The sequence below is a fragment of the Aptenodytes patagonicus genome, chromosome 3 (assembly GCF_965638725.1).
Source record: "Aptenodytes patagonicus chromosome 3, bAptPat1.pri.cur, whole genome shotgun sequence".
NCBI lineage: Eukaryota > Metazoa > Chordata > Aves > Sphenisciformes > Spheniscidae > Aptenodytes > Aptenodytes patagonicus.
The window spans coordinates 17,995,203-18,138,840 of record NC_134951.1 but is presented as its reverse complement, the minus strand read 5'-3'; the positions used below and the strand labels follow the sequence as shown (position 1 = coordinate 18,138,840).

At 42.3% G+C, this 143,638-nt stretch overlaps 2 protein-coding genes across 7 annotated transcripts; both read left to right on the top strand.

The window, feature by feature from the left end:
- The first annotated feature begins 37,415 nt into the window (after positions 1-37,415).
- On the top strand, positions 37,416-87,809 carry TAF1B (TATA-box binding protein associated factor, RNA polymerase I subunit B). 2 transcript variants are annotated; one of them, XM_076332798.1, is made up of 16 exons: positions 37,416-37,493; positions 38,405-38,503; positions 38,980-39,067; positions 40,944-41,041; positions 41,335-41,430; positions 42,047-42,176; positions 45,620-45,776; positions 49,433-49,525; positions 52,330-52,429; positions 74,542-74,689; positions 76,818-76,995; positions 77,299-77,345; positions 80,137-80,227; positions 80,680-80,750; positions 82,821-83,046; positions 87,145-87,809. In XM_076332798.1, the coding sequence occupies exons 1-16, from the start codon at positions 37,476-37,478 to the stop codon at positions 87,335-87,337; spliced, it is 1,833 nt and encodes a 610-aa protein (XP_076188913.1). In that variant the 5' UTR covers positions 37,416-37,475; the 3' UTR covers positions 87,338-87,809. The 2 variants fall into 2 exon arrangements, with proteins under 2 accessions (XP_076188913.1, XP_076188914.1); XM_076332799.1 differs by lacking the exon at positions 49,433-49,525.
- Positions 87,810-95,987: 8,178 nt separating this feature from the next.
- Positions 95,988-141,539, top strand: GRHL1 (grainyhead like transcription factor 1). Of its 5 annotated transcripts, none has more exons than XR_012994848.1 (17): positions 96,523-96,663; positions 99,803-99,989; positions 103,054-103,124; positions 104,647-105,037; positions 105,831-105,907; positions 106,733-106,889; positions 107,399-107,510; positions 108,478-108,572; positions 121,497-121,655; positions 129,081-129,168; positions 131,430-131,569; positions 133,214-133,251; positions 133,354-133,442; positions 135,251-135,336; positions 137,066-137,130; positions 138,318-139,292; positions 140,891-141,539. XR_012994848.1 is itself a non-coding variant. In XM_076332795.1 (17 exons), exons 1-16 carry the CDS (start codon positions 96,617-96,619, stop codon positions 138,430-138,432), a joined length of 1,917 nt encoding a protein of 638 aa, XP_076188910.1. In that variant the 5' UTR covers positions 96,523-96,616; the 3' UTR covers positions 138,433-138,464; positions 139,238-141,539. The 5 variants fall into 5 exon arrangements, 3 of the variants coding, with proteins under 3 accessions (XP_076188912.1, XP_076188910.1, XP_076188909.1); XR_012994849.1 differs by lacking the exon at positions 140,891-141,539 and adding an exon at positions 137,705-138,199 and having other exon boundaries at positions 138,318-138,382; XM_076332795.1 differs by having other exon boundaries at positions 138,318-138,464; positions 139,238-141,539.
- Positions 141,540-143,638: the final 2,099 nt, after the last annotated feature.

Sequence of the window (143,638 nt, the reverse complement as noted above, 5' to 3'; positions counted from 1 at the left end):
ACTCAGCTCTTGACATTTAACATGGTCACAGAGTGAAGTGGTTCATAGAAAGCTCCTTGTTCTGGCCCAGTAATGAGTGTATATGGGTTTAGAGCATTTTTCCACTGCTATGCTGCAGTCTTCTAAAAAATGCATGTGCAGGCAGCTCATTCTGCAAATCCTATGGCAACTGGCTGCACCACGGCTCGTTGGCTGAATTCAAATGTGCAAGGCTTATACGTTAAGATATGTTATATTCAGATGGAGAAAACTTTCTAGAAATATTAATATTCAGCACCCACTATCAAGAGATCATAGCAATCCAACAAGATCTGACTGCTTTGAATTATTATTCATGTACCATGGAATATGTATTTTTTAAGTAGCATTGTAAATTAATGCTAGCAAAATGTAAATTGTAATTTAAATGTAAATCACAATTGACTACGAATATAATTAAGCTTTGAACGCCTAGGTAGTATCTGCTAACCAGACTGTTTTGTGATGTTTTTTTCACTAAGATTTTAAAGTGTATTATTCACCCCGAATACCTCAATGCATATTATCTGTACATGTGTGCTATAAAAATGTAAATAATAATAAAAGATTAGGTTACACACCATTGAATTCTAGATTGATACATTTCTGTGAAACTGAAAACTGCTTTATGCAGAGTTATACGGGATTCTTTATCGGTGCGTAGAGGCTGACTTGGCCAGGGGGTGTTAGGAAGAAACAAAGTCCCCCCATCACAAATGGTGCTCCTGCTGCTTGAATTTAATATTGTAACAGAAGTAAAAACCATGATGTCTTTTATATTAATCAAACATAACACAGTCACGTAGCTTTAAGTGGTACACAAATTTATATTAATATTTGCTTCAGTGCAAGATAATTGTAAGTATATATAGAATATATCTATCAGTCTATCTTCATATTGAAATCACCATGCAGTTCCATAAACATTTTGGTACTGGCCAAGCTGGCACGCAAGAGTTCCCATCGCTTGCCCAGCCCACTGCTACCCCCTCAGCACAGGTGTTTCCCCACTGATGCAAGCACCTGTGGGCTGTGCTGTAATGTGGGACCACAGGTATTAGTGAAATGATCTCAGTTACGAAAATAAACCATGTAGCTACACTGTTAGAGACAACTAACTGCAAGGCTGAAATGTAATTTAGATTTTAGCATAATAAAAATATTTTCTTATGGAAACAGGGACTTTGTAGCAAGGAGCAATTGGCAAGACTATGTGTTTGAGAAATTTAGGATATTATCTTTAAAACAAAGATGAAGGACTAATCAAAATGAAATAAATTAGTTGAAGAAGGCCTGGATATATCTATATTTTTTAAAACAGGTGAGATGATTTAAAAATGCCTCTTTTGATCTATGCACTTGGGGCAGCTATCAAATATGAGGTAGTTGCTGCCATTCTCTCCCAGAAGGCTATAGGACCTCTTTGTTTCCCATCAGCACCCCTGTAGCCCATTGGCACAAGCACCTAGCTCATCGGCGGTCCTGAGGGTTTTCAGTATTGAATCTCAGCCACACTTCCCCACACTGCCTTGGCCATCGGTATGAAAGGGTCTGGATCCCCAACAGGCAATGGCTGTGGACTGCTTGCTCCTGAATATTAAATATATAGATCTCTTCTTGTTCTTCAGTGGCCAACTATAGGCATTTTGGAAGGAGAAGAGCACAAAGGGAAAGGGCGCATGGGAAGGACAGGCAGAGGCTTTGGGGACCAAGCACAAGGAGAGGAGCATCTCCCACCTCCCTGTGCTCCAGCACCTACTCCTTGAAGATGACTAGTGTTGTTCTCAAATGTGCAGTTTGACTGCAGTCTGAAGTTGCAATTAAATCCAGGCAATGAATGAGTGGCCAAATGCCACATTTGTAGTCAGGAAAGGCTGTTTTTAAAACACCAGAATTGTAAAATGTTGTTTTTGTGCATCGGGTGACTTTACATGCTAAGGTATCTATGGCCCAAAGCCTGCTGTCAGACACGTGGCTCCAACCCTCTTTGACAGGCAGAACTGAAATTATTACTGACAGCTGAAATTAAGATTTTAATAATTACCTGAGCTCTTCTTTGCATAGACCCAGCAGGAGAACATCCTACGATGTGCAGTGTGTCAGCCACTTATCTTGAAGTAAATGAAAGCTGAGGCTTTGCAGCACTGGAAAGATGTTCAGCAACTTTCAGCATTGGGCTCAAGCATGTTTTCTTAATAGGAATAGCGGATATAAGTTCAGCGAGAAGTTCACCCTTGTGTGAAGGTGAGGACAGATATAGCTAAACAGCGCGCAAAGTATAAATGATGTTAAACACTGCTTAAGTGGAACAGAAGGAGAAAACAGAAAGGGAACAAAATTTTTAGGAGGTTAAGAGGAGAACTAAGATGATGGCTTCTCCCTTCCCACACTTAAGTACTGATTTCAAAACCAAAATCCTCCTCTCAGGGTTTGTATTTGACTGCATGCTCATGGAGCCCTTCAGTACTGTTTTGATTTGACTGTTCCAAAAAGAAGATGGTGCAACCTTTGCACATGGAAAAGTCCTCTTGCCTTCTGTAAGGGTTTTGTCCAATCACAGCCTTCATTGCCAGGCCCTTGATGTAAAGAAATCAGGTCCTGTTCCCGGGGGAACCCTGTCTGCTTTGAAGATTACAAAGCAATAGAGAATATAGTTAGGAAATTCTGATCCTTCAGGGATGACCGAAGGTTGGCTGGGGATGTACAGCCAGGGGCCCCTGAAGAGGTGGTCTCCCATGTTGGCTACCATTTTCTCTTCCTCGAGGAAGGGTTGCGAGACAAGGTCTCTGGACCAAGACCCATCTGCCACTGTGGCACCTGCTTGTCTTGTCTCCTTCTCCGGAGTTGGATGCGCTGGCTGGAAAGCCAGCTAAGATTGTCTGCTTCTGTGGTTTGATCTGGAGATTTGGGGTTATGAGCCTCAAACTTTAGTTTCTGCAATTGCTTCAAGAAAACCTTTGTTTGAACTGACCTGGGATTTCCTAGAGAAGACAATCCCTAAATTCTGTGTGACTTTGCAGAATTACTGTATCATGGAAAGGTGGGTTGGTTGGGGGGTCTCTACTCCAAACTGCTGCTCAAAGCGGTAGAGCAAGCCAGCCACCACCTTCCCTAGCTGAGCTGGAAACCTCCAAGGACAGAGACTCATACCTCTCTGGATGCCTGTCCCAGCACTGTGCTACCCTCCTAGTAAAAGAGGTTTCCTTCTGTCCAGTCCAACCTCCCAACTGGTGGTCTGTGTAACAAGGGGACAGCTGCCACGGCTTGAGAAGAGGAGTCCTTCCTCCAAGATAACTCATCTGTGGCCATTCATCACCTCCTCAGGTACAAGCTGTTTTCAGCAAATCTGCTGGTTGGTTATTAATCACTTTCCCACAGGTTTCAACTCATTGCAGCACATCTCGTAATTTCTAAGGGGCTTGTGACTTTGTGATATTCACTGCACAGAAAAACTGATTATTAGTTACGTTCCCCTTGATAACTTAGAAGTGTAGGTGGATGCTCATCCAAGTAGCAGGGGGTATTGAAGAAAGGGTAGCATATCAGAAGCCTGATTTTTGCTTTCAGTGAAAATTTGCAAGAAGTCTACGTAGTACACAGTATCTAAATCCATAAATCACATATTTGAATACATAAAATGTTATTGTTTATATGCAAAAATGTTTATATGCAAACTCTAAATAATTCATCACCATAACAATCTCATCAGCTTATCTTAAAACCTTAATTTAGGCCTACACACATTCAAATAGTTTGTTTTCCTGCTGAAACTATCTTCCACCCTTCACTGCTCGTAGTCCTCTACCAGCCCCGTCTGTTGAGAGCTCAGCTCCCCGCAGAGAGGGGAAACGCTATTGCTGCTTTTCTGTAGCTTCGAGAAACAGTGTCTGAGAGGCACTGGCCACAGCAGTAACTGTCATGTAACTCAGACCACATCCGAGGCCGAGAGGCTCAGAGGCTGAGATCAGATAAAAACCTGGTAAGCTTTCAGCTAACAGGGCAAGAGCAAGGAGAGGAGAACGCGTAGGAGAACATCAACTGCTTTTCCATCTAAACCCTCTTCTTCTTTCCCTTAGCTTGTGCTCGGTTATTTTCTCTTCCCCTTTTCAGTGTCACTGACTTGAAGAAGGTGGGGAAGAGGCAGAAAAAACAAATTTTCACTCCCATGAAATGTGTGACAAGAACTTTTCACCTCCATCCAGTACTGTCACTATTGCGTGGGTCCTGCCACAGGGAAAGGTGGGTGGGATATTGCTGTGCTGTGAGTTTCCTTATACACCAGACTCTGTCAGACCAAAATACACCTTCGGTGTACCTCCCAAACAATAAATTTAAATCACCAACAGTTCACGCAAACTTTGACCCAGACCAGAGATTTCAGAGTGAAATCTTTTAGGACTCTTCACACCAACCGTAACTTTAAGTAAGACACAAAAGCCCACTGCATAGTTTGAGTAATGAAACCATTTTTATCAGAAACCTTTGGGGGTGGGGGACACACAAGGTGACTAGTTTTAAGATGAAGCTTTAAAAATATATGAATGAATGGTTGTTTTCAACAGTACCAACTTAAGGAGCCAAAAGGCCTTTTTTTAGTCTCATAACCTATGTACCAGTGGAAATACTGCAATTAGGCAGATTTTAAAAGTGAGCTGGGTTGATTCCCTACTTGGGTAATGAGACTTCTTCATATAGCAATATCTTGGGGGAAAACAGAAATGTTGTCACTCGGCACATTTAAAACTGGATTGGGTAACACTAAAACACAACCTGGAGAAGAATCCAGCCCTGGAAGGGAGAGGGGCAGTGTGCTGCAAGACAGTAATTCCCTCTCTAATTTCTATTATATCTGTTTTTTTCATAGTGGCTTATTTATTTGTGCACCCTGACTCCTCTGGAGACAAACAGAAAGGATTCATCTTAACAAAACAACTCTCTGAGAGGCTGAGAGCCACAAAGAAGGAAGAGGGGAGTAATCAAATTATCTTTGTGCTTCATAATTTGTAGCTGGGATAAGTAAAATTACACTCAGCAACACTCACATACCTTTTCCTCTCTGGCCTCTAGGGAGTTAAACTGGGAATGGACTGAAGAGAGTAAATGCAGCAAGAGTAAAATTAGTAAATTAGTTTGTATTTGGGTTGTATCTTGCAGACCAATGTGCTCCTGTGTGCCTGCCCCTTCTCGCAGGAGGTGGACTATAGGCTGGAGATGACGGGCATCTTCCTGCATGCGATCTGCAGCTTGCAGTGCGCCAGCAAACTGGAATATTTCAGCTTCGCTAACTGCTTTTACTGTGAATAGTAATTTCCTTGTTGGAAAGGCAGCCTGTCTGAACGATCCAGCCTTCTCAAGTTTGGGCACCACCTGGTGCAGAAATGCAAGGAGAAGGAAAAAAAGCTGAATGGACAGGAAAAGCTTATGAGTACGCGGAGTTTTGGCACAGAAAATCATCTTCATTCAAGCAGAACATTTCCCCCCTCTTTAATAATGTGTGAACTTCCACAGCCTTGTTTCTAACAAGCTGGTGGTTTCTGCTTTTCAGCTTGTGTTGGGGAGCAGGTCCCCAGCGTGGGCAGAAATGCCTGGCAAGGGCTACTCCTCACCTGGCTCCCACCGACCCACCATCAGATGCTGGAAGTGAAAGCTGGATACTCTTGGGTTTGGCAGAAATACACCTTCAACCACGATTCAGATGTCCTCCAAGGCGCCCAGCCTCTAACCTACTGTTTTATTGAAACATGCTCCCGTCAGACTTACCAGGGATGGGAAGGTGGCACAGGGGGGACAGCGTTATCTGAGAGACCTTCCCCATTTGGGAGCATCCTTCTGGCAAGGGGAAACTGCCTGGAGGGAAAATCAGCCACTGTACCACCGGATCAGCCATCTCAGGCTTAGTTTTTAAATGCTAAAAATATTCTTGATGCAGCAGTAGACACAAACTGAGTTCTTCTGCAAGCCGAAGAGAGGAAACGGAGAAGATACGGCCAAATTCCCGCAGGAGGAATCATGACAAATTAAAAAGTGTAATTTACCCAAGTGGTGCACATGAAGATCAGACAGAAGGAATGATTCCCAGCAAGATGTGAGTGAAGGCAGAGATGCTGCACAGCTCTCTAAAGGACGTGGGCCCTATTGCCCTTGGTCTGCAGCGGAAGAGGAGTAATGTGGAAGGTCTTGTTACAATTTCAGTAAGAGCGGGCTGACATCAGATTGGACACTGTATAACCAAGATCAAAGACATTACAATGTGGGTGATAGAAAATCTTCAAGTTTTGTCTCTGTTACGGTGTCATCAGATAATACTTTTATAATAGCTTGAGACAATTCGCATTTACTCTGTTTATAACAGTCATAAATTAATTGCTAACAAATATTTATAATATTACACTATTTTATTATGCATAATCATAAATAATAATTCACAAATACTATAACTAATATTCACAATGATTACGAATGAGTTAACCTTTTTCACACGAGTGGAAGAAGGCTGAGCTATTGCACGGAAAACAGTGCATGTTTTGGGGTGGGAACACTTTTGGTCCGTTCTGCTTCATCTCTAAAAGGTGTTAGAAAAAGAGGGAAAAATGAAATTGTTCAGAGGAAGGGAATCTCTGCATTCAGAGAGAGACTGCAGTGCTTGGGCAAGGTTTGCTTAAGAGCCAGAGGGAAGAGAGAGAGGGTTATAGGGATTTCCAAATGATGCTGATCAGAGAGGAAGGAAATTGTACGTTGCCATCACTACTGAAGGAGTCAGGTGACTTTCAAACAGACTGAAGTCACCAAACCCAATTTCTACCACTTTTATCTGTAGTGGTGGCACTTTGCGAGCAGACCCATTTATTTGTTTAATGATAACTGCACTTCCTTTTATCCCAAGGATGCTGTGAGCATAAATATATTCAAATTCAAAGCTCTGAGCTGAGTCCTGAGGCCCGCTGGAGTATATTCCTATTTCATCCTGGGACTAGCACCTGTGTGGCCACACCAACAGCTACATTAAGAAACCAATACAGCTGAAAGTCAAAACTAACTGGTTTTGGTTAAAAGTTCCTATGGTTTTGGCAGCTGTGGCCACTGCCGTTGCGAAGCCAAGGAACTAATGGAAATATTACATTCCAAATTATACCTTTTCTTAGAAGTTTGCATAGGGATATCTGATAACTTCACAGCAAATCATTAGGGCCTTGAGAAAGGTATTTAAATGGAATATAACATTGAGATGGGGAAAGAACTCTGTTTAGAAATACATACTGGTCAGGCTCCCTAAGGATCTTCCTCGTTTCTTTTTCCTCTCCAATTGCACAATATCAAATACTCCATAATCCCACTGTGCATACAGTGTGCAATAATACACATTCATAATAAGCAGCACTTACAGTGCTTGACATCTTCAAAGGTCTCTACAAACCTTAGCTAATTAATCTGTTTCAACACCCCTGTGAGCTAAGCATAATTATTCTGAAGAAGCTGAAAGAGAGAGGTTAAATGAGTTAGTGCGGGCCACAGACAGCGAGGGACAGTGGAGGGCTGGGAGAACTGCTGCTGGCACCCTCTGACCGCATGCCTTTCCTCTTCATGCCCTTACATGCCACTGACTCTCAAATATATGTGAAACTAATAAAAAGTAAGTTAAGCAAAATCCACAGCATCGTTAAGGTTTTTATATGGCACTTATTTGGAACGACCTGCTGTTACTCATAGTTTTGTCTCCTGGGAGCAAAGTGACCCTGAAGTCACATAAAAGACCCTAAAGTGACAATAAAACCATCCCACTGCTTGATACCATTGTTAATATTGCACATGGGAATCAGGACATTAAGCCTCAGAGTTCAAATGAAACCCAAAATCCGGCATCCTGGTTTGGATCTGGTGTTTGGGTTTACAGTATTAGATAAGGTTGGAGCCTATTTCCAAAGCTTGCCACCGGGGAGTTTTGCACCATGTCTCTTTCTGGAAGCATCTCCATGCTTCTACTGGTATTTATCTTTTGCGTTTGATGAAAAGTTGGGTTTTGATGCTTTTTAGCCCAAGCTTTTTGATCAATGTAGGTATACAAATTCAAGATTATATTCCATACCACATGCACTTTTGTTTTGGTGAATCGTTTGTTTTAGAAGAAAAGGATATAAGATTTATTATCCATATGTTTTGAACAGAATGTTTGGAATTTCCAATCTGAATTATTTTATCTAAAGTTTCCCTTCATATTTATGTTTCAATAAACATGTCAAAGAACTGCTTTGCACCGACATTTGTCACATCCATAGATGTATTTTAGAGGGATATTTCTGAACTGCCAGAAGCAAACCTCCCTTTGTAGAAGGCAGATCTGCCCTGGCAATCTCAGCAACGCAGATGAGATCAACGTGCCATGGCTCCAGCGTGTTTTCACGCCCATGCTTATACATCATCCAGTACTCTGATTTTCAAGGGTGCTTCACGCCTTGCCATCAGTAAGAGTCAAGGGTGCTCAGTTCCTGCAGAAAATAAGCCCAAACATATACAACAAAAGAGTAATTACTGGATGAGTCATTAATTCTCATTATTCCGTGGCAGAATCAGATCTGTTCCGTCAGGGGGTAGCAGGTAGCTCTAACCGACTGTTAGCAATGTAAAATACATCCATCACTGGATGTCACTTCGTTCCCTCAGAGAAGCATCAAGGAAAGAAAGACGAGGATGCTGGAGCAGATAAGCACTGTAAGGCCCCGATTCTGCAAAACACTGAAATACAGGCATTTCAGTCATGCTGACTTCAGCAGGTGGTGAAAAAAAGCATGGCCTTAGATACTCAGCGTCAGCAAAACGTCAATTTATTAAGATAACCAGGCCTAAGGGGAAAAAAACCCCAAATTTCTTTAACTTATTAGATGTATAATCCCCTGATTTGATTGTGACTGTGGTCTCGCACCAGGCTTATAATGTCATAACCTTGTGGGTTTTAATGGGGCTGGTCCTCATTCACCGTGGGTGAGATCAGGGTTAGCCCACGAACTGAGCTCTGTGCCAACACCAGAGCTTTTACATACAGTTTCATAATCAGCTTTTTATTAATTTCTGCTTCAAGGTGCCTAGTTTAAAATAAGATGGTTTTTCATTTTCTAGCCCAGCACATCAAATAGCAGAAGGACAAGAGGTGGTTTTCTGCTTAATGCCTGGTACTAAAAGCCGAGGTCCAGACCACGCGCTGGCTCAGGGCATCTTCAAAGGCTTCCGCAATTTTTAGAAAATCTTGTATCATCAAAAACATTCCTATTGATTAGGAAACACATTGACTCTGGCAGATCAAATTATTCCCTGGTGTTACTTTGGCCCCGTCAGTGGATTAATTCCAGGAATTACTTTAATCTATTACCTTTGCTTTCGTTTTCTATTAAACATTTGTAAAAAAAGATCAATAGGGAAAAACTGATGCATAGGTAAAGCAAACACACAAGCAGAACTAAAAATAACCCGGTGAACTGCTCTCACTGGACAGTATAAATATTCCTTTCAGGTTAAAAATATTTCTTTGAGGATACGGAGCCCTTAAAAACCAGAATAGATCTTGGACAATGACACTTCCTCACAACCGAGGGAGCAACGTGTTTTTGCCAGTAAAGGATATGCTCTGCTTTGCAGAGGAAACCCCTGTTGGCTAATTTCACCATGGAAACTCCAGGCCTGACTATAAAAAGACCAACTTATCTCCTGACAAATATCCTTATGCTTGGAATAACAAAAACTAAGAGCAGATGGCATTAACCCCAGGTAAGGGGGCAACTGCCAGTGGGGAGCAGCCGCGGGGGGAGCCTGGCATGGGCTGGTCTGCACGAAAACCAGCGCTGAGCACCCAGCCATCTCCAAGTCACTAATAAAACCCAGGCTAAAACCAGCGTTAGCATCCCCCTCTGCCCAAATCCCCCATCCCAAAAGCAACTGACACATTTCCCTTCCACTTCTGGGACAAACACGAATTGGCCAGATGTGAGAATAAGGCCCAGAGTTTTCAGCTTCAAAGGTATTTCTGACCCAGAGCTTTCTCACATTGCTCCCTTGGTGGCTGACTCTCCGAGGCTGCTTTGTTTGAGGTGGTGGCAAAGCACTTGTGCAAGGGGACGAGCTGTGCGCTTTGATTTCCTTGGACCGGTCTGCAGAGACTTTCAGGTTGCTGTTTGCTCCTGGCCCAGCTGCCTGCTTTGATGCATCTTTAAGACAGACCTTTTCAATTCCCCCAAAGGAGCTAATATAGAAATATATAACATAAATATAATAATATTAATAATAATATTGATAATATTATAATAAACAATAATACAGACATATATAACATAAATGATCAAATACTCTTGCTGATGATGGATTAAGAGGACCAACGTGGTCACTAGAATGTTTATTATGAATCCTTTTACAGATGTAATTGTTTCCAGGTTTAATTATGAGCTCTGTCTCACTGTCTCTGTCAGAGCAGTATCGAGGCACTGTGGGTGACAGGCTGATGGCTGATGGCTACACATACAGATAAAAAGGAGCACAGATAAGGGAAAGATCAGTCCCAATAATCAGAAAGCAGACAAACTTGTGATAAAAGAGTAGCCAAAAATAATGCACTGTCTTTTCTGTGTAATCCCAACCACCACAGTGATTTCTAGCAAACCAAAGGCAGTTTTACACAGATTTTATCTTTCTTCTCTAGAGGTAGAGAATTTACATTGGAAATAGCCATGATTTCACTTTCCTATTGCACTAGATGCTGCCACAACGTCTCTGGATGACCTGAGGAGTGACACTGCATGGGCTAGTTGGTCTCCACCACCCCCCGGTGAAAGAACAGGCAGCATTTAGGAAGAGGGAGAATTGTAGTCCACAATGTCATGCACTACTAAGCAGAAAGATGCATCGTAGCTCTTGTTTTTATGTTTCAGAAAATCCAGAAGAAAGGATGTATTTTTCTTGTCTAAACTAAAAAACCCAAACAACCCCAAACCAAACCAAACAAATAATTTGCAAGTGTTCAGGAGTGTTGAAAATCATTTTGGAAAGTGCTTGAGGCTAATTTTGTAAACCACAACAGAGCTGTAGCGGGTAGAAACACACTTTCATCTTATTTATTTCTCTCCATCTTTAAATACTGGGTTTGTTAGCATAAGTCTCTCTTTCAAATCCCCTCGGCACGACATATACTTTCTTGGTTATGAAGTGTCTGGCCACACAAGTAGAGACATGGACATGCCCAATGTGCTTACGATCTTTCTGTCCCATATTAACATTGGGCCAAATTTGGCTTGGCTTTTCAGCCAAGCTTTTCACCTTTGATGGTGCAAAAATCAACAGGGCTGATTTTCCATACACCTGCAACTGCGTTTTTCTGTATGCCTGTAGCAAGATGAGTTAATTCCTGCCAAAATCAGGAGAGATGTGCTGTAATTCACTGTATCCAGCAGGAAGGCTGCTGGGCAGATGGTGTGATACACAGGGCACAGTCCTGGCTGAAGCACACGTGGGTTGGCGTTGTCTTTGAAAGATGTTTGTCAAGCAACGGTGCAGGTGAAACCCCTCTTCATGCAGCTTAAGGTACACCTCTGTACCCCCTGACCATGACCACGTCCCATGTCTCCTGTGAGTCCTCCCATGCCGAAGGACTACAAGTAGGGACTTGCAGTAGGGACTTGTAGTAGGGACTTCTATACCTTTGAGGTCTCTGCCACTGTACTATTTTGCGACCAAAACTGGCCGGTGGGTTTAGAAACCCCAGCCTTTCCCCACCTTTCCTGGTAATCCTCCCCACTTAGAGAATTTCTGGGAATTTCTGGGAATTTCTGGTGAATTCTGCAAGCGGCAGAGCGTGCATGCCCTGGGCTGCCTCTGTGCACACTGTAGAGACGAGCACCTCCAGAGGGAGCATTCGTCCCATCTTAAAACACCATCTAAGCAAGGGGAGGAATCTCCTTTCGCAATTTTAGCTGCTTAAAAACAAGCGAAATGCATCCTACCCTAGCTCATAAGTGCCAATGCTCTGATTGGCTTTTGCACGCCAAAGCGTGTAGAATTGTGGGTGAGAAATACCTCTTTCCACCTTGTCAGAAGGTAAAGCAGTCCAGGAGGGACTGTAGATACCTGGATGCATTAAAAGGCGAGCGACAAGAGCACAGTCCCTGCTCACCAGTGACAGATTTCTCACTGTATAACATGAGTTGAGTTTTGAGCAGTAACCAAGTCCTGAGGTGGAGTGTGAAACACTTGATATTTGGTTGTGTTGTGTAGCTGCTTGAAGCACATACAGACTTGTGAACATTTGCAGGTCCAAGAGGCAGAGGAGTCCCTCCGCAGGGGGTGTGGAGCTGTTCCGTACCATTTCTTGGCATTTCGGGGTGACCTGCAGCTGGGCTGCAGACAGCCAGGGACCTGGGAGGTTACCAGCAGGAGGGGCAGAGCAGTTCTGCAATATGTAGAAGTAATTCCCGCGCAACTGGCACTTGTCTATACGTGGTGCTTACTTAGTCCCTCATACCAGTGACCCGCCGTTAAATTTATAATGATGTCTTCCAGTGCCGTAAAACATGATCTCCAGCTTCTCACTTTAGACTGAACTGTGTTCCAGGCATTTTGTGCTTTATAGGAAAATGTGATTTGTTACGTGTTATTTTACAGTTTGGTCTCCAGTAAAAATATTGTCGATTTTGTTTCTTTATTTTTGTATGTTTATTTATGGGGAAAAAAGGAAGACAAGACCCAGTCTGAGTTCTGCAATGTGAAATGTTATTTAATAAGTAGCAGAAAGCAGGTGAGCTGGGATTCTGCAGTTGTCTCTTCAGCAAATTAGTTTTAACTAGTGTAATGGCAGGAGCATTCACTTCCAAAAGAGGAGAAAGTTCAATGTTATGCAGTAAATCATCCTTTGCTTTTCAATAATTGGGATCATGTGTCCGGCAGAACAAAAAACCTCAAGCATTTATAGATTTTCCCAAAGTCATAAGGAAATTGTGCTATGCTGTTAAATGTAAGAGGGAAAATATAAGCCTTTTGGACTGTTATGTTATAAAAAAGAGAAGAGACTTAAAAACCTGAAGACCCACAAATTTGGTGGTACATAACTACTTCTACATCATGGAACTCATTGATTAAACAAGAAAGACAGAAGATCCAAAGGGAGCCTTTTCCTATGTAGCATTTACATCTCTGCTCAACATTCACTTCTTCAGGGATGTCTACAAAGTGTGAGTCCATTTTAACTGTCAAACAGGTATGAAACAAATGTGTAAAACCGTCTGGAAGTACACAGCCTAAAACTGAGTAGTTGTGAGACCTGGTCGTCCCCAACCTTGTCCCTTCCCTGTTGTCCGTCACCTCTTTGGCTCAGGCAAGAAGTTACCTGGTACCCCATGGTACGTGGGGTGGCTTCTCTGGCTGCTGTAGAAAAAGCTTGCAGAGATGCAGGCCTGGGGATGTTAGATCTCTGGGGCATTTCTTTGCAAAGTAGCTAAAAGCAATGAACAAAGCAGCTCAAATTCTGAAAGATCTTTCTTGGGTCCAGCGAGGATTTTCGGGCTGAAGCCTGCAGCCCCCCATTCAGGGCCCACAAAAGAGAAATCCACTGAAAATCTGAATGTGAGAGTTCACTGATAATTTTATTCTGGGGCAAGAAGTTGGCTTCCTGCAGACTGAGGGTAATGGTAGCTGTTAAAGGTCTCATTTTGGACAGAAGAGTTTTGGGGCATGTGCTGGGCAGAGGGGCAGGAGAGGCAGAGGAGCTGGGCAGGGAGTGCTCAGGGGGAGCTCGATCCCTTGCAGGAAGAGAGGGGCAGGTAGGAGCGTGATGGGGGGTATGAAGTGAAGAGGAAGCCCAGGTCCCCTGGGTGAGGAGGGGGAGAAGGGAATGACCAAAACGAAAGATGTCTCAGGCTACGGAGCAAGGAGGAATAGTTGCGGGGCTGAGGTCAGCACAAAGAGCTCTAGCTCCCACAAGGGCAAAGGAGGGGTGGGATGGCACGGGGAGTCCCCACCACTCGTAGCTTCTACAGAAAAGGAGTGGGGCAGTGGGGGGGATCTCTCTTTTGTCAGGGGGAGGCTGTGAGCCCCATCTCTCCCCCTCTAAGAAGGGCAGAGCCACAGGATGCCTTGCTGTGCTCAGTGACACTGCTGCATGCTCAGGAGCCCCCAGCACACGAATCCCCTCTTTGCCAGACCACATCCTTCACTAGGAGACTTTCACGTGAGAGATGGGGACCTGCGCAGGGCAGCATCACATCTCTTGGAAGAGCTCCGTGAAGCTCTTCGGGAAAAACGCATTAAAACATCCCTGGGGTGCTGCCACAGAAATAATGGCACCCCCTCCCTTCCTTTTCCCATAATCTGCCCATCCACAAACCTTCCTTGATATCATAAGAAAAGACAGGCCTTCCTTATGGCTTCTGATCATGTTTTATAATTTAATAGAAGTAATCTCTTTCTTCTAACACAACCTGTTATAACAGGCTTGTTCAAAAATACTAACTCCAGAAATGTTCTACAGAAATTACTATAAAAATTCTGTGGCTTCTTCAATTGGTTTTTAAAGAAATCCTCAAGTTCCTGCGGAGTGGGCACTTCCAGAGAATTTTGGAAAAAAAAAAAATCATGATCTTGTAATTGAAAGTCAAAATGCTCACAGGTGCTCACAAAAGCCTGAGTTCTGCCTCCACGAATGGCGTGATTTCTCTGAACTTGGGTGGAAGCAGGCATGGTAGTCCTTATAGCAGGGTTGGGCCGTGAACTATATAATTTAGGAAATTTATTTAATTTGTTTTTGCAGAAACTGGTTCTGATGATGTTGACATTATTTTAAAATCCCATTCAAATGCATTAGAAAATACTGACTTCCCTGCAGATTTGACCGCTTGTCCACTACACGGGCAACGTGTGAGTAAATTATAACCTACTTTCCCATCAACTCTGCTTCTAGCTAGATTACTTCTTTCTCACCCATGCTGCACGCACCAATTTTCAAAACAAAGTGAATAAACTAGCATAAGCATTTAAGTGCGTTTCCACTGATTCCCATACTCAAATTAAACATGCAAATGAAAACATTAAAAGGAATGACTTATTCATGTTCTTAGGCAGAGCATACATATTAAATTAATGTACGTGTATCAAAGAAGGCACTAAGTGCTGACTCTTGGAAAGCCTTGTGTAGGAAACTGTACTACAAACTGTTTATTTAATATTTTTTATTGCTTAATATGAAACTTAGGAAGACTGACTGTATTGATTCTATCTTAAATATTTGACAATATATACTCATTTAGAGCAACCTCCTCATTTCCAAATATATATTTAATGAAGCACATGCCATTTTAGGCAGACGTTTAAAGTATAAGTTTCATCTCTTTAACATTTTAAGAGTATATGTCACATTAACAACCGTACAAGGGAACAACTCCGTTGATGTAGCATGTCAGATGGGAAGTTATCAGTAACACAAAGCAGCTACATAGGATTGCATCTGCAAAGCTTCAGAAATACAGAAAAAAATATTTTTAAGAATGACAGAGATCGGTTTTAATTTGCACCTTTTCTTTGAATCTTGTTTTTATTTGTTTGCTGCTCTGGTGAAAATTATATTTTTAGATCTCTTTATGCTACAAGAGAAGACTAGCGGGAAAAAAATCAGCCAGCGGTGTTTCTTGTGAAGTGACTTCTTCTGTCTGCTAAAGAAGTGAAGGCTTAAGTGATCTGCAGTTCAAGTCTCAGAGTTCCTAGCAAGAAAAGGCGAAAGCACGTCAAGCTAACAAAACCAACAAATAGCTCAAGGACAGAGCTAGAAAGGATGGCTTCAGCACATTCAATTACTGGAAAGCTTTCACAGGAGGAAAATTGTCTTCAGTGGCTGAACTGCATTTGTGTATGGAGTATCAAAGTGCTGGGGTTAAGGTTGGAACACACTCAAGTTATCTCACCCTAGGTTAATACGTAGGAAACACAACATGGAATAAGCAAGGAAGGAGGAAAAAACCAGCATAGCCAAGATGATAGGAATCTGCAAAGCAAGGAGAAACACAGAGTTATATTCACAAGATGGGTGGCCAGGTAAGCAAAAGGCAGTGGAACAACTTCACTTGCTAGGAAACTGAGAGAGGTCAGGGCTCAAGAGCTGATTGCTTGGACACTGCGTAACGAGCCCGTGCAGTGAGATGTAGGAGCCAAATCTTCTGGTGTAGGACCTACAGCCAGGCATTTACAAGGCTGACAGAAACATGGTGGGATGTCCCTTCTGACTGGAGTACAGGCATTGAGAGGAAGGCAGTATTCAGGACAGACGGACACGGAGGTAGGGGTGACAGAGAAGCACTGTACGCTACTGATGCGGTAGTGTGTAAAGAAGGAAAAGCATGAGACAACAAAATTAATCAAGGTCCATTGCCTTCTTGAAAAGCACTGTAAAACTACATGTTATTACAGCAGTAGCATAGATTCACTAAAGATCCTCTAGATAAAATCTGACTGTGGCTATGGAACAGTGGAATAGTATTAGACAGTCAACAGGACCTGTGGCACGCCTCCTGTTCCTAGAGATAGATGAGAGCAGAATGATACCAATAATAAAACTGAGGCTACGGGTGATGACAGAGCTCAGATGTTCCTGAATCTGGACTGCTGACAGACTTTTTTTTCAACATGATATTTATTGAGCCTGCAGGAGGTAGTGCTAATTTAGACATAGTGAGGATGTTACAGAGGAGGTGGCTGTAGAAAATAGCCCTGATCAAGCAGATCATAGAGGATTTTGATTAAACTGAATGGAAAGATAAACAAATCTGCATTTTTGTGGGTTCTCATGCTTGGCTTTTTTTAATCTCAAAGCAGTAAAGTCAGCTGAACTGAGGAACTTGGAGACTTGACTGCAAAGGAGATTCCTGAAGTCAAAGATCTATAATTGAGTCTGCATTTTGGGAAGGAGACAAAACTCACAGAGAACTCCAGACCCAACTGATGACAATCCACCTTGAAAAGGATATGAGGAGTAGGTGAAGGGCCTGCAAGAAATGGAAAAAAAGGGGCTGACTAACATGGAAAATTACATCTTGCAGGTCAGAAGGTGTGCGAAAGTGAGATCTGCCAAATGCTGGGCTGTGTTAGACCTTGCAAAGGAAATTAAAAACACGTTGTAAAATGTTCTTTAGTCATATAAACAAATAGAGAGCAAAAAAGAGGACTTTGAGGCTGTTATGCAGTAAAGATTGGGGGTGGGGGTTAAAGATAACCAAAGCACGGGCCAAAAACGAAATGAAAACTTTGCTTCAGTTTTTACTAAGCATGGTGACATATGGGGCAAAGACGGCGTGACTCATGGGAATGAGAGAGCATCTGGAGCAGAAATGAAAATCTAAGGGCTTAATATTTTCAGGCGAAGGCAGCAGTCCCATCTCTATCCAAAACCCTGAAAGAACCAACACAGGAACCTGCCCAAACTAGTAAATTGATACGTTAACTCAGGAATGGATGCTGGGAGAAGAACAAGAGTAGCTTCTATATTTTAGAAAGAATGAAAGTTTTGATCTAGCTAAACACCAACTGTTAGTTTGATTTCAACAGTCAGCAGAGGTAGATGAAAGAGACTATAGTTTAACACATCTTAATCCAAGGTAGGTCACACAACACTACCCTGCTATCTTTCTCTGATAAGCTTGATTCTTAGCAGGGAAAATCCCCACATTTTTTCTCATCTTGTTTTCAGTAAAGTATTTCACATGATGTCACTTTAGAAGCAACTACATGAGGAACATATCCAAGGCAGGTGAAGAACTGGCTAAAATGGAAACGGTAGCTAAATAAATTATTGGGGTAGAAGACAACTACTTAGGGAGCTACTAAAAAACTGATCTTGGAATCAACTTACTATTTTTATTAGTGAGCTTGACATAAAAAGCATGCCAATGCTAATGACATTTGTCACTGACAAAGACAGAAGAATCAGAGTACAGTTCAGAAAAACCTGAAGGGCTTTGAGGATTACAAGAATAAGAAAAGGATGGACTTTTAAGGACAGGGTCATGCATTAAAAATTTTTTTGGTTTTGCTATAGGCTTGGAATTAATCTGTTGACAGGCAAAAGACCCGAGAGGATTGGCTGACCACTGGTACCTTTAAGCCAGGTAACTATGGTGAAGAAAAAGGTAAACTTGGTGTTTGCAACCTTACATTTCCTTTATAGTCAGTGGAAAGAAATAGGACACCGTGTCTTCCTATTTTAAAATGAGGTGAATGACCTGTGTATGGGACTTACCTTAAACTTAGACAACAAAGTTTGAATGTCTGAAGTTAGGTTAGACGAACCTCCCTGAGAAATATTTTGCATGAAAGCCCTGATTTACACTGTATTTCATCCTGTGTGGTGCTACTGACTTTTGCTTGAAGCAGTTCTTGGGAGGTAAGCAAGGCTATAAAAGTCAGACACCTAAAGTTTCAATTATTTTTGAAAGGACCAAGTGTCTCAACCCTGTCTTTGAAACGCTTTTGCAGTCTGCCTTTTGAAACTGGTGGTGGTGGTGAGCTCAGCCCCAGCAAAGTGTTGCTGTGGGTGGAGGCCTTCCTACAATAACGCTTACTAGGAAGTATGATTGCACTGATTCATGTCATGAATAGCTGCCGAATGCTCTGAAAACACTTAGAGTTAGATCACCAGAAGTCCCAAGGTTTGGGGTCATCTTTTTATGCAGTGACCCCTATTGATCGCTGGATTGCAAAGATGCAGGTGCTAGGCTCAGCTGGAAGTCCAAGGAGGTGGGTTGGACACACAGCACAGATGCTCTCAAATACGTCCCAGGCAGTTGTCTCAGGAGGTATCATCCTGCCTCTGAGCTGACATGCAGAAATGCAACACAAGACTGTGACTTACCAATAACTGCTGAACATCATTGATGGCTGGACTTAAGCCTAAATTTGGTATTTGCTATTTTGTTGACATTTGACTTTTCTCCTTAAATGTGTGTATAACACCGATGTGACATTCTAGCAAAACCCTCTTTCTGCTCTCGGTTTTGTTTTATTTTTCTACTCTGCACTTGTCACCCAAGCCCAAGCTGTTGCTAGGAGACAAAATGTGTTTCGGTAGCATCACCCAGCTGCTGGGCTGTGTGGCTGTAGTTCCCATATTCAGTTAGAAAGCTTAAGTGAAATATTATTTTCCTGTGCCTGCCATGATTAGCAGGAGTTATCCACCCGCCTGTTAGAAGTGAGTGCAAACACACACATGTATGCATGCTGTACAGGTCTTCATGCTGTACAGGTCTTCACGGTTCATGCTCAGGTATGGAAACAATGACTCCCCTTGCCATTAGGGTCGTTTCTGTTGATAGAAGAGGGTGAAAATAACTCCAGAGTATGAAAAAAGAGGTTCTTTATTTTGCATCCTCTTTCCCTTGATTTATTGCTTTTTCCTAAGAAAACCAAGGGAAAGAGGATGCAAAATGGGGGTGCCACCTGCCTTCCTCATCCCCATGCAATAGGGCCCACTAGATGCTGGGAGGTCAGTTCGGGTTGCAGGAAAAAGTGGGGTGCATCACCCTCCTCTGCCATCAGCAAGGATTTGGAAGGTACCCAGGGGAAAGGTCTGAGCCCTACTGCACAATGTTTAGTTTCCAGGAGTAGGTTTATGCATGAGGAGCAAACCCCAGGACCCTCCAATGGAAAGCAATAATTTGCTGACTACAAGTCAGCCACAGCTACTAGAATGAGAAGATGGAAAAACTGTTCGGCATGTATCACAGAGTCTTGGGAAATAAAGTCGTCCTGGACCAAATCCCCCTGACACAGTGAAAATCCCTTGTAAAGAGAGCTTTGAGAAGAGTTTGGATTTCCATTGTGGTGATAAGGTTTTCTCTCTGAGCATTTGCCCGCATGATTAGGTGATAAATTCTGCCTTGCGATCACTCATCAGGCCAAGTAAGACCAACAGGGGCAATTAAACGCTGGAGGAAAAGATAAGGATCACTAATCAACTTGCAAATCATCTAATCAAACCGTGCTGTTCACATCCCACTGTTCCAGTGGATTTATAACTATAATTATCCTATTTTAATTTTTTTCCCAATCAATTTTACATGAGTATTTATTTTTGTGCACTAAACATATTGTCCTCCATAGACTTGAGGAGTTTTTTATAGTCATGTTTCTTAAACAGCCACCTTGCATGGCAACTCTTAACCTTGACACCTATACAGACAGAGACAAAAAACATTTCTAGGGTATTGTTCTTGGCTAAAGTGCAGCATTTCATGGTGTATATATACGTTTTGCTTATATATATTTTACTTTTCATTAGGGGTTTTGTAAAAATCTGAATATTAATAGATGACTTAGCTGCACTATAAAAGACTGCAGATTAAAAGATATACTATAAAAGATTGCATAATTTTTTTAGAATGGTTTGATTCTCAGAACAACTAAAATCCTCACATCTTCAGCGGTTTAGTTAGACCCTGTGCGGGCCTTGCCTTTTCACATCAGCTAGACCTAATATATTGCATATTGCAAGAAGAGTGTTAATGACGAGGAGACCATTAGCATATACTTATTTTACATTTTAAAGGTTTTTAAAGGAACTTTTGGAAGAGCTCTTTCTTTTCTGTAAGGGACATCTCCAACAGCAGTCCAGCAGTTAATGTGAGGCCTCTGTTAGACTTCTGAAAAATCTCTTTCGACCTGGCAACGTTGAAAAAAGCCAAGGATCCTTTCCTTTTTTGTGTTCCCCAGGTCAGAGCCCCTCCATGTTTCAGGAGATGCCATTTCAGTGGATCCTCCCAGGTGGGACAGAAAAAAATGGAGCCCCTTCCTTGTCACTTCCACTCCCCAAATGTGAGAGCATATTGGAAGGCACTGCAGCAAAAGCCAGGCAGCTAGAGGTTCAGGCATATATATTTGCTAACTGGCTTTAATAGCATCATGCCTCAATGACTTTTGATAGGATCTTGCAGATTACACAAGCTGTTGAATCCTGGCATGAGTTTTGTTAGGTAAGCACTGAAATTCTTGGCAAGAAATTCAGAAGCTTCACAGTAAAAAAAGGGGATGGAAGCCACTGAGTTCATGAATTATCCACGCAGGAAAATGTAGTCCTGTCCATTGCACTGAGCTAACATGCTAAGGAAAAAAATAAAATGAAGCAATTATTTCTATACATAAAACTTGTCCAAAGTAATATTAATGACAGAACAGTTATCAGGATGGCACAGTGTGTAAAGCCAGGGAAAATTTTAGTTGTTCTAAGCATCAAGCTTTGGAGCAAAGAAAGGGATCTATTTTCCACAGCTCTAAATGAATCCTCACCTTTATGCTGCACTATTCAGCCTGCTATGACAAATCCCACCATGAAAACCCTTTTATTGACCTAAGAATTTCAATCCCCAGCCATGGTTTTCTCCATTGCAATAAGAAGCAAAGCAGGGCTCATCACAGCAAATATATGACACTCAGGAAATTAGAGAGCTTTAGTAAAAAGAAAATAAATCCCACCTTTTAAATCAAGAAGCTTTTGTGACCGTTTATGTTTTCCATATGCAGTGATACTGTATGCTGAGCCAAGAACATCTTTACATCCCCAGTCTTAAAGCTTAGAGGTAGCTGTAACATATCAAGCACAGCTCCGTGTTGCTACTGGAATAAAAGACTTCACCAAGCTGCCAAAGATAAAAATAAAACGAGCCCCCTCTCTAAAATGTATTCCTATATTTCAAATAGTAGCGAGAGATGACAAATAGCTGGCAAAGGCAGCAGTTCATTGGATCAATAGATAAACTACCCAAATTCCAGAAGAAGCCTTGAGAATGGCGTTATTGAAAAATGAAGCACAGCCACTGAGGCAGCTCCTGCAGTCAATCATACCACACATTTAAGGCAATTCTGCTCCTCCTGGGTTCAGGGAAAGTTAGCCAGAAAGAAAAAAATCCCTGGAAGACATACAAAAGAGCAGGCTCTGCAAGCCCGCCTTTAGGGCTTGATTGGGGATTAATCCAGATCAGTGCTAGTGGACCAGAGTTTTCTGGCTGTGCTCCTCCGTTGCAGTTTTACAAGCAGTAAATTCAGAAACGCGAAATAAATGTGGAGGCTGTGTAGCCCATAGCTCCCTGTCTGACTCACGGCCAGCGCAGTTCCCTGCTCTGCGGGATTTATCACGTCTGGACCCAGCTGTCAACAGAGGCTGAATATATATGGGAGACAGGCGCAGGCCAGGAGAAGAGCAGTGTTCAGGAGAGTGCCAGGCAAACCTCCCCCAGGGACCCCCGAGGGCTGGCTGTCGGGATGCTGGGCATGCTTTGTCCTGGTGCCCACTGGCAGCTAAATCACACCGAGCTCCCAGATTGATAACAGGATGATTAAATCTGCTCAAACAGTAAGAGTTTGTAATTCTGGCCAAACGTGAGAGTAATACCCTTTGTTTCTCTCTCTGAGCCCTGCATGGAAAGAAGTCCTCCAAATCTACCCAGTTTGGCAAAGGTTTTTTCCCTACAAGAACGACCGTGGCCCCTCCTTGATGATTAATTCAAGAAAACTATGTGCAAACTGGAAACCGTCAAAAATCCTAACACTTCCAAACTTGCAAAGCAAATCAATAAAATTAGAAGTGGAAATCCCAGACCGATAAAAACTCTGGGAAGCCAAATATATTAAAGAAGTGGCTGCTTGTAGCTCAGCATTGAAGCAGCAGATACAAGCCCACAGTATTTAAAATGTGTGATGAATTATCTACTGTCAGTCTCTGTAGTACAATCCAGATAAATCAATGATACGTTTAACGAGACACTGGTGTGAAAGCAATATTTGGGATTCAAATAAAGAAAAAAAATCAAGATGACAGTAGAGGATTACATTTCCATTCATACTTCATTCATCAATGATTGGGAAAGCTACCTGCACTCCAGTAGGCCCCTGAGCTATTTATATACCAGAAAGCTGAAATAAGTGAACCCTCAGAAACGCATAACTTGAAACCCTTATTCCTACAGAAAGGTCTTTGTTGAGGACAAACCATAAGATTTTCCAGAACCAGGATGTAAAGCTGTACATACACCTCAAGAGAATTTTAAAATGTTTTGTCAAGTGCAGGTAACAAATTATCTAAGGACAACAAGCTAAACAGGGTGTTTTGAAGATGATGGCATTGCATCAGTTACGAATTCAGCCCAATTTTATTATTTGGATACATGACAAATGATTTATTACTGTAGCCATTTGCTTAGGGGCTCAATTAATAAATATTTATGCAGCTGTTTCTGCTATATATGGTTTATCAGCAGGACTTGGGGGTACTGGTGGGTGAAAAGCTGGACATGAGCCAGCAATGTGCGCTCGCAGCCCAGAAGGCCAAGCGTATCCTGGGCTGCATCCAAAGCAGCGTGGCCAGCAGGTCGAGGGAGGTGATTCTGCCCCTCTGCTCTGCCCTGGTGAGACCCCACCTGGAGTCCTGCGTCCAGCTCTGGAGCCCTCAGCGTGAGAAAGACACGGACCTGTTGGAGCGGGTCCAGAAGAGGGCCATGAAAATGCTCAGGGGTATGGAACACCTCTGCTATGAAGAAAGGCTGAGAGAGTTGGGGTTGTTCAGCCTGGAGAGGAGAAGGCTTCGGGGAGACCTTACTGCGGCCTATCAGTACTTAAAGGGGGCTTATAAAAAAGATGGTGGCGAACTTTTTAGCAGGGCCTGTTGCGACAGGACAAGAGGGAATGGCTTTAAACTAAAAGAGGGTAGATTGAGACTAGATATAAGGAAGAGATTTTTTACGCTGAGGGTGGTGAAACACTGGCACAGGTTGCCCAGAGAGGTGGTGGATGCCCCATCCCTGGAAACATTCGAGGTCAGTTTGGACGGGGCTCTGAGCAACCTGATCTAGTGGAAGATGTCCCTGCCCACGGCAGGGGGGTTGGACTAGATGACCTTTAGAGGTCCCTTCCAACCCAAACTATTCTATGATTCTATGATTGCATGACTTCAGTGGGTATGAATTTAAAAGCAGTATATATTTAATGGTCTATTTAAGGATAAATTAACCTGTATAATGCAATGTATGATAGTAATGTGATTCCATTATTTTTTTACTGGGAGGCATTCAGATACATACATTTACTGGAAGTACAAGAATTTGTTTATTAGGTGGTTTAACTGCCTCAGATTAAAAAGCAGAATTATTACGCAAAAGCTTTGAAGAATGCGTTAGTACTTTTTGATCTCTTAGGTGTACAATTTGAGATGGAAAAAGTATATTTCTAAAAACAATATGCCATAAGTATCTTTATTTGTATTGCTGGGAAGTAACACGGTGTCATTTTATATTGAGGAGTGTGTTAGGAGACCTCAACCTGCATCTCTCTTGCAGGTGCAGCTCCCATCTCCAGGAGAGGTTCTCTTTTGAGAATAACCCCCAAAAGACAGTGTCCTGGGCTCTCTCCGAGGAGGCAACTCTCTAGCAGAAAGAAGGACATGGCCTTTTCCATTCCAATCAGCTAAGATGCTGGAAAGGACTTTGGCAAGAGCTGAAAAGGAACTGTACCCTGTTCCAAGCAGTCTGGTTTGTTTGCCATCCTTACCACCTGAATCAACCAAAGGAAGCTGTGAAGAGAAGAACTGAAGCTCTCCTCCTGATGCAAATCTTACGCATCTTCTCCAAACACTATTTCTGCCCACTGTCTGATCTTCCCCAGCTGAAATGCTGGAATCTTGCCTTAAAAAAACACCGTGATTTTGTACCTAATTCACTGTCTCACCATAAGACAAAGGTGCCTGTCTACAGACTGGATCCACGTGAGATGACGCAGCTCCATGACCAGCAGTAACTGCAGGAGCTGTTGTGTGCACATGGCTTAGTCACACCAGTCAATATTTTAGCAGGACATTTGTTTCTGCATAGTGCTAAAATGCGTAAGTCACAGATTCCATCACCTCTATTAGTCCTGGGGCTGCACCTTTTTTCCAGCATGGAGAGAATGGTTTATGCATCTTATTTTGCTTGTAGGACTGAACCTAGAAGTAAGAGCACACATATAGACACTTCTTTACTGCTTCCCATTCCCTGAATTATTTTTCTTTTTTCTTCTTCTTTTTTTTTTTTTTTTAAGGCAAGCCCTCTGATCTCTATTAAGCTTTTGCTTCAAGAATGTCATTACAAAACTTCCTATAGCTGTTATTTATAAAGGACCCAGAAAACACCGGTTGTATTGACGGCTCTGCAGCAGCTGATGGCCAACAGCCAGCCTTGCAGCTCCGCTCCAGGGCTGGGCACAGCTGCACGACTTGTGCAAACCGGGGCTACATTTGAAAATCTGAAAACTCCTTTGTGCTGTTTGTATTTGTTTGACCGTATTTACTTGTTTCTAATTTGGCAATCAAGCATATAAATGTGCAGAAGTATAAACTACTGGAAGGCAATCTGTGTTAAACAAGGCAACATGATACCAGCCTCGGTGCAACACAGTAGCCAAACCACACTTCTGTCATGGCATAGAAAGTTTCCTAGGTTTTTTCCTGAGAGGCATTGAAAAGTGGTTTAAAAGTGTACAGTTTGTATCCGTACTGATGCTTTAGAAACTGTAATATGCGAAGAGAAACTACCAGTGTAGGGGATCGGAAGGAAGGAAGGAAGGAATGGGGTTTCCTCGGGGAAGGTTTGAGAGCAGTTGGAGAGCTACAGCAGCAATACCGTGTGCTGTAGCAAACCTCCACAAAACCCTGGTCTCCTCTAACCAGCATTAAGGGTGCTTAGAAAAGGAAATGGGAACAGATAGGAAAATCTTTTCCACTTTCTCAGACAGGGAACTGAGAAATATATTATTTTTTAAACTATCATACGCTCTTCAGTATAAGCATGAAGGCATGCCATTATGGAAATATGGGTATATTGTTTCAGCAGCTCCTATCACTTTGGGAGCAAGGCATATTTATCACACTGCCTGCTTTAGGCATCTAACCCAAACAGGATCCAAATGATTGAAATTAGGAGCTTGACTTTATTATAGACATTCCTGATAAGCTGAAATGAGAGGACTGGGGTGCACTTTCAGAGTGAGGGTGCTATTGGCAACACCAAGAGCCTAAACCACAGAAACCCAGGTACAAGTGAATTTGGATGGAGCCGTATCAGTGAGATCCTAAACACACCTGACACCCAAATGCAGCTGGCCAGATGGTTTCCTGCCTCAGCAGCCCCCTGCCATCCATGCCAGAGCATGCCACCAGGTCTTCCCCAGCACTGGGATGCTGGTGGCTGTCACCACTTCTTCTTAGCCACGGATGGCTTCTCCATGCAGCAATACCCGGGAAAAGAAGGCAAGAGACAAGAGTAAATAGGAAACTTTGCAAAGGGTTGTCAGCTGTTCCCAAAGGGTCCTATAGTGAAAATCCTGAGAGTTATGAAATTGTCTCCTTCAGGTGTTTCACTTTGTGCGTTTGGGGTTAAAAGGCTACTGATAAGAGCAACCAGGAAAGAAAAGGAGTGAACACCCTTCTCCGAGGAAGGCAGGGAAGGTGAATGGAAAAGAGGACCCAGTTTGGCATATGCATGCCACAAAGGACAGGTTCCTGCCCGATCGCTGTGTACTGGCCACAGAGACCACATCTCTAATGAACCTCAGGCTCTCCTGATGATAAGCATCCCAGACAGAAAGAAAGTGACAGACCCAGGGGTTCAGTGACAATCAATTCACGATTCATGAATAGACAGTTGCAGAAAGAAGTAGCAAACATGAACTTTTCTATACCTTTCTGCCTCAGACAAAGACTTAGAAAAATGTTTTGTATTTTCTGGCTCTAGTGGGAATGTTCTTCATGATACTTTTCTGAGTTAGGCCTGGAGAATATTTAAGCTGTGTGTTAATCCATCCTCAAGCCCTGCTTCTTAATATGAGACGTTCCCAGAAGGTGATGGTTGAGCGGAGAGCTGTGAGAATTGCAGCTACATATTAAATATACATATATATAAAAATAGTTAATTTTGCTTCTCCTCAGCCTCCTCACGTATTACTTTAGCTTCCTTAATAATGAAGTCTTTGGAGCAAAGAGTGCATAAAAGCATTTGTCTGGAAAGTGCCTGGCAAACCCAGGGAGCAGCAACGTCACAGCTCTGCCAGCTCTCCCCAGATGTTGGTGTGTGCTCTGCGGCAACTGATCAGCATCTGTGTGGGACACCCAGACCGTCGACATAAAAAAAACCCCTGGATCATATTTTCCATCTTCTTTTATAGCCAGGATGTGTATATGTTTTAGCCGTTCTTTCTCTCGATGGTTACACCCTATCTAAAGAGTGATGGAGACGCAAGGATGGAGCATTCAGACCTGACTGCAGGTCTCTGATCTGTTTGCCAGGTTGGAAACTCTCTGCTACCCAGCAGAGAGCACTTTTTCCTTCACAAGGATAATTCTGGGCTAGACTGTTTTGTTTCCCTGTGTGCTGCTACAGAGCTACTCAGCCATGTATGTTTTCCTGTGTGGGTGGAGATAATCTCTGTGCCTTTGCCAGCACCTTCTTAACTCTTTTGAAGCTAAGGGTCACATACGAGTACTTTCTGTTGTTGTCAGCCTGTGCTTCAAAATTATTTCAGACTTGCTTTGTGAATGGATTATTTTAACATACTTTATTATATAATCTTGTTGAAAGAACCTTCCTACAAGTTTAGAAATCACAAAGTTAACTAATAAACCGTGTGGCTTTTTTTCTCATGGGTTTGTGAATGAGTAAGGGTGGAAAGTGGACAGATTTTCACTTCAGATGTTAATTCTGCAACAATTTCATGTATTCGCCTTGTACGTGCAGACCTTTTGTTTGCCAGGCGAAAGAATGCACTGGGTGCAGTAGAGAGGCAAATACAGACAATTTATTGCTACCTTGCAAAAGCTTGAGATATCTCAAGGACTGTCACCCTGAAAGTTCGAAGCTCATGCGCCAGGCCCTAAGTATCAGGCAACTAGCCCCAGTTTCTTCGGAGAAGAAGTTGTGGATTTTGATCTGTCTCTTGATACTTCCAAGACTTTCTTGTCTTTGTGTGTAGATAGGGGAGAACTGTGGTATCCCCCACATTTCTGGAACATAGTCCTTGATGCAGAGGTTCTCATCCTACATCTGTTTCCCCTTTCTATTCCCAGCCTGTACATCAGCCCTCCTCCGCACACCCATCCAGCCCCAGGTGCGCTCCTCTGCCTACGCAGGGAGTCCATGAAACTTCAGACAGAGGGGAAAACACCACGGGCTCCTTTATTCCACCTTCCCAGGTCTGGTGTTGCACAGAAAGACAAGAAGGAAGACAGACAAAGGCAACCCGGAACGGATGGGCTCTTCCTACCGAATTCCCGTACCTAAGAGGTTAACCAAGTTACGGCTCAGGAAGGACGGAGAGTAAGCGTGGCCTCCAGTATCCAGGCCAGCAGTATCACAAGGAATGTGTCATTGCCTAATAGTGTATGTTTTCACAGGAAAGTGGAAAAGATTGAAATGTGTATGAGCTACAGAAAAACATTTTGACAACTTGAAGTGTATGTAATTTTCAACTTTTTAGTCTAGCAATTATTTCATTGTGGACTTTAAAAAATATTTCACACAAAACTTTTTCTTAAGTTTTTCCTCAACATTTTCATTTTTCAGCATCAGAAAAAGGGGAAAAACATTCCCCTGCCACCATCCCCAATTTATTTTTTCAAATCTTCACATATCTACTTCTGCCTTATCTCTCCTTTCCCCACTTCCCTGCCTCTCGAGACAGAAATGCTGATCAGATGGTGTTTTCCTTCCGGACTGAACTTTGTAGGGCTTCTCCCATTTAGGAGACCAGCTCCAGTCCCAGCAAAATGCTATGAGTTACAGGAAAGAAAACAACCAACCAACAAATGTTGGCAAGACTGCAAAATACAGAGTGTGTCTGTAGGAGGGATATATTCTCAAGGCTGGGGAAATACTGAATTTTCACAACATTGAAGCAGATAACCTGGAGGAGGATGGAATTTTTTCCCTAGCACTCCCTAGTACAAATAAACACCGCTGAGAAAACAAACTTGTTTAGGTGAGAGAGGGTTGAATTAAACAGTGGTATCCATTTGTGGTCACCTAAAGCTGCTTCTATGCAGATCGCTTATCTTTGTTTACTGCTCTAAATTGCCTAAATGGTGTGAGCAATTCTGGGGATGGGTGTATGCTGTTTATGCCTTTGTTTGGGTTTGCTTGCCCTTGTCATATGGACAGGGACAAGATGAAAATAACATTCCTGGTCTGACTTTCAGATTTCCTTTTTCTTCCTTTCCGAAGGTTGTGAAGGATACTTAGAGTACATTAGAATTTTTAAATCAGTAAAATATTCCTTCCCTGTCTTGGGTATACTCTTGAATTAGCGCATAGTGTCTTATGTGCATGGCTAAAAAGAAGAAATGGAATAAAGATTGTGAAGGCACCAGTAATTTGGGCGCGTGGCCTTTTTACCACACATTATATTCATGCGAGAAAGCAAGCATCTATTTGACTACCATCGAAAAAAATCCCTGAGTAAAATCAAGCCCCAAATCCCTACTCTGTGAGGCCACGTGATTTCACATGCTACCTTCAGAGTGTGATCAGACCACTAAGCGAAGGTGACTTTATTACACATGTATGTGCTGGATTTTCCTCAGGGTGAGGGTGGGATTCCCAGAGTGCTCCATGTGTCAGGGATTTGCATCCCACCTTCCCGGTTTCAAAGTCTCTTCTGAGGAGAGCTCATTTGAAGAGGTGCTCTAGGTAGACAGCAGGGATAGGGAAAGAGAATTACTATTTTTTTAAACCTATAGAGCCAACATGAAATGTTTTCTGTGTGCAGACTGACCCAAGAAGAGGGGGCTGTAAGAAAATTAATTACTTATAAGCTCTTCGCATGCCAGGAATAGAAAAGAAGCTATAAATAAATAAATAACAAAGACACGGCAGGGAAACAAATCCCTGACGCAACAGTAAGCTATCGCTCCAGAATTACATGCTGCAGGATTATGCGCTGATCTGACTAAGAGAACTCGTGGTGTGCAGATCTACAGATCCATCGGCAAGTGGTGACAGAGATACTTCTGTTTCCCAAGGGTGAGCTAAGGCTAAATACATTCTTCTGTGATAATTGCTACAGTATGCATACATACACCTCACCCAAGTCGGTGTCCAAGAGGGCATGATCAAAAATCCACTGAAATGAGCGAAAAATTTTCCCCTGTCTTTAATGGGCTTTGGATGGGACCTTGAAGCTTACACCTTAATGAACAACCGAGTAGCTTTATGTTTAAAACCAAGAAAACAACTAGTGTAGGAACACAATGAGTACTTTTAATGGCATTAAAAGGCCACCACATGGACAATTTTCAATCATAATTAAATCCCTGTCCTCCAGTAGAAACTACATTGTTTAAAAACTAGAAAGTCTTAAGATGAAACATATCAATAAGCTGAAAAAAGCATGATTCATCCCTAGCTTTCCTCTTCTCATCCTCATTGCACAAAAGCTCTTAAAAATTGGTTTCAGCATTTTTCTCCTGATTATAACGCTTGATCCCTTTGCCACTGCTAAATGCATCCTCTTAAACCAAAAATTTGCTAGAACTGTACTGACAAAACAGGGCTGCAATTCAATTTGCTATACTCAAACAGGTCCTCACGGAGTCTCAGGCACATCTCAGTCCTGGCCAGAGCCTTTCTACACTTTCGATGTCCCCATTGTATAATTGATACCTGAACCAAAGACGTGTGCAGTTTTCAGCACTGCAGGAGCAAAGCTTTCCTCTGCGACCTTTCTGCGTATCTACAGAAATAAGTTGTTTTACGGATATTACGTAGGGCTGAGATAGAAAGGAACCGCCATGGCTCTGTCCCCTTGTCATTATGGTCTATTTAGCAACACCACCACCACAAATGCCCCAGTGCACAGGTGAGCTCAAAGCAGCACTGAACCTTGCTGAGGCACAATATATTCACGCTGGTATGAAGCTATCTAGGTCCCATAGCATGCTGTAACTTACAGGCTTAATCAAGCTTTGAATAGGGATGGTGACCTTTTCTTTCTTCAGAAAGAAAGGACAGAAAAACAGGGGGGAAAAAAAAACAGAAAAGGAGGGCAAAAGCCATTGGGGAAATGAGATTGTAAGTCAAAGCAAACCTATGCCTCTATTTTACTGTATTTTCATTTTTATTATTATAATAGCAATCAAAACTACTTTTTATAGCCCCCCGTTTAAAAAAAAGTTCATGAACTACAGGGGGTCCTAGAAATTTAATTGCAATTTTTTTTAATGTTGTAGTTATATCAGAAAATATATACTTCTAAACTCTCCTTTTAAACTTCACAATCCTGCATAAGTATTTACAATAAAAACTATCATAAAAGCTGTGTATTGGGGGTGGGGAATAGAAATTGAGAAAGGGAAATTTTTTCTTTGGTTTAAGGGTATATTAAATATTATTCTCTGTTTAATTTTCTTTGCAGAACATTCACTTTGCCAGGACCATGCCTAGTTTAGAACTGCATTTATCAAACATCCTTTGTAACCTTGAACATGCACGTCGGTTTTGAAGAGAACAGCATCCTGGCTAGGGTGATCCTACTGGTTCTTCTGGATTCTCCTGAATGCTGCTGCGTTCTCCTTTTGACAGAGACAACTTGGGAAGTGCAGACTTGAGTCCAAAGCTTGGGAATGTTCTGAAAACAGGGGGTTGCATTCTGTTCATTTCTATGTCTTCTACATTTGGCTCTCCTTCACCTCTAAGTATTCTAATCTGGAATCACCTATCATGGTTTTTTTGGAACAAACATTGGAAACCTGCTTCCAGTGCTCTATGGGTCCATGCATGATGGCCTCTTGGAATGAAGTATGATAGGAAAAGGTGCAGGTTTTTTTGAGATTTCAATTTTTTGAAAACGGAATAGAAGTTGTTGGTTCCTTGCCATAGCCTTGTTACGTCTTTTTCTGAATTTTCTCCTACTACCATATGTCATCTTATACGTGGTTACATTTAAATTACGGGGGGGGGGGGGGAGGGGATAAACCAGTCTGAAGCAACCATTAAGGATACCAATAGATATCTCCTGTTTACCAAAACAACATTTGAACAAAAGGGGAAACTAAACTCTATTAAGCATAAAGGCTATGTTGGGCTTGTTCGTTAAGACCTGACCTAAAAAGAATGACTTACTATTTGCTTTGTAGCATGGTTTGGGATATTAATGACTGTTTGGCTAACAAGGATTTTGAAAGTGGTATCTTTTTTGAAATTTAATTTCATTTAGAGGTCTGCTAGTGTGTAACTAATTAAAAAAGCTTCTGGAGCTGAACTTTAGCTCACTCAAAGATGGGTAAAAGCATGTAGGACTACTCAGTGTTCAAGTCCTGCTCTGTACTTGGTTGTGTCATGATTCAATAACCAGACTGATTACCAGTGGATTACCAGCCATTTACTTCAGCAATGACTTCTCTAGCACCTGGAGAATGACTCCAGCATCAGAGTTCCTTCTTTGTGTGCGCTTCTTTAGATGTTTAAGGTCTACCACTTAGAGACACTTTTAAAACTTTTGCTTATATAAAACACATTTTTAAGACATCATCTAATGACAAATATGTGCTGAAGATAAAGTTGCTGCTGCATTAAGGTACTGAAAAATATCAAACACCTCTCCGCTTGTTTTGGTAAGATCGTGTGCTGGTATCCACATATTGGTACTGACAAGCAGCTCAGGGTTCTTCATGAGAAACGATGGGAGAGAAATGGTAAAAGAACCATTTTATAGCCCCTATTGCAACCTCAGAACCAAGACTACTCTTTACTTCTATGCAGGAACAATGACCAGTCAATACTTCCAGTTATGGATTATGTCCATCAGTGATCCCATCTTTGGTTATGGAGCATGGGCCGGTATTTGGGATCTGGCAATCCTAGTTCTCGATGTTAATGAACGACTGCAGCAGAAAATAAGCCTGTGACAGAAATCTACACATAATGATTCCAAAACTTACCAGCACTTTTGAGGACTTAATTAATTATATGCTGAAAAATGCCCCGTGAACACCACCACCCCCCCAGTGAGGCTGTGTAGGACATAATGAGTACATTACTCTGCTTCCTTGATTCTGCTGCTTTCTGCATTTTTCCATGAGTCTTACATTCCTGCCTGCCACTGCCCACAAGTATATTTCTTTGCTGCCCAGTTTTAATCAGCAGAGGAACTGTGTACTGTGCACTCACTGAATATGCGCAGACATGTGCATGTTTACCAGACTAACAACCTCCAGGATCCCGTTGGATCTGAATTCCTAGCAGCGAGTAGCTGTTCCCAGCAGTATTATGTGGAGCCCGTTCGTGAATCCCAGCTCCACAAGGTGGCTCTCGATTCCTTTAAAAATACCACTGTGTGTGGATTAAACACATCCGAGAATGATCTTGAGAATGCTCTTCAGGGCTTTAAGGACACACAAGTCCCCTTCAGTATGCCATGTATTTTTCTTTCAGTAAAGCTGGAAACTAGACAAAGTCTGACACTATTAAAGTATTACAATTTGAAGGAATGTTTCATGTTAGCTGCTCAATAAAATCTGAAAAAGGAGAAAATAAAGGCATTATACATGCCTGGAATGTGAAATGGGACATTCAAACACCCAGCGCCTACTCTGTTCCTTTGTGGCTGCTAAGATCACCTTCTCTCCCGGAAGCGTCCTTCCCCTACTCTGTATCTCCGTAGGATCAGATTAACATAGTCATCAGGTACTGAGGGGTGCAACCTCTGCTAGTATGGACAGAGACATAGCAGCTTGGTGCTCCTCAGGAAAGAGATCCTGCCTTTGAAGGTGCGGACCCACAATGAGGTCTTTACTTGACTCCAGCCAGGGCTTCAGCATCCCCAGGCAGATCTCGCAAATCACTTTGTTGCTGACCACGTGTTAGCACGGCTTCAGATCACGCGAGGAGGTTGAACCCAGGGAGTTTTACCTCCTAGAGCAGATCATCTGAATGTGAGGTCCTCCCCTGCGGTCTGTGTCTCCAAACACCCCTGGTTAGATGACCGCAGATGATCACCAGCTCTCTGTGGCATGGAGAGTCACATGTGAAACCACAGTGAGACTGTGGCACCGCAATGTACCTCTGTGAGACAGGCTGGGCTGCAGCATACGTGCAAAGCAGAAGCTGATGGTGTGAACCTCATACTCAGTGCATAAGACTGGATAAGACTGCCCTCCCTCCTGGGTGCAGTTGGTGCTTGCTGATTTTGGTAGTCAAAAATTCAACTTCATGCGGCTCACATCCTAAGAACAGCTTAAGAAAACCTGAGTAAACTTGGGGAAAAAAAGTTATCTGCTTTCTATTGTTTTGGACATTTGAGGTCATATTTTCAGGTTTTCCACAGCAGGGCTAGAAATGTATTAAAAAATAAGATTTGAGAGTTGAAGCTGTATAATAAACACTAACTATCGCATGGCAATGCTGGGTGTGTCTAAGCTGTAACGTTAAATTCATTCTTCTTGTCGCTTCCTTCAAAGCTCTGCTGAGCTCAGCCCCTCCCTGGTTATCCTCCGCTGCCGAGCTTGCTGCAACCCCTACGCTTCGCTGCTGTTCCCACCTTTGTCCCTTCTCCTGCCAGCTTCTTGCACAACTGTCTTTCCGTGCCTTTGTCTCCACCGCAGTTCTGCTTGGCACAGCTTTTCCCCTTGACCCTTTCTATAGCGTGGTCTCTTTTAAAGATCAGTTAGAGTGAAGCCATCTGCTTCTTGTTTGCCTAATTTCCCTTTTGTTTTCTGTCTGTCTTTAAACATGAGTTCTTCCATGGAGAGACGGTGCAAAAATCAAATTGTGGGTGCTAATAACTACGCGTATTTTCTACAAACGAATCTGGTAGATCTGCCCTGTGTTGATCTGCACAATCTTTAGAGCAGCTGAGGTGGCCTTTCTGCTCTAACTCTTTGTAGTAGGTATCTGCCAATGGGTAAAGACTGTGGGGAGAATCTCTGCTACGGAAGTTCATGTCCTAGAGCCAGCACAATTTCATGAGCAACATCCTGAAGGATAGGCCAAGGGACATGTCTTTCAGTCCAATATGCAGTTTTTAGGTTTTCACCTGTAGAAAGCCTGCAGTCAACAGCCAGAAATGTGGTATCAGCAATGGAACCCAGTTCATTAAAAATTCAAATCAATGGAAACAACAGGACGTATTATTTATCTAAGCCTTGAATCAATCTGACTGCTACGCGTAATGATCTTAATTAGAAAAGTGAGCCGAAGCAGGAAGACAGTCTGTCTCCTGGCTTTGAAATTATCGTACCCCTATCAGTATGCTTGGGTAACTTGTAATTAGGGACAAAGGTTACACATAATTTTGTATGCTGAAAAACCGGTTTTATACATGTCATTTCAAAAAATATTTAAGAAATGGATATAAGACTTGCTACCCCTATTATGCTGTGATTTTTTGCTACTAGATTACTAGTCTGCACTAATTAGTTGATGGTCTTAAGAAATACTGATAGAAGCTTTACATTTATATAGAGCCTGGATACTAATAAGTAACTAGTAATATCAGTATTAGTCTTTGTACAACTTCCCTTCCAAAGTTTGGTAGCTTTTCATATCTCTTTCACCTGCATGGAAAATGCAGCTCAGAAAAGCAGCGTGGGTCATCCAAAAGCAGAGAATAAGCGCCTGCCTGTTCGAAAACTTTACTGGCACATTACACCAGCATGCCCAGGGTTACACCAACATAGTTCCCCATGCAGTCACCCACCCTTTTCTTCTCGTCGTGCTCATCTTCAACTGCTGCCATTGAATATGAAGTGTTCTGGTTTTGACAAATTGGCAGAGTCCTGTGATTACGCTTTCTTCAACATTTTTTTTTGACCAGCTGTAATTAGAAAACAGAAGTCCTAACTCTGAGGTCCTACCTCATCAAAGCAGTTACTTCCACGCTTAATTTAAACAAGTTCTTCAATTTAGTTAAATCCACTGAGCGGGCCCACTGCCTGGTCACAGCACAGCGTCGAGTCACACATGAGCACTGCTCTCAGTAGGAGCAATGCCTTATCTTCTGAACTGGAACACAACTCTTCCTGTTTTATCACAGATACAGCTACCCCGTTTTTTTTCAAGGTAGTATTTCGTCTTAGAAATTAATCACAAAAAGATCAAACTCCTTCCGTCACATGAAATGGCCTTGCTTTCCCAGAACATTATTTCCACAAACAAAAAATATGGAAATTAAAATCACAAGTAGGATCTGTTTCATCAAAGTATTAGCTACATTTCTGTGAGGTTGACAATCACCTTTTTAACATGTCAGGAATTATATGCGTAATTCTCTTTAATGGGTGTTAAAAATGTTCATCCCACACTGAAAAAAGATCACAGTTGGTATGAGTAATAACTTTTTTTCTTGAACATCAACAGTTCCCCTCTAGCTCTGTACATATCCTCCAACATCAATGTAACCACAGCTGTCAAGGCAGCCTCACCTCTTTCTATGTATATTTTAGCTTTAATTTTTTCCCATGCTTTCACTTAGTGGATCTTTTTTTTTTAAGGGGCCTAAACCTGTTCTCCAATTTTGTGGGCAAATTAATTGCAATAACAGATCCCAGTGTTTAGACATCTTTAAACATTATTACTATTAGCGTGCAAGAAATTAGAGACCTACATCAAGATCTGGAGGTTTGGGTTTGTTTTTTTTAGTTGAAAGCGAATTTCAAATCACAGTTTCCCTCATTCAAGGATCTCCAAACACTTTACATAGTTAAATGAGTCCTTGTGGCCTCCTTTTGTACAGGCAGAAGCAGTCCCCTTTCCAACAGCTTCGGCACAGCCTCAGTGGTCACCGGCTGCGTGCGCCCAGCCAGGGCGACGCGAGGACACAGGAGCTCAGGTGCAGAGGCATGATGGTGGGCTGGGGCTGGAGGGACATGTATCCCCTCCAGTTCCCGGGACACTGCTGTGGAGAAGCACCCATGTCCCCTCAGTAAAGCGCTCCACGTCCCCTCAGGGAAGTGCTCAATGTCCCCTCTGAGGTGAAGCACCCACGTCCCCTCAGCTAAGTGCTCAATGTCCCCTCTGAGGTGAAGCACCCATGTCCCCTCAGCTAAGTGCTCAATGTCCCCTCTGAGGTGAAGCACCCCGTGTCCCCTCAGAGGGGAAGGGCCCGGTGCCTTGCTCTCCCCCTGGGGCCCGTGCGGGCCCTCGGCTCACCGCGCTGGGTCTGTCGCCGCCCCAAGCAGCGCCGGAGCGCCGCACCGCCAAGAGCTCTCCGGCGAGGGGAGATGGGGGGCCGGGGCGGGACCCAGGGGCGCCCGGAGCAGCCGGCAGGGCGGGAGATGGCGGTCCCCCAGCCCGGGACAGGCTTGACAAAAGGAGCCAGGCCGGGGGTGCCCGGCCCCGCGGCGGCCGCGGAACGCAAGTGCCAGGGCTGCCGTTTCCAGGCCGGCCCGCAGTGCCGGCGCTCGGCGCGGTTGCCGTGATGTGGGTCCCGGGGCGGCTGCCAGCATGGACGAGGAGGCCACGGTGGGGGCCGGGCGGCTCCGCGGCGCAGGGAAGGGCGGGGGCGGCTGGTTTCGCTGGGCCGGAGGGAGCTGGCGGAGCGCGGCGGCCGCGGCCGCGGCCGTGTGGGAGGCGCTTCCCCGCCGGGCGTTCAGCGGCTGCGGGGTGGGGGGGGTCCGGCGGCGCTCGGTGGCTCCGGCGGGAGAGCGGAGGCGCCGCTGGGCGCTGCCTGCCCCGCCCCGCCCGCCGGGCACGGCCGGGGCCTAGAGGCGGCGGGCGAGGCCCTGCCCGGACCCCGCGGCGTGGCGGCCGCGGGCTCGGCGCTTGGCAGTCAGCGGTGGCGGGTGTTTTGTCCCAGCCAGGGGCCGGTGAGGGGCCGCGGGTGTGCCGTCAGCCGTCCCCCCCCGGGCCCGAAGGAAGCTGCCCGGCCCCAGCACGCTCGTGTGGGGTGCTTCTGAAAAACACGTCTTTAAAATGTGTTGCTTTCCCTCTTTCCTCCTCCGGTTTCTCCGGGAAGTCTCCCTTTCTCCCGGCACGTCTCTTCACCGGCTTGTGCAGGCTTTCTTCCGCTGCCCATGTTTCTTCACAGTTCTAGAAATTTATTTTTACTTTCATCTCCCGCTCTCTACTTTTTGTCTCTGCTTCCGTTTCTGATGGGTGGTGTTTTTCAAGCCATGTCATGGGTGCTAGATGTGGATTATTATTCCCCTTGTGCTGCTGTTCGCATACACAAGAGCTGATGCTTGCCAGCTAAAATTACTTGTTCACAGTTATCTATGACTGACAGCAAATGCTGTGATTACTTGTTATCAACCAGAGCTAACATAAAGGGCATAAATATTGTCCTCTGGATAATCTCAAAAGCTGTGCAGTAGCCTAGCAATAATGCCATTTTTTTTACTTGAACACATGTGAAACTTTTTTTTTCCTTTTAGAGAGATTTTAATGAACGCTGTGCCCAGTGTTCGGAAGTGAACTGGGGTCTCACTGATGGAGGCAGATTTTATTGCAGATCTTGCCACAATGTTACTGAGGTAAAAAGCTAAGCCTTGGAAAAGGTTTATTTTGATCGTTTCTTGGTTTTATATTAAGAAAATGTTAGATTTCCTCTTTGGCATTAGGAGTTGAAGGCAGTATTGTGATTCTTCCTTTTTCATGCTTTACCTGGCACAGTTTAATGTTCCTTGAAATCACAAAATTTAACATGAGCCATTTTAAGATCCTGTGTTGCTGTAGTGCCGGCATGCTGTCTAGATACCTTAGAGGTATTACTTGGGTATTGCTGCACTTTAGTACAGTACCAATGTAGGCAAACTCTGATGCACGTCATCTGCATGTCCAGGATAGTAATCCTCTATTTTTGCAATTTCTGAATGAAAAGTTCAGAATGTTCTGTCTCCCTTTAGTTAAGGAAATTTGAACAAGTTCCTCCATTATGTTTTATGACAGGACAATCTATGCAAGTTAGGCCTGGCTTTTTTTCTTGCTAAGATATATTCCTGTTTTGCAGAGAACTAGAGAAGTTGTAAACACTGATTTTATTTCTAATACAAGAATCCAGACAATCTCCAAAGGTTTAAGAAAGCAGGAAAAAACTGGTATGTATGAATTTCCCTCTGTATTTTGCATAAGAATGTCTGTTCAGCCAGGGTTCACCTAGCCCATTATGTCTTTGACAGTGGCCAGAAGCAGATAGCTAGGAAAGTCTGTAAGAACAGAAGCAAAATAGACCCCCCAAATGCTGTCAGTACCTTAAGCGGTCACCTTTGGTGACTTCCTGAGCCACAGGTGACCTCTGTGACCCTGGTGGTGGTTTTTTTGCGTTGAACAGAACTACACGTTACTTATTGCCACTTTGATTTGTGGAAGCCAGTATGCACTGAAGATACTGGTGGCATGCATTCAGATGTGGTGATCCCTTTGTTCCTTCCTTATGATGGCTATCACAAAACCAGAAAAGTTGTCTGTCTTCGTAAGTGAGATGTGATGGTGGTCCAGCTCTTAGAATGTCAGTCTGGCTTGCATTACAGGTACTTGGCCCTGTAACCTACACACAAACCTACGTGGAAGAGATTTCATGCAGTTACAATAGCTAAACGAATATTACATCTTTCATCCAGAGTCACTTCTATACTTCTAATTTCATGATTCAGAAGAATAGTAGTTGTTATGTATGATGATATATACCGTAAGGATGTTATGGTAAGGCTGCTGCTGGAGCTACGTATGTATACTGTGATGGCTAGATAGATGTTTTACTGTTGTGGCCACTTTCAGAAAGCAAAAATGCATTACAATGCTAAATGAAGCATGGGTTTATCTTTGTCTCTGATACGCTGACCTATCTTCGCTCTACTGCGGTGGCAGTAGATTACTACATTCCTTTGAAAAGAACAATTGTGGGGAAGTGAAGGGAGGAGTGAAAAGGGGAACAACCTTAACATCTCCACTTGTCTTTATCCTGTGTTGCTCCTAAAGTTTGAGCTGTGTACCACTTCATGCTTTTTATTTCTCCTGTTAGGAAGGTCATTAGCCATCCCCTAGGCTTCTTAAGAAAGAAATCCTTAGCTTCATACAGTCCCTTCTGTGAGTGCAGTCACATTATATTATGGCAGCTTATTTTCATGCATTTATAAGAGTAAGCTATATCTGTGGTTAACAGTTAAAGCCGACATCATTAAAGCAGGGCAGAAGCTTTGGGCAGATAACTTACAAGATGGTGAGATGTGAGGTGTGATTGGAAGGAAAAATAGTGAAGAACAAGTGTGGAGGGAATGACAAGGAAGTTGAGAAATGCAGAGAAAATTTCTAAGACCAAAAGCCTGTGGAAAAGGAGTTGTAAATATAGACAGGTAAGGGCGAAAAGTAAGTGTAACACAGCCTGGGAGAATAATGAATAGATTGGAGAAGGCCCATTCCTTATGACATTCATGTTGTGCTGAGATTTGCTAGAAGCTCTGAATATCTGAGAAAGTTTCTTTCATTTAAATGGGTATGATTCTGTGGGAGAGAATGGTGAAGAACGTGGTGATATTGGTTGTTTTTTGCCTGACTCACTACTGTAATGTGTTCCAGTTTTCTGTGCCGGGGATGGGAAAGAAATGATCGTATTTCATTTTTTAATGACAGGTTCTCGTTATTTTAAATCTGGTCACTTAACAACTCTCCACTCGATTGCCACACTATAAATTATAGTGAAATATATTATTCTTGGGAAGTGTGTGGAGAACAGTGCTTTGTTCAGTAGTTTTCCTTCTTGATTAAGACTGTGAATAAATGGAAGTTAGTGGGGTATTCAGCGTAGCTGGTCTATGCACTAGGATCTGAAATTATTTAATAGAGACACGTCTCTGTCCTGATACCAAGAGAATAGAACATTAAGTCAAAATGAGTGTGCATAAGGTTAAAAAAAACCCCAAACAGTACAAACAAACAAAAAAAACCCACTTTTTTTTTTTTTTTTTTTTTAATTAGATGGAGGCTGTGAATGGTATGTTTGTGAAGGCTTTCAGCTTGTGCTCAAGAAACAAGCTGAAGCTTTGGAAGCATTAGGAGTATGTCCACAGATGAAGGTCTGTAGATGTCAGTGTGAGTTCTACATGCTGTGAGTGTGTAACAGGGGGTGTTCCGTAAAAAGATTGTAATTTTTAAAGTGAATTGAACAACTCCCTGTTTAAAAACATTGAGCATATGAAAACAAACTTAGTTTCTCTGGTAATTTTAAAATGTAGTTTATAAATCACAGTTAATAAAATTAGAGCTGGAACATTATTCAGATTCCTGAGTTAGAAATTACACTCTGTTCTCTCAGCAGTTAATGATCTTGTAAACTTTGCACTAATCACTGTCCATTTGTATTTATCAGGATGAAATTCTGTGCAATTTTTGGAGGCGTTATCTTCAGAAGAGCAAACAGGCATATTGCAACAGACCAGCTGGGGAAACTGTCAAAGCATTATCAGTAAGTGAAAAGCTCAAATCCCATGAGATGTTGGGTATCTTTTTAAAAAGCAACAACAGAAACCTCCTTTTTTCAAGCTACATATCTAGCTTGTATTAATGTCACTTCAGTATGAAGGATGTCTTCTAAACAGAGTTCCACATGTCCATTTTGTTGTTCTTTTTTTTTCCCATTTCGAGAGACAAATACTTCTCAGAGTATGGCAAACTGCTTGTTTAAAAATACCGCTTTGTCTTGGCATAGTCAGTCAGTAGATAGAGCAGAAATTACAATACAAAATGCATCATCAACTACCACCCTTTCCTGCCTGCTCTCTTGAAGTTACTTACTTCATCAAGCTTTGATTCCATGTATTGCCAACTTTCTAGTCATTGTAGCAGATTGAATTGTAATGTAATCACTAGAAATTTTTTTTATCTTGAGAGATCCTTTTAAAATACTTTTTTTGCAGGTTTTCTTTACGTCCTGGTGATTCATAGAGAAAGTAAAAACGTGAACAGTTTGGGTTTAAACTTCACTTACTGTTGATCTTGCATCTATCATGCTTTATTTGTTTTCTTCAGATTGAAACAGTAACTAACAGTACATAATACAATGACTTCTTTACAAAAAACAGGTGTGCGATAGCAGTACTGATGTGGACAGCGAACCAGAGAGACCTAGCCTTCTTCACTTGTCTCTCTCTGAGAGTGAGGGGGATCTACAGACTGATTGCAGCTTTGCCTCATCAACTAGCAGGGTCTCAGGTAGGAGCAATGAACTGAAATATCTGGAAACCATTTTTGTATAGGTTTTTTAATATAAATAAATATATATGAAGTGTATTAATGTACAATGAATTGGAGGAACTGGTTGGAAAGTGTAAAGTTTTCAGTCCTGTTTACCACTAGAGTATTTTGTATTCTGCGAGAAATAGAAGACTTCCCCCCCCCCCCCCCCGGCAAACCCTACCCAAAGAGATGAAAGTTGAACAGGTCCTGCAAATACAATGGGAAGTGCAGGAGGAAGTTCTGTTTTATAGCAAGTTTGCTCCATGCCTCCTGTTTGGAGTGGGAAAAAATTGCTATTATATCTGCAAAGCTAGATGTTCACAAACGTGGCAGCTTTAAAGAATAAGCACTTGTTTAGCTAATAGCAGAGCTGTCAGTTGTGACTTTGTTAAAAAACATGAGTTTGTTCTTTTGGGTGGGTATTATTTTTTTTTCCTATCCCATAGATATATTTAGCTTTCTAATTTTTTTTCCTTACAGTATTTTTGGTTCTTATGTATCTTTTGTCTCTGCATTCTTTTTACTACTTTCCCTATAACCCCTTCTATCAAAAATCTTCTTTTAGCATTCCATCAGTTTCTCCTTTCTGTTCACAATATCAACTTGAAAATATTTACAGAATGCTAAACATTTTAATTAAACTGTTATAGTAAATTGGAGTGTTTGGTGCTACTGGGCAAGTGTAATGCCAGACAATGCTGCAATGTCTGATATTGGAAATACATTTTAAGGCACGTTTGAAAGCCTTTGCTTGCGTTTTAAACTTCCGATGTTTTTTCTTTTTTGCTTTATTCTTTGCTTGCCTTTTACTTCTTTGTGTGTTTCAGTGTTTCTTTTTCCCCTGTTAATGTACTGTCCTCTTTATATCCCGTTTCTGTTCTTCTATGATATTGCCTGTCTACTCTCAGAAGAATGCAATCTTGTTCTTTCATGTTTTTCTCTTTATTTCATAAAGTCCAGAAATGGTAATGGAATGAGAAGCTTGATCTGCGGCAATTAAAAAAAATCAAGAAATTTTTAAAAATCCAAACAGTGTTACAGAGGGGGAAAAAGGTGCAAAAATGATGACACAAACTTTTGTGAATAATGCAAGTACCTTTCATCCTTATATGTTAAAATGACAAAATTTACAGATAGAGAGTCACTGTATGTTTGTACATGTAGCAGATCTTGGGTGTTACACAAATATACGAAGAGGAAATAATTGAGTGAAAAAATTCTAGTGAAAATATTCCATTGAATTTTCTTCTCCTTTTTGATGTCTAGAGGAACTCCTTTCTTCCTTGGTATTTGTGCCTTTTATAGTTATATTTCTTAGAGTTTTAGAACAGCTAGATAGTCTTAAGATAGGCCATAATTTAACGTGTTCTTGGTCTGTTGTTTCAGAAATTGAATTCAGCTTTAAGTAGTTATACCGATTTCACTAAAAGCACTTGAAATGGATTAAGAGTTCAATGACACTAAAAGTACATTTTGGTGAAATCAAACAAACAGGAATTGTTTTGTATATTAAAATTTAAAACAAGTAATACTAGATGTGTTCTAGTCGATTATAAATGGTTGTGAAGATTCATAGGTTTCCTTTTCTGTGCCGTTTTTACTGAGCTGTTATTGCTACAGACTGGAAACCTCAACACCCTTTTTTTCCCCAAGAGGCTTGTCCAATGTGCAAGCATTTTTTTTTTGCTGTTATTTTTGTGTAGGGCAAATTCCACCGAGTATAGCACTGAGATACTGCTGGAGAAGCCTATTAAACTCTTAAATTATTATATGTGTGTAACTGTGTGTAGTCATGCCTTGCATAACCTGGAAGAAATAAAAGTAAATTGTGCGCCATCATTGAGGCCACAAATATAATGAGGATTATTTTAAATTGAGTTGAATGTGAAATTAATAATGAAGCTTTGGTCGTGAAGCTGCCTTTAAGCACAAGTATCCGTGTAAAAGGTGAAGCTGTTGACTAAAAGGATTAACTGATGTTCCTGCTTTTGTTCTCCGACGCACCTATACGTGATAGACCTCGTAGGATGCTGTCATCTAGACCGTGTCTTACTTAGTCTGTACAAAGTGTATGTTTGAGCCGGTTCTTTTAACCTGTTGCTGTGTCCCCAGTGCTACTGGCCGCCGTTTTAGGAACCGGTAGGTGGCATCAAAGACCAATTCTAGCTCGGGAACACACCATTTGCAGTGTCTGTCTTCATATGGCGTGTCAGTGGGTGCTGGACCTCTACCGCTGATCGCTGTCACTTTACAGTCTTGGCTATCACCTGCCAGCATAACCATGGAACTGCCAAGCTCTCTGACGTTTTAAACTGTTTTTTGCAGGCTGCTTGCCATGGCCCTGCAGCTCCCAGCTGGGGAGCTGTGGATCCAGCCCTCGCTGTTCCTGTCTGAACAGGTGAACAGTCTGTGGGGAAACAGAGTGAGAAAATCTCTACAGAATTAATGCTGATATTTTGTGCTGGTGTGCTTTAAATACAAAACATTTTCATTCATCCTAGCTGGGTCATGATGTAGGGAAGAGAGGCTTTTCTTTTTCTCTTCTTCCTTCCCCGAACTCCCAAGTTTCACTGCTGAAAAGGTTCCTAACTCATAAATCACTCCCCTAAATTAAATTTCTCATGGCTGCTGCTTTTAGTTTTCAGTGATTCATCTCAGTAAGGAAGTAAGGAGGTTTGGTTGTATGTTATTGGTTGTTTTTTTCCCCCCACCTTTTTTACCATTTGCTATATTTTTGTTCTAAAGGTGTTTTCTTTTTCACTGAATGTAGATATGTTTTTTTAAAAGAACGCTGTCGTGGTTTAACCAAACAAACGCTTACGTTTCCACAGTTAGAGATTATATGGCAGATGAATACATACCTTAACCTCAGTAAAATTTCTGCAATGTACATCATGTTCTTGTTAAAGTCCTGACTGTGCTGAAGTTTAAAACTCTGTGTTTTAATCCCCAACTCCGAGGCATTGATTTAAGCACATTGAATTTTCCCTTGTTTCCCCACTGTTCCCTTATCTCTCAAATGGAAAACAGTATTTCCAGCTCGTAAGTACTGCTAGTTATATGTGGTATAGGAGTTAATGTCCTTCTAGAACTCCAGGTTTTAAGTGTAGTTCCCAACAAAAGGTCTGTTTTGATGGGTACCAGAGTGAATTTTGTCTCTTCATATGATTCAGTGACTTAGTCAAGTGAAGCAGCAGTTTATGAAACAGGTTGTCATCTCATATTGCGGTAGATGAATAAATTAGAGTTAAGCTGTTTAGTAGAAAAGTACACAAACTACTCAAAGTAATGATTTCAATTATTAGCTGCTGAACAAGGGTCCTTGTATGTTCCTTTATCTTGTTTTCTGTATATTGTGGATCGTGTGTATATCGTGTCAATTACTTTTTTTTCTTTTCTTTTTTTAACATAAACCCAAGAAAGCACCTCTGTGTGCTCTGGATCGGTAGATGGTAGCTTGTATTTAATGAAGAACCAAAGGGAGAAACTGAGGATGACAATGCCAATGACCCTTTCATTTTGTTATATGGCATTACTCTGGTTGAGAGAACCAATGACGTTATCTGATCTCTTAAGGTATGAATAACCTTTAGTGAAATATTTGTTGCTTTTATAAATAATACATTTAAAAAAAATTAGATCTGTACTATTGCCCTCTTACTAATTTGCTCAGTAATAGTGAGAAGTTCTCTATATTTAGTTGCCGTATCTTTTCTTTGACATAACAATTTGTGCTGCTGCTTTTGGAGAACATTCTCCTCTGTTGCTTGCAATGAATCTCAAAGACCTGTAAGGGAGAAGATTTTGGAGCTAAAGAAGTTTTTTATCCTTCTCCTTCAAAATTTCTTAAGGTTCGCTGGAGGTGTGTATGGTCGCACTTTTGCTATTTTTGCTGTTGTCAGCATGCCAGAATTAAATGAGTAAACATTCTCCAGGACTTACATCAGTGTCATCATACAAACAATACCAGCAGTATATAGTGATCTGAAAGGTAGCTAAGTAGCTTCACGCAATGGAGTTGGGCACAGAAATTAATATAGGAAGTCCTTTTTTGTCTTCATATCTTTGTATCTGTAATTACCAGAGTTCAGAATAATACAGCTTTTAATATAGTAGAAATAAAATGTTCTAATAATAGGGTTTGATGCTAAGTGGAGACTGTCAGACTATTGCTCACAACGCAGTTCCCTTCTCCCCCCTACAGCAAGGCTATGAACACATTCCTTGTTTACTCAAAGAATGAAAAATAATTCAACTTTTCTTGTTAGCAATAAATATTTTAAATCAGGCCCAAATAGTTTAAATTCAGCAATTCTTAGATTTTCCTTGGGAGACCTTTTGTATACTGATACTCCTTTTTAACAAGTGTTGAAATACTGGGTATTGCTAAAAAGATGGGGAAAAAATGTTACTTTGCCAAAATTTAAGGAACAGAAAGACTCAAGTAACTGTATGTTGCCAATTCAAATTGCAAACTCGGACAAAATAAAGGAAAAACGGATTCAAAATTCAGTTGATACGGTAGATTTCAGTTCTTTAATTTTTATTTTTCAAATATATAACCTGTGAGGTAAAAGGCAAGGCAATGAGCACATCATCCCCCACCTGTGGTGCATATAGCTAGTATTGCTGCTGAAACTGTGATGAATGCAAGGGAAGTTTACCCCAGAGCCTGATCTTCCGTCATGGCCTCTCTCCCCCTGGAGTGCCAACTTCCACCTGCAGTTTTCTAGCTTTGTACGCACTTTCCGAGAAGGATGGCTGTTGAAGAATGCTCTTTTGCAAGTACTTTTAAAAAAGAGGAAGTTTGTATGTCTCGAAGTACAGTAGTTAATACTAGCTAATTTATTTCTATGCAAAACAATGTTTAACCCTTTGATTTAACTTTAGGGGTGGCTGTTGCCTTCATCAATCAGAATTGCACAAACCGTTGCACATTTGCATAACTGGATATGCTGTTGTTGCATAAAAGATGGTTGTAAAATGTTCAGCAAAATGCCACAGTATTCAGAATTCAATACAGAAGTATTTATTGAGTGGATTAAGAAATAGTAGAACTCAAAAGTAGTTTTCAATAACAAGATTTATTACTGACTAGTATCTTCTTAAGGAAATTCTGTAGGAATCGGAACTACTGTAGTGTACTCTGTATTTTTGTCAATGATTAGAAAATAAATAAATAAATCCTGTCTGATAATGTTTGTATATGGCAAAAATCCAAGTAGTAAATTACAATTACTGGGACGGAGCAAATGGTTCACAATAAAGAATTCCTGCTTAGCCCATCCTGTTTGGAGAGAAAAATGAATAATTAAATATCTATTCTTGGGTTACTGTATCTTGGAAACTGTTTCTGGAAAGCATGTGGGGTCATACAAGGCTAATACATCCTCACAAGTTCCTGTCTTAGTATGATGGTGTGGTTTAAAAAAACCCAAACTGTCAAAGCCAACCGTTAAGAGGAAAGGTAGATTGTGTTGTTTGTGTGTTAATGGTATATTGTTGTATTTGGCATTTTAAAAATTGGAGACTGCAGAAAAGATCCATGAAAATGATTCAGAACCTGGAGAACATCCTTTGTACTGAGATCCTTCAGAGCTGAGCACATTTGCTTGAAAGTATTTAGAGGAAACATGAAAACAGCAAAAAAAGCTGGAAGAGGAGAGAAAAAAAAAATCAAGTACCATATATAGCACAGAAAGGCATAATTGGAAGCTAATAATTGGAAATTGAAATAAGATGATTTGAATGAGAAGATATTTAATTAGATACAATTTATGGGTTTAATACTTTTAACAGTGAGTAAAACAAAATGATTTAGTGACTTTAAATGCACTGAACATATGAACTGAATTAAATGCAGAAAGTGATGTTTAAAAGAATGTAATTTGTATTGCAAAGTTTTACAATGATATGATAGTTATATAAGACTGTAATTACATTATCATTCTTCCCTCCCTACCCTTAAGGTCTTTGTCTTTCACAAGTTTGATGAGGAAGGGGAAAGAATTTTAAACTGCGTGAACTACCATAAAACTCTTGTTTTCTAACTTCTGAATATTTAAGTTTAAAAAACTCAGACAATGTGAACATTTTTGCATGCATTAAGATACACAGATCAAAATAGCGACAGACCAGAGATGAAAACTATGCAGAGAAAACATTAAATATTCAGCATTACCCTTTAAATCTTTATAGGCAAATTTGTTTTATTTAAACCGCCTGAACTACAGTTGTGCTTAAAGTTCTGCCTTGTTTTTTCCTCAGTTTCGTTTTCTCCCTGCCCTGAAGTCAGCTGACTACCGCTCCTCCCTTGTGATACATGCTTAGGCACCATGGTAGGGCAATCTGCCAGCTTTTAAAGGATTTACAACACCAAAAATATACTCCTCCTTGCTACTTGACACACTTAGCAGAAAAACACTACAATTACCTCCTCTCACAAGGACATTTTGGTTTAAAAATAACATTTTTACCAAACTTCTGCTCAAGTCTATGTAACACATTAAATCCTTTTCCATTGTGAATAGTCTCACAATACACCATATGCTGTATGTTATTTATCTAAATAATAAAATTGTTAGCTTGCGGAAAAAGTTTCAAGATGCTAGACTTAGAGCTTCTGAGAACTAATGCCTTTTAAATGAGGTTATACCTAGCTGTGCTGGCAAGACTAAACTTGTCATCAGTTTGTGGCATTACTGTGTGGCTTTAACAGTTGCATCATTTCCTTGTAGCATGGAGAGGACCTAGGATTTTTTTTTCGTACTTGGACCTTACTAATGTATGCTGCTGCTGTAATTAATTAAAGTTCATGGACTGTGCACTGTATCTGCCAGTCAAGTTTTCAAGCACTTCACTGATACAATGTAGTCTTACAAGTGTTTTGATCATTTTAAATGAAGGGTTTGGAAGAACAGCAGAAGAAACTGTTCTGAAGTGCTATTCCAAATTTGGGCTTTTGGAGTAAGTGTTAAAAACCTGAATCATCAGCACATTGTATTCATAACAGGGCATTTACGCTGTTTCATGTATTTTTAGAACGTAAAAACAACTCTTAACTTGAGAGAGAAGAGCATTCTTTTGCATGGAGACAGTAATTTCAAGCTAGGAGAGATGTCATTATTTTTTAAACAGTTGCAGTGCTTTGACTTGGTACAGCCAAGTTAGTGAAAACTTTTTTTTTAAAAAAACAAAAAAAAATTTTGATGGACATTGCTTGTCTCTTGCAGTGTAAGGATGTGGTTCCAGCATCAGTTTAAGCTGATCCGAGTTTCTGTTGCTGTGGTCCTGCATAAACATTCCTGCTCTTTCTCCTGCCCTGGGTACTAGTATTCATCTGGTTTATGGTAAATTAGTTGAAAGAAGTAGATCTGCAGAAAAGTAATTTTGCAAAAGAAAGTTTCACCGGACATTTTAGCGCAGGTTAATTTGCTTCACCGCAGTCCCTTTCTGCCTTGTGTTGGCAATGATGTTCCTGTTGTCAGCTGAGTCTGGAAATCTGTCTGGTTGAAATCAAACCCTGGAAAACAAAAGACTAGTTCTCAATGTAATCCTCTGTCTGAGAAGTCACACAAGTGCTTTTGTCAGCAGGGAGGAGTGTGTGGCAGAGGACTGAAGGGAGGGTGGGATTTCCCATTTTGGAGGCAGCAAGCTGTTAGGGTGGTTTGGCTGCAATCACCACTACACCACACCCGAAGGAAGGTCTTGATCGTTTGTCCTCTTCCAGCTGTTGCTGTGCTGGCTCAGGAGGTTGCTGCTCTCAGTGTCTTGGTACCAGCTCTTCAGATCTGACAGCTAATCGTGTGATTGTGCCTTAACACATGTCAGCCAAAGCTTATCATCAGCTGAGCCAGTAATGGGTCACTGTTGCTGAAAGAGGAAGGTCTTGCTTCCCTTCCTTCTCTTCTCCTGCCTGTGTGATGCATCCCCTTCCCTCTGCCAACTCTTGCACTTGCTGGAGCCATCTGTGAGCCTCCTCAGTTTGTTAGATGATGGGAAACAAGCCCTTCTTTCTTGCTGTAGGGTAATGGGTAGTCTTCTGCTGTTGTTGAGAGTTACATTTGTGGAAGAGGGCGATGAGCAACAGGAGCACGCAGCCATACCAGGAGGAGGGAAGTACGACTAGTTATGTTGAGCTTTTAGGTTGGCTCAATCCGTTTTGTGAAACCATCCCTCAAGGTTAAGTTCTTAATTTAGTGCAGCTGACCTTGACTAAGGAGCTGTCATGCAAGCTGCTCAGCAGATCAGGCAGGAAGGCAAGGACAAGCAACTGGTGCTGGGTTTGGATGACAACCTCACTGAGTATGTGGACCAATGCACATCTCCACTTGGGGTGGGGAAATGCTATTTCCACTGGTTGAGGAAAGCTACTGAAATTTCATTAGCAAAATGTACATCACACAATTTGATTAGAATGGATTGTGCAGCGACTTTTACCTCTCCATGTAAGAGACTAATACACAGAGCTTCAGAATAAAAAGTATTGGGCAATGCGATGTTTCAGATTGCTGTTATTTTTCAGAAATCATTATAAATGATGGGTTAATTCTAACTGAGAGTTTTGATTAAGAAATGCACTTTTCATTGTAATCCTGGTTTTAATTCAATTTTTTAATTAAACTGAAAGTTAAGAATGTTTTTAAAAAAAATTAGGATGTAACTGTAAACTTTGCAGTAACTAGACTTTAAGTAGAATTTTAGTCAACTTCAATAGATATACACTACATAACATGCAACAAGTGGTGATTAGGACACTGGACTGGGAGAGGGAAGGTGAGCTTGCCATAGGCTCAGGAAGGAGGTGAATCCTCCTCAACAGTGGCTGCTCTGTCTGTGAAGACATTGTTCTGCCTTATTTTTGGGGTTTTTTTTGTTTTTTTTTTTCTCCAGACACATTAAATGAAAGTAGTAGTTTGCTGTGCTTTATGAGGAACTCGTTTCAGCTTGTGGGATTGGATCCAGCTTGCGATGGAAGTGTTTAGGTACTGCCCCGCATTGGGAGCAGATGCAGAGCCCAGCCTTAAAACCACTGTAGGAACCCAGGAGGGACTTGCAGAGTTCATAGACCAAGAAGTTACTAATCTACGTAGCGAGATCAGAGAGATACGGTGCAGATAATACAGCTGGCAGGAGAGAAAATTGGTTTTGAATCTCTAATATTATTTAAAGAACAGGGTCGTCTCTGTTTGAAATGTTAACTTATTCCAGTTTAATGTACTCTTTTAACAAAATTGTTCTGGAGAAGAAGAGACAGGAAAGCAGTTCTAGCTTAGTGCTATGGGAGACCGCTAATATGCTTTAGTCTGGAATGAGAGTAATGTCTGTTCCCTTGTGAGGATCCATGCTTGTTCAGTGCTTGCTTTGCCTGGTGTGAATGCCAGCTAAGATGCTAGATAAGAGCAGGGGTTTGGTGTGGTGGTGGCTTTTTATTGGTAGCTGTTGTTAAGTGCCATCTTTTTAATATATATATTTATATATATATTTTTAATATATATAAAAAAGTTTTTTAAGCCAGTTTTTTAACAAAAAATGCATTATTTGGGTGCAAATAATAAATTATTTCGTATTTATTAGTATACAAAATCATATTTATTCATACCTGAGTAATACTTTTTTTAAAAAAATCTGAATACAGATGTAATTAATGGGGTTTCAGTTCTGTGTATCTGCTTATCATTCTGTGACTTTCCTCCCTACCACGTTACCTGACTCAAACTCCTTCAGCAGAAAGTGTTTTAAAAGTAAAATTTACTTAAAGCTTTAGAATTTGGGGGGAAAAAAAAATCCATAACATTCAAAGGAGGCTTAAAGCAGTTTCAGAAATGCAGTAGCTGAGGAATGTGCAGACCAAACTCCATATAAGCATGCTGATTGTAAGCTTACTGCCATAACATTATTATTTGTCAATCATATCTAGGCTTGCACTTAAAGGCCTGTTAAATGATTGAACTGTTTTTTGTCGTATGGAGCATTTAGGTGTATATAACTTGAGATAGAATTGCCTAGGCAGTATAATACTGATGTTATTTCAAATCAGAAGTTGATTTCTATCTTAATTTTAGAATAAACATATGCATTTATCATACTAAATACTATTTTGATTTGGTCTTCATTTTTTTTTATGCAGGTTTGTTGTTGAAGGCCATATTCCATATTTGAATGTTTTTCAGCATTTTCCAGAGAAGATGAAATTATGTGGACTTGATCTTAAGATCTTTTGTGTAGAGGTAATTTTTTTCTTAAAGGGAAAGATGAAAAAACCTGACCAAAAACCTAGTTATCTTGTGGTATTTTAATTTTTTTGGTTACTGTACTAATAAATTGATTAAACCTATTCTTATGTTGTAGAGTTCATGTTTCGCATTACTGGAGCCTGTGCAGAAACCAGTGCACTCTGTGACTCAGAGTGCTTTAATCTTTTACCAGTCTTATTAAGCTGATTACCTAAGTTAAAACAAAATCAATAAGTACTTGTGGAGAAAAAGGTATTCAGAACTGCTTTTGGAACACTCAGAAATAGGATTTGGCTTCACGTCTAAGGGCAATGTATTATCCTTTTTGGTGCTTATTTAAAATAATCTCTTGAATTTGTTTGTAGTTTCATATTCTTTTCATCACATATGGTTTAGATGCTATCCTTTGTTCTGTTTCTTGCTGTACTGGTTGAAATATATCAAACCTAAAATCTACATAAGGGTTACAGCCCTTCTAGAAGCTGAATAGTGATGGATAGTCTTGAGCAAAATGTAAATTTCCCTTATTTAAGGTTATTGTGTATTGTGGGTAACGATTGCCCACTGGTGTTTGTGTTGCAGAAAAAAAGTTTATTATGGATTTTTGAAGTGTGCAAATAAAATCTTAGCTTTTAAGAGCAGAAAGCAGCAATTCTGCTAACAGGAAAAGCTAGGTTTTGGTCTGCTATAAGGTGTTTGTAGCCCAAGCCCTCAGTGATGATGTTGCGAGTAATGTTACCGTTCTCCAATACATAGCTTATATTCAGCAGGTCGTGAGTTGTTCAGAAGCTAATCTGTAGCATTTTTATTTTTTTTTATAGCACAGCTATCTTGTCTGGATAAATAATAATTATGATCTCAACTTTTAAAAATCAGGAGATAAATTTAATATAAAACCTCTTGATTTCTTTTTCTGTCTTAGATGTTTCCTTAATAGAAAAGACACATCAAGTTGAAATGTGGGTGTAAACTTTTTTTTTTTAAAAACTCTTTTAATTCTCAGTCTCTCTGTCCTTCTTTGCCTCCATCCCTTGGAGATGTTCTTGTCTCTCAAAAATGGTTACATAGAACTTGTATTCTGGCCTGACTAAATAAAATACCCCCCCATCCCCCGTCCCCTGTCCTACAAATCACACAGATAAATTTTTTGTACGAATTGCAGCTGTAAAACTTGTACCATGCCTCAAAGTGGGAGGTCAGGTTTGCAGAGAGATGACAACAATTGCCCTTGGAGGATCCTACTGCTTTCTTTTGGGATAGAGCTGCTTCTGGCATGCAGGGTGATCTGATGCCAATCCTGAAGGTGATTTCATCAGTCCCTGTTAGCTTGCTTTCTCCCAGAGCTGTCGGCTTGGATTACTCTACTGTCCCTCCATAAGCACACTTCCACTATGGATTGTAGCATGTCCTGATGTGGGAGTGGGACTTCACAACTTGAGAGCCACAAGCTGGTCAATTTAAGCTTGTTCCACCTTTTATATAGAAAAGGAAGTCTAGCCACTTCACCCTCTGTCTTAAACACTTACATAGCGCGTATGCACTTTCCTTTTTTCACAAACCGGAAAAAAAACAAATCTGATTTTTTTTTTTTTTTTTTTTTTTTGGTCTTAATATTGCTTATGATGAGTCCGTATCTAGTGTGATCTGCTATTTAGCTTACAGGAAATTGCTGATCTAAAAGCTGAATTTGTGTAACTTTTGACTTCCATCTTGCTAGTCTGTGGTACTGACACCTGCACCCCTCGCTTCCAAAGTATAAGTAGATATACATACTAACCAAGTCATCTCTTAACTTTGTTTTCATTGAGATAGGTAAAGTTCTGTAAGCTTACTGTAGAGTTTGCTTTCCAGCCACTCCAGTATTATTGTGGGTTCCTCTTTCTAGGAATATCTGCTCCCTACTTTACCTTCAGTGTTCCTTTGGTAATGCATCCTCAGTTTTATTTAAACGTTTTTGACTACATCATTGGGCTACATCTTACTAGCTGTTTCCTACATCTTATGTTTCAGGACTGATCTTGCTGCTCATTGCAGCACTGAGATTACCAATAGTTTACCGTATCTAGTTTTGACATCTGAGTTTTGAGAAATTAAAGAGATGAGGTTATTGTCCTGGAGGAGGAAGTCAGATTGTGTAATACTCCATCCTGAAAATGCAGCCTGCATTCTTTTCTCCTTGGTGTTCTGTATATAATATACTATAGACAATTATCTTCAAAACCTTTATGGATTATGACTGTTAATAACCAGGCAGGTAAGATGCTTTAATGCCATTATTTGTTGTGCTTCAAGTCTGGTGAATGTAAGCTGCAAACATGTTCAGAAATCTTGATAACTGACAGGACTATTCAATATGTCTTCTTTTTATTTTGAACAGATTTTTAGTGCATTTAATTGTGTCGTGCTAATTCCCTGCAGCCCAAATTTGAATCAAGAAGTAGGTATGTCGTAGTAGCTTGAAGGATTTGAAGTCGTACTGAGTGTCATTTTATCAGTGAAGTACAGATGAAGCCTAACTTGATAAGGCTTATCTTATATAAAAACATTCTCAGTGGCTTAAAGTTTTTTTTTCAGTGACAATTTCCCAGATACCCAAAATATACTGAATTTGTACAAGGTTGAAGTTGTTATAGCTTTAAAAAAATAAATGCAACAATTATTACAAGGTGAGTCATATCTACTTTTTATCTTTCTATGTAGTGACGTGTGTATGTGTACATGCACAAGGGGTTTTTTTATGCCTTGTCATTTAGTAGTAGTATTTCATATGCAAGGAATGTGACTAGTCTCAGGCTTTCCAGCTGATGAACTTCTGTGCTGTGTAATACAGGACTGGAGTCCATATCACTGACAATTTTTCCCTGTCCTGTGTACAATTTAGCAATTAGAGGTGATGGCAGCATCTGTCAAACAAGGAGAGGCTGAGAGAGCTGGGATATTTATCCGTGAGAAGAGAAGGCTGGGGGGGATTTCAGTAATGTGTATAAACGCCTGACAGGAAGGAGTGAGGATGGAGTCAGACTCTCTTCTTGGTGGTGCGCAGTGGAAGGACAGGAGTCAATGGGCATAGACTGAAATACAGGAAATTCCATTTAAACATAAATCTCTTTTACTGTAAGCATGATTGAATGCTGGAGCAGGCTGCCCTGAACTACTGTGGAGTCCACATCTTTGGAGATGCACAAAACCTGACTGGACACAATCCTGAGCAACTTGCTGTAGGTGACCCTGCTTTGAGCAGAGGCGTTGGACTCAACAATCTCCAGAGGTCCCTTCCAACCTCAAGTATGCTATGATTCAAATGGTACAGTATGCCTTGTATTCATTTCACATTTTCAGTGCAGGTGGCAGATAAGCCCTTCATATTTTAGTAATGGAACAGCTAGTAAGAAGGGCATAATTTTTCATTCTGCCCAAACTGAACTTTAAAATACCTGCCACAAAGGTTATCGTATCTGGACACCTCTGTCTAGAAGTCTGGGAGCTGTGGGCGTACCTGCCTCATAAATAAAGAGAAAAGGAACCTCCACCTCTTTGTATCATCTTTATCATGATGCATAACTGTTAGACACGTGTCAGGTCCTAGCTGGAGGTAAGTAGTACCTCACAAGTATTTTATGAAGGATAAAAGTGCTTTATAAAAGATCTTTGTGTAAAATGAGTTGTTTATCTTCCATATGTGTTTATCTTTCCATTGCTCCATGTCTCTCTTCTAAGCGTTCACTTGATTAGTCATCCTATTTATCCCTTCCTGTATTAAAATCATGTGTATGTTAGAAGTTAGCCTTTGGTAAATGGGTTTTACCTAAATGCACGATCAGAGGGTTCACAGGGCAAACAGCAGCAGTATCAGGATGCTCCTGCTTAGTTCAGAAGTTCTAAGTTTCCAGTACAAGAGAAGAAAAGCAAGTTTTCATCTTACTCTGCAAAATTTCATTTTTCTAAAACAAGTATTCTTATTCCGTTTGATTAAAACCTTTTTTAATGCATCAGGAAATAATAAGATACTTAAGTTTGGGGTTTTGTTCTATGCAGGAGATCAAGGGATTTTTTTCTTGCTATTTGCAATTTGTTTAATGATAGTAAATCCCTGCTGATCTTGAGTCTTGTGCCAGTAGCCAAGTGTCTTTGATGAGTGCAGTCATCTTTTCTCTTTTAGGTGGAAGTCATCTTTGTTTCCTTCTTAATGCAGAGGATATCTATTTCTTTAAAAGCCTGCTAGTGTAGGAGTTAAAACAAATTTGTAAATTAGTAGTAGTATGTATGAAGTTCCGTGGGTAATTTGCTTTCAGCTTGTTTTATTTTTATTGATAGTATCTGTCCTCCAGTGGAGCTACACACAAATTCCCTCTTCCATTTCTGCTTGAAGTAGGGATACATCCTTAAGATACACATCCTCTATTTTGCTTTTAGGGATTTATCTTTATCCTCATACAAAATTGATTAAAGCATCCCTTTTTCTCTTGAGCTAGCAACAACTTGTCCTTGCCATAGATCTGTTTTTCCTTACATTTTTGACTCAGGACTGTATACCTGATTATCTTTTATGTGATTATTTTGTTTGTGCTTTAAAGTTGGTTCTGCTTTGCTGTCTCAAGTTTACCTTTAGCTTTCATTACTTTTTATAAAACTCATTACTTTTTGCCGTATTTTACCATTAATGTGTTGCAGATTGATTTTTTTTTTTAATGTCCAAAACTAATTTTTGTTTTTGATTCTCACGTTCTTAACACACACATGCAAACTTAAATGTACGTGTGTGTATATATATATATAGGTAAGCAGGTAACTCCCATGGCTGTTGGGCAACATGATTTACTAAGTATTGAAGATAACAAACACGTCACTTTGGAGTATGTGCTGTGTGGAACAGGATAGGTGTAGTCTCATAAATATCCTTTGGATCCTGTTGTTCTGAAGAGCTTCGGGAATGGTCGTCTTTTTAGATACACAAGTATCTGGACTTGGCAAGGAGCCCGATGTGTGACCTCAGTGAAGTTCCCTTCTTTCAATCTTTCATCCAACTTTAAAATAACTCCTTTTTTCCTACACTTACTAAGAATCTGTTTTTTTCCTAAGGGATGGGGGGGCAAGGAGAAAGTTGAGCTTGGCGAGTGTTAGATGAATTCTGTTTAGAAACTGTCCACCAACCTGCCCTCGAAGACAAAAGGAATGGGTATTTACCTGATTATCCTTGCTACTACTTCTGCCCTGTAGTGGGGTCATAGAATGGCTTCTCTGTATGAGCCTTTCTCTTTTTTTCTTTTTTTTTCTTTTCTTAATCTTAGCTGGAAGTAGCTGCACAATTCTAAGTCTGTCTGAAACCTTCTGAGAGGGCCACTGAATGCTTCAGTGTTGACAGAGTGTTGTTGATATACCTTGCTGTCTAGGAACCTGTATCTTAAAAATGCTTCCTTTTTTGTTTTATGATTTAATTCCATTCCTCTCTGTCTTCCTCTGTGTGTTTTTGTTTGTTTGTTTTTTTATAATCCACTGAGTATTGCTGCCTATAACAAGAAACGTACTTATTTAGACAGCTTTGACCTTGCAACATGAGAAAATTAATATCCAGGTTACTTTTTGGTTGTCTTAGTATACATAATTTTTTTTATTTCCTTTTACAAATCCTACCTCCAACTTACCCATATTAACAGAAGCACTGTTTAGTTTGAATGCTGGACTATATAATTCATGTATTTCCATCCCTAGATGTCTTGATTCTTAAATAACTCCTAGTGTTACTCTTCAGGTTTTTCCATGATACAGAAATGCTTTCTAAACTTCCAGCTGAGAGGGATGTTAGCATCTTCCTTACCTTTGTCTGTGGAAAATTCTTGAATGCATCCTGGTAAAGTGGCAGCAATATACTGGGCTTGTCCACAACACTAATTTCTGACGAGGAGAAGAATCATGAAACTCAGAAGCATGTGTCAGGATTTTCTCCCCTTTCTCCCACATAACTGAAAGGCTTCTTGTTTTTTTCTTCTCCCCGATACCTTTTTTTCTTTCAGGCTTACCTTTCTGCATAAAAATGATGTCTGGTTTTGTCTGTCAGATTAGGCCAGTAGTTCTGGGCAGCTCTCCATTGTGTTCAGTTTAATAAGAATTTTAATTCATGCTCCATTATGAACTGGTGTTGGCTTTGATGGGAAAAGGAAGAGTTTGAAAAGAAATATTTGCTGCCCTAAGAAAAGGTCTAATTCATCCAGGGTCGTCTTTTTCCTTAAAGTAACCTGTGATAGGTGTTGAAGTAGGCACCATAATGTGTTTATAAAGTAGACTGGAAAACTTTAGCTCTTTTGAAAATGTGCCACTTCTGTGTGGAGTGTTTTATTCTGGATGATGATTTATTTTATTTGAGTTGGAGGAGTATATACCTTGAATGCATGTGCGCACATACAAACTCTCCCTAGCTTGGATTATTAAATTTCTTTCCTCTTTTATTTGGGAATGAAAGGCTTGCTTTAGATATTGAGAGATGATCATTCTTCTCTATGCTGTCTGGAAACTTTCCAATTCTTTGGTTTCTTCTCTTTCTGTATCCTATAGCTTGTATTTTCTTTTTGTTCTTCTCTTCTGTTTTTTTTCTTTACTTTTTTTTCTTTTTTTAAAATTTTCCTTGATTTTATTCTTGGCAGCACTTTTGTATCCGTATTGCTCTGCCACTAATCCTTCTGCAGCACATCTTTCTATGTCAGCTTCAAATCTCACTCCTGCTGAGGATTTGAGATCTGATTTCTGAGATGAATTTGCCAAGATTTTCCTCTGGTATCAAGGATGCTTCTGTTTTGCTCCTTCGTTCTGCACACTTTGCTTTCCAGCGGAGCAGCTCTTGAGTTTTGAGTACAATTATGAGTTATAGTCTTCCAGTGAGACTTGGTAATTTTTTTTATTTGGGTCCGCTTTAGCTATCCCATAAAGAAGGAAAAAGGTTTCAGAGCAACAACGCCAGTAGATTGTGCTGTCTTCCTTGTGGGAGCTGGAGCTTCAGTTGTCTCTCTCCTCTTCTGACCTTATGAAGGTTGCTTGACTGACAGGATATTTTTAGCTTCCTTTTTTCCCATTGCCATTGTATTATTTTGCTCAGGATCCATGCCAAGCTAATCATTCTAGAGTTCCTGAATCTACCCTTTTTTTTTTTTTTTTTTAAATACTGCATATTAATGTGGAGAGTCCTTTGATGTTTAGAATTTCTTAAGATTATTTAAAAAACAACATTTGTGTTTCAGAGAGCTCCTCAGTTATTTCCTTGAAGCTTCTTGTGTGTAAATTACCTGGGCCTCTCCTTTGTAAAATACTCAGTTTTATCAGATACTGGTTTGCTTTTTTGCAGACATAATTTTTCTCTTCCTTACATATGATTTTAATGAGATGGAATCGTATTCTTTTTCCAGTTACAGAACAATCTTGCTTTCTCTTCGTATTTGTTTCATGACTTACCCATTTACCTGTGGCACTGAAATTCAAGGGGTTTGGGGTTGTTTGGGTGGTTTTTTTTGTTTCCCTGCTGCTTATGGCTTAGTTGCCTTTACCTTTTGTTTCATTGCTGAGTATCTGTAGTGCTGTTTCTTGCGGTTTTTTATCCAGGAGATCGTCCCTGAGCACTATGCAGTCAAATCCCCCCTCTGCTTCAAAAGGGGGATCTTTTATTTGTGGTTTTCCCTTTATCCCATTATCGCGCAATAAAAAGAGGGATATGACAGACCTGTCTGGGAGTGTAGTGACCTACTAGGACTGTATTTGGAGAGGTCTAAAGCGTATGCTTCCATACCTAGGAGTCACACATTTTTGTATCGTTTACTATCCTACTTGAGAACAAGGTTTAAATTCGGGACTTGTATCCTTGTGCAGTACTACCCAGTGCAGGACTTGTCTTCCAGGTTCAAAATGATGATGTAATGTTAATCATTTACGTTACAATATGGTTAAATGTTGCTGAGTTTTACCATGGCAAGAAGGTTAAAGATATCGAACCTCAGATTTAGCCCCTCTTTCCGATTCTTTTTGTTACAAGCAACATTACGATTGGAATACAGTTATTAATACTTGTGCTCTATAAACATTTTGTGCCTTGTGACCATCTAACAACTCAGTTGCTCAGTAAAAACTGGTTTGAATTAAATGGGGATGTGCCACAAAAATGTATTTGAATCAATTCAGCATTGTTCAAGCATAGTAAAAGCCATTTTGTTTTGTAAATTTAGCTGACAAGTTTAAGTAGTTTAAGACGCCTCCTGATTTTGATTTCCCTGTGAATGTTGGGGGCAGAAGAACTGTCAGGTAGCCTGGAGGAAAACATAAAATTGGAGGGTTTCTCATGGATTAAGAAAAGAAGATTGCTCAATATTTTGACGATTACCTGCTTTATACAACCAAAACTAGGACTTCATTGTAGTCTTCAGCTTTCGAGGCTAATGACTCAATTTTAGAAGTAATTTGGCATTCAGTCCTCATTAATTTCTAATCATCTCTGCCAGCCTGTTATAAAGTGCGAGGGGGTTCGTGTAATCTATGCTGCTAGGATTGGTTGAATAATTTGGCTATGTTCTGACCAGAAGTAGCATCGGTATTACAGGTTTCTTGAAAACTAGTTCTTTGCATATACAGTACTGAATAACACATGAAAACTGTCTATCGCTTCTGTATCTAAGTGTATTGCTTGGCTTAGTCATATTGGAAACACCTGTTTGCATTTTCTTGTTAGATGCTTTGAGCTGCTTTTGTTTTGTTTCCTGCAGTCAGGAGCATATCACAAATTGATAAAATATTTTACTGTGTTTGAAGTGCCTAAACTTAGACAGATAGGATCTTCCTTGGGAGGCTTTGAAAAGTAGCTACCTCTCTCACTTACTGAGAGCATTTTCATTAGATAACTTAAATGTAGATACTGAAGGAGGATAGATAGAGATTAGCAGGGGGACTGTTACTGGAGTATTGATGCTTCTCTCTTCTTGCCTGCGCTCAGCTCTTTGCCCAGCCCTCCAGGAAAGCTCGTAGCGTTTGCATGCTGCTTTCACTCACAGTGGTAATTCTTCCCACCTTGCACCAAGAACAAAGCCTAAGTACTTCATCATTCTTTCGAATACAGAAAAAATGAGTATCTTCTCACGTAATAAAATAAATGAGTGGTGAGCTTTACACACCACTTTATACTGTGTGGTGAGCACAGGAAAGAGTGAGGTCTGTACTCAAACCATGAGGTGCTCAGGGAAGAGCACAATGTCTGTGAGGACGTTGTTACTTGGGGATGGCTGTAGAGCACTCTGCTCGTATCTGCCCTTCTGTGTACATAGAGCCAGGGGCTAGATATTCTGGGTAAACTCTAGCAGTGGCATAAGCTTATATGAAGTTGTAATACTGACCACTGAAGATCCTTAGAAATCTCATCATGACTGGTTTTAGCATCGCTAAAAATACAGGTATTTGTCCTGCTCCTCAGGCTAATGCCTTCTTCAGGTTTGCTGGTATCGTTCCTTGGTTTGTACCCTAAATTGGATGCAATGTGGCTGAGTGCTTTTATACAGCAAATGACATTTCATTCTTTGTGATTGTTTTATATCAAAGATGCTATTTATGGTACTATAATTTCATCAACTTAAAAGCAGAAGGATTAGCATTTGCTTCATTACAGTGTTTGGGTATGTGAATAGAAGTTTATAAACTTGACAGTATTTCTTAAGTGCTCATGTTTCTTTAGTTGTGGGTGTGGATTTAGTCTCCTAATTATAGTACTCTTCTAGGAGGGGCAGATGAAGTGAATCACTGTTCTAGGGCTTTATGTTTTTTGTCCCACTGTCTACAGAGGAATTTCATCGCTCCTTATACTTTTGTATTCTGCATATTGCATGAAGTCATTGTACTGAAATTCTTACTGTGGAAATCATTTATACCATTTGGTGACTGCTTTGGTATTGCTAATTTGATTGGTGACAACAATGCATTCTCTAAACTGACATTACTGTTTTGAATGCTGATATGTTAAATCGTTTTCTAGCCTGAAGATGGTTTTTAAAATAAAATGGTCTGCTGACCGTTTTTGATGAGTAAACCTTGTAGGAAAAAGTAAAATGCATATCATTGGTGCAAGTAAAGACTACCTACGCTTGCAGAAGTCATTTTTAAAGAAGAATGATAATTTTAAACAAAAATCCCAGTGTAAACAAAAGTATGCCTACAAATTGCTTAGTCTTCATCATTCTATTCAGTCTTATTTTTTCACTTTTGTTCTCTTCTTTCTTGATAAAATTCTTAATCCTATGTTATGAGCAGTTTTGAACAAGTCTTGAAAAAATGCTACCCTCTTGATCAGATTTATTGGGGGGGGGGGAACAAAAAAAAGGCAAACCTGCCCCATTCTGCATCTACTGAAATATGTAATCTCTGAGCTTCACAGTTACAAGAATACAGATGGAGCAAATACAGCTTGAAATTTCTCAGATTTTCTTCCTGTCCAGCAGTTGACTTAAAAAAAAATAAAAATCTTGAGTCTATCTGGAGAAAATAGCAGTAAGTAAAGAAAGATTGAGTGGGAAAGAGACCTTAAAAGACAGATACAGTGCAAGTTTTGGGTTTTTTTGTATGGCATCATTACAGTGGGTAAGCATTACACATTAGTCTTTTGTTTTCTTTAGAATATTATAATAATTCATTGACCCATGAGCTGCTATTAAAACACACAGATATACTTTTTTTTCCACCAATGTCTGTTTTGTGTCCAAGCACACCCATGAAGTACATGTCAATCAACAGATTTGTCCATGCTGTTATGTTTGTTAAATAGGAAGAGATTTTACTTTTTAAAGAATAAAATTTGTAGCTTTCTCTGAAGGCTGGTGTTATCAATGCTATTATGTTCATGTACCAGCCTTAATTTAAATATCTGTGTGATATTAATTATACATGTTTCTGTAATCCCTTCATGATGCTGTTTTCAAACATGCCGTTGTTGTAGCCCAGCTACATTGGAATTATTTTCTAATAACTCCTGACTTCTAGGAAAGAAATGGAGATCAACTTTATGTTAATGTATAAATCTATCATGCACCCATATTTTAAATACTCCATGGAATTCTGGTTTAGTTTTTTTGCTTTTCTTACCCTCCCTCTTCTCAAAGTTATAGAAGAACTAAGAGGTACAGAGAGTCACAAGAAGGATCATCAAATGTAGGGACAGTTTTCCTACAAGAAACAATTAACTTTATCTACTTACCTTTCAACCTAAAGAAGAGGTGACTAAAAGGAAGATGGGGCAATAGTTTGTAGAACGTGTTTAGAAGGCAACTGTTCAATGTCTCTTCCAATACAAGGACTGGGAGGTGTCAGAAAAGGTTGCTGGTCTGCAGGTTCAGAATCAAACAGCAGGAAATCCTGCTTCATCCGTTTTGTGGGTAACTGGTGAAACTTCTCGCGGTAGGATGCTCTGGATGTTAAAAGGGCCAGATAATGACTGGACAAATGCCACGAAAGAAAAGGTATCTGGAACTAAAAAATGCAGAGATCTCACAGCTGACTCAGCCACAAATGGTGTGAAGCTGGAGAGATACTTGGAAAAGTGTCATTGTGGCTTGCTTGGTTCCTGAATTCCTCCCTACGCATCTCTCTTGCTTGCTGTTGGATGCAAGGCTAAATAGATCTTTTTGGATTGATGTGGTGCAGCCACTTTTTTTTTTTTCCCCTCTGGGATTTCGGTTAGGGTTTCACTTTGTGGTTTTTGTGTTCTGGGGAGACTTTTTTTAAGATCGTAAAACTTCATTTTTCATTAACTAGTTATCTCACAACAACTCTTTTTTAAGTCATAGTTCAAGCCTTTAAGTTAGGTGAACTAAATACCGTCCTTTAAAGTTTCAGATTTAGAGATCTGGGGATGCTTCTTATTCAACTTGAAAAATGTTGAGGAATGATTAAATGGTAAAAGTATGCAAAATCATTGCTTAAAAGGGGTATCTCTAGCCTATGGCAAAGAATCCTAAGCAATGAAAACTACAGTTTTCTTAAGGAAAAACTTTGCTTTTTGAAAAAAGATTTTGCATGCTGGTATTTTTCTAGCGGTCCTTTGGTTTGTTTTGGTGGAGGAGCTAAAGGAATTGCTTGTTTAAAAGCTTACAATGTAAAATTTCTTACTGTTGGGTAGCAGTGATGATCCCAACGCCAGGAGGAAGAAGGAACGCTTGCAAGAAGTCTGGCCTAGAAATGTGGCAAAAGGAGAAATGTGAAAAGCCATGTAAGAGTAAATAAATTCTAGGTCATGGGGAGCTATCCTGGAATGGCAGAGATCACAGCTTAAGGGTTTTTGCACTTTACCTGTAATATTTCTAAACAGCCTTCAGTTCTGTGCAATTTTTCTTGGCCCTAAAAATAAGCACAGGTCTTGGATTTGTGAATAGATTAAGCTATTACTATCTTCTTTTCATGTCTTTGAATAGCGATTAAGGTTTTAAAGTTAAGCATATGAAATTTAGGAATTACTGGAATGAATTTGCTTTTAGCTGAGACTGATGTATAAGTGCACTAGGGTGTCATCATTAATCATTTCATCTCGTATTGTTTCTAAACCAAGATAGCGTCTTAGTTTAGCATGCGGAAAATAATGAGCTGCTCCGTGTATCTTTTCCTTTTCTTCACTGTATGTGGGAGTTTAAGCCTGCTTTAGCGCATGCTGTGTGAAGCCAGCACAGTTGCAGAATGTTTGGTTCTTATGCTTCTTTTGATGCTGGTCATTCCCCCTTGTCACGCGATGGTGCCTTCAGCTGCCCGGTGGCTGCTCCTCCAGGGCCGGGCTCTCAGGGGTGGTGGTGTGCTGCTCTATCACAAGGTGGAAAACTGGGACAAAGAGACCTGCCTGAGGCAATGGGGTGGGTTTGTGGCATCATCGTGAGGAAACCTGAAGACTTCCTAAATCCTGTAAAGTTGTCTCCGTATTTATTTTTTTCTTCACACTGGCTTTTCAAAAGGATTTCATATCACTTAATAATCTGCTACTGGCTAATACCCATGTCTTCAAGTCATCACGCAGCTCATAGGAAACTGCTGCCGTTTGGATTGTCTCACACTCCAGGTTTTGGTGGATTGCATATTTATGTTAGTTTGGATCAGATTCAAATGAAGTAATTCCTGACTAAATCTATTAATAAACTCATGAATGCAGCTCAAAATGTTTGTTCTTTTTCTCCCAGAGCATTCGGACTGGAATGACTATGGCTTTCTGCTTCCCTGGGAAGTGTATCCACCAGACTGGCTTTTAGACACGTTCCTCTGTTTGCTGAGGTCCTTTTCTAAAAACATTCAAGGTCTGATGTGTAAGAGCCTCTTTTCCTGACTAAAATTTGGATGAGCTTAATTGCCATATGATTTTTTTTTTTTCTTTTAGTGGTAACTATTTAAAGAATTAAAATTAAGACAGAAGCCAGTCATTCTTGTTTATTTAAAAAAAAAATCTTCTAAGAGGTATAAAATTCTAGCCATACAAATTCTACTAATCAGCTATGCTGCTTTTATTTTCCAGAACAAGCAGCAATTCTTGCTTTGGTCTGCTGGTATTTTGAGATACCTTGTAATCTTAGTTTTGTTGGGGGTGGGTATTTTTCTATCTGTGGGAATTTTTTTTCTGTCTAACTCCGTATTTCTTTGTGCATTTTAACAGGTGCATGCAGTACTTGTTCAGGATAGAAAGTGGTGCAGAATGAAAAGAAGCAAGGGTGAGGCTTTTATTTGAAAGAAAAAAAAAAGCTAAGGAGGAAGTTCACTGCTGAAAGGGTTATTGTAATCAAGTTTATCATGGGAGCTTGCTGTTGTGTAACAGAAACTCTAGCTTGTCCATACCTGTCTTTAAAGCATTACTTAATGAAGAAAGAAAACAAACCTACCAAAATATTTATGAAATTCAATAAAATTTGTTCCAAAACTCTTAAATTTCAATACATTATGACAGTTCAGCTCCTTATGGGATTACTCTCTCCATTTGTAGAAAAACTACATTTTTTAGAAAAGTGGTATTTGTCAGAGTTAGCTTGTGAGCATGGTCAGGCTAACATTCAAGTATGTGTCTCTGTTGGTTTAATAATATTGAAACTCATTTATTCAAAACCCACTTTAGCCAGGAATCATGTAATGAACAAGATGTCTTCCTCTGACAGTAGCATATTAAAAGGTCTGCTATGCATCCAACAAAAATCTCTTCGTTTTTTTTTTTTTTTTTCCCCCAAGTAAAGGAGTACATCTGTACTGGTTGTTCAGTTAGCTTTTTCTCTTGTGTGTGGGTTGCTGGCTCATCCACATGCCATCTTGAATTCTTCAGTAAAAACTGCCTGTGTCAATTTAATGTAGTCTAATATCCTAGCGCACCTAGATTTTTTTTCCTCTCAAAAATGCATAAACATTGTTTATTGAATCATCTTCTAAAATTAATCTTTTTTTCTATACAAAGATCCTTCTCACTTCCTCTGCAGCAATGATCAGGAGTAATTTGGGATTTTAAGATGTAGTAGCTGGTTCAGCTGAGACAGTTATCAAAGGAGAGAGCAAGAGAGAGGCTGCCAGTGTGACTTTTATGATATTCAGATGGTATCTTGACTTTTCTTCCCCCATCCTCCCCCTGCTCATTTGTTGCCAGGCAGATAATTTGGGCAACATGTTTGCCTGGCTTCAAGGTGGACAAATTGATTTCATTATCTTGTGTTAAACTTTCAGTTATCCTTTCTGCTTGATGAGAGGCTTGTAAAGCAGCAACTATAAGTGTATGCTTGGTCTCTTTATGTTTTTTTTCTAGTGGAAGAAGTCGCATGAGATGCATATTTCTTAGCAGTTATCTAAATGGAGTTGTAGCAGTGTCACCCGTCTTTGTTCTTCTTGTCATTTGGTTCCCTTTTAATAACTCCAGGCACACCCTCTCGCTGTTACCTCAGCATCTGTATGTGATTCATGGATATCAGGGTTTGAAGAAACGTATCCGCTCATTTAGTCCACATAAAAATGGCTGCCCTGAGTCAGACTTGAAGCTCGTTGAATCTGGTCTCCCATTTCTGATAATGACCTAGGAAAGGATGTAGGAGCAGGGTGCAGTGGCTCTCCCCAGTATACTTTCACACTTGGCAGCAATTCACAAGTCTGGGACACTTCTACACAGCAGTGGTAGCAGTGCTTACAGTGCCCTTTACATAGCACGTGTCTTTTCTGTATACGCTGTGCTCTGGCAAAGAAGGCGTTCATGAAAAATTTAGCTTGAGACTACACAGAATCTAACTGTGCAACAGAGTTGACTACATTAGTTTTGCTATCTAACCTAGCTGGGGAAAAAAGTATTAGTGAGTGCTGCTTATTTTTTAAAGTTTGTATTCATAATAAAAAACAGTGTTAAAGCACATTTAATTTGCGTGTGATGGCTATGGCATTAGTTTGCTGCTGTTCCAGGTGGGAAGGTGATTGTCCCTGAGAGGTGGACAGAGGTTAGGCAGGGAGGACAAAAACGTCGTTTAAAAAATATACATTGGCCAGATTCATTGGTGCGTGTTTGTATGGGAGGTAGCCAGACTGTGTACTGTGAGAGTACACACAAAACATGGGGGAAAAAAAAAAAAACTTCAGTAGTCTAGGAGTTTGGGCTAGCCGATGACATTAAGGATGTAGTACGTAACGATTGGTTCACAAGGTCATTTCATTCAGTTTTAAATACTAATTTGGGTGTAAATTTCACAGCTGATACAGTTATTGTCTTTACCGTCAATTCTTTTATGTAACCTGCATGCACTGTGGCTGGCGTCGTCCCACATCAGGCTTATGCTGCAGACAGCCAGATATACCTGAACCAGTGGAGCAGCAGAAGCAAAGTAAGGTGAACCAGGCTCCATAGAGCACTCGACTGCTGTGCTTGTTATTGGTACCTAATTTTACCTTACGTAATTTTAAAGCTAGTTTGGGTTCCTGGCATTGTGTTTTTCAATGCAGGCTATATTCAAAGATGTTTACATGCATTAGGGCATCCACTTGATTTATTACTTTTACAATAAATATCTCTTGTTTTATGAACACGTCTTGCTTTACGCAAGGATTGAACTGAAATTCATTGGATTGTGTTGTAAAAACCGCTTCTCCGACCCTCCTAACTTGATGTTTTCCAAATCTTCAAGTTAAATTGCTTTCTTAGTCCATTTCCTGAGAAGTTTGGTACACTCTTTTTCAAACTTGGTCTAGGTTGATTTGGTCATCTTAAAAATGGTGAAGCCTTGCTGGTTTTTAGACAATTCCAAGCATATCCAAACTCTAAATGTCAAAGATTCCCAGAGACCTACGAAAAGCCAATAATGAAAAAGTAAAGTTGGACCTTACTAGATTCCAGTATTAAATGGTCATTAAAAGAATCACTTAGGAAAGATGTCCACTGCTGAACGTGAGCAGCACAGGTGAAGGCAGAGCCTTAGAGAATGTGCAGGCATGGGAGGAAAGGGTTCTTGGAATGGAAATTCACAGGTAGAAGGATGATGAGGAAGGGAACTATGCTGAGAAAAAAGTACTGAACAGGAGAGGAGGATGAAAGGGGAAAAATACAAAAGGGAGAATTTAAAACAACTATATAATTAATTCTTTTCAGAAAGGGTAGAACATTATCGCAATAAAATAAACTGAACTATGTGAATATGTACGTAATGGCTGCTGGGATATTGTCCTGATACAGGAGAAGGAAATGGCCTATACAGTCATCTAAGAAGAGAGTCAGTCAGATCCCATTTAAAATGAGAAGCTATGGAGCCTGCAAGTGAATCTAGAAAGCCAGCCAATGCATAGTTTTCTGCTTGTTGATCAGCAACATTCTGATATTGTCCAAACAAGTAGGAGAGGCTGCAATCTTGGCTTACCCAAAACAATTACCTGTTACTGTGATCTGATTATCATGCTAATAGTTTGGCTCATCTGCTTCTGAAAACCAGCTTGTTCTTTTCTAGTACAGGTGAAAAATTCTATGTAACTTTGAAAGATAAAGGCAACCGATTTAAATAGTCTAATGAATATTTATCATCATGACAATCTTGTTCTAGACACTTCTTCACCAACTCAACAGTGTGTATTTTGTCCTCCTATGCTCAGTTGAAGATGGGGGAAAAAAGAAAAGAAAAAAATATTCTCAAGTAGTACTCATCTTTCCTACTGCTTTCTGGAGAAGACCTGAAGTTACTGTATTTGTCACGTGTGGGAATAAGATACAAAGACTTTAAAGACAAAGCAGTTAAGAAAAGTTCTTGGTAACCTCTGTACCCAATCTAGACAAGTTATAGACTCTGTCAGTGTTGTTGATCAGTCTTGAAGAAATTGCAGCTTGCGAAACACGTGAAAGGGCTAGCAGGTGGCATAACTTTAGAAGAGTTTTCTGCCAATATTCCTGAAATTATTAAGTGCCCTCAAGGGTTTGTACTGAGTTTTGTATGTGGAGTGTTTCCCAGGTTCTCGAAACAAGGTGAGAGCTCAGTAACTCCATGTAGTGATGGATAGGGGAGTTGTCCTAATATTTAGCACAGAAATACAACTTGAAAATATGTAACGCAAAATTTTTTAATTTATGATTGGATAAGTGAAAGTTATACTTGGAGAGCATGTGGCGTATGATCTAACGCTGTCCCCTCTTGTCTAAGTACTCCTCCGTTGGGGTTTAATCATGGGGTGCTGGAGGCAGAGTTTTTTACCTGAATGAGGGAGGCCCCAGCTCTAGATCTTGCTTTCCTAGTTGATTTGCTGGTTGACTTTCAGTGCAAATTGTTTTATCGGGTTCTTGTCTTCTGGCAGAGATACATAGCTAGGTAGAAGGTGATAACTTTTATTAATTTTGAGGCTGCTTGTTTGCAGTATCTTGCTTTTTCTTAATATTGTCCTAACATTTGCTATGTTGGTTGTGTGGAATTTGGGTGTTCTTTCTGTTTTAACCCTCCCAGTATGTATGAAACTTTGCAGAGTAAGAGATTTGCTGTATGAACTCACAGCTCTTTCAGGATTAAACAGAGTATGAACTGGGTATGTAGTGACTGGTGAAAATTGTCAGTGCTTGATTACTGAAACACTCTACAGTCTCAGCAGTCCTCAACCTTTCAGCCTTCAGCCCTTTGCTATGATGCGTCCTACTGAGATGTGATCTTGTGTTGGATTCAGCTTACGCTTGAAGTTTACAGTTCAAGAGATTACTGCGTACTCCTGGAAGCGTGGTGTTAGGTTCAACTTGCATCGTCATGACTCAGCGCTGTGTTGTAGAAACATGAGTACTACAGTGAATGTTTTTGAGCTTAGGGGGTCAAGCCCTGGAAAGTAGTAATTGATTTCGTTGATCTTTATGGTGGATTAGTATGCCTTTCCTAGATCTGCATGTCCAATTGTGTTTACATCTCTTTATGAACATACATAAACAGTTTTTGTCTGTTAACATCCTTTCTAAAATAAGCCAAATGATAGCTCTTGGTATTAATTTTTATTTGTAGTTTTTACACCACTTGTTTACTCTTCAAAAAAACAAAAAGCATCAGCTGTCATTGCATAGCAAAGAGTGTTTTCTAGCCATTTTGAAAAAGAACCAAATTGCCTTTTCTAAATTGCAAACAAAAGCTTTGAAACAAAAATCAATGTTGGCCTTGAGGAGGAAGGGATGATTCACTAGTACCTAGGATAGGAAAGCTGTCTCCTTAGCCTGATGCAGTGAGAGAAGCTCAGATATAAGGCGATATAGATGCCTACCTTGAGCCCTCCAATTAAGAGCTATATTACTTAAAGTACCTGTGTGTTAACTTAGGCTGTTCATATGACTTCATGGGTGATAGTTTAATGTTTGAGAATGGAAATGCTTCAAATGACTGAATTCCCGTGTCTTAATTTATATTCGTCTGTGATATATTATTAAGAAGCTACTAATTCAACTGCTTTTCATTGAAGGGAAAAATGTATTTTCTTCATATCTAATTAGGAATTGTATTTACGTGATGCTTTTATTTGAATTATGTGGGACTTCAGTTTTTCTCCAAATACGCTCAAGAGAAGTTACATATGATTCAGGTTTTGTTCCAGATTGTTTTGGTATTCAGTTTAGCACTGTTTTTTAAGAGGAATGGAAAGTACTGTGAGCCTGGTCTTCTGTAGAAGTCTGGTAATGCGTGTTTTTCTTGTTTCTCAGGATAGTCCTGTAGCAGTCTGAGCCAATTTTTAACACTGTTTAGAAAACAGAATGAACATGGTACAACTTCCTAACTGTTAGAAAAAGTTGCATGTGTAATAGTAAGGGACAGCAGAACTATTCATTTGCTTAAGCATGTGTTCACACAGTTAAGCAAGTCTGAACTGCAGTCTGAGGGGAGATCATTTAAAAAAAGAAAATGAAATGTTGGCGATCATTCGAAACAATAAAATTTCAGCATTGGCTATACAGCTTATATTAAAATAGATGAAACCAAATGATTGAATAAAAGTGCATTATTTCAGTCTTACTGGTGTTGTAAACGTGATTGCTCTGTTTTTAATCTGGTCTAGAAAAAACAGAAGCCTGAATTCACTCTTGTTCAGGAAAGTTTTGAATCTGTGCACAAAATGTAAACCCCTGCTAAATTCCTATTAAAGGAAAGTACCTTATGCACAAATTGACTTAATAAATATGAATACATGATGAAGTGCTCTGCTGAATTAGAACCACCAACACAAGCAGAAAAAGCATTGCTTTTTATATGTTTAAAATGGTAAAGTAACCTGAACAACTGAAAATTATCGCTTTAAGAGGTAAATTCAAGTAATCATTTACAATATAAAGAATTAAGAATGTTTAGTAAAACAGTTAAAGTATTAAGAAATGAGAGTCAAGTCTTACAGTCCATACTTACGCAAACTTCAGGTCCTGCTGAGTTCATTATGAATAAGCATGTCAAAATCTGTCTGCAAGTTATATTTTCCTCTAGCAGGAAAACCTCATTAGAAATTGAGAGAACTTTCTTCATGCAGTCAATAGTTTTGAAAAGAGAGTTGCAGATTTATTTTTATGAATAAATATGCCAATATGGAATTAGATTTTTTTTTTTAAATGAAATTATATTAAAGATTCTGTGAAAAGGTTCTAGAGAATGTGGGCCTGCTGCTGAATGGGATCAGGGACATGGTCACAAAGACCAAGGAGAAGGCTAAGGTGATGAATGCTTTTCTTGCCTCAGTCTGCCGAGACCGGCCTTGGTAAGTCCCAGGTCCTTGAAACCAGTGGGAAGGCCCGGGGGAAGGCAGACTTACCCTTGGTGGAGAGGGAGCAGGTTAGGGAATATTTAAACAAACTGGATGTATGAAGGTTCATGGGCCGTGATGGGATGCAGCCACAAGTGCTGAGGTAGCTGGCTGGTGTCATTGCAAGGACACTGTCAATAATTTTTGAAAAGTCATGGTGACTGGGGGAGCTTCCTGAGGACTGGAAGAAAGCAAACATCACCCCTGTCTTCAAGACGGGCAGGAAAGAGGATCTGAAGAACTAAAGGCCTGCCAGCCTCATATTGATCATATTCCTATTGATAAATATTATAAATAAATACATAAATATGATAAATATGGAAGGTGATGGAGCAAATAAATGTGGAAACCATTTCCAAATGTAGAAGGCCAAGACGGTGACTAGGAGTACTCAGCACGGATTTACGAAGGGGAAGTCGTCTGACCAACCTGATAATGTTCTATGATGAGTAGAAGGCTTCGTGGATGTTCTTTATCTTACGTAAAGCTTTTGACACTGTCTTCCACAACATCCTCATTGACAAACTGATGAAGTTAAGAACTAGTTAAGTGGACTGGAAGGTGGATTGAAAACTAAGCAAGTTCACAGGCGATGTGAAACTGGGAGGAGTGGTTGATAGACCAGATGGGGATGCTGCCGTTTAGAAGGACCTGGACAGGCTGGAGAAACGGGCTGACAGGAACCTCATGAGGTTCAACAAAGGGAAATGTCAAGTCCTCCACCTGGGGAGGAATAAATGCAGACACCCGTACATGCTTGGGGCCTACCGGCTGGAAAGCAGCTTTTCAGAGAAGGTCATGGGAGTCCTGGTGGACAAGATGCTGTGAACATGAATGTGAGCCAGCAATGTGCCCTTGTAACAAAGACAAACATCATCTTGGGCTGCATTAGGCAGAGCATTGCCAGCAGGTCAAGGGAGGTGATCCTTCCTCTCTATTCAGCACTGGTGAGACACATCTGGAATGCTGGGTCCAGTTCTGGGCTCCCCAGTACAAGACGACATGGACATACCGGAGTGAGCCCAGTAAAGGACCATGAAGATGCTGAAGGGAGTGGAGAGGCTGAGGGAGCTGGGACTGTTCAGCCTGGAGATGGAAAAGATTCGGGGGGGGGGGGGGGGGGGTATGATGTATGTATGAATACCTGACAGGAGGGTGCAAAGGAGAAGAACCAGATTCTCTCTAGTGGTATCCAGTGACAAGGACGAGCGGAAATGGACACGAATTGAAATACAAGAAATTCCATTTAAGCATAAGGGAAAAAAAACCCCAAAACCTTTTTTCTTTTGTACAGTGAGGGTTGTGGAACATTGGAGCAGATTTCCCACGGAACTTGTGGAGTTGCCATCTATGGAGATATTCAGAATCTGACTGGACATGGCCCTGGGCAACCTGCTCTAGTGGACCTGAGCAAGGGGCTTGGACCTGATGATCTCAAGCAGTGCCTGCCAACCTCCACCCTTCTGTGGTTCTGTGATCTCTTAGCTCTTTAGAGAGTTGACCCTCAATTGCACGCATTTGTTTTTTGTTGTTCGGTTTGGTTTTGGTGGGTTTTTTTCCCAATGCTCTTTCAATTTGGGAGCATCTGGAGACATACTGATCACTTCACAAAAAAGGTAGTGGGTTGGTTGCAGGTCTGAAGCAACTTTTTATTTGGTATTTTTTTATATATTTCATGGGTGTTAAAATTAGCACATTTCACTTTTTTTCTGCAGTCTGGTTCCATTCTTGCATGTGTGTTTAGTCATACAGAGTGCTAAAAGAGTCTGTATAGATAATTCTGTATTAAATAATACAGAATTTAAAATGGATAACTAATTTAAAGTCAATAACGTATATGGTAATAGAGCAAAGGTATAACACCCTCTAACCCTGTCTTTCAGTCGTGGCCTGTATATGAAGAAGTATACAATAAAATGCTTGAGCTTGCAGCGTTTTTAGACCTGCCTCGTTTTCCAGATATAACAGACAGCTGCTTTCTTCATCCAGACATGTTGTGCATGAAGTACTTGATGGAAGCTAATTTACCTGGTAAATATTTTCCCAAACCCGAACTGATAAAATTTTTCTTTGGTTTATTAAACTCTAGCAAAAAAACCTTGAATTACTACTTTAAAAGTGCCTACTTTCCCTTCTAATTTATACCCATTTAAACTTGAACCGAAAGATAATTTCTGTAGAAAGTACCTTCATCAAACATTTAGAGGGTGTATTATAGTCCCAGATATGCAGGAGCACTCTGGTGCTGGCTCTCTAAGGCTGTGGAGTGGATACTTCATTTCAAATCTTACAGTATCCATGTGAACTAAGAGGCACTAGTTGAAGTAACTTGATTTATTAACTTTAGCTAAATGATTCGTGAAGTTGGGACCTCATTGCTTAGCACTGGATTGTCATATATAATAGTGAATGTATATTCTATAATATTGCATATTGGCATTAATTTTAGTATTAACAAGCGATGCTGTGTGACAAATCAGCTGCTGTCTCACTTGATTTCCGATTTAGTTTTGAAATCGTATATTGCATAAATATTGAATATTTTTGTTTATCCTAAAATCAAGTCTTGAATATTGAATTGCCAAAGACAGACCAGTAAGTCCTAGTATGTGAAGTGTATGTTGGGCTACCATGCTTCCTGTCAAATACCACTGCCACTGAAGATGAGTTATACAGACAAATAGCCTGTAAACTAATATTATATTTTTTCCTCAAAGCATTCCAACAATTAATAGTTTGGGGGGTTTTATTGTCTTATTTTGCAGTTAGTTATGTTGAATAAAGCTACTTGGCTTTTCTGTGTACTCACAGTTGAACAAAGAGAAGACAAACAACAGATTTAGGGCTAAAATTCCAGAGTAGAAATTCTGATTTTGTAGTTTTATACCAGTGTTGCGCTAGAGCCTATAGAGGATCACATTATGTTTCAGATTATGAAGTATCAATTGAATCAAAGAAGCAGCTAGAAATTTGGCATTTTCAGATTTATTACAGAGAAATACAGAGCTAAGTACTCTTTGAAAAATACTGTAAAAGAAGAATATATAGTCCTTTACTTTTTCCTTGCAACTAAACTTTTTATAATGTAGAAGCATTTTTTTTACAATTTGAAAAAGGACTACTACTGTTGTCTAACAACTCCTAAAAAATAAGTTAAGCAATGAATTGGCAGTGCCTCTTCGGACATTAAATAATAATGAAAGGGCCGTTTTAAATATCTGAAATAAAAGAAAATATACTGACATTATTATAAGAAAATTTGTTTTCCAGATTTTGTTTAACTTTTACTGTTATGTACGAGAGGATTAAAAATTAGTTCCTACTGAACTCTTTGTAAGCAGCAAGAGAGTATAAAGTATAGCTGGATTAAGGTTGTACTTAGTCATACATTGCTAACCTTTGTGGAATCTGATGGTGATGTAATCAACTCCTGTATTTCTTGCTGAACAGGAAAGGTGAGAAATTTGGGGGATTTGTATCTGTGAAAAATAAGCATAGGGTAATAGGAGACTGTATAGATATCATACGGCCGCTTTTGGAGCTGTAGTTGTATCTTTTTGACTTAACCTGGCTTTACAGTGTAATGCCAGTTTTAACCTAGGCTGGGATTGTCTGTACCTCAGCCGGGTTTTGTCGGGGTAGCAGCGAGCGTTGCACTGCCATGCTGGGCTGCTGTTCATGCCCAGCTAACTTCTTTAAAACTAGCCCCTGTTCCTCTTTGCACTACTGAATCCGTCCTTGCATGGGTGTTTAGTCAGCATGCAGGAAAAAAGTTTGTGACCAGTTTTTTGCTTTTGGGGTTTTTTTGAAACTATATTCAGGTAGATTTAAGATAGGCTTTCCCACAACAATGTTCAGGATGATCTAACAACATAATTCGAGTAACATCAAAACACTATTAAAAATGGTTTTTTGTTGGTTTTTTTCCTCCATGTGAATATATAATAAGTTACGACTGTTTTCCATGTAAGCACAGTGAAGGTTGCCTAGTATTTTTAAAAATACCCCAAAATACTTTTCAGCCTGAAAAAAATTGCTGTCTAATGGTCCTAAAAGACATAAGCATTGCTTTCCTCAAATGACCAACATATTTGCACTGTAAAAGTACTTCTAGCTTGTCTCAACATACTCATTTTATATTTTTATTTACATTAATCAGATGAATTGCATAATTGGACTTGTCGAGTGGTGAAAAAGATCTGTATTGGAGAAGCGGATTTCCTGACTCTTGTGCCTGGAAATAAGTCAACAAGAAACGTGAAATACGATGTTCTTGCTGCAGCAGTTATTGTAGTTGTGCTCAAATTATTGTTTTTATTAGATGATCACTATGAATGGTAAGTGTACAGGCAAATCTGTAGCAAAGCCCAAATTTCAAATAGTGCAAATGATTGTCTTGGATCATTTTTTCTTTAGTAATATTAAAGTTATAGTATTTGAATTTTGATTAAGTTCAGTAGCATAAAACATACACTGAAGGCATTTTAGACATTAAATATTACTACTTTTTAAAAATCATCAGTTTGAATCTGAAACTTGGAATAAAATTAGGGTGTAATTTTTGTCGGTTGTATTTGAACTCCATGTGAAAAGTGCAGTATTTGGATCTACAAAATAGCCTGATTTTTATTTTTTTCCAGGTTACTTTCAGACTTTGCTGAAGAAAGCAATAAAAATAACAAAGAAGGTACATAAATATTCTAGTAGAAACAGTCTCATGATTTTGTAAATGAAATAACTTTGTAATCAGGCTTAGAAAGTCTTGTCTTATTGATCATTAAAATGTGTTTTTGTCATTTATTCTTTTAGGGCAAATCTTTATTCAAAGAAAACAGTAGATCTTGTTCACGTAAAATCATCTGTTTACCTGCATAATTCTTATTGTACTGGATAGGGGAATTTGGTACATATTTTGCTAGGTACCTCTCTGCTTCTCCTTGTGCATGTTTGCCTCTTGTTTTAGAATTTTATGCATGGCAGGTGAAGATGAATGGATACGCAGTAAAGAGGGGAGCGTACTTTGATCATAAATAGCAGATACTTAGTAGGGGCATCAAACCACGTTTATGATAAAATCCAAACTTGTTTAGTCTTGTTAAATAAAATGTCTTAGTGTGTAACATATTTCAGATGTAATCTATTTCCTTAGTCCAAATAATCCTGAGAGAGTGTGGAAAAACTAGCAGCAATTAAGATAGAGAAGATAATGGTGTGAACGTGGTTCTTTGAGGGCAGAAAGACCAAATCACAGATTAGAAATCTTCAGGAAGATATTCCATGGCCTGATCCAGATCACAGTTGAAGATAAACCACTGTAACACATCTTTGATCTTATCTTTTAAGCCTTCCATCCAGTTTTGGGTCTGTTTTGACCCTTCTGTTACTTTTTTAAAATTTAAGTCAGTAATAAAATCGGTGTTAGCCATGCGTGAGCACAATTACTGCTGTATCTAGAGATAGTCATCACTGTTAACTAAAACCGGTAATTCTCATTTTTCAAGTGGATACACAAACTTATTTTGGATTTTTTTTTTTCTTTTTCATTTCCCTTGAAAACTTGAAGTATGTAATAGTGACAAGAGTAGAAGTTGTGCAACTGCTTACAAGCTGAAGCTCAAAGCCATTAATGTCTTAATGGGGTTTCTCCCTTATTAACCAGTCTCATTGCCCTTGGGAATTAACAGCTCGTTCTTTGCCCACTTTTTTTACTTTAAAATCTGCTGGTGCAAAATGATCTATATGCTATGTTATCTTGTCCCTATCCTTACAATGTTGGGGTGACGGTGAGCAGCTGCGCAGAGGAGCTGATGTGAGAATTTCTGTTAGAGCACTGATTACTGCCAGAGCTCAAAACTGCCTCTGGCATTTTCCCAAAGTTAGCGTGCTGAAATGAATAATGGTTAATATTGAGTTTTAAAGATCAATTTATGTTGACTTCATTCTCAATTTAACTATCCTTTCTCTAATCTTTTTTTCTTTAATTAAAAAAATAGTATTTCAGCACCTACAGTTTTTCAAGACAGACTGGAAGCTGTACAGCAGAAAGCTGTAGTTACCTAGTGTGTTTGTGTGTGTATGTTCTATGAACTGCACACATACACAATACTGTTTATGTTAAAATAAAACATGTGACTGAGATGTATATATGTATGTGTGTGTATCACAGAGCTATGTATTTTCCAGTCAGCTCAGCTATATGAACATCAGAGTAGGAGTACTGGCCAGGTAAATGGTTATTACAGTGTAGTATCAAGTCTCTGGCAATGGTTTTGCTTGTAACAGATGCTTAATAATTCACAGGAAGTTTAATAAAAATTTCTTCCCGCCCCGACTGTCTTCCCAGCAGTTTGGGAGTACTTACTTAAACTTCTGGGTTTAAGGAGTTCATAAAAGAAGTTGTATCCACACCTTCGAATTTTAAGAACTACTGAAGGGTCTTTCTTCCCTTCGTTTGTCTGTTGCTTTTTGAGTCCATCTGTGTTTCTAGCATCTAAGACATCCTGTGTCAGGATAACTTGAATAGCAAAAATGCAGATAATGCAAAACGTATACAAGCTTGATTTTAAGAACAGTATATTCACCTTCAAAACAGTTTAAACAGCTAGCTGGCAAAGCTAAGCATGATGTAAGCATTGCATGCAGTGCAGCTAGGGTGATGGGGAAATGCAAAGCCTGGTTAATTCACAATGCGGATAATCCACCCACGGATAATGACAGTTGATTATATTTTAAATATATAAATCTACACCATAGTTCTGTTTGGAATTCTTATACTTACTGTACCCAGTTGATCTACTTCAGTCCTGTGCCTCTTCGGAGCATCGATGATAAATGGGCTGCTAGAATGCCGTATGCCTTAATTTTTTTGCATGTGCTGGTAAATATTTGTTCACATATCAGTGAGTGAAGTTCCTGTGCTCAAAAACATGGGAGGCTGATACGAAGTGAAAACAATCATCTAGTCCATCCTTCCTGCCCTGTAACATTTCATGGATAGTAGGATAGGCAGTGGGGAGTTGATGAAACTATTTGAAATCTTACATCTGAGCTTGGGTTTAGATCTTACTTGTTTAAACCTAAGCTTGGTGTATAGTTTCATTAATCCCTTGAAGTCAACTTTCAGACAGATGAAGGCCACTTCACACTGTGGAGATCTAGTTCATTTGGTAGAGAGGGGGTAGTTTCTAGGCTTAACTTTCAGAAAGGAGGGAAAAGCGTTGAATTGTGCTAAATCTATGAAAACTATTCTAAGCTAAGGAGCTTCTTTGCACTTCTTATGCTGTTCTTTCACTGCATTTCTGTATTTCTCTTTTCTTACAGAATTGTTAGATCAAGTATGTCTTCTTAAAGCACATAGAATTCACGATAGGTTTGCACACAGGTGGAAGATGCAGGGTCGAACTGTGTGGAGACCACCTTCTGTGTATTACATGTTTCTTTGACTTCTTCCCAACCTAAAATGTGAATGTTTTATTCAGGTCGTCCATATTTTGAGTTCAAAAAGTGGTACAAGGTTATAAAATGTTCCTTGGATGTGGAGCAAAAGAAATTGGATGAAGAAAGAGCCAAGTAAGAGGTTTTCAAGTACTTTATCTTTTTTAAGGTAGACAGTTTTACGTGAAATCCTGACCCCCACAGAAATTAAAAAGGTTAGGAATTTGCTTGACATTTCCATCCAGCAAGCTTGGGTGAATAGAGCGATTAAATCCCTATCTTAATTTTCTGTTTACACTCATAATGTTTATCCAGCATATTAATTAAATGCTCACTTTCTGTGACAAGTAGCTTATAGAACTGAACAATTAACTGATTACAGTAAATCTAGGCTTACATGCCTCAGTTTGCGTACTCTGAAAAAAGGCTTCCTAGATGTGTTGGGGGGGCAGTGGCTTTTAATAGCACTAACCATTAGATTATTTTGATTTTATTTTAATAGCTCTAGCAGTATTTGTAAGAAATTACTACTCTCTTACTTTTTTGCTCCAGCTTTCTTTTTCCTAACAATTCTTATGTACTGGTAGGTATCTGTGGAGATGTGAAAAGCCACTGTTTTATTCAGCCAAGAAGAAATCGAAAGTTCTTAAGAGAAGACGTGAGTAAACTCTGCCTCTTCCCAGCAATGCAGAAATCTGCTCCAACTTTTCCCATCCTAGAAAATCTGCAGCCCTGATTGTGATAACATTTACATCTTAAAATACTTTCTCTCTTCCATCTCTGGGTACAATTAATGTAGTACTATTTTACAACCTGTGGCTGGAATTCTTCAAACAGACATTTTCCTCATGCTTAACTGAAATTGTCTTTGCCAGTCTTCCTAATGAACTACTGAACCTCATCTCCGAATGAGTACTCGGTCCTCATCTTCACTGGTTGGTCAGCTGCCTTTACATAACTGTGATCTTCGTGAATTGTTGTTGGTCTTCCATACTTTCCTGTCCCTTTTCTCCTTTACTTCCTCATATCCTTTGATATGGATATCCCAGTATGTCCTTTGGTAGACCTTGCACGTCCCTCTTCTCTCCCACTCTTTCTGGCAGTCTTCTATAGAAAGTGAGGAAGACTTGTCTGAACGTGACTTTACTTGAATAGCTAGATATATGTGGTCAGAATGCAGGTACATCTACTTTATTTTACTAGCTCTAGAAGTACTTATAAGAAATTACTGTGTTTTACGTTGGCATAAAAGCAAACAAACAAAACAACAAAACCCTCACTTATCTGTGGAAATATGGAAAACCAGAATTTTATTCAACCAAATTAGATCTGAAGTTCTTCATTCTACATTTAATAGTGTCTAGTAAGCAGCAGATATTTGGAGACACATGTTAAGTGTGCAAGTGATATTTTTCCCTTTATGTACTCTTCCAGTGTCTGGAAGTGACTGGTTCAGGAACTTCTAAACAAGTTGTATAATCCTATTTGGTTTGAGTAACTCATCTTGGATTTCTCTTTCAAGAATGCAATTGGGGTTTTTTGAATGTTCTTACTCTTCAAAATTCGGTAGGGTTGATCAGTCAAGTCATGTTCCGTAGAAAAATACATTTAGGTTTATTTATTTCAAGCTGATCATTTGCTCAGATGTCCTTTAGTTCCTGCGTTTATAAGAAAAAGTGAATAATGATTCATTGTTCATCATTTCTGTGGCACTCTAGATTCCTCTTCTGGCTCTGCTTCTCTTCGCGCTAGAAGACAACCACTTAGATTATGGAGCTTTACTGCTGGCTGTTGCAAGCAGGAGTATCACATAATGCCATTGCAACTGGGCAAGATTAATCTTAAAACAAATTTAAAATAGTAGCGACAAAGAATACCTATGCAAAGAATGCTCTAGAACACTTGCATGCCCATACAGGTTTTCAGAAACCTTCCTCAGCCTTTGTTTTTGATGGTAGATTTTAGTGTCCTCTTGAAATGAATTAGTTTATTCAGATACAGGTCATAAAAAGAAGTTGAAGTTCCAACAACAATGGTTTTTAACCTGTTTTTTATCCTAGGAAAACAAGGCTTAGGCGGTCATATTGTGTGTGTTGATTTATCATCATACCTTCTTTCCCTTCTCAGCCTCAGTAACTTATGAAAGTTTGTCGTTTTTTCACTAGCAGTGGGGAAAGGCAGAGTGGGGGTTTTTTTGTTGTTTTTTTTCCCAGTTGAAATTTGCACTATGAAAAATTTAACCTTAAATCCATATGTGTATGAAACCAGACTTCCTTAATTCTGGTACACAGGAAACTACTCAAAAAATCTTAGCCCGTCTAAGTGATAGCATACGACCAGGTAAATATAGCGAAAGGCATCCTGGCATGTCTTCTATGAGAATAAAAATACCAGCAGTATCAAATGGATTTTACTATTTTTACTTGTAGAATCCTTTTGGAGTACCCCAGTATTAATATTATTAGGTATGAAAGACATGGCATTTTAAATTGTCTTTCAAAATCTTTTCCCTAAAACATGTTAGAGAGTTGAATTTTAAATGGAATGGGGGAGAGAACATACAGAACTTCAAGGTTTCTCAGTATTCCAAACAGAGGTTTAAAGAAAAAAGAAGTTAAAAAAAAAAAAGGCACAAATAATACCCTATTTTCTTCCTGTATTAACCACCTCTAAACAGTATTCTAATACTTAATGATTTTGCCTTGGTTTTTTGTTTCTATTTGTACAGAAATGGTTGTGAACTTACAAAATCAGTTTGGCAAGCTGTCTGGTTCAGTGCAACCTGCTGAAAAGCCAAAACCTTCAAGTTTTCAGTTAAGTTGGTCTGAAGAAAACACAGATGGGAGTTGTTTTCACGGGCATAGCCTGAAGGGAATTTTGCAAGAAAAATGTGGTTTACTTACAGCCATGAATCCTGCCTATTGGCTGTGTACAGTTAAACTATGTACTGAGAAGTAAGTATTCAAATTTTTGTTAAATACATTTTGGAAAGTTCTCCTGAAACTGTGCCATATATATATATATATATATATATAATTTTTTTTTTTTTTTTACAAATGACAACTATGGGGTGTGTACACAGCTATGTATTCACCTGTAGTTAAAATAATTTGTAGAAAGAGGCGTGTGCAGAATGGTTAGTCTTGGATTGGGAGTAGACAAATTGTAATATGAAGAGTGATCAAAGTGAGCTTTTGAGAAGAGGAGATGAGACAAAATCAACAACTAGAGTCACATGGCAGGAGTAGCAGCTAGATACAAATATTCACTTCACTTTCTTCTTCATAGTATTTTAGAAAAAACTCGCACCACAGCTTTCCAGAGAATGGGAAAACGGTTCCATTTCTCCCCTGCCCCCCAAAAAAGCATAGGAAGTTAATTTTTTAAATCACTGTCCTCCTTTTGTGGTGGCCTTAATCAAAATTAAAAGTAAAATTAGCAGTTGGAGTTCAATAAGCAGGCAATTAATGCCTCCAGAAAATATTTTTTTAAAAAGTAATTATGAGGGAAAAGGACTCTATCACTATTTCGTCTAAGTATATCAGCAATCAACAGTTGTATTTTTTGCAAGCAGATAAGTAAAAGAAGAAATTTATTTTACTGGAAAAGTAAGAGAAGAAATATGGGAAAAGAAAACATTTTGTGCTATTAAGGAAGTTTAGTGTCTGTCTTCACTAGAGAACTGTTCCCAAATCCTGACTTTCACAAGTAAAAGAGAATTTTTTTTTTTCAATTAAAAGTATATCAAAATAGTCATGCTATTTGTTAGTAAAATTATTTTCTTTAAAGGACCTAAGTAGCAAGGAGAATGATAGGCCAGCTAATCCAGCCTGGTACAAAGATATAGAGATATTTCAGTTATCTGCCTGGTTTGTGTCGAACTTCCCACTCTTCCTTTAATATCTTCTCCTCTTGCGTCAAATTCTGCAAAAACTGGTGAGTTTTCTATTTGGTAAGTGCTGGCAGAGGACTGTGGCCAGAGACACAGAGCAAAAGCCCTCTGAGGGAGCGCAGGAGTTTGGCAGCATTTACTCCAAGGAATTGAAAATACCTAAAATAGTGTTTCTCACAAACTCCCTTGGTGGTGTAGATAAGGCTTCTGGATCATAAACCAGATTTTGGTTCTGCCATTGGTTGTATCATGAAATCCTAATCCAGATAATGAGCGTACCGGTGGATATCAGTGAGATGAACTTCAAATTCTCCCAAATTTCTCGTGTGTGCAATTGGAGAGTGTTTTTTAGAAAAGAGGTCGGGGTACATTAATGTGAAATGAGATTTCATTAGCGCATTGAATAACATCTTAAATCTTTATCTGGTATATACTTCTAAATGTCATGCTTAAGAGAGCAACAGCCCCTACAAAAGCTTAGTGATACGTTCCTGATTTTTAAAACATTAAATATTCCCCTTGGAAATAACTGGCCTTTACATGTATGCAGTCTTTTCTGTCTTTCAGTGGATTTATTTGCTTATCTTTATTTTCCTTTTCACATTACCTTTCACATATCCACCATGACAGAAATGGGTTGGAATAATGTAAACACAGTGTTATATTACAAGAGCTTTGGTTGTATGGATTCATTCTTTTGTATGAATAAGAAGCTTTTTTTTCTGAAGGGAGGAGAGGTAATAATCCTTTTACCACAAATTTGCGTAAATCATATGTACACACTGAATGAGTTGGATATTTTGGTGTATGTTTGTGTGAATAATCTTTCATGCAAAGTCTGTTTTTAAGCCTACATTTTCATGTGTAATATATTAAAATGTTAATGGCAAACTGTCATAGCCTTCATGAAACAAGATTTGAATTTAAATTCTTACCAGTTAAATTTCCCATTATATCATTTGCAATGCAAGTAGTTAATTATACATCTGACACTTACTTAACTTTGGAAAACATCATCTACTCCCTCAGATACGAGGTTTTATCTTGTGCAAGTGTGTGTATGTGTAGTAGAACTAAAACCAAAAATTCTCTTTCTCTAAAAATCAGCATGGTCTAACTGGGACTACTGAAATGCTTTAGTCCTAGGACTAAGGTATGATTTCAGTGTGGGCAAAGCTGAGATCGATCAAATGGTTGGTAAAATGCTTTTACATTTTCTTTTATTTTAAAACTTTCAGTTTTAAACTGGATTCTAAATTGATGTGGTATAGAAGTCTTTAGGTGATATATGATGAGGTATTATAATGCATAAAAAATGTTGAGAAAAATGGATTTCACTTATTACTTCTAAATTTAAAATCACTTCGGATTTTTTTAGCTCTTCAGAGATGCTCTTAGGGTAAATAGCACAAAATGGGGCAAAAATGCGTGTGCATTTAGGTACTCTTGTGAAAAGTGTAACTCCAGTTAATCAAATAGGTGCTTTACAGTATTGATGTAATTATGCATTTGCCTCAGAATATACAATATCACTCCCCTGCCCCCCCCCAATGAAAACTGAGATTTGACACCTAAGTTGCTATAAGAGCTGTAATTGCTGAATCTCAGGGTTAGGACTAAGACGTAGCAAAATGCCTTAATTCATATTAGCCCAAAAATGCAGATTTGGTTCAAGCAACAACATTTCTCAATGAAGCTCGAATTTAGCGAACGCGTTGGGTTGTGGGGTCAGCTAATTCATTCTGACACTGCTGAAATGTCTGATTTAATTTAGTTTTTTAAGAAGTCGCTGGCAGCTTTCAGGGAGTGTGAGGTAGGGCAGAGGATGGGATGTACGGTGCAAGAGACCTAGTTTCAGATTTCCAATCTGCCAGGCTTTGGGAGGCTTTAAACAAAGTCTGCTCCCCGACATGCAGCTTGTGTGGCACTCCAGGATGGTTCCATCTGTTCCTCCAGTTTGAGGTAAAATGTAAATGTTTGTTGGGCCAGAGGGAGAGAGCAAATTATTATTACTAGACTCTATAGTCTAGTAATTAGCACACTTGCCCATAAATTGGGACAGACAGGTTCCAGTCCTTGTTCTGGTGAATATTTAAGACCGCTGCTCTGAATCAGACAGAGGGGAAATTTTAAATTCTGCTTCTCCACATTCCAGGGCAATACCTAGTAAGCTAGAAGATGCATAGGGCTTACATCGTGAATAGCACCTAAATCCCTGTATCAATGTAAAAGATTTTTTTAAAAAATTGAAACACCTGGATTTTATACTATTTTAAACTTACCACTTTTAATAAAAACAAATTTGGGGCTAACCCAGAACAGGGTGTTTTTCCAACCTAAATTGCTGAACTTAATGTTTACGGAGCTCTCTCTGCAGTCTGTCCTCTGTGTCATCTTTTGTTCAGTCTGACACTTGTTACCAGCAAGTCCAGTCTGCTATTTTCATTATATACTTCATCAATAAAATCACCTCATCATTTTCATTAACATTTTCACTGTAAAAGCTACAAAATAATTAAGCAGAAGGCTGCTACATACAATGACTCCATTGACTTGAACTTAGCTTTTTTTTTTCCTTGTTTCTAGACAGGTAATTTATATTTAGCCCACAAAAGCAATGGACAAGAAATGGATGGGTTATAATCCCATGGCATAGTGTCAGGAAGAGGAGAGGGCACCCTATGGAGAGTGTGGGCAAAGAATAAAGAGCCTGGGGTGTCTGCATTGCAGAGTCTTACAAATTTTAAAAGTCGGTTAAGGTAGCCATTTTCACACTCTGCAACACTTGCTAAAAGCTGGCAGAATGAACACTGGTTCAGTTTAGTCCTGAAAGGGAAAGAATGTATTCTTTGCCTGGTTGAGTATGATCCTGATTCATAGTGCAAGAAGCTATACAGGGTTTTCCTTCTTACCATGTCTGCACCATCTCTGAACATGTCTTGGTCCGGTCCTCTACTTCAAGGTTTTGCAGGAGTGGATCCCTTCACAGAATCGACATTGTAGACCAGAATTGTGATTTATGGTGTTAATAAAATGTATAGTTTAATTACAATTAAATATATAAATGCTAGCTAAATACTAACTAAATACACTTATAATAATACTAACTAAATACACTTATAATTTAGGGCTTTTTTTTTTCCCCCCCCTTTCTTTTCAGATTGTGTGGTCATCTGGCTCATTACAGAGAAGTGGACTTTCCCCAGAGTTACCATTTTGTACTAAGGTTATTCTCCTTTCTTCTGAGGATACAGCCCTCTTATATCCATGACGAGGTGTGTGTGATAGAACACAAACTTTTTAATAAAAAACTCTGTAAAAAGTCAAAATACAACACAGGCCTAAGGAAGTAAAAAGGCCTAAAAATAACAGTATTAAACCCATGTAAATTAGTTGGTTGGATCCCAAACCATTGTATTGCATCTAAACTTATACTGATCCTTTTGCCTGCATGGAAATTTTTTGTTAAGATAGTAGTGCCGAGATCTACTACTGTACTCTAGCTGTAGTGTCATTTTATCTATAATTTAAGTCACTGGTTTCCAGCTGGGAAAGTTACCAAGGAAACTGTTTATCACAATTTATTTCCTCACTTTGCATCAGAGCCAACAGGAAGCTATGAAATTACCATTTTTTTGGCATAATCATACATACTGTGAGTGTACTGGACAGCACGTTAACGTCTAATTACATTGTGAGATTTTTGCAATTAAAATATTATCTATTTTTTTACCTAGTGTTTTAGGACAGCAAATATATTTCTAGAAAGTAATGTTTACTTTGTTTTGAAATAGTGTGTTAACAAATAAAAGGACAGTTGGTTGATGTTTTCACTGCAGTGAGTTTTTTAGTCATTGTTTCTAAACAGGCTGTTCTGGAGCAACTCTGGCATTGTTTTCAACATTTCCTTGCATCCTGTCTATCTCCTAGTCTCTTATGTCTGAGCCTCTCATTCAAGTTAACACCTTTCAGGTCCATGTTCCACTCCAGGCTTCACACATTTTGCAGCTACTTTTATACCTGGAACTGCCCATCCTATTTCTTGTGCAATGGTAACTGCCAGGTCCTCCTGTTATTCTTCTTTTGCAAGGCTACTGTCATTTGAATTTCTTCTGACCGCTTTATAATCCAGCATCTTCAGCAGCTTGCGCCTCAGCCATTCTACTGGTTTCTCATGCTCAATCTTATTTATGCACTGTGTTTTTAAACTGTCCCAGACAACGTGTAAATGAAGTTGGGTGCTGCCACTACATTAAAGACACCATAACATATACATATGTTGAACAGAGATGTTGAGTAGATACCCAGATGAATAATGCTGCTTTCAGCTGAATGAAATAAAATTCAGCAACTCCGACCATCAGTATGGAGTACAGAAGTTGCCAAATCTATTTGATCAAAACCAAAATCAACAGCTGTTTCTAAGCATTATTATAGACAAGAAGAATGGCGTCTGCAGACTTTAAAAAGAATAATAGCTTCCTTCCTGAGCAAGGGCTTCAGTGAGATGTAATCTGGGAAGGTAATCAGTTCAGCGAGTAGGCTCTGAGTACGATGGAAGGGTTTAAAATCTGTTGCAGTTCAATACGTGAAGCTGTTGTCTAAAAATTGAGAACAGGCAAATGATAGGAGAGGAGATGTGCTGCCCTACCTGTCTGGAGCAAAGTGATAAAGCAGTATTTCAAGCACGGGTAGGGCAGACAGGACTATTAAAGGTAAGTTGTAATAGTTACTTGGAAATACTGGCAAACCAGGAGGCTTCGCTGGCTCAGTAGAGGCAGGAGGTAATTAAGCGTGGTGTCCTGAGTTAAGGTGACAGAAAAGACACTGTTTGGGTGAAAGTTTTTACTTTTTCCGATATTTTAAGTAGTTATGGTAGAACAGGGGTTTAGAGCAATGGTCCTATAGAGTGATTGTAACATGCAGATGCAGTTTTAGCCATACAGAGCTGAACTGTGCTTGATGGGGGAAGAGGAAAGAGCAGACTGAGCTGTTACTGGTTGTATGTGTTAGAGATTTCATAAGTGGGTACAGTTTAGTATGTCTAAATTTGTTGCCACGTTTTGCTAGATACCTCAGACTTCTAACAAGATGTGTCTTGAACTGATGTTTACATTAACGGACTTGGAATATACCAATTCGAATCTCATCTCGTGTCTGGTGTTTATGTTTTAAAATTAGCCATTATCTATTATGTTTGACCTGACCTGAGTGAATTACTGAAGTTTGTAAATATTTGGTAAAATTATTCATTGCTTTTGTTTTAGATGAGTATTTGTATCAGTTAAAAATCAGTGTTTTCAACAGTGCTTGCTCAAGCGACTGAGTGTTTCATTCTTTTTACTATAACATCTGTTAAAAGTTTTGAATTAACTATCTAAAGGACAACTTATACGTAAAGGATTCATTTAATTCAGAAGTCTTTATTTGAAAGACTTATGCACTTAATTATAGCTACACCTTTCTTTTAAAACTACTGTAGTAGTAAAATCTGAGCTTCATAAATTATAAATACTGTGCTCATTGTTACATTGTTACAAATGTAACAAAGCTCCCTTAGATGTTAGAATAAATTAAAGCTGTACTTTAATAAACTGGAATAAAGCTTGCAGTTAATGATCAAGAGCCATGTGCCTTCTGGACACATAGGTTAAGAGTCAGATTTAAAAGTAAAGGGTGTGCCCCTAAAATACTTAATGTTAGTTCTATCCAGTTTAATCAATCAACACTTATGTTGGAGTAATGATGTTTAAGAAGCTGACGAGCCACAAGAGTACCTTATCTTCAGTGAAGTGTAGTTGAGCTCTCCTGGGACAACTACTTTGAGTCCAGTTAATATAACCCTGAGGTGGAGCCGCGCTGGTTGAACAGACAGCTACCGGCGGATAGCTGAAGGGTAGGGTGTCTGCCGCAACCCAGCAGTTCCAACCATCTCTTCTATCTACTTTTAAGTTACAGCTCCTTTTGTAACTATTTGCTGAAAATGTCTGGGGAAAGCGCAACTTTCTGATAGCTGCTTTTTTGTACTTCTTCCCGTGGAAATTTTAAGTAAAGAGACTCGGTTTGTTTTCTTACTCTAAAAGTTGAATGAGAGTTCTTAAGTATATAGATAAAGGCAAGTGGGTTTTTTAGATTAAACTTTTTAAACATTATATATTGAGAAGATTTAGAATAGTTAAATAATTATTAACTTAGACAATAGCAAATCAGTTATTCTGAGACCTTGATGTGAATTTAGGCTTTCTCCTGTGTTATATTTTAACAGTTTTTTTCTATCTTTGAGTACAAAAGTAACCTTGCTTTATGAATTCTCCTAAATAATGCAACCTTTCTGTTGTTTCAGTGGAGAAATATGAGAGATGTCTCATTTTCTTTTGAAAGGTACAGCCTTCAGCAGAATTGGAATTTTACCTTACTAGTTTTTCACTACCTCAGTGTGTCTGCATTCTCAATATCAACTTAGTCTCAGTCAAATACATTTTTCTTTTTAAAGTTTTAACCGTTTTCCAGACATGAAGGAGAGATGTTTGACTTTCTCCTTAACCTCTTACGCAGAGTGAGGGCCCTGAACCTGATTTAACCAGAGAATGAGAATCAGCAAAGCCCTATGCCTGCAAGTAATACTAGTCCTATTTATTGTCCATAATATGTTGTATGGACTTCACTGTAATTACATCTTTCCTAACCTATTTTTAGCATGACCCCTCAAACAATCATGTTTGGAAGCTTTGAGAAAGCTTTGTGCAATGTTGCAGGCAACGCAATGAATAACTTGCTTTCTCGTAACTTCTTGGGAAGCTCAAAAGACCCTTCCTCAAAATGACTTTTCTCCCTTTATGGACAAACAAGACTTTTGCTGATGGTCTTGAAAAATGATTTCAGGGTATTTGTGGAAAGTTGTTAAGAGGATGCTTTTGCAGGGCTGGGAGCAAAAGGGCCAGATTTAGGACCCACAGGGCTTTTGGGAGAGGTAAACTCTGGAAATGTTAAGTCCCTGAATAAGTGTCTGCTCCCTGGTTCATCCATCCCTTCCCCATGTCAGGTTGAGTAAGTTTCATGCTGCTTCACTTGCAGAGAAAAGTCAGGATAACTTAGATTAATGAATCTCCTATTTTGATCCAAAATGACACGGGCTTCCCAGCACGTACAGTCATACATATGTCCTGGCTGAGCATGTTAGTATGTGCATTTGCCAAAGTAGTGTCTCTTGCTGCATTTGCCCTTGCACTAAATGCAGAATGCTTGCTCCGTCTCCTCCACAGTTACTGGCCTTGTTGCTCCTCACATGTGAAGCTCCTTTGTTCCTGGCCAGATTAGATGAGGGAGAGCATAAAGGGGATGCCAAGATGTGGAAACAGGCATAAGTGAAAGAGCTTTCCTCACCGCTGCTTGTGCTAGGATGCTGCCGAAACGGTGAACAAGAGAGTGAGTAAGGATTGGCAGAACAGGAGATGATGAATGCTTGTGTCCTCACGTGAGGTTATAGCTGCCCTTGTACAACTGCTAATGGCAGCATTTCCAGAGCCAGAACACTCCTCCGTGATCCTCAGCATCTATACTCTGCCTCCGGCAGTAAATCAGGTAGTTTTAAAAGAAAGTACAAGCACATTCCTCTAATAATCTCATATGGTTGCTCTGTATTGTAGAAGTATTCTGTGTCTGCTCACCATTGTCCTAGCAGTGGCTTTGCTCATCGGCAGCAGACCCTGCCATTGCCTCGTGAGAATGCCATGGAGTGTGTTTAGCGTCTATGTTGTGATCTGAAAGCTTGATCTGGATCCTGGGGTGCTTCCGTGTTGCCTTTTCATGGGGGACACCTGCGGTGGCTGTTTGAGCAAGCATTGCCTGCCTCTGACAGGGCTGCCTGAGGGGTGCAGAGTAGAGGCTGCTGCGAGGGAGAGGGGTGAAGACACCACCTCTTTACAGGCCCAGGGAAGAGAAGGGTGTCCTAGAACTACATCCAAGTGCCCCAGCTCTCAAGGCCAGGATATCAGACTGCAGAGCTAGTGGGTTCCTGGTGAGCCATCAGCTCCTCGCAAGCTAGGCAGGCTTAACGTCTGCAGGCAGGCTGGTTCTTGTGCTTCTGAGCAGGACTTCAACCGTGGTCCCTCAACATGGTGCAGCAGGGCTCCCCATGACCGCTGCTTGCAACTTGCTCTGACGCTAGGATGTGAAGGAATCCACCTGGCCCTGGATCTCATCAGCACAGTAAGTCGTGCTATGTTGATATAAGATTGTGACAAAACATTTGTTTACTGAACTGAGATCGTGGCGTTCGTAACTCCTAACTGGGCAGCTGGGTGGTTTCCATGCTGTGGAGCAAAGCGGATTAGGCAGAGAACAGTGTGCAGCCGAAGAGCTGCACACGCTGTTCTGCTACACCACTATCGGCCTGTGCAGCAGGACCTATGTACGCAGAAGTCAAACCCAGAGGAAGCACAATATTGAGCAGAGATGAGAAACGTTCAGTGAGACTGGTTAGCATGCTAAAGATTTTATTGTTGATAAAATTCTAGGCTTCAGGCTGACTTCTTTTTTTAATATATAGGCTACCGCAAAATTGATTCATTTATGTTGTAGTAATTTCAGAGCGTCCTCAGTCAGGCTGATGGAGCTGCATCTCCTGCCCCTGAATAGTCTGTATGCTCTCAACAGTTTCTATGTTATCTTTAGGGCTAACTACACAATTAAAAAGGGAATCTTTAAGGAATTCCTGCAAGATTGCATATACGGATATGACTGAAGTGAAAACCAAAACGTTTCTTTTTCCATTCTGTATTTCATATGTTGTGCTTTCATTTATTTATTTAGCCTTTTTTTCCCCCCAGCTCTTTCCACCTCTTTCCTACAAGGCATTTCCATCTTCCTTTTCCATTGTCACTTGTCTTTCTATTTCTTTCCATTGTGCCTGCTTTCACCTCACTTCCTAGTGAGTTCATGAACCTCTGCCTGGGCTTTTCTCTTTTTTCTTCAGCCCTTTGATGCCTTCAGGCTAATTCTGCGGGGTCAGTGATCAGCTTCGGGCTTACTTTTCCAGTTCTATCGTTAGTGACCACAGGCCTGTTGCAGAAGAGAAAAGCTTGCCTGGTGTGCTGCATAATGGAGAGAAGTATAAAAGATTCACTGCTCTTTACAGCCAGCTCTGTAGCCTGGCCCTTGCATCTTAGGGGTTCAGATTAAGTAGAAAGTATCTTGTTTTGACTCCCTGCCGTGTTTTGTGAAATCAAAAGTACTGTTACAAACTTGATGCAACCTGTTTGTTTATTACACAGGTGTGAATGGCCAGTGCATGTAGATGATAATTATCAGGTATGAGATTTTAAAACCCTATTTGTTAGGTAAGTCCTAACAGTAGCTAATCCTTGTCTAGAATAATTCCCAGTTTCTTTACATAGCGACGTCAAAAGACAGACTAGGAAGAGGCGCAAGCTCGGCCAGATGGTTGCAAATAGTATGTGAGTTCAGTGGGGTTCATTGCATGTTTAAAATTCACGTTAAATTCATTTAAAGGGAAACAAATACATGAAGAGGGGAAGGAGAATGCTGAAGGCAGGACCGAGGCAGAGGGAAAGGTAAAGGAAAGGGCATGAGAGGTGGAGGAGAGCAGTGAGGTCAAGATGAAAGGGCTGAGCGAGGGAAGAAGTTGGAGTGAACGCCAGTCAGCGCAGGGCAAGGGAAGTCCTGCCAGAGTGCTGCCGCATCAGGCTGGCATGGCTTTATGCCCAAGCCAAAGCTCTGCTAAATCCCTTTGTGCTTCTTGCCTGATTTTATTCAGCGATGATGCAACCTGGTTAGTGACATCACAGAAATACACCTATATAAGTGGTGTTACAGAGTCTAGATTGTGACCGGCAGATTAGTCAGCGGTGTCACAATCCGGTGTTTATATCATTGTCTCCTGAATATGGAAGTGATTGCTATGTTGATAACTTAAGTTTTCATCGGTGGATCAGGCTGTTAAGAAAAGCCGTCCCCTTTGCAGAGGCAACAGCTTTGATTTATTTGGAATAAAATCACGGTAAATTCTAGTTAAGTAGAAATCCCAAGTGTGGCACATTACAAAGATTTTAGCAATTCGGGTGCAATATAAACATGTGACTGAACTTCGGCACGTACTGCATCTGGGTCACTTACAGCTACAGGGTAGTATTATATTTTATTGTTAATGAAAAGTATGCACGTGTGCCAAAAAACAGTGATTGTGTCTGCACATCCCAGAATTCTACGAACAGAAGTAGGGAGCATGAGGAGTGAATAACACCTGAGAAAATTAGCAGTCCTTTCCAATACTTGCAATTTTGAGCTGGTTTTGTAATTTGTATTGGAAACAAAGCAAGTTATACTTGTTTGGAAAAATGTAATTTTTCTGACATCTTAATTATATGACAGTATTTTTTTCATATGTGGAGCAGATAAGAAATCTTATTCTACGTAATCTCAAATTAGATTTTAAAATGGATTAAAAATATAGAATACCTTTTATTGAATGTCATAAAGAACAATTTACATCAGTTCATTTCACTTTGTAGGGCAAGATCCTACTTCAGTAATGATATTTAACTTTTGCCATCCTAATGGCAGTGTTTGCAGATCCAAACAAAGCATTTTGTTTCTAGAACACTAGTTGTAATACAGTCAGAGGAAATTAAGCAACTTTCAGGATTAGACCCTTAGTGAAAGTTTGTTCCCTTTAGTTTCGTATTTCCTTCGGTTGGCTGCTTGAATTATACCCTAATGCAAAATTATAGAAGGACATCCTGAACAAATAGGGAAGAGATTTTGACCTAGGATGAGAGACCTCTTATTAGTGTGCGTACTTTTAAATTACAGTAGCTATCTGAAGCATCTTGACATATGATAGATAGCATTGTTGCTATATGGGTTTGATTCAACTTGTTACTTAAACAAGCAACCTCCCACCCTTATTTCTCAAGGAGAAACTTAAGATCTGATTTAAATTTGTGCGTGCCACTTTGGATATATCCAATGCATTCGTAATGTTGCTGCTGCTGTTAAACCAGAGGATTTAGATGCACTTCTAGCAATAAGTCCATCGTAAACCTCCCTTTCTCTCCAAACCTGGGTTCATTTATGAGGCACGTAACGATGCTAGGATCCACTGTACCTTGGCAGTTGACGCAGTGCTCGTGCAAATTAATGCACCTTGTGCCGTTTTTAGACATTCCTAAAAATGGGTTTAGTGTAGGAAGAAGAAATAAGGTTATATGGGAGGGGAGAAGGGAAACCCATTTTTAGTACGAAAACGAAACCAGGGTGATTCCCGCGTACCCTACCGTGAGTCCTAGCCAGGGCTGGGGCCCCGTGAGGCGATACCCCTCCAGCGTGGCCCCGGGCCTTAGGGCGGAGCGGGACGGGGCGCTCGGAGAGCCCTCGCGTACCGCGGCCGGGCGAAGAGGGCTGGGGACTCCGGTGCAAGCTGCGGCGCCAGCGCCTCGGCCCCCGTGAACGCTGTACGTGCAGGGAAGAGCTGAAACCGGGGGGGAGAAGTTGTTTTTTTTTTCCTCGGGAAATCGGCCTTTGACAGCGGGGTGCGCTGCCGGGGGGGGGGCGCCGGGCCCCAGGGCGGCCCCTAACCGTGGGGGAGCACCCTCCCCGCGAAGTTTTACTCGTCCCTTACTTGCGCCGTCCCCTGCGTTGTAACGAAGGGGCCGCGGCCACTACCACCCGCTGTGCTGCCCGGCCCGGCCCGGCCCGCCTCGGTTCGGCTCGGCCCGGCCCGGGCCCTGCGGGGCGCCTCAGCGCTACCTCAGTCGCCGCCGCCGCCGCCCCCCGTGGAGCTCCGCACCAGCGCCGGCACCGCCCCCTCCCCCCCCCCCGCGCCCGACCGCCCAATGGGGGCGCGGCGGCTCCGCCCCGCGGTCCGCGGCAGCCAATGGGAAGCGTCGCGCGGCGCCCGTCCACCTGCGGCTGCGGGAGCTACCTGAGCGGGCGAGAAAAGCCGACAAAACCCGTCGGTGCGGCGGGCTGCGCGCTGCTCTCTCCGCTCGCCCCCGCCTCGCCCTCCCGACCAGCCGGGCCAGTTCTGCCGCCCGCTGCCTCCGCCAGACATGACACAAGACTACGACAAGTGAGCGAGCCGGGCGGGGAAGAGAGGGGGGGAAGAACCGGGTCCGGTCCGACCGGTGCTGCCGCCCCTCCGGGGGGGCTGTGGCGAGAGGGGCCCGCCGCCCGTTCTCCTGTGGGGCCGGGCCGGGGGGAGCCGCTCTCCCCCGGAGCCCGCCCCCCTCCATCTTCGCGGAGGACTAACCGGAGGCTGCGGCGGGGCGGTGCGAAATGGCGGGGGGGGGGGGGGGGCGAGCCCCGGGGGGGGGTGCCCGGCGGCGCAGTGGGGCGACCCCGGCGGCCACCCCGCCCCGCGAGGCGAGCGGCGGGGCAGGGCCGGCTTTGAAACCCGACACCCGCAGCGAGGCGTGGGTCAGCGCCGCCGCCGTCCGCCCCCCGCCCCGCCGCACCTTAAATGCGGGCGGCGGCGGCGAGCGGGCCGCGCCGTCGGGAGGAGCGGGCGCCGCCGCAGCGCCGGGCTGCCCCTCTCCCGGGGGCTGAGGGAGGCGGGCGGAGCCGCAGCGGCGGGCTGTTCCCCCCGCCGCTGCCCGGCGGCGGGAGCGGCCCCCATGGACTTCTACGAGGCGCACCCCTCTGGCAAGGTGGATTTCGGCAGGTAAGGGGGTCGGCGGGCGCACACCGTGCCCCTCCGGCGGGCCCACCCGTGCCGGCAGCCGGCCGCGGCGGCGGCCAAGTGGGGCTCTCGGTGAGCTCGGCTGCAGCTACCTCGTACTACGCGAAAGTGGGTGTTAGAAGAGCTAAAACTGAGCTTAAAGTGTGTGTTCTGTAACTTCACGGTGTTGAATGCCGAGACGTCTTCTTCAAACGGATCCCTTGGTGTGTTTAACGGCTTGGGTTTATTTCTACATTTGTCACCGTGTCCGTCTGGAGACGGGGGCCATAGACACTGGAAGTCAATAGAAAACGGGATAACTCTGAAGTGATTCGAAGAACCGATTATAAAACTACTGTATTTTGAATGATCGGTGACTCAAATGCACTCATTTCCTGGGGAAAGCATAGGATTTTTACCGAAGTTTTTTTCTTAATATACTGCTTTCTAGAAAGAGGACTCTAATGCAGTAGCCCACTAACTTCACCCTGTGATTAGGATTTTTCATGTGTTTTTTTTACCTCCAATGATGCTTAATAGATGAGGCTATATTAATTTAGGTACATGCGCTTCACTTTTCTGGCACATCGAAGCCGGCGAAAGCAATCCTCTCTGCTGCCTCAGCATTAAAGGTGTGCTCTGTGCAAAGACTGGCTCTAAAGTACAGTGCGGCTGAGGATCTCTTAACGTCTCGAGTTAAATTGCGTGGTGAGGGAGAGAAAGGGTGGGTTTTGGATTGGTGAAGTAAGTAGGAATAGTTTCTGTGATCTGAACACAGAGCATTGTAGGCTGCGGGATCCTCGCAGGCAAAGAGAGAGTATCTGTTTTTTGTAATATTCCTCTGCTACCACTTCAGTCATGTAGAAAATAAAATTTGGAAATTATTAAAACTGCGGTAGGAAACTTATTTCCAGCCTTTGCTGGACATGTCTACTACTTTGTGAGCAGATCCACATGCCAGTAACCTTGAAACCTAAAACTTAGGAAAAATAAATGTTTGCCTTCCCTTACATGTTCTCATTTTCCTGAAAGAAGCTATGGTTCTGTTAAGGGCTTGAGTTACTGCCAAACCCTGTGCTTCTCTTGATAATTCTGCAGATAATTCTTTCTACGCTGCTTTTAGAGGGGTAGGTTACCTGCAGGGCAATGTGCATTATACTTAGGTGTTGCAATGACAAAGAAATCACACAAAAATAGGTAATTTTTGCATTTGCTACGTTTCTGGTTAGTGGCTGCTTTAGTTCTCAGTGTTTTTGGTTCTCTCTTTCCATGTGAGCATTGCGTTGCTGGAGGGAATCAGCTTAGTGGTCTTGTGAGTCCCAGCAAGGCTGACTTAGCCCTTCAGCTTGGCAGGGATGGATCAAGTGAACTGCACCCAGGATACTTCAGTTGCCTTTTTCTTTACGAGTGACTTTAGTTGGAGTATTTACCCATTTGCTATGGATACTCGAGGTTTCTTTTATCACATTGTATAAGAAGAGGAGCTTGTACCGTGTCCTTAAAGAAAATTTTGCTTTATCTTCTGCTGTGCAGTCTTTGATAAGAAAGTGGATGTCCTTGATACCAGAGGTATCTGCATTTTGGTACACTGCGTTTTGGCATCAGCCTCAGTGTGTACACAAATATGTACAAAGACCTAAAGAAAGGGCTCGGTGCAGGAGCTTGTCTTTTTTGTTGTTGTTGTTTGCTTTTTTCCGACTATATAATACTGATTTATAGCCACAAAGTGCTTTTACAAGTCCTGGAAACTCCCACTTGCTTTAAGTGTCTTCAGCTCAGCCAAGCTGTCCCATTGAAGCTCAGCGAGACTCCTTGTGTAACTGATAAAAGATCGAACGCGTAATTTGCAGAGTGCTTTGCAATCTTTTTGGTAGAAGGTGGTGATAAATGTAGGATACTGTTAAGCTGATTATAGTGATTAGAGTATTTCACAACTTTATATTTCACAACTTTTTGTATTTGTAGTATATTTCAATCTCTGAATGCATCTGGGTAAATAGATGAAAAGAACGCTTATCTACTGGGGAAGGGGTGTGATGGTGGTGGGGAACTGGTTTTTGTGTTTTGGGGTTTTTTTTAAATATTTATTTATTTTAAACTATTACCAAGTCATTAAAAAATGCCGAGTCTGGAATTATTTAAGAAAATAAGAAAGTCTCCCTCCTCTCCCTGCTGATCTGCAGTAAACTGTTAATGCTTGCGCTGGAAAGAAAACTGTTTGAACTGGTTTAAAAGTCGGATTTAAACAACGTAAGCTTGAACCGACTTGAAAGATGAAGTGTGTATTTTACCAATAGAACCAAAGTATATTAAGTTGTCTAAGCTGGCAGGACAGCATTTTCTACAGATGTCCCGCTTTCACCTGTGGGCAGAAGGTCCAAGTCATCTTGTTCCCAGCAATCTCAAAATGTTCAGAGTAAATATAGTATTTTTTGTATACTACAACATAAAGGGAAAAACTCCAGTTTTTCTCTTTTTCTCCCAGTCATCTGTTGAGGATGTTTCAAACCAGTGTCACAGATTATTTCAACAGTAACCAGGCAGTAAGTCTTTTGGCTTCCCTTGTCAGAAAAATTCACTGCCGAATTGATTTGATGTCCCTTTGACCAATTTCCCTGTGTAGTCTGTAACTAATCAGCAGCTTCTAGGTGGTGTTTTCAGATACACCCTGAGAGGGAAGACACCTTCTGAAAGCTCTGGGGGAAAGAGATGTTTTGTTAATTCACATTTTCTAGTGCCATGTGGGAACTGGAGCAGGTTCTGGCTTGGTAGTGTTACGTAGGATGCGTTAGAGGTTTTGTAGGTGGTAGGCCAGCAAGCGCGTGTAACTTTTTCTGGGTTGGATTCAGAGCGTGAGCAGGTCAGTGGTGCTCTTAAACGGCTTTGTGATTTTTATATAGGCTGGTGGAATCCAGCTGAGTTTGGTCAAATTAATCCTGATTTACACTGAGCGTGAGTGAGATCAGAATTAGGTTTCTGGGCTTTTTGCATTGACTAATCCTTGCAGTGCACTGAATCAGAATATGAACCCTGTGAAACTGGGGCAGCTAATTTTGAAGAACTTTAGGAATGTTTTTCATGTGTTCTAACAGGTGGCTTTTTTTTTTTTCTTTCTTCTTTCTTCTTTTTTTTATGATTCAAGTAAAAGACCCGTGTTGGTTCTTCAGAATGACTCTCTCTACTCTCAGAGACGTCCTTACACCAGTGAAGATGAGGCCTGGAAAACCTTTCTTGAAAATCCCCTTACAGCAGCTACCAAAGCTATGATGAGCATCAATGGTGATGAAGACAGCGCAGCTGCCCTCGGACTGCTGTATGATTACTACAAGGTAGATTGGCGTGGGTATGCTCTGGCAGCCAGTGGAACTCTTGTTCCACCTGTGGAAAAGGTGTCATTTGCTAGAGGATTTTACAGAAGCTATGAATAGATCACGAGGACTTTAAACTATGTGGGATTTAAATGGAAAAAATTCCATGTCCCTTTTTCTGGAAATTGGTTTATTTTTAGCTCAGTAAAATAAGATCCCCTGGATCTTAATGTAATAGGTCAAAAGCTTCAGTTGCGCTTTGCCTGTCGACTCCAGGTTCTGCAGGAGGCAATGTATTATAGAAATAGTCGTGAGGAATGAGACTTTGGGAGCATGTCCCTGTCTGAATGTAAATACACATGGAGAAAGAAACTTCTCTCCTTTTGCTCACGTGATCCCTATTCTGGTGGGACCGTTGGCTTTTGCTGGGGCTTTGATGTGCTACCTTAGTCTCAGCTGATACTAAGCTATAACTACAGATTTTTGGTGGTGTGTGGGGCAGAAGTGTCCACCTGAAGGAGTTGCTGTCTGGATCCCTCTAACCTTCAATGAACTTCAGCTGCTGTAGTCTGTTAATCCTTTGGCAACTGTTATTGTCTTCTTCAGAGTTCATGGTCTTCTCAGAGACATGCGCCTTCCTAGATGCTCACAGGTGAATTGAACACAGTCAAACAGATAACCTTCTGATTTGTATGGGATACATTTTGCTGAGCTTTCTTTCCTCAATACCAGAAGTCTAAGCCAGGGTAGTTATCTCCAGTCCAAGTCAATGGAGACCAGCAGGCATTTCCAGGCAGGGAGGCGTCCTGCTCGTGTTAGATGCCTGCATTACGGTGGCCTGGCTCACCGGGTGGAGATGCCTGTTTTTTCTTTGCTGAGCATGCAGGGAGGCCAGGAGGCTGACTTGGCTCCCGTGCCTGACACTGTGGCTAGTGTCTTTTAACAGTAGTGAGTGCAATTGCCAGTCGCAGTATGTTCTTCAAGCGCAAGGAGAGGCTGCCTTGTGCATACAAAATCCTTGCCTGTCATTTTAAGAGTTGAACGTGTCTTATGTATCAAAATATTCTTGTAATGCTTAATATGGAGATTAGCACTCCACATACACACAACAAAATGCCGCAAACTCACTGATGTGGATGTTATTCAGCTAGTTTTGTGAGAAAACTGGCTTTCTGCTTTGTGCCTGCACTTGCTGCGCTCTTGGAAAAAAAAACCCAACACTTTCACCAGAATGATTTTAATCCACAAAATCAATTTTGATTTCTAAACCTGTAGATTACAAAGAGAACGTTGATGTTGATCCTTCACGCTTGGCAAAGCAGAAGGGATTTGCTGTACATTAATGTCTAATTCGGGGTTTCCTCTTATGTTTTGGTATCAGCGGGTGTACAGAAAAATCAGTGGAAGAACAGGTATGCCGCACACTTGCGTGAAGCAAAACAGTTAGAGGTTGAAAGATTTATTGAGGGCTGTTACGAAGTAATGCTAGAGGGACAATGTCTAGGCATTTCTAATACGCCCCCTCTGCAATATTAAAGGCAGCCGATGAGATCACCTTTGTATTAAAAAAACAAACAAACAAAACAACAAAGCCAAACAATTCGAGTTTTCTTCCATTTGATTAATGGGCTACCCTGATAGCTCAGCTGTGGTTAATAAGGCTTACGGGAAACAAATTTTTGATCAAAATCTAGAGTTTAGGAGTGTTGGACTTGAGGCCAAACGCAGCTTGGAAGACCCTTGTTTTTCAGTGACTGGTTAGCATCAGCCTCCTAACAGCCTCCAACTAGAGGTTCTCCAAATTTTGCTGGTTACTGTGGAAAATCCAACAGTTCTGGTGTTACTTGAGATTCCAGGTTATGTGGAAGAGCCAGGACTTAGGTTTTAGTTGGGGGCTATTTAGAGAAGTATGCTGTTCACACAGGTATGCCATCAGTCTTTGAGTTAGCAGTAAAGCGGTGGTTCCCCGCATTGCACCCAAGCTGGTAAACACGGGCAGTATCTGAGCAGGCTTCAGCGAAGGAAAGTTCTGGGATTTTACTCCTCCTTACACCGCAAAGTGTTTGCTTTGCTCATTCAGGAGGTGTGTTGAGGGTAACAAAAGTCCGGGGTACCATGTGTGTGTTCGCAGAGGAGCTTGTGTGGACTTGCTGTGAGGTCAAGGGGACCTGAGCACCACGGGCTCGTGCCAGCAGTGGTCAGAGCTGTTCGGGTTGCTGGGGCAGTGGCTGTGTGCTCTGCTGAACCGAGCCGCCATAGGTTGAAGAGTTCACCTTCTTCCATATGCCTTGGCCTTGCAGCACAGCCAGGAAAATGGCGTGCGTCTGTGTGTGGACGAGGTGGCTTGTGTGATTGGTGTTGAGGTGTGTGGTGTTTTCAGGGCAAATCCTGTCCATGGCATAAAATATGACGAGCAGTATTGAGCTGTCTTAAATCTAGAGCACTGGTGGTTACGTTTCCTTTATAAAAGATTTAATACAGTTTGGGCCAGCGTGTTGTACATGGCCACGCACAAAAACGAGCTGTAGCATCCCAATACACTTACTGACCCTGGTCTTCCCTGAATCCCCTGGTCTCCAAGGAGATAGGAAAGCCTTGAGTGGTCTTTGAGGACGTGGCCTAGAGAGCACGTGTTCATGGGGAAGGGGCTGTGGAGCAGCGTCCTTCCACAAGCCTTGAGCTCATCCAGCAAGCTGAACCCTGCCAGCCTGCAGAGGAGAAAACCTGCACTACCAGCACAAACCTTGGGGACTCTCCTCCTGGTCCTGTTCACCCCAGTGCTGGTGCTTCAGCCAGGGATGGCCAGTTTTCTGCACCAGTTTTCCTACCACCTGGCCCTGGCAGGAGCCCAGAGCTGGCACAGCTGGCCGGGTTGGCTACACGGGAATCTGTGGGGCATCACCTGGGGCGGGCCTGGCATCCCAAAGCCGTGCGAACATCAGTCAAGCTGTAATGCTAACAGTGACTGGTATCAGGAGAGTGATGCTTTCTTAATTTGACCAAATGGCTGTGTCTTGAGGAGCTAATTTTTATTTTTTTTGTATGGGAGGAAGAATGCAATTATAGCATATCTTGTATTTCCTAGGTTCCAAGGGAGAGGAGATCTTCGACAGCTAAACCAGAGGTAGAACATCCTGACCAAGACCATAGCAAAAGGTATTGGTTTTTATTATTTTACGTCTGCTTATCTCCCTTCCCTCCTAGACCACCAAAGCTGCTGAAGGAAAGTAACTTGCTGTGCTGCAGTGTTGTGCTGGAAGAGAGAAATTGTTTGCTTTTACTCTGTGCCCCAAATTCCTGTGCTGCCCCAGGAACAGGATGGGGATTGGACCATGATGTGGAGAGCTGAGGCCCAAACTGCTTCTCATCGCCATCCATCTGCTTTCTATGTACTGGTGTCATACAGTCAACGTAGCAAAAGCTGCTCTTTTTAACACTAGGCACAGCCTGGTAGCATAGGCACCCCTTCCCAAGGCTGTGGAGGTGACTGGTGACCCTTTCATTTTTGTATGCGGTTGCCTCAGTTGCTCACTGCTGATTTTGTTCTCGGGCACCAGCAGCATTGCTTCTTCACGCATGGGCTGATGGGGAAGGACTTCAAAGTGCTTGTGATTTAGTTTTGGTTTTGTGTTGTTTGTGGACTTCTTTTGTACCCTCTGGAACTCCTGTCTTTCTTCCTCTTCCTGCCCTCCCTCTCTTGTGCCTCCCAAGCAGAAGAAGATACTGATTAAGTAAATATTACGAATGTGAGGTTCATTCAAGCCAGGCTTCCACTCCTACCATCCTCTTCCTTTGGACAGACTAGAATGCTTTAAGGACTCAAGGTGAGGTTTTGTGGTCTGGCTGAGCCGATTGAATGACTCGTTGAGAAGAGTGCTCTGGTTCCCAGCCATGTGTTCTCACTGCTCCCCTCATACCAGCTCTGGTCTTCCACTGACCCACAACCTAGCAGGAAAAAAAGAAGTGGCTAGTTTTCTGCCGGTGGAACAAGCCAAACTGGCTCACCAGGGGGACAGGGGAGCGTCAGAATTGGTGCAAAGGAGAGGGCAGGACCATGTTGTGGGGAGGGAGAAAGGGAGGGCAGGCTGACTTAGTGGCTACTAGCTATGAGGTCAGCTCAGCCACAGATCTCGGTGTCATCCTGGCAGAAATGAGTGTGGTGGGGTGGAGAGTGTGAAGTTATGCAAACCAGTCCAGGGAGTCTCGGTGTGGATTTTCTCGGGGGTTTGTGCATGAAAGAGGGGTGTAATTTCCCTATTAGTGCTTCCCAGGTGGTGTGCAGTCCTAGGGCAGAGGAGCAGCAACCTTGCTCTCAGTCCTTCTCCATCTGCCAAAGAGCAGTTTCATGGAGCCTGTGTGTGCCGATGCATGGTGGGAAGGGCCTTGAGGTGCCTAGTTTTGGACCGTTGTTTTCCAGGCAGTGAGGATCTGGGCTGTGAACCCTCACCCTTTGCTCCAGAGTAATTCATCTCCAAGGTGGGGTTGTTAGCAGTGGGTGAGGTTTCTTTTTTTTAATGAGTTTCTCAGCTTTTCAGGTTAGGATTGAGCTGTTCTGCACAAGCAGGAGAGTTGGCATCAGCTGTCCTTGTCCAAAAGGCTGAGAAGTATTTCTAGCTCCTGTTTAATAAGAAAATGAGCTGTATAATTTATGTATGATTTTTTTCTTTGTCTTTTAAAGGAACAGCATCCCAAATGTGACAGAACAGTCGCTCATTTCTGCTGGAGAAAACAGAGTCCAGGTTCTGAAAAATGTGCCTTTCAATATTGTCCTTCCACACACGCCCCAGATGGGCATGGACAAGAGAGGCCACCTTACAACCCCTGACACAACGGTCACCGTTTCAATTGCCACGATGCCCACCCATTCCATCAAAACGGAGACACAGCCCCATGGCTTTGCAGTGGGCATCCCACCAAGCGTCTACCACCCTGAGCCCCCCGAGCGGGTGGTGGTATTCGACAGGAACCTCAATCCCGACCAGTTCAGTTCCAACACCCAGCCTCAAAACTCCCAGAGGCGAACACCAGACTCCACCTTCTCAGAGACTTTCAAGGAAGGCGTGCAAGAGGTACCAAGAGAGGCAGTCACTGTGTGCGTGTGTGCATGTCTTGATCTGGATGGAGAGATCCAGTTCCATCTTTAATTGTTCTTGTTACATGAGCCAGAAATCTGTCCAGTGATTTAGGAATAGAAGACTTTCTCAGAAAGGTGTATAAGTATAAATTAGTAATAAAACCTTCGCAACATGAAATCGTAATCAAAAGCAAATGACTAATCTTACTAGTGACAGAGCCTTGGGCTTGCAGAGTGTGGAAATAGCTCTCTTGATCCACAGCACTGGGCCAGGTTTTGCAAGAGTTCAGCACTCCGCAGTGCCTTTGCAGGTACCAAAGTGAAGTGACTATGTCTGTAAGCTTCCTTACTGCCAGTTTCTAGGCGTGGTGTGTGCCAGTGGAAAACAGTCGGTTTATTTAGGGGCCTTGAGTGAGAGTTAGACATGGATGAAAATCCATGTTTTTTGTTTTATGGTACCAACTGAAAACAACAGCATAACCGTGTTTTGATTTTTAAGCCAGACCTCAAGGAACTGTGTAGCTATGTCCTTTCTTTGACATTTGGGAAAGCTTTAAAATGTTGCCCTAAGCTGACTCAGAAGGCTTGTGAGATGATGTGCTTAGTTGACACCCAAAAGTTTTGGATTAAAACCCTGCTCAAGTGTCCTGTTTGTACAGACCAAACATCAGTTGTTACCTGATGATCAATTTGCCTGTCAGAGGTTCTGTGGTAACGAGTATCTGTTTAATCTTGACTTTTCTTGTTGCTGGTGTGTTAATTGTTGTGTTGTTTTGTGTCTAACCCAGGTTTTCTTTCCTACTGAACTGAATCTCCGGATGGCCAACATGAATTCAGAAGATTATGTGTTTGACAGCATTTCTGGGTAACGCTTTAAGCCCCCTGCTTGCCTATATCCTCTTTTTCTCTTACAGTTGGGTTGTCCACGAGCAAGCAGTACAGCTCACTCCCTTCTGCACTGAGTCTCTATCAGGCACTGGGGACGCTGTGGTTCTCAAAACCACAACAGTGCCTGCTCATTTGAATTTCACAGTTGAAAATCCTGCCTGTATCTTTAAGGAAAACTACATGCAGGGTTGGAAATACCACCCCATTTCAGTACCACCCCGTTTCAGTCGATGTCCTTGTACCAACTCCCTGTCCCATGGGAAGATGCAGTGCTGTCTGTCAGCTCTGCAGTGGTCTTGTAGCTGGCTTCCAGCTGCGCCACTCTCCCTGGCCTGCTTGTCTTGCTCTCTCTCTGTTGGAAATCTACAGCAGAAATAGGAAGCATGAAACTCGTCTGAACTCCAAGGGAGGGGAATAAACTAGTTGTTTGGTTAGCTGCAGTTGACCAAGAGGGAGAAGACCGTGGCCACTGAATGGCCTATTAGCTTGTGAATTTAATTTAATTGCTAATAGATACTTTTCTGTTCCATGAGAGCAGCTTGCTGGTCTCAGCCTGAATAGGGAGCTTCTAGTCTTGCCTGCTGATGTGTCTTGGGATTTAGCTTGCCAAGAACTTCTCTTAAATGTTCATTCATGAAGGAAATGGTTGAAAAAGGGGCTCATCCTGTTTTCCAACTTCCTTGCCTGTTGATGGCTTAGTGAGTCAACTAACAACTTTGGAATTTCTCCAAATTAAATGTGGAATGTTCAATCGGCTTTCCAGGAAAATGCCTTAGCAATCACTGCACTCTTCGCTCTGTAGGAATAACTTTGAATACACTCTGGAAGCCTCCAAGTCCCTCCGACAGAAGCCTGGGGACAGCACGATGACTTACCTGAATAAAGGTCAATTTTACCCAATCACGCTGAAAGAAGTCAGCAGCAGTGAAGGAATCCATCACCCCATCAGTAAAGTCCGAGTGAGTGGCGGCTCTTGTGGTTTCTTGGGAAAGAGGGTGTGTACAATGGTAGCCTTAAACTCTCCCGAAGTGCAGTAATCTGAACCAGAGCATCAGCACTAAGGCCAGCTTACCCGCTCTCTTACGTCAATGTTCGTTCTTTTGCTGTCCACCTACTTCCAGACCAACCTGTCCTGGCTCAGTCTGTTAAGAACTGGTGTCAGCCCTTGTGTAAAGGTGATGCAACACCTGGAATGAGATCCTTGAACTCCAGTTAGGAGAGCAGTTCTGCTCATCTCTGTTTATGACCCAGAAAGTGCTGCTGTCTGCCTTCCAGTTTGGCAGCGGTGTGCCAGGTATACTGCAGTGCGTCAAGTTGGAATGTCTAAAGCAGAAAACCTGATACCAAGGAGAACTTTCAAAACAAATGTACTCTGTGGCCTTTTCTCTTTCACGTGTTTGTGGGTTTTTTTGTGGGTTTTTGTGGTTTTTTTTTTTTTTCATCTTACCCCTTCCTCCTCTCCTTTCAGAGTGTCATCATGGTCGTGTTTGCTGAAGACAAAACAAGAGAAGATCAGCTCAGGCACTGGAAATACTGGCACTCAAGACAGCACACGGCCAAACAAAGATGCATTGACATAGGTAAGGAACGTTCTAGTTGCTGATGTCAAACTCCAAACCTAATTCCTTGGCAAGGTTTGGTTTTCTGCTAAAGCTTTGTTATTTTAAGGAACCTTTGGATCACGTTCTCTGCTATCCATAGCTTTGCTGAAAGCCCAGAGAGAGCTCTTGATTGCTTGGAGCTAATGCTGTAGTTTTTAGGACTCCTTGAAGAGGCTGATTTTTGGAGGATTTTGGTTGGTGAGCTGTCTGAGTTCAGGGTTTTGCATTGGGAGATCTAACACCCCCCTCCAAACTGCAGTTGCTTTAGCATATCCTGGTGCTTGTAGCTAAATAACAGCTTATAGACTCTGTGGCTGTCCTAAATACTGTGTTTCTTCAAAGGACAAGATCCTCATAGAAATACCTTGACACTAATGATCCTCCTTCCCACACCTTTGCTCACAACTGGTCTTTGGTACACATAAAAAAAAGAAAACACTGCAAATTTCCACTTGCCTCCAGACAAGGCTGGGGCTGGCTGGCTTCCAGCCTTCTCTGGCTGAAGGCTGGGTTGTACTCCTAGTCCCTTCTGTGAATAAAAGCAGGGATTAATCACTTGGCACTTAAAGCAGACGCGCATGCAAATCTTTGTTATTGAAGGAGTTTTATTGAGAGCTTATGCCCTTGCTGTACAGGGTAGAGTTTCCTGCACATAGCAGGCTATAGCACAGGATGTGCGATATTTAGGATGTCTGCCTTTCTCACTGGAGTTTCTAGTTTGGAATTTCTGCCGAGTCCCATTTTCCCCCTTCCTCCTGTTTGTTGTATTTTGTTTTTGTATGAGAACCATTTCCAGCCTTTTTAATGATGCATTATTGAGTACAGTTCAGCTTCCTTTGCCCCCAAGGGGTTGCTGAGGAGTTGCAGTTTTTGGCTGCTTTGTGTGATTAAAGACTCCAGATGGTATTGCCTCTTCCTCTCCCTCATGCATCCTTCTTTCTAACAGCTGACTACAAGGAGAGCTTTAACACCATCAGTAACATTGAGGAGATCGCATACAATGCCATATCCTTCACTTGGGACATCAATGAGGAAGCAAAGGTATGTGACCACGATTATATTTCCTGTCCTTTTAGCAGATTCAGGGGCTGGGGGAGGGGAAGGGTGTGTGGCCTACCTGGTGATTAGCATGTAACAAGTTTGTTTACGCTTTTACATTAGGCAAAACCTTCTGGCTATTTCTTAAGAGGGTTTGCATATGCAACTACGGAGAGCTTTGCAACTGCTTTAAGGTTCTTGGCAGAACTGCCTACCTGACAGACAAGTACTGACAAAAGGAAGCACTGAGCGTTTCCAGAGCAGATGAAGTGGTGCGGGAGGTGTGATGGAGCATAGCTGGGCTTGGCAGGGAGCGCAGTCTCTTGGAGGATCCCTGTGGGAGGCGGGGGGCAGCTCTGAGGGAGTTAAGGCTGTGGCAATGGGCTTGCCTTTAGCAGAACAGGGAGTAGCTGCTGCCATTGAGCTCCCAAAGCATGCGTTGCTGAAACCGCAGATCCCAACACCCAGTGACCTATTTCAAGTTAGAGCAGCCTCCTGGTGAACTCTGGTTTGATCTCTTTTCAGAACTGTGGGCACTATGGTAGATGTGTAAGTACAGGCAGCTTCCCTAGCTAGTAGCTAACTGCAGCTGTTTGAAGCTGCTCCAGCCTTTGAAAAAGGTCCGTGCATCTTCTGGGTGCCAGGTCAGAGAGTGGAGTCACCTCTGTTCCTACTGGAAATGTTGTTGCTGGAGTCAAAGTGCAGGAATTTTCTTTGGAGAGTTTCGTTACTTCCTGGGTGTTCGTTAAAAATTGGGAACGGTTTCCTTCAATTTTTGGAGGCTGGCTGTTCCCTTGCTAGTATGTCATGTGCTAGTCACCAGTGTCATGGGGAAAAGTACTGGTGGCTGCAGAGTGCCATGTCTAGGGAAAGCCCTAGCTTGGGGGATACAGGAGCTCTCAGCAGAGTATGCAAAGGTCCTGTGGAGTTGTGTGCGCCACTGTGCTCTGCAGGAGACACAAGAGATGGTGTCACTGCACAGAGCTCACTTTAACCACAAGTTTTACTCTGTGCAGCACAAAAGCTTTGGAGAAAAGGGAGAGGGAGGGGTTGTGTGGGGGCTGCTGTTGGGTTTCAGCTCTGTGGGAGAAGTTTGGGATGCTTGGCAGGCAGCAGTGAGGAGCTCTGTGTGCTGCTGTTGAGAGAAAGTTCTGCCTTGCAGCAAGCATGACATTACTTTTGAGGCTGGTGTTGGGTGCCTGACTTCCCTGTTCACCAGATTTGGCTTCACTCGGGTTGAGAGGGGTGGCAGGGAGGGCCTTACCTGCTGGAGGATGTTAAAAGGCTGATGTGATTTTTGAAGCATGAAGCACTTCACTATGTGAACAAACAGATGAAGCTTCAGAAGGGCTGTCAAAAGGAGGCAGTAAGTATTGCCCAAATGGTATCCTGCTGCCATAGCCAGTCTAACATTGTCGCATTCTGTGTCGTGTCTGGTAATCTGTGTCTGCGAGGTACTTGAGGGCTTAGGATTTGCACGCAGGGATGGATCATGCAGACAGAGCGATGATTTCGGTCCCCAAGGAGTCGGAAGCACTTAGCAGCTCTGCAGCTGCCTCTCTGCTGGCTGAACCATCCCACAGGAGTAGGGACGGGCCACTAACCCAGGAGCAAGGCTTAGAGCTGGTGCTGAGAACCCCGTGGCTGCCCCAAGGAAAGCCATCACTTCCCACCAGGTGACAGAGCCCAGCCCTATGAAGCAGGCAGTTATTGCCCAGGTGCTCTACAGACCCCTGAATGAGTAGTTTCAGTCCATAGTGAAATTGCTAATAGCAGCTTGAAAAGGTCTAAGGACCGTCAAGGTGATATTTCAGCTCAGAGCTGAACTTCATGGGATGAGGTGGTGCGGGGAGGTGTGACCCAGACTGGTTTTGCAGCTACATAGGCGAATTTACCTCCAGATTCACCGTCTTAGTGCGTGAGATCCATATACTTTGAGTATTGATTTGTATGAACCTGCAGAGAGGACTGTTGATACCAAGAGTGCAAGCCTTGACTCCTGGGATCAGAATCCTATTAAGGCAAAAATACTCTGGACTTCAGTGTTCAAAGAATTTGCATTTTATCAAGTACTCTGTGTGTTTAAGCATCTATTTAATTTTAATTTTTTTCCCCTGAGTGGATGCATTTTGTCAGTGGTTGGATTTCTCACCAGTAGAGCTGCAGTTCTTTCTCACCTCCTGTGATCTTATCAGGAGATGCATGAGCCAATTTAAACAATTTTTATTGTATGGTTCATTTACCTTGCATGCTCTTTCTCTCTTTTATTTTCCCTTTTTTTTCCTTCCTGTCGTCCTGTCCCCCGTCCCCCCCCCCCCAAATAATAGTCTTGAAGTATATGAAGAGAGCAGGCAATAAAAAGAGCTGAGTTTCTGATGCTACAGAAAGTCCTCAACAATAATAAATAGTGTTTTACGTTTAATAACAGCAAGCAGTGTTGCACAGATGATATGTTTAACCAGCTAGCCAGCCTTGATTATTAGAAACTTGTTTCCTGAGCCCTGGAGTTACCTGGAGCAGACCCAAGTGATTCTTGTGGGGTTGCTGCTTCTCCCATTTCCATCTTGCTCCCAGTTTGCTGCGGGAACAATTTGGTCCTGTGCAGTGGTGTCAGACGGGAGGTGATGAGGCTCTGCATCTGGGATTTCTGATGTAATTACTCATTTAAGCACCCAGGGCTCTGGGTGTGTGTCAGATTTAAGGGAGAAATAGCGTATTATCACGAGAAGTTACCCCTAGCAGCTGTGGGACCAGGTACTTGCCTTTCTTGTGCTAGCCCTCATTGTGGGGATGTACAGGAATATCGGACCTCTGCTGCTTTGTCCATGCAGGAGGGTGTCACCTGCCTGAGAGAGTGCTTTGACAGTTCCCTTGGGGCACTTCGGGGATTTTGTAAAATACAGCTTCCTGGTGAAGAAACACTGTTTTGAGGTGATACAAGTCGTATGCTCACTCTGTAGGAAGGAAAATGTGCGGATTTTGCAGCTGCAGAGTTGGGGGGTGGAAAGGATGTTTGAGATGCCCTCAGCAACCAGTATTTCCCAGTTGCGTTGTGCTGGGAGAGCTGAGGGCAACTCCAGGGCTCTGGACACCGGACACAGCAGGCAGGTCTGGCTCTGCACAGATGGAGTTGTCACACAGCTGGCTGCATTGGTGTACTGTTTGTGAGCCCATGTGTGTAGAAACCAGGAGTATTTCATGCATGACGGATGCTTCCCACTCTGGGACCAGTGTCCGTGGGTTTCAGAGCAAATGCTGTGTGCTTCTTTCTGGCAGCTCCTCTCTGCCCTCTTCTGTTGCTTTGGGACATCACACGAGCTGCTAGAAGTGGCCGCTTTATAGAAGAGTGGTGGGTTAAGTATTCTCTGACCTTTGCCAATAGTGTGTTCAAGCTGGAAAAGGGCCCAGGATCCAAAGCCTCCTTGCTCTGAGACAGTGAAGGAAGCCGAGGGTGGGGAGGAAGGCCAGGCTTCAAGAGGGAAAGACAGACTGCCCTGAAGTGGTGCTCCTGAGATTGGAAGGAGAGCAAGGTCAGGGTTAGAAAGATTGACAGGAGACTTTCCCCACTGCGGAGTGGGGAAGTGGTGATTCAGGTGGGCTTCCAGGTGTCCGTGTTAGAGGTGAGGTCTGGCCTCACCACCTGACAGACCAGGGGAAGGGAAGAATTGGATGAGGAGACAATCATGCTTTGTGAGAAGAAAGGGGGAGATGGTGAACTGGGAAATTAGTTGATGAATTGTTGAGTTGTTGAATGGGATATTTAGGAAAGCCAGCGCAGCTACTCAGCCAGGAGCCATCCTGGTTGGGTGGAAGTGCGGTCCGATGAGTCTGACAAAGATGTGTAGCTGATACTCGCTTGCACGCAACAGGTAATACTGGAGTTACCCTGAGGCTTGTGGAGACTTCAAACAGTTTCCCACCCTGTCCCGGACGTCGGCAGACAGTCGAGGTGGCGTTCTTCTCCTGCAAAGAAGCTTTTAGATGTCTGAACACAAGCTCGTCATCTTTTGCTTCTATGACTTCATTAGGGACGGGGTGTCTAGAGCTGGGATGGAGCTTTCTCTGGAGGTGCCTGCCTCTCCTCGTTGACTGAGCAGGCTTGGCCATCTTTAAAATCAGGGGGTTTTGAAGGTAGGGAAGAGGAATCGTGTCCTTGCAGCCCTTTTTGTGTCTTTGACCACCGTATGTCAATCAGGAGAAGCGTTTGTGGGTTCAGGTCATGAGTTTTTGAGGCTGGGAACCATCTCTTCCTAGGTCTTTGCAGCATGCCCAGTTCTCCTTCTCTTGGTTGGTACTCATTAGAAGTCTCTTAATGAAAATTGCCACTATGTGCATGGTTAAATGCACATTTCTTTTGAGTGTTTCCTGCTACTCTTCATAATGTTGGCCATTGTCGTGTTGCCTCTGTTGTGTTACCCGTTAGGCTGTGAAGCAAATTCTCTATTCCTTAACTCTGGCCTGGAGACATGGCCTGCTCTCAGGTCAGTGGCAGTTGAACAATCTGGACAGATCGGTTTCCCCAGGGTTAACTGGCTTTGCTGGATCCCGCTTTGCTCAAATCCTGTCTGAGCTCCTGCCCCATGGAGCAAGAGGGTTGGGGCCTCATGTCTGAACAGGGCAAGTTGTTGTCTGCATGGTGATCACAAGAGCCTCCTTGCGTCGTGTTTGTAGTCCTAACAGTGTAAGGACCCTGCTGTTGTGCTGCGGCACCCCTTTCACGCTTGCCAATGGGTCACTTTTGAAATGTAGCGTTGCTTCCAGCAGCTCCCAGAGAAGGGCCCCAGTGGAGGTCTTTTGTCTGGCTTGCTTTAGGCTGGATGGTGGGACTGTAGCCAAAAATGATGTCACTGCACATTAAGGGCTCTATTGTCCTCCCACTCCTTCCCTCCAAAAAAAAAAAAAGGTGTTGTAAGCCAGATGTTCTGTGTGAAAAGGCCCTTTCTACTAAAAAGGGATACATGGCGAGGGTGTAACAGGCATTTCGAGCTGAAGAATATCATGGTAGAGCTTTTTGCTGTCTTTCCACCAAAGGGAGGGTGCTGTGGAATCTCATAAGTGACGCCCTGAATGACAGAGCAATTAAACAATGCTTTTTTTTTGTGTGTCCAAGAAAGGTGGAACGGTCCTGTATTAAGGTAATTTGTGGCTAATTTGGGTTGGCCTTTTGAAATAGCAGATTGGGCAACGAGGGTAGTCTTCTGGCAGATCCTTATGTGTGTTGACTGAAGTTCTGGGGCAGGATTTTTTGTTCAGATGAGCTCAATTTTTGGAGAGGGTGGATCTCTGGCTACAACTTGAAGTAAGGCTGGGGTGTACACCACTGATTTATTTTAAGAGTTTATTCTAGTATAATCCTCACTTGGTGTTCACTGTAGGAAGAATTTCAACTTTTTTGATTGATGAATATTGCATGCATTTATATGGATGCCATTGTAATGAAACAGCAGTCATATGCCTCATTAAAGAAGGTGTTGCCACCTTCAGCAGCATTGAGGAGGTACAGGTTTGGCTAGTTGGAAATGAAACTATGAAATGTGATGAGTCAAACATACTTAAAGGAAAGAAATTGGTTGGAAGCCAAGGCTGCAGACCACAAGTACTTTGAGGCACAAGTACACACAGCCTTTGGAGCAGTGACATAGGAAAATCATAGCAAGTATTGCTTACCTGCCTCTTAATGCAGACCTCTCCCTGCTCTGTCCTGGGTTTTCTTATGAACAAGCATGTGTTGCCCTTGATTCTAAGCGTTGCAAATTAGAAGCAGGTTTTCAACTCACAGTTTTTCTTCAGAACTTGGTGTCCCAAACTCCACCATCCATCCGGTCTTCCAACCAACTATGGAGCTCACAGTGTATTTCCTAAAGCTGAAAGAAAAATCTTCCTGATGTTAGCTTTACTATAGAGAAAACTGGGAGGTGATTTTCCCCCCCCCCCATTACACCTAATGGCAACACTTCCTTTTCAGCCATTTTTGTGCCTTTGTAGACTTAATTCTTTCAGTTTTGTGTTGCTTTTGGTCTTGGGGTTTTTTTGGTTGTTGTTTGTTTTGGGGGTTTGGTTGGTTTGTTCATTTGGGGGTGTGTGGTTTTTTGGGGTGGGGTGTTTTTGTTTGGTTTTTAACATATTGCCACTTTTTTGCCAAACTGCTGGTTTTACTTCCTTTCCAACCAACCTAACAAAAGTTGACACCTGGTCCCGCACCTTTATCTTATCAGAGCGTGGGGTGGAAGGAAGCATCAGTAGGACTGGGAACCTCTGTCCCCAGGTTTCCCACATGTTGCGAGCAGAGACATTCCTGTATTTCCTTGCCTCAGAGCAGGTTGGAATAACGATCAGCGTTGCTCTTTGTGAGCAGGAATATGCATTTTCCTTTCATTACCATTCATTTTTGTTTTGCTGATGGAGTGAACTTGCTAGGAGGATGTTCTCTTATCCGGGGCTGGGTCATATTTCCCACTCAGCATTCCTTGGTGTGGTGTGGGACCCGCAATGTGTTTTGTGTCAGTCACCCAAATTGGGCTTGGTAGGTTTGACTGCAAACTAACTTCCCCGGGCTGCAAGCAGGATGGTGCTGGGTCTGGCTGAGCAGAGCTGGAACGGATGCAGCCTTATCGCACATCTGCCAGACAAGCCTTATTTGGAGCGTCCGATCCCAAGGGCAGGAGGCAGCTGGGGAGCCCACAGGTGCATGAGTTGCCCAATTTTTTTATCTCTTTTTCCTGGCTCACCTCCTGCCGATGCAAAACCTGTGGTGCATGTGGGAGGTGAAGAAATGAATGTGAGAGCAGTAAGATTAGCCACCTCTCAGGTGATCTGTACCAAGCTTTTTTTTTTTTTTCTTCTTCTTTTAAAGACAGAACAGTCTTCCCAGTGCTGCTTTCTTAGGACATGCCTTCGCGGATGTGTGCAGGCAGACCTGTGCTTGCCCTGCCTGCGCTCCGAGCTGCCTGGCTGTGACCCAGTGCCAATCCTGGAAGCCACATAGCTATGTGAGCACAGCACGGTGCCCAGGCCGACAGCTCTGCCTCTCGAAGGGCTTAGAGCTGCGCTGGTGTAATTTATAAGGCTTTTGGGCTGGAGATGACTTGCATCCAGCCAGCTCACAGCATAGATGAAGCACGTTAAGGTCTATCTTGTACACACCCATGTGGACAAATCTTTAGGAAAAGACCCTTTATTTTTCCCTTTTATGTTTATATTTGTCAAAGTCTTTAGAGAAACCACATGCTTTCAGCCATCAGCATTTAAATAACAACCTTTGAGCTTCCGGGTAATTTTTCTTTAGTGGAAGGCTGATAAATGAGTTGTTTGTGGAATTTGGGCCTAGGGCTGCTCCTTCAGCTAGCCAGCAAGGAGTGCTGTGACCAAATGGCTGCATACCCCTGAATTGCACACGCGTCTGCGGGAGACCAAGCAACCTGGCGGCTGCTGGGCTTTGCACTGACATTCCCAGAATTCCTGCTGGCAGCCGGGGTGGGGAGCGGCTGTGTCCTGGCATTGGTGATAGCTATGTAGCTTCCCGTTCCCTAGTGTTGGATGGTGCATGTCTTGGTTCTCCAAGGGAGTCTGTGCAGGAGGGAGTTGTTTGTGTCCTCTGGTCCATACCCAAGTCCTGTTATTTAGGTCTGATGGATCTTTTACCTTATTTGTTCCTCTGGTTTTTAATCTGCTGTTGTAGCCTCAAAGGCTCCTCTTCACATCAATTTGGTTGAGGGTTTCTATGACCCTTTGTCCTGCAAAAAGTGAAAATAACATGTAGATCAAGTCAGCTGTGCAGTGACTGCTGCCCTCCCCAGCCAGAGACCACAGGAACGGCCTTGCTGCTCCAAGGGAAAGCAAAGCGAGACGCAGCGTAGGTCCCGTTGGTGCGAGGGCTGTGTGTGGCCTCAGGCTGGTCTGCGAGTAGGATGCACGGCAATCAGTCCACAGGTGAGACACTGCCTTTGTGTTGGAGAGATGGTCCCAGGACGCACTGGAATCCCTTTGCCTACTGTGTCTTGGGCAGAACATTGAAATCATTTAGCCAAGGTCAAGAAAAATAGTATCCAACTGCATTCCCTGGAAGGAAGCTCATCGCAGTTTAACCTGTCCCTGGTTGTTATGTTGAGGCTCCAAACTCTGTATTCTGTCCAAACACAGTAATCCAAAATCAAAAGCATCCTGACAATTTTAAGTTGAAAATGACACTAAAATGAGAGGCTTTTGCCTAGTAGTGTTAGAAAAGAGCTAAAGTTTTATCTGAATTCTCAATAGCGAAAGAAATACCTAATGGACTTGGATTATTGAGTGATGTCTTCATCCTCTGGGTACAAAAATATAATGGAGCATAAATAGGAGGAAGTGAATTCAATTTATCTGTCTTCTGTTGAAATGAAAGCGCTGAGGAGCAAGGTGATCAGACTGGAATAGTCCCAAGTCCGTCTGTGTAGGGTCTTATCCAGAAGCACGTACAAGACTGCACGGCGGGGAGATCTGTTAGGTGGCCGTTAGAGTCTTACTCACGCCTGTGTTTGCTGGGGACTGGCCAGAGCTTACAGTGTGCTAATACCCATCCGAGTTGCTTGCCATTACCTATGGCAACCCCAGACATTGTTGATGTGTACCTACATATCGTTCCTTTTCAACTTTGCTTTGCAGTGAGTCAGAAGAGGCTGTACAAGGTGACATTTCATCTAAAGCTGCTGTATATGTAGCCTTTGGACTAATCAAAATTGCTGGTGCTTTTTGTGTGACAAGAGCACGGCGTCCAAGATAAACCAAGGAGAAGAGATCTGGGTATGCAACCCTTCATTTAAAAAAGGCATCTTTCATCTCGCTGACAGCGAGGTTCCTGCAGTGCTTTGATTGCCCTTTAATTATGCCTGTTTTTCCTGGTTTGTTTGAAAGGCAGATCTTGTTAGAAAAAGGTGCTGTGTGGAAAGAACTTGGCTGTCTCTGCTGCCCTTCCTTGAGGGCACATGGCAGAGCTGCCGGATTAATTTTTTTTTTTTCCCTGCATTATTAAAATGGAAGATTGTTTCTCGTAGATTTGAACGTAGGCATGGTGTGTTTCTCCTGAGTTAGGCGAGGAGGGGCACGAGTGGTTGGGTGGTTAAAGCAGACCGGGAAGTCATGAGGTCTGGCTTCTTCCCACACTGACTTCCAGCGTGATCCCGAAGGAGGTGCTTTAATCCTTCTGCCTTCAGTCTTTCATTGTGTGCAGCTGGGCTGCTGCTCGTCGGCCACAAAGGCTGCAGGAAGCCCAACCTGGTGTTGGGTGGAGGAGGGTCTGTAGCGTGTTGGGGTGAATGTCGCCAGATGTGGGGGGGTTAACAGCTCGTACCAGCTCACAGGTTTCATGCTGTTTGGTGTTTTATCTTTAAACCTTGCCATTGTGGAGCCATTTGTCTTGATGAGAATATCAGCTTTCATTAATAATAATAAAAAAAAAAAGAAAAAATCAACAAAAAAGAAAAGGAAAACAAAGCCTGGCTTTGGTTGGAGAGAAAAGCCTGGAAATATGATTCAAATATAGACTAAAGGCTAAACTGCCAAGCAAGCGAAATAACTTGAGAACAGGTTTCTAATCCTTTTAGAAATCTCAGTTTTAAAGAAAATCTGCGTAACTTTTGAGGGCTTGATTCATGTTTGTAAGTGCTTGGGCTTGACAATGCTCTATTTTTAAGTGCCGTCTTTATGTTGAATCTTGGGAGGTGAGATGAAAATTTTTTTTTTTTTAAAAAGTAACAACAAATCTTAATATAGCTGAGAATGCGGAACTGCCCTTAGAAAAATAGGTTGGACACATGAAAAGGAATCTTGCTCAGCAGGCTGAAGACGCAGAGCAACTTCTGCGGTTACGTTTTTCTTTCTTCTGGCAATTTTGGGGTGGGGATGTAGCTGGCGCAGTCACTTGGCCTTACGTTTCTTTTTCGAACGCAAGTCAAATCTTCCTGAACAGAACGCACCTGGCTTGAAACTGTTTTAACCCAAACCGAAAAAGCTGTTTGCTAAAACTCCATTTTTGTGGGACTTGAGGCAACCTGAAGTTGCTCAAAAATAGGAGTTACAGGATGAGTAGGGAGAAGTAGATGATCCTTTTGAACTGCAACGGCTTTGTATGAACAGGAGGAGACAGGCTGGCTCTCTGTTGCTTCAGAGAGGTGATTAGGTTTTAGTTGTCATCTCCTGCCCAAAGTCCCAAAGACTTAAATGGCATGAAAATGAAGTCAGCTGCTTAAAGCCAAAAGTAATCAAATGAGGAGACTCCAAAGTAGGAGGATAATCTTTGTCATCTGACAGGCAATCCCAAATTCCCATGGGATACCCATGCAGCTCTGCTGCTGTAGCATGCATCTGTTGTGCTGAGACCAATGCTTCTACTTTGAGCCCAGCGTGCTGCGTGGGCTTTGCGTGGCTGGTAAGCCATGAAAACTGAAAACATAGACCTGAATTATCTGGTAAAGAAGTGAGACCACTTGCTAGGGAACTGGTGGCCGATGCTGCATGTCGAGTCTGCTGGTGTTCAGTGGTGTGAAACTCAAACGAGGGATTTCACAGAAATTTTGAGGCTGTGGTGGACCTGCTGGCATGGCTGCTCAGACATGTTTTCTTGAAGAACACAGTCATTTCTTCATACAGACGTGAGAGTTGTGTGTGAATATTCAGTATAGGTAAATAAATTTTAAATTTAAATTTAAAATGTAAAAATATGCAAACACCAGAGCTGAGGCTCTTTTTAAAAAACAAAACCCCTGCTCAGGGAACACAATTATTCAGGCTGTGCATACGTCTGATTACGTAGCTCCGAAGTGAGTGAAAAGCAGCTCTTCAAACTCCTGGAAGCTTTCCCCCGGGGTGTGCCAGCACTGCAAGCAAAATGCCCTTTTAAAGCTGAAGGTAGCAAAAAGGGAAGGGGGGTGGATAAAAGCTGGCAAAGCCATCATTTGATGGCTTATTTTAAGAGCTTATTTTAAAATAATTTTCCTGGCTGTGATTTGGGATGTATTTAACGCTTTCAAAAAAAGCCGTCTTGGAACAACACGGGTTTGGGATGCTGAGACACAGGCTGGAGGGTGAGCAAGCATTGAGCGCTGGCTCGCCTTCAGCACTGCTGTCCCTGTGCATTGTCCTGGCTTGGGCCACCGCAGAACAAGCAGTGCAGGTTGGGGTGCCTGGGGATGGGGCTCTGCTGGCATGCCAGGCTGGCCTGAATTAGGCGTTGTTTTACACATTTCAATTTCCCTTTGCACAAGCGGGACTTGGCGGGGGCATTGCCAGCTCTGTGAGACGGCATGTGTGCACAAGGGAAGGGATGGGGACTGTTTGCCGAGCTGATGTGCTGGCAGCTGTCTCCCTGCTCTGGGGCAGCTGGTGCTCACAGGGGCTGCAAGAAATTGCATGTGAATCTTGAACATTCAGACAAGTTATTATGAACGAAGATGCTTATCTATACTATTCTTCCCCCCACCCCCGCCCCGGCTTTTTGTACTACTGTGTTATATATTGCGGGGGGGGGGAAGCTTATATCCCTCATCTGGTGATAGTTATTACATTTCCATTTCCCCTCTTTTGTTAAAACTAGTAAAGGATGTTGCAGAACCTGTGCGAAGAAGCCCATGATAAGTACTTTGCAAAACCATAAATCCAACCCAACCCCCTAAGCTTTTCAAAACCTACCTTGAGACTTTGCAACACCGGCACGGCTCCGGGAGGTGGCACTAACTCACTGCAGAGTCTGTCTAAATGGTGCTTTGTGGTAGTAGCGCAATAACTGAGCGATCAGGTGGTGGGACAGTATTCCTGCAAAATCTCTGGCAAGGTGCTTCTGACTCCCAAGGCTCTGATTTATTTTAATTTTTTTGTTTGGTTGGTTTTTTAGCAGTGGGTTCCCAGCTTTGTTCTTGAGGCAGAGAGGAGAGTAGCCACTGCAGGTCTTGGTAGCTTATAAATTCCTGGTAATTAATCATTGCAGCTTCTTCTGAGACGTGCCAATAAAGAGCATTGTGTCTGGAGAAAAGCCTAGCACACAGTAAGCCCATGTTCTGGATACAAAGTACTCTGGTCTGTCTGTTCATATCTGCAAAAGGATATTTCTTCCTTCTGTTAAGCAGCATTGGACTTGTTCTCTGGTTGTGGTTTGTGTTTGGCTTTTTTTTAGGCAATAATGAAAATCAAATTAGATAGGTTGAAAATCACTCAATTCATTTTTCCCATAATTCCATTTTTGTATTAGAATAATGAAAATATTACTCTTTCCCCTTCGATCTGAACACTAACAGGGTATTGTAGGTCTTACTGGGGAATATTCAAAATGGTGTTCATCTTTTTAAGTGTAAAGCCGAGAAACTCTTTCACTGAAAGGATGGCTTTATTCCTGTGTTTAAAGACAACATGTTGCCTAATATTTTTTAAAAGCTTTTAATATCATTCACAAAAAAACAACAACAAAAAACCCCAAGTAGTTTCAAGAATAAACTGTGCTCACGGCGGCTTATGTAAAACTCATGGAAAGCTTTGTTTTAACTTGCCCAAAGTAATGTAAATTTTTCAAAGCATGGTTGTGTTCTTACCAAGATGGTAAAACATTGGCCAGTGAATGTTGGGTGTAGGAGGATTCCTGTTGCTAAAAGTTTGATGACAACATTTGAGATCTCTTGGACAGACATATCTGGAGAAGATGGGTGGAGTCTTCATAAAGTTTGGAGAGTTTGTTGAAATTCATTCTGGACAAAGTGGCTTTGTTCCCTGTAATGGTTTATATAAAGAATTAAGAATGTCATACCGCTTCTTGGGGACTTCACCTGATCTCTCAGAAGACCCAAGGTCCTGTTTATAGTGGCAAGGACCAGCATTTAGATCTCGGCACTCACTGAGTAGTCCCTTGCTCAGCGGCTAGCCAGGAGTCTGTGTGTCACTACTGATGGGTGCTGCTTTCCTCTTCTGCAGGTTTTCATTTCCGTGAACTGCCTCAGCACAGATTTCTCCTCTCAGAAGGGAGTTAAAGGCCTGCCCCTGAATCTTCAGATCGACACCTACAGCTATAATAACAGGAGTAACAAACCTGTCCACAGAGCCTACTGCCAGATTAAAGTCTTCTGCGACAAGGTAAGGGTTAGGTCAATGTGCCAGTGACCCTTCGGGAAAGGCTGTTCCACAGCTTAGCAGCTCTCTCCCCCCCCCCCCCCCCCCCCCCCCCCCCAGTTCTGCCACTTGCTATTTTGGCTCACTGAAGACTCCCATCTGTGTTCAGCCTTTGCAAGGAAAAAATGTCAACCCCTTCTACTTGTCTAATAGATGTTATGATGATCTCAGATAAATGTGCTGCTCTCAAAATGCTGGAGCACTGAGGAGTGTTCCTGAGCATTGACTTTGGAGAAAGGTCAGCCAGTGGCAGAAGACTGACTGTCGATACTCCAGACACTGGAAAGTCCTGCAGAGTGCCTTCAGTAGGAGAAATCATTGCAATTGATTGGAGCAAGTGGAGGCTTGTCTTTTTGCCCAAGCTATGTCGTGTTGGTCCTTTTAAATTTCTTTGTGCGTTCTTACTGCATTTGTTATTAAAAAAACCCAATAACTTGCACATCTTGTGAACAGGAAATGTTGCTGTTTTCATTGTGCCCCTGTGAAACACAGCAGTATAACGAAGCCCACTTACAAGCTGGATGGGTGCTGTAATTTGACTGCTCTGCCTAATGCATTTAGCACACAGAGAATGAACACCTTTCCCAAAGCCACTGTTCGTCTGAAGCTGTGAAGGAAACGCAGCAGGAGCTGAGCTGAAAGCAGTTGTAAAAGCTTGACTGAGTTTGCAAAGAAAGGACATTTTCCCAATCTTTGTAACCTGTTCCTGTCAGAACAGTCTTTTGCTCTGGTCCTTCAAGTAATGTGCAATGTTACTATTTCCAGAGCAACCAAGATCTTTCTAGGCTGGGATGAGCACTGCCCAGACTTTCCCAGTCCCTCTTTTGATCACTGAACCACTCCGACGTCCTGTTTTGCTGGCATCCTACTTGATTAGGGCCTCTCCTTCTCTGCATCTGGACTGCGTCTTCATCACATGGACTCTGCGAGTGAGATCTTTAAGTACCTCTCTGTGCAGCTGCAGGTCTGAGATGGGCTCATGACCCCCACTCTTGAGTCCTGTGCTAGCTTTGCACCGGTCACATACTGTGCGGTCTTGCCTTGTCATCCTCCAGGGGACTGCCACAAAGATTCATCTCGCAAGCCATTGCTCTGCCTCCACTTACCTCCCAAAATATATGGAGCCCTCTACAGTCTGCCTGTGCTGTAGCATCCCATTGACTCATCCTGCCACATTTTATTGTCCATCTATACGCTTTTAAATAGGCCCCTCTGCTTTCCTGCATGGTTGGGAGAAGCTGCCTGTAGCTGCCTGCCAGTGTAAAGCTACTTGGTCATCTTCCTTCAAGTGCCTCCTGTGATGGCTGCTGTTGTGATGACTTCAGCAAAGAATTTACCAGGGAGTTAATAAATGCTCTCCAGAGCTATCTTAAAGACTTGCCAGTAAGCCTAAGAGGCTTGGGTCTCATGGGCTTTCTTCAGGCCTTTTTTTTTTTTCTTTCCCTTTTTTTCTTTTTTTTTTTTTCCCCCTGTTCTTTTTCCTCTAAAATGAGACTGAGGCAAGTGTGTCATCTAAAGCTCTTTCATTATCTGGGAGTCGTGTGTGTTATCAACCTATATTCTCTACAATACCAGTGAGTATAGATTTGCTGCAGGGAAGAGGGGAATGTTTTACTCATAAGTTGTCCAGTCAGTTACTGACACTGTGCTAAAATTACTGACAGGCTTGTGCCACTGCTAATAAGACAAATCGGTTAATAAAAGGGCAGACGTGTAGTCAGTACATAGCTTAAAGGAAACCATTTGAGTCTATACCATAAATTTCAGCAAACTTAGTAGTACAGTAATGCCAATGTATCTTTTATTTTCCTTTGGGATTTTGACCTTTTCTCCTGCATTATTCCACCAGATACTGAATTAAAAGAGGAGGGAGGGAAGGAGAAAAGATTACTTTTCTTTATTTAATTTGACTGTTGTTTGTTCTGTGAACATGCAGCCAATGTGAGGTTGGTGCCTGCAGATTCTGCAGCTTGCATTTGTAGAAATGGTGTTGAAGTTTGCTGCTTTTCAGATCCAATCTGGGTCCAGCAGTGAGAGCTGGGGACAGAGGCCAACAAGCTGAATACTGTTTGTCACCACATTGAATCAAACTCTGTACTCAAACGCTTGTTTGAGGTGCTGGGCGAGTGCTCCTGTGAGCAGACCTGTGTCCTTACAGCTGCAGGTACTGACTCATTGTGGTGGGTTGACCCTGGCTGGATGCCAGGTGCCCACCAAAGCTGCTCTATCACTCCCCTCCTCAGCTGGACAGGGGAGAGACAATATGGCTCATGGATCGAGGTAAGGGCAGGGAGATCACTCACCAATTACCATCATGGGCAAAACAGACTTGACTTGGGGAAATTAACTTAATTTATTGCCAATCAAAATCAGAACAGGATAATGAGAAATAAAACCAAATCTTAAAACACCTTCCCCTCCACCCTTCCTTTCTTCCCAGACTCAACTTTACTCCTGATTTTCTTTACCTCCTCCCCCTGAGCGGCGCAGGGGGCTGGGGAATGGGGGTTGCGGTCAGTTCATCACACGTTGTCTCTGCCACTCCTTCCTCCTTGCTCTCTGCCCCTGCTCCAGCGCGGGGTCCCTCCCATGGGAGACAGTCCTCCATGAACTTCTCCAGTGTGGATCCTTCCCATGGGCTGCAGTTCTTCACAAACTGCTCCAGCATGGGTCCTTTCCACATGTCCTTTCCATGGGGCACAGTCCTTCAGGAACAGACTGCTCCAGTGTGGGTCCCCCATGGGGTCACAAGTCCTGCCAGCAAACCTGCTCCAGCGTGGGCTCCTCTCTCCATGGGTCCACAGATCCTGCCAGGAGCCTGCTCCAGCGTGGGCTTCCCACAGGGTCACAGCCTCCTTCAAGTGCATCCACCTGCTCCGGCGTGGGGTCCTCCATGGGCTGCAGGTGGATATCTGCTCCACCAGTAACTTCCAGGGGCTGCAGGGGCATAGCCTGCCTCACCATGGTCTTCTTCACAGGCTGCAGGGGAATCTCTGCTCCGGTGCCTGGAGCACCTCCTCCCCCTCCTTCACTGACCTTGGTGTCTGCAGAGTTTTCCCTCTCGCATATTTTCACTGCTTTCTCTCAGCTGCTGTTGCGCAGCAGTTTTTTTTCCCCTTCTTAAATATGTTATCACAGAGGCACTACAACTGTCGCTGATGGGCTTGGCCTTGGCCAGCGGCGGGTCTGTCTTGGAGCTGGCTGGCATTGGCTCTATTGGACATAGGGGAAGCTTCTGGCATCTTCTCACAGAAGCCACCCCTGTAGCCCCTCTGCAACCAAAACCTTGCCACGCAAACCCAATACACTCATAGACCCCAATGCTGACCACCTGCTCCAGGCTCCTGTAAGAGCATTGGTATTTCAGAAGAAGCACACATTTTCTGCCTTGCCTTGAATCTTAAGTAATCAGTCAGCTGGTCTTGAATGTTTACAGGACCATCGTTACTATAGTATCCACACGTATTGCAGTCCCTAATGTGTTTGTTCTCATGTGGCCACTCTTACCTGTAAAAGTGCTGTTATCCATGTTTTCTTCATGGAGGGCCAAGTCTATAGTGTGGAACTCTGTTGGAAAAAACAGCGCAAAATGATAATGCTGTGGCCACCTAACAGGGACAGCTCTGTGTAGGTCCCCTCTATTCCTTTGTCTGTTAAGGCTGTGCTTGCATTGCACTCCTGAACTGACTTTGAACCCAGACAGTGGCATGGCAGTCCTCTGCTGTCTCTTTTTTTCTGTGTACAAATTGATAGATATCCTATGGAAGGTCAAACAGTTTAATGTTGTGTGGTGGCCTTTGCACAGGAAAGGAGTAAAGGAGGACAGTTCTCATGCTTGGGGTGGAAGGGAAAGCTGCTGATACTTGTTTCTGGTTTTTGGCTGCTGCCTGTGAGACCAAGTTTCTTCATGCGTTTCTGTCTTCCCCTTTGTGCTCTCTCTGTGGCAAGAGGGTCCACAGGTGCCCAGGACATTTGGTTTTCATCTAATCCTATGTGGTTTCAAGACCTGAATAAAGCAGTATGGGCATAATGGTGTCATCCTGCAGCATGTTACAGCACAAGCTTTGTTCAGGCTCGGCCCAGCAATATTTGGGCTGTGTGGGGATGGAGGTGACCTGTCCCAGAGGAAGATGACCTTCTCTGCTGTAAATGGCGCCTCAGCTAAGCATCCACATGGGGAAGATTAAATGCAGGATTTCACAGGCTATAGCTAGTGTTGTCCTCTGGGACCTGCTGTTACTCTTGTAGCGATGGGCAGTGCTGTGGGAAGGTTTTTATGGGATGGTAGGAACAAGCGAGTGAGATGCTGTTGGAAGGAGAGAGATGGTGCAAGGCAGCTGGAGGCAGCGTTGATGCAGGTGGGCAGCAACACAGAGACTGTTCCTTCTGTTGCATGATCACAGAATTACAAAATGGTTTGGGTTGGAAGGGACCTCTGAAGGTCATCTAGTCCAACCCCCCTGCTGTGGGCAGGGACATCTTCAACTAGATCAGGTTGCTCAGAGCCCCGTCCAGCCTGACCTGGAATGTTTCCAGGGATGGGGCATCCACCACCTCTCGGGGCAACCTGTGCCAGTGTCTCACTACCCTCATCATAAAAATATTTCTTCCTTTTGTCCAATCTAAAGTTACCCTCTTTCAGTTTAAAAGCATTGCCTCTTGTCCTGTCACTACAGGCCCTGGTAAAAAGCCTCTCTCCATCTTTCTTATAAGCCCCCTTTAAGTACTGAAAGGCCACAATAAGGTCTCCCCAGAGCCTTCTCTTCTCTAGGCTGAACAACCGCAACTCTCTCAGCCGTTCTTCACAGGAGAGGTGCTCCAGCCCTCTGATCACTTTTCTTGCCCTGCTCTAGACCTGCTCCAACAGGTCCACGTCTGTCTTGTGCTGGGGACCCCAGAGCTGGACGCAGGACTCCAGGTGGGGTCTCACCAGAGCAGAATAGAGGGGCAGAATCACCTCCCTCGACCTGCTGGCCACGCTTCTTTTGATGCAGCCCAGGAGACAGTTGGCTTTCTGGGCTGCAAGTGCACACTGCTGGCTTGTGTCCAATTTTTTGTCCATCAGTATCCCCTGGCAGCTCGGCTGCTGGGGCCACAGGGCAGGAGAAGAGCTCGAACGGCTTGTGGGCTGTGTGCCAGAGCTGCACCCAGCACGAGAGGGCATGCAGGGAAGGGCCAGGGAGCAGCCCTCCGTCTTCAGAGCACATCCAGCTGACACAGCCCATGTGTGGAAGCGGGGAGTCCCATGCTGTCATGAAGGGTCCACATCCCAGCGTGTTGTGACTTGACGTCACAACCTCTTCCTGCATCTCTGTTGCTTATCAAATATATCATGTTTCTGTGCGGGAGGGAGGGATGGCAGCTCTCCCCAAAATGCCGCTTCCCTTTCTCAGCCCAAGAGTCTATTACACAGCTGGAGACTTTGAGGGAAAGAACAACAGAAGAACCTCTGCAGCCTTTAGCACATAGACAAGAGTGTGAAATCTTGCTTTTCAGACTGTAGGCTGTTCTCTAGGTGATGAAGTTGGGAAAGCCTCTTTCTTACAAGCTTATTTATCCCATAATTGCGGAATACAGGATTGCTAGTGTCTTTTCTTCAAAAGTATCTGATCCTGGCTGTCGCTGAGCTCTGCTGGCAAGGCAGAAAAGCCTGTTATCAAGAGACAACTTTTTTTTATGTGGGATTTGAGATGTGTTTACCTGGGCCCCTGTAGCCTGGAAAAAGTTGACTTTCAAGCAGAGCTCTGGCTGTAGGTATGGGAGGGTAGAGGTTTTCTCAAAATGTGTGCTCTTGATGGATTAGCACATTCTCCGTGAGGAAGCAGGTGCTGTTCTGTAGCACAGTGTTTGAGTAGCAGAACTTTATTTCCATGTGAAAGTTAAAAAATAGGTCTGGAGCCAAATCTGGTCTTTCTGCTGTCAAGCTGAGATGTTGTGACTATTCTGGTAAGGGAAGTCGCGGAGGGGTGCGGGTCCAGCTGTGCTGAGGTTTAGGTGGGATGTCTTCACTGTAGTGGGCTGTATCAGCTTTATGGGGTCAAGCAAAGCTGGCAATGCCTGTGTCTTCATTAGTAATTTTTTCTCTTTTTCACAGCAGCTGCCTGAAGCTGCTTGTGACTCTGCTGTTACGTGGGAGAAAAGGTGATATAGGCTAATGCACATCAAATATCTAGGCTAACTTTCCTTTTATTGCTAGTGCAGATGTGCCCACTGCTACCTAGCAGGCATAGGCATCCTGTCACCTATAGGGTATTGATCTACTGGGACGTTAGGATGGCTGTTGCCCTTCTCCCATGCCGTGCACCGTTAGGCACCACTTCCCACCCCATCGCCGCATGCTTTTTGACATCTTGTTTGCCATAGCTAACCTGGTCTTCCCCCAGCACCGTACAAGGATGTGGGTGTGTTTTGGCAGCTTTGCAGGGGTGGGAATGAGAAATAATGGTTTCCTGTGGCCAGATAACTGTTACCTTTTACCCTGCTTTGCAGGAGGGTGTTGGGAGACAGGTAGAACTTGTGTATACCAGTTTGGGCAGTGATCTGGTGGTAGTACCAGGATTGAGTGTTGGGGATCTACTGTGGCTTATCACCTCATGCAACTGGCAATGTGACATCCCTGGCTTAACCCACAGTCACGTGTGAGGTCTGGCCAGAGCTGGAGGAATGAACGCGATTCCAATACAAACCTTCTTCCTTCCTTCTCTCTCTCCGTCGTAGCTGCCTGCACCTTGCAGAAAATATGGCTCTCCCCAGTGCTGCTTGGTTTGGAGGGCCAGGAATCGTGCAGGCATGAACCCAGTTAGGTGTCTGTGGATTCTACCGTAGCCTGGCCTTGATAAAAAGAGAAGAAATAATGCCTGCTTTAAAATGATGCATGTCTACAACTTGAGATCAGTGAAGGCTGGTATAACTGCTGCAGGTTCCACGTGCAACGTGCAGGGAAGGTATCTTGCACTTGGTGATCCGAGCGTGGCATGACTTTTATAGATCAGGATTTAATGATGATCTAATGAACTCTTACGCTGAGGGAACTTGCAATTTTTTATTGTTTTAAACACTTCAGATATATTTTTATCTCACACTTTATACGGTTGTTATAGCTGTGGGTATCTTTTGTCATCGTAACCCCATCTGACTTGAAAGAAAAGTGTTTGCATCTTGGATATGGTTGTTGGATTTCATTAGATGACAGAACTCAAAAGTACACAGATCTCAATGTTGGCACGCTCTGGCAAACCTGCAGCTCAGGTACTGTGGAACTGACCTCCACAAACACAGCTCTGGAAGAATCAGTGTTCCTGCCCCTGCAGCTGAACACCCAAAAAACTTAAAAAGACCTTCTCTCTCTCTCTCTCCCCCCACCCCTTCCCTTAATCTCTTGTCTGGCAGGGAGCAGAGAGGAAGATCAGGGATGAAGAACGAAAGCAAAGCAAAAGAAAAGGCAAGTGCACTGACCCCAGCTCTCAGTTGAATGCGTGTAAGTAGAAATTATTCCATCAGTATTTTAAATATTAGATCTCATTTTGGCTACAAATAACTTGTGCAATAGAACTCAAGTCAATTTTTATCCCTATGGAATAGTGCTTGTTTTAAGCAGTTGCTTATGGAGTTATTGTGTTTTGCAACATACTGGGTCACTTAGGACTTCAGTTCTACATAGTTCTTCCTGTCCAAGACAGGGTCCTGCTGCATATTCAGTCAGGTATGGGTTTTAGCCGTTGAAGTGACAGGGTGAGAGTGGGATTTTTGGGCACTGCTGGAGCCCCTGCAGCTCCAGGTGGCAGCGAGAACTGGAGCTGTTCCAAATGTTTCCAGCTTGATCCTAAATTTAAGCTTTAACTTACATTAAAAATGTGTTTATAACTCTGCGGCAAGGCAGTGGCAGCTTTGGGACTGAGCCTCCAGCCTCCCAGCCCTATGCTCACTCTTCTAGAGCAAAGAGGCCCTTAGTAAATAATTTCAATAGAAGTTGTTCCTGCACATGAAGGATGTGAAGGCCTCAGCACCGTAGTATGTAAAGGCTGTGGAGCTTCTTCCTGCTGAGCATCTTTCCTGTAACTGCTGCAGATGACTGCGACAGATCCTATGTTTGGATGACTAGTTATTCACCAGCAGAGCTGCTTAGAGGAAAATGTATCTCCCTGTTCTTCCTTTGCATGGGGCAGGTGCGTGCTCTCCCTTGCTCTGCTCAGTGTGCTTGTCAGAGCCGTGCTATTAACAGTTCAACTGGTTCAACAAGCATGCACCTCACAGCTTGCTGGGCAGGATTTTCCTGAGACAGCAGGTACAGGCTGCTGGAGCAGCTTCAGAAGAAGATAAAGCTACAAGGGAACCCATTTGCTCAAGGGCAGTTGCAGAAAGGGCTGGGTTTTTGGTTTTTTTCCCAAAGTACATCGTGAAAGGTAGGTTTAGCACGCTGTTAGCATTTCACAAATATAGTAACCCCAACGGCTCCCAAAAGATTACTGCATGCAGCTCTTTGTGTAATGGCTGGAAAGTGCAAACAGTTTCAGTACAGTTTCCAGGATCTTGCGATTTTACAAAAGCTGCTTTCCAATATGAATCTCCTAGGCTTGGGATTAGCCTGATGTGACCTTTATTTTCCTGGAAAGTACAATCCATTGCTGTTTAGTTCTTGTGTGGGAAGTTTTCGATTACTTTAAGCCGTAAGCTGTTATACCCACCTCCAGGATCACAAATGCTATGTGCACATGGACTCATCAACAGCAGAAACAGTTTGTGGCTTTTGGTCAAAGTTATTTTTACAGGGATTGAGCAATCTTTAAAAAATCAGTTTTGCAAGAAAAAAAAAGTCTATTTTCCACTGGGGACATGAGATATGAAGTGTTTTGTTTGCAGTTGGTTTGACCCAAAATTGAAATGTTTCCACTTGGTAAAATGAAGTCTTCAGTTGGGGTCAGTTTGACATGAACGTGTCTGAAGTGCAGTTTAAGGCACCTCCTGCCTCACTCTCTCCCAGGCGGGTCTTTGTGGGTGAAGTCTGTCCACTTGGTGGCTTGTGTCACGTCAGCTGGTGTGTCGTGAGAGCCAAAGTGCTCTGTGGGAGACAGTGCTGGTCCTGCTGGGGGATGAACTGGGGTCTGGCAGCTTGAGGTGACCAGGATGAACAATGAGATGAACAAAATTTGAAAGTGTGGAATCAAAATGTAACTCTAAATGTAGCATCTTGCAAGGAACAGTATTTGTACCACCTCTGTAGTGTGATAGTGCTTCTGTGGTGCTGTTTCTTCGAGAGGCTCTCAACTGGAACCACGTGGGTTGCGAGCTGTCTCTTTGTCGTCTTTCTGCCTTCCTGGTATAGGAAATACAGCATCCTTTTGAGGGAACAGATAGGGAAAAGGGGGGACTTGGACTAGCTTTTGCCCTCTCTTTGGATGGTTTGCTTGGTACATGGAAGACCTAGGTTCCCCTGTTGGGGTGAGCGGCCAGACCATTCTCCAGCACAGTTTAATATCCAAACAAAGTCAAACAGCTCACTTGGATAGATGGAGCAAACTTCTACTACTCTGTGAAGCAAGCTGTTTCCTCAGGGTCCAGGTCCTCATCTGAGAGGTAGACAACCCAGGTTCAAACTCGTCTACCACAGGAGCTTCTCCCTTTGACCCTGACTGCAGAGTACCCTTGTTCAACAGTGTATGTGCCTTTTAAATGATGTAAGAAAGCCACAGCCCCATCAGTGCCTTCACTATCCTCTATTCCCATCTTTGGTCTCTGCAGTTTCTGATGTCAAAGTGCCCATGCTTCCCTCACACAAACGTACGGACATCACCATCTTCAAGCCCTTCATGGACCTAGACACTCAGCCTGTCCTTTTCATTCCTGACGTTCACTTTGCAAATCTTCAGCGTGGGGCTCATGTAAGTAAAGCTCATGGATGTGGGGGTGAGGAGGCTATGGGATGTATTTGCAAAAAGCCTGGGATGCATACATCTGAAATGCCAAACTGTCTGTGTTGATGCTGTAAACAAATACAGGCTGAGTCTCATGTGAGCAAGAGATGTTGCTCCTAGACGCATTGGCTGGGGATGTTTTCTGATAAAATTATTTTCCTATGAACTCCTGTTTCCATGAACCTGAAAGGATTTTTCCACAGCATCTCCAGCCAAGAGTTCACTGAATGAACTGCAGGCTGGTGTTCTCTTGTAAAGTCTGCTGGGTTCCTGGTGCACTGCTGTAGACTGTGGGCTCCTCCAGCCTGCTGCTGCAGGGTGAAAATCCATTCCGTGGAACTGGCAAGTGTGTCAGCTCTGTGATCTGCTGCCAGAGCGCCCTGCCTCAGCGTTCCTGGAAAGTCCCAGCTGACAGGAAACTGGAAGGGAAAAAAATTAGAGTGCAACCAAGTTTCAAAATCTTGAACTTTCCTGTGCCAGGAGTTCTGGCATGCTCTAACATAATCTAAACCTTACTTTTTAAGAGCATTGCCTAAACTCCTAGCAGGGATGGAGAAATAAACTTGTATCTGTAATGCTGACTTTTCTGCATGTTTTCCTACGAAGGCTCTAGTGCTGAGGTCTGTCAGAAGACTCTACACCAGTCCAGATAGAAAGCTGGTTAGCTCTTGTATGTTCCCATCTCTCTCATTTGAGATCCTTTAATTTCTCTTTATGAAAAAAGGTAAAGGAGATACTTACTGGCTTTTGGAAGATTGAGCCGAAATGGTGTTTGATACAGGGTTGAAAGATAATAGGAGGAAATGAATTCTAGTTCTGGATAAAATTTTCACAACCCTAAGCACAAGTGTTATTTGTGTATTAAAATGAAGGCCAATGTTTGTTGCTGGGACCAAAGCATCTTACTTCTAGTAGGCTCCCTACTTGAGAGCCTTGATTTCCCCTATGTCCTGTACTGATATGCTTACAAGTGAGTTGGGTGGGTGAGCCATCTGCCTATCCCTTGCAGCTCCTGCCATGAGCTCAGGGGTTCCCTCTCCTATAACTCGATGCTGTTGGACCTCTGCTCATGCTGGATGCAGCACGATTGTTGTTCTATGCCAGTGACTCTTTATCGCAAACAGATATAAAAAAAAGATATAAGGAAGAAATTCTAGATATAAGGAAGCAATTTTTTATGCTGAGGGTGGTGAAACACTGGCACAGGTTGCCCCGAGAGGTGGTGGATGCCCCATCCCTGGAAACGTTCAAGGTCAGGCTGGACGGGGCTCTGAGCAACCTGATCTAGTGGAAGATGTCCGTGCCCACGGCAGGGGGGTTGGACTAGATGACCTTTAGAGGTCCCTTCCAACCCAAACTATCCTATGATTCTATGAAACAAAGCTATTGCTAAGTCACTATTAACAGATAGCAATTAGAGGGATGGGGAGAGCATTGCTGACATGTTACACCAGCTAATGGGTCTGTCCTTATGCAGCTTTGTTTTGTAGCGTTCAGAGCCCTTTGTAGTGTTTTCCGAGGACTGAGTACCACATAAGTTTCTCACTAGCTAGCTAATTCAGTGTGTGTTTTTCTGCGTATGCCAAGAAAATCTCCCCTTTGTTTTAAAAGGTCCTTCCTGTTGCTTCAGAAGAACTGGATGGTGAAAGGTAAGAGCTGTGCTACTTCAGCCTACTGAAGTCTTGCCCTCAGACAGAGGGGTAAGTCCCTCTAATTGTACCACTGCCAACTTTTTGCCCTGTCAATGACAGCTCCAGCCTGAAGAGAGGAGCCTACATCGGTGAAGAGGACTTTATTGCTACTCCGAATAAGATGGCCAGAATAGAAGAACCAAAAAGAGGTATTATTTTCTTCTTGCAGAGACTGAATTATTGGAGTATTTGTCCATCATGATAGATAGATGCATCTGAGGTTAAAGAGTTGTTTTAATTTATTTTGGAGTATACTTGAGCCTGATTTTTCTGGCTTTGAGTAGTAATAGAAAGAGTTTGCGTAACAGGATGTAGTTCAGCTCCACGAATCTTTTACAGTGTCAGAATTTCTGGGTTTTTCTGCCAACTCAGACACTAATTGGCTCTGAACCTGTAAGAAAAGAGACTCAGCGGAGGTGAGCAGCTTACCAATCTCCTTGGTGGATTGGGGGAGAGAACTCATCACGTAAGCCACTACAAAATACTTTGGAAATCTTCTCTAGGACTTTAAGCAATGAATGCCAAGAACTGGTTCTGGGTATAAAACTGTTGGCATCTTTCGTGGTGGCAGAAAATGGGCTATTCATGCTGAGAGCCAAACTGAGAGAATATTCTGCTTATTTTTAACCTGTTGTCAACCTTTGCAATTTGATGTGGGATTGGATGTTGCTGTGGTGTTGTGAAAGGAGATGAGAGGTCCCTCTGGAGATGGTGTAGAGCATTACCTGCCTGATGAGTCATGTGTGGGAGGACCACAACAAACCTTAAAGGATTAAAAGAGGAGGATTAAACTTGTGATGCGGCGAAGGTTGAATCTAGCAAGTCTGACCTTAATGGGGCTGCAATTCTGTAGTCTGGGTCAACTAGTAAGGAAGGATGGATTTTATAAAAGGAAATTAGACTTCTTGGTTTTTCTTGTTGCTGTATGCCATAAAATGAGACCCATGGGATTCTCTCTTCTTTGGCTGGTATATCATCTGACCTGTGCTGTCACTGAGAGTGTGTGTGCTGTCTTCATTTTTTAAATCTACAGTCCTCCTTCTTTAAACCTGCTTTTAGCAGAGAAATCCATCAAGGTGCTGTGCTGTCCTGAGTTCATCTTGTTCAATTAGATATGCCAGTAATTGTTCTGTGTTGCAGGTGTGTCAAAGCTGTGGCTGATGAACCCTTGTAAACAATCCAGGCTGCAATACCTAGTGATTAGAAAGAGGGATTAAAGACAGCAAAGCTGTTAAAGTCCAAGCTTTCTTGCTGTCATGGCTTATTCCTCAGCCTTAAAGCAGTTTTTAATGAGGCTGATGTTACATGCAATGACTCTCTGCTAGCTTGAGAACGCTAGGGATGCTTACCTAATCGGGTTTCTTATTCTTTCGTTCCCCTCCTAGCAGGAGGCTAAGTCTGCTTTGTATGTCAGCTGTGGTGGTATGAGTATTACTGAAACATGGCAAGGGGTAGGAAGAGAGATGAGACAGCATAGGAGGAACAGAGGACTGTACAAATAAATTATTTAAAAATGAGGAGGTGGCCAGGATGGCTTCACCTGCTGTGGTAGCATCTGTCAAATCATTTTATTGTACAAAGTCTTATGGCAAATGACCTGTGAGATATGGAGGGACCCAAGAGTCTCAAAGCTCCGTGTTTTGTGTTCCTCCTTTTCGTGTTTCAAATATGACCTTTTTTCAAATAATAGAGAAAATATCAAATAGAGAGAAATTTAAAAGTATTTTGACAATAAAGATGCTTGAGCATGCAGTATTTCTGTGTGCAAAAAGTATGTTTTGAGCTAACCTAGCTACGCATTTTCGTGGTGCAGTCTTCAATGTATATTGAATGTACGTATGTATATCTCTTCATAAGATCCTCAACGTATGTTACTGTATGCTTAGCCACTGTCATATACAGATCTTTTCTGAGGAGCAATTATGCAGTTAATTCCTCTCTCCAATTTGCTTTTCAGTGTTGCTGTATGTCCGAAAAGAGTCAGAGGAAGTCTTTGATGCACTGATGTTAAAAACACCGTCTCTGAAAGGTCTAATGGAAGCGGTAAGTAATAAGGCTGTTTTACAGTCCTTATACACTGGACAGTCACAGGAGCTAGACTCTAAATCACAGCTTGTGTCCACATACTCCTGCTCTTCTGGATAAGAAGCATAAGGCTGATTTCCTTTCAATAACGTGGAAATGAATGTAAATAATGCTTTAATTCATTATTAAGGGACTTGAGGAAGTACCTTACCCCACATCTGTGGGGTCTGAGTGTAAGAAGGTGTTTCTCAGTCTTCCTGAAAATCCAGCTATGTCAAGCTCGATGACTGGATACCTGAGATAGTGCCAAAATGACAGGTGCTGCTGGAGAGAGAGCCTTCTAGGTTTGCTTCTTACACAAGCTCTACTTTGGCCAAGCTGCAGAAGCAGCTGTGTAGGTCTCTTCCTTGCTGCATCAAAAAACAGTCAACAGACTCCCACCGTGGATGTCCCTCATGTCAGAGGGGGTATTTTAATTAGAAGATGGAGTGATTTCCAGAATGTGTTCAGTGGTTTGGATTTTTTTCAGTCTTTCAAAGCCTTGTTTGGGGGCCTCCCCTCCCCTTTCATAACCTGCTTATGAAGAGCTCCAAGTCCCAGTTTCTGAGTGTGCTTGAAGACTTTTATATATCTGTGCACACATGCGTAAAATTGCTCTCTGGTACTTGACTTCCAAAATAGCCTTCCACTATCCCTGCTGCTGCAGTGCTGCAAAGGAAATACAGAGCTTAACTCCGAGGAATGGTGTAATGTTTGGTGCGAGCTCAAAACTGATGTTTCTGGCTGCCTCTTTCTGGGACTAATGCCTCGTCAGTGCTCAGAGGATGGAGGCTTTGGGGCTGTACAGCCAGGTCTTGCCATTAGCTTTGGGACCCAGAGATGATTCTGTAACCTGAAGCTCTCTCTTCCTGGCTGTGGAGCTTTCACAGCACAGGCGGGCTGGAGGTGAGGGCTACTGGGGAGGGGGATTGAAGGCTATGAAGTCCTCCCTTACCCCACGGTCCTGAAGTGAAGCTGCACCTTTGTTGTTTCACTTGGACTTCTTAAAGCAAGGAACCAAGAGCTCACAACTCTAGCTTGGAGGAAACCCCCTGTGCTTTTGCATCCTCAAACGGCGTATTGGTTTGGTACTTGCTGTTGGTGTGATAGAGCAATTTGCCAAAGTAAGCCAGGCTTAAATTACTGACCTCATGACTTTCTGGAGGCTTGTACAGTGAAGTGCCATGGTTAGTGGCAGCTGTTACACACTGAGGTCACCCTGCTGGGAAAGGGGGACATTTCTGATCAGCTTGTGTCCTTAGCAGCAGAGGTCTTTGCTCTGTTGCTATTTTCTTCCTGCACCAGCCGCTGTGATGACTGGTTTCACTTGATCCCTCTGACACTGAATTTAAAAATGGTTTTCGGTACGCTAGGAGAACAGAGAGCCAAGAGAGGATGAGAACCAGGGTGTGGGGTGGTTTTCTAATGTCTGGGCTTTTTGGTGTGGGGGCAAGGGGTTGCTGTATGAGAAGTCAGTGGCCAGGTTTAGAACATGATTAAATTTTTTGCACAGAAGTTGGCAAACTGCAGAGGAGGGGTTCTCATCTGTAGGCTTATGCTATAGTTCAGGATTTAGTATTGCCTTTATAGGGCAGAGCAGTTGTTTTCATCTGCAGACCTTTTTTTTGTTCCTTTCTGTAAAATAGTAAGTGGAAGACAATGCCAGCAGTCTCCTTGCTTCACCAATGCTTGCTTTCTTTTGTTCTAGATCTCTGACAAGTATGACGTTCCTTTTGATAAAATAGGAAAAATCTTCAAAAAATGTAAAAAAGGGTGAGTATGTACCTATGCAGCAACTGTCTGAGACTATGGACTCCTTTTTCCAAACCTGTAGGCAAATCTGCTTTATAATTCCCCCATGCACTGCACATATGCAAATGCCATTTGTGGATATGTGTGTGTGCATGCAACATACACACATTCCAACGTCATTCACAGAGCTGAAGACCAGAAGGGTCCTATAGAAATATGTAGTCCGACTTCCTGGGTAAATACAAGTCACGGAACCTCTCTGAGTTAACTGCGATTTGAACCAGTTGATCACGTCAGAGGAAGAAGAGTTCAGTTTGTTTAAAGACTCCCAGTGACAAAGAACCTACTTCAACCCATGTTAAATTGTTCCAGTGGTTAACTGTGCTCACTATGTCTGCATTTGGCTACAATTACTAAACCTGGTTGTCTTTTTGTGGGCTAAATTGAAGAGACCTTTATTGTGAAGTGTCCGTCCCCCACAGAGGCCACACTCCACTGTTTTTATTTTGTAGCATAAATAATTGAGTTCCTGAACATTGTCTGCTTTTGTTTTTCCTTTTAATCTCTCACTAATTTTCTTGTTTTTTCTCTAAAGTCACTTCAGTGTCTCAGCCCCTTCCCCAAAGCCCTCTGGCCAGAAAATTACATCCTTTCATCACCTTTGGAATGTAGTTTCAAGGGTTGTGCTTTCGTAGCAGAATTACCCCACCAGAATAACTGCAAAAGTTTTGAACTGATGGTAGCTAAACCACTGCTAAGGACAGCTTTGTGTGTATGTGTGCACACGAACACACAGAAGAGGCAAATGAAAGCAGTGGCCAAGCATCGGTGGTTTCTTCCCTGCAAGCTCTGTAGGGTTTTGTGCTGATTGCTTGTAACTGTCAAACAAATCAGTTCAGAGCTCCGAGGTTGCCCAAGTGTCTGCAGCTTCAGAAGGATGTCTGCCAGTTCCAGGATCTCTCTCCCTCCCTGGTCCGGGAGCCAGACTTAACCCTTTCATTCACATCCTAGAAGCACGGCTGCAAGCCTTGATGGCAGGTTTGGGTAAGGACAGCTAGATCTGCCATAGGAAGCAATGAGTCAGAGATGGGTGAGCAGAGATCTTGTGTTACCCCTGGACAGTCCAGGCTCTCTGAGGTTTGAGGGCGCCTTTGCTGTCTTTGGCATTTAGAAGTGTAATATATCCCTGATTTATTTTATTTTTCCAGAATTCTGGTCAACATGGACGATAACATCGTGAAACACTATTCTAATGAAGATACCTTCCAGTTGCAGATTGAAGAAGTTGGAGGATCTTACAAGCTCACTCTGACCGAGATCTAAGGTCATGGATCCTCTGTGGATTTTAAACAAAGGTCTCAAGTGAACATTTTCCTATAATTTAGTATGTTGGGCAAAACACTAATCACCTTCTCCAGAAGAAAGCCAGGTGTTGACTTGTTCTGGGGAGCAGAGCAGTGGTTTTGCTTAATACATTCGTGTTTCTGTTCTTTCCAAAGAACGTTGTAATGCTCATGACCTTATTTGCACTTGAAATGAGTGAGCAAAGATCAGCGATTAAATAGAGAGCATGTATAAAACACTAGTAAACATGGGAGGAGAAAACTCCTGGAAGGTGGCCTTTTAGAGTGGTGTTATCTTTATTTATCTATTCAGTAACCGTGTTTGAGCCCGTTATCAGCTAATACCATTTTATTGGACTGTTTTCTGCTAGGTAGAGCTGCAAAACTACTAATTGATACTAGTAGGAATTGCGTGCAGGTTGGAGAAAAGTCTTTATAATGTTTACTCTTGAACAGGGCAGACTGTTGAAATCACTTGTGTCATTTGGGGGGAATGTAAAACTGCCTTGCTTATGAAGAACTGGCCTTAGTAACTGTGTGAACTCTCATCAGATGAAGCTATATTGTATATAAGTGCAATATATTTTTGAAGGTTTGTAAATGTGTACATACAAGTGATATATAATATATATAAAATGGTGTTCTGTATATACCGTGAATATATGCAATGAAGCCCATCTAAAAGGATGCCATATACAGAGAAAACAGATATTTAACGTAGCTATTTAAAAATGGACAAACCCTTAACACGCACCAAAGGTGAGCACACGTTTGTATGTTCATAGAAGGCACAAGAGACCTGCTTGTTCAACATGGATCTTCCTGCGTGGAAGGAAAAAGGTACCGGCTCTCTCCTAAACCCTCCTGCACAGCCAGGCAACTGTGGTCCTGGCTTCTCTTATGAACTGCCAGTTTGAGCCCTGAAACGGCTGCGTACTGCTGCCCTGGGAGGTGATTTGGGCCGAGTCTGAGAGCTGGGTCTCAAGAGGAGCTGAGCAGATGCAGTTTCCTTGAAATCTCGCTTCTGGGGGTCAGGAAGAAGGTCTCCTGGAGGGTGGATTTTTTTTCTGTAGCAGTGTACTTAAGGCTCGGCTGGACGCTGCCCACAACAGCAGCTCAGGCTGGATGAACCCGTGGGTCGGAGACAGCTTGCAGGGTCCTAGGATGTCGACAACCAGAAGTGCACAGGCAAGGCTTTTGAGAGAGGAAGGTGCCATCCCGGCTCAGCAAGCCAAGCTTTAGCGGGGCCTAGGGGCTGCAAGCAGGTTAAGCGCATTGACACACTGCTGAGGTGGAGAGACCAAACGGGCAGCTGGTAACAGGCATCCTGAGCCTAGGCCCAGCTGGGAGTGCCAAACACCTCCAAAAAATACTGCTCTGCAGTAGATTGTACAGTATTTACTCATTGCGTGCATGTGCTTGTGAAGGAAAGGCACCCTCAGCACCCTCTGGTTAGTAGCAAGTGAGAGGAGAACATTTAAACAGCAGCACGTGGCTCTAAGACAAAAACCTACATTACAGGGTGAGCAGATGAGCGTGAGTACCAGGTCCAGTGTCACTCAGTGCTTTTGTTAGGGATCTGGATAATGCAGGAGAGGTTTGTAATGTTTTCAGACAGCACAAAGCTGCACATGCCTCACCGAGGACGTGGAGGTCAATCTGAATAGGCTGGAGAAATAGTCCGGAAAAGTAGGATATGATTCTACTTAATGGTTAAAAAGTCTACTTAATGGTTAACGAATCGTAACCGAATGTTCAGCTGTGTCATGCTGCTGTTTGGAAGAGGGAGGCAAATGCCACGTTGAGTTGATAAACGGGAGCATGGCCTGCAAGAAATAGGAGACCCGCCTTTTGCTCTACTTGGCATCTCACCGAGGCCTCTGCTGGAGCGCTGTGCCCCGTGCTGAGCCCGGCCCTTCCAGCAGAGCCTAGTCCTATCAGATGTCCCAGAGAGGCCAGACCCGCCCGGTCCTTCAGCCAGAGCTCGTGGCTACTGAGGAGGAAGGGCTGGATGAGTTGTCTGGTGAGGGGTCATCTTCAGAAGGGAAGGTTGAGGGGAGCAGCCTCCCAACACGTGGAAGTGTTCTCCCGGTCCATTGCAAGCACAACGAGAAGTAGTGGGCGTAAATTGCAGAAATTCAGGTTAGGTGTCGAGGTGGTTTTCTCTAGTGAGAAGAGCAGGTTGCCCAGGGAGGCAGTGGAGTTTGGCATCAGAGGTCTTCAGAGCCAGGCTGGGCAAAGGTCACAGGTATAGTTGATTCTCCCTTGGTGCTGAGACTAGGTGAGCACTTGAAGTCCCTCCTTACCATACTTTTTTAATGATTTACATGAAACATAGTATTTTGGGATTTGTGTTCAGACCAATCTTGAGCTGGTTCATAGACCTCCATTCCCCCCTCCTTCCTCCTCCTCCTCCTCTGTTGATGGGCCCCACGAAGGCTTGCCGACACTCTGGGCACCGCGTGCTCCTCTCTTCGCTCTGTGGCTGGAGCTGAGCAAACTCCACGTGGATGCGTCCATGACTGTAGGCGTGTGGATGGAGCCTGTGGGCTTGAAGGCGAAGGAGGGAAGCTGGCCTGCAGCATGGTGCCGAAGAGACTTGGCCAACACGTGCCACCCCGTACAGGAATCCACCGCCTGCAGAGCAGAGCAGCCACGGGACTCCTACCCAGCTGACACCAACCAGCCGCTTGGGCTTCCCTTCATCAGTCACGGGGAATAATGTTACTATGGCAAGGGAATTTTTTTTTTTAAACCTGATCTATAGAATACATATATATTTACGCATTTTTATTGAAAATGGAAGTTTTCTTACAGAAACTCAGTCTAGGGTCAGGGAAGTAGATTTAGAGTCTCCATAGAAGTAGGACTGACATGAATGTTACTTCTTTTTACTGCTTAATGAAGTATGTGAACTAAATCTGATGATTGTTTTCCACTATAAGATATTCTGGGACACGGGTCTTACAACAGTAGCAGCAATGTCATGTATGTTTTATGAAACTGATTTTTTTGGTTTTGCCTGCTGTTTTTTAATTGAAAATGTATTTTAAACCAAGCTATTAAATTTTATATGTTCATTTCTAATGATGAGTCTTTTATCTAGTAACCACATCTGCCCTTCCCCCTTTATTTTTCCTTTGACAGGGGATCTATAAAACAAAACCCCAGTGATCATTTATTAGTTTCTCTTCTTCGCAGAAGCAAATAATCCCAATGCCAGCCTTGCTGTTATTCCCACGTAAGAAGTGGTTAGCCCCATTCTTATTCCCTGCTTGATTTCAACTGACCTCATTCATTTTTGAGTGTGGGGAAGCCACATAGCATTTTTTTTTGGTAGGACCCTTTCCTTTGGCAGTAAAACAAAACCAAAAAACCCTCATTAAGCTCGGTTGCGTAGTGGGTCGGTGATGCCCGATGGTCTCTGCTGGAGGTTGAACAAAAGCATCAGGGGCATTGCTGCCTTCTGCGCCCTGTGCGGCAGTGCATGGGGCCTCCCATGGCTGCACGCGTGGAGGGGGAGCTGTGGGCTCATAGCAGTACCAGCGGCTGTCCCTGGCTGCCAGGTCCGAGGTGCTTCGGGTAATCTCCAGCCTGCGATCGCTACCGGGAGCAGTGGGTGTCTTTCCAGGAGGAGCTGTTGTAACCAGCACTTTCCAGGCGGCATGGGGGACCACCGGTGAAGCTGCAGGCATTGACTTTCCCGATATGAAAACACTCTAAGGTCCACGCTAATTCTCCAGAATAATCCTAATGCTGCTGTTGCTGTAGTGTCTGGAGAGGTGTTCACCTCCTCTTTTTCACTGTTAGAAAATATCTCGACAAGCTTTTGCTTTCGCTGGCTCCCCAGCCCCTGCAGCAGTTGCAGGGCGCTGCCCTGGGGCAGCTTCTGCGCTGGCACCTTCCCAATCGCTGGGCTTGCGTCGGTGTGCCTGGGGCTCGGTGGGGAGCAGTGTGGGTGGTGGAAGATTTCTGGGCTAGAAAAAGGCAGGTAGCACTTTTTATCTATTTATTTATTTATTTCAAGTTCTGGTGTGGGCCGTACTCGCGGAATTTGTGTCCCAGGTGTAGGAAGATGCTGCAGGATGTCACCTAGCAAGTCCTGGGGTGCCCTGGGTGATGCAAAAGTGCCAGGTGATGCCGAGTGTCATCTCCACCCAAGTTGGTGCCCACTGAAAGGTTGAGCGGGGTTTAGCCCCCGTGCAGTCGGTTTGTGGCGTGGCGGCCATCTCACAGTAAACCTCAGCGTGAGGATGGACCTGCTGCAGGGCCGGCTGCGAAATGGCAGCAGTGCTAGTGCCTCTCTGGGCGTGTGATAGCTGCATCTTCCCAAGCCCTTACACAGCGTGTGCGCCTACGCCATCCCTCCTTCCTCCTCCTGCCACCCCGTCCGCCCTTTATCTGTTCATCTAGTGAATTTAAAGAAAGCGTGTTTTTAAGCATCTTACCTGCAGCAGAGCATCAGTGAATGAAAGGTGAACTCCCAAAGATGCAGCTTTGAACTCCCGAGGCAGGCAGCCTTACAGGGAGATCTGTGCTACTTCCCTGGAGCGTGACTCGGGGCTCTAATATCACGAACGTTTAGTTAAGCTTTTAAGATCTGATTTTTTTTTTGTATGGGAAAGCTGAATTCTGCAGCTTATTCAAGGATATTTTGTGTACACAAATTAATTGCAGGAGCTTTTTCTCAAGGCTTTGCAAGAGCATGGAGCTTACATGCTCCTCTATTTGATTGGTTTGTTATTTTAGGTTGTTATTATGATTAAATTATTAAATATGAGATGATATTTAGGTGACCCCTCAACTAGATGAATTGCTCTAATAAAAAAATACGAGCTCTTACAACTTGTTTTGCTGTTTGTCCTTGGACTGCCCTACTACACCACCAGTGCTCTTCGCTGGGTACCTTTGCATAGTTCACAATACGGCAGAAGGGATATTCTGGCTTTTCTGTTCTTCTTTGCTAGTTTCAGTAGCTGCTGTGGCCAGGGTGCTTGCGGGGTTTTTGGGCCATCTTGCAGTTTCTTGTTTGCGCAGGGCAATGCTCCATTACCCCATCGATCTGTTTGCCTGCACAGACAGCTTGTGGACGGATGGCATGCCTGCTGGCTTAAGCGTTATTTCTTTTGCCATCTCTACAGCATGGCCATCCTGCAGGCTGCAGATGTGTGTGCAAATGCCAGCTG

Coding starts and splice junctions, on each gene's coding strand:
- TAF1B (XM_076332798.1), top strand. Junction 39,068..40,943: donor AAGAAAGCAGGAAAAAACTG/GTATGTATGAAT, acceptor TTTTTTAATTAG/ATGGAGGCTGTGAATGGTAT. Junction 76,996..77,298: donor TTAGATGATCACTATGAATG/GTAAGTGTACAG, acceptor ATTTTTTTCCAG/GTTACTTTCAGACTTTGCTG.
- GRHL1 (XM_076332795.1), top strand. CDS start 96,617: ATGGACTTCTACGAGGCGCACCCCTCTGGCAAGGTGGATTTCGGCAG. Junction 99,990..103,053: donor TGCTGTATGATTACTACAAG/GTAGATTGGCGT, acceptor TGTATTTCCTAG/GTTCCAAGGGAGAGGAGATC. Junction 121,656..129,080: donor TTAAAGTCTTCTGCGACAAG/GTAAGGGTTAGG, acceptor CTTGTCTGGCAG/GGAGCAGAGAGGAAGATCAG.